The following is a 144,179-nucleotide window of genomic DNA, read 5'->3' on the forward strand; positions in this document are numbered from 1 at the left end:
CAAACCCAAAGTGCCCCCCCAAAACCCAGTTACCACCACCGGCGGGGAAAGCTGCCAACAAACAACACAAGTGTGAATATGATCTTGTACTCACGATTACTGCTGCAGATAGAATGGGAAAAATAGGAGGTACTGACGTGTGAGCACAGGTGTAGTCTGCTAATTTGGGTCATGTGGGTCTTACGAAGGGGAGTGCCAACTGCTCAGAAAAGGGAAAAAAATAAAATATGACCTGGAGTGAAAGGAGCTGTTGCACATCACACATATGGCTGACACTAATGCCACTCGGCTATATCTGCAGCAGTTATGGTGAGTACAAGATCTTATTCACATAGGTGTTGTTTGGCGGCAGCTTTCTCCGCCGGCGGTGCCAACTGGGTTTTGGGGGAGCATTTTAAACTCTTGATTGAGTACTTCATTGGAATTTTTTTTCACTGCTCTCCTTGAGTTCAGTGATAACTGTGTTTTGTTGGTCGATTTGCTATTGCCCCAACTAGCCAGAATCCTACTCCACACTGACGAGGGGCAAAAATTACCGAAACGGCTGTCTGTGGATGGAAGCCTACCTTGGCAAGCCCTTGTCATGATCGCAATACTCGCACCTTGAGTTAGACATTGACAAAAAGGGGCCACCCTGGTGTTTCCCTATTTATGTTCCAATACTCGCAACTGAGTGAGACTTAAGGGGCTATTTATCAGGTTGGTGTGGTGCTCTCTCTATCATGGAGGCACCCCGTGGCAACAGGCTAGAAATATCTGGCTATCCCGTGTTTTGAGACTCGCAACCGAGGCTCCACGGACTCCTGTTTTGCATATTTAAATTTTTGGGGACATCAGTGGAGACTCTCGATTGAGTACTTCATTGGAATTTTTTTTTCACTGTTCTCTTTGAGTTCAGTGATAACTGTGTTTTGTTGGTAAATATTCACTATACACAAAGAAAACTGCTAACATAGGCCCAGATTTATAAGCTCTCTGTTAGCGTGGAACTGAACCATCACGGCCCCACAGAAACTACCCGCTCAGCCAGACAGTGACTGCAGCAGTGTCCCGCCTTACATAAGAAGCACATTCAATCTTCTAGAGAGAAAACACCACAATAAGGACAGAGTTTACTGCTACAATACTTATGGCTTCTCCTGCTTCTCTATATTACACAGGATATCTTCATATTACCCTGCTGCTCATATACATTCACACCAGCATCCAGGAAGAGAAAAGCACAGATCTCCCCTCACACAATGGACTCTTCAGCTCAAAAACAAGCTGCTTAATAGTGACCATAAACTTTTCCCCGACCATCCTTATCTAATAGGGCCATAGCTTTATTTCCGAAATATGGAGGAAATGCTTCATCCTGTATAACTAAAATGTATGTGAGAAAGTGTTTTCCTTTTTTTTTTATAAATAAGGTCCTTAGATTGACAGAACATAAAATAGATTGATGAGGGACATTTACAAAATTCATATAAAAATAAATTATACGATTTTGAAAGATTTTTTCTTAAGCCATAGTCGGAGTCACTACATTTTTTTAAGACTCCGATACCACAGCCCTGATAGTAATACATATTTATTTTGAATACAATATCCTAAAACCTACTGTAGATGTAATTTGTAGGTGTTTAAATACTTGTGTCCATTTAGTGTTTTTCTCTCCAGGAAATGTGGAGTTTCAGACAAGTAAAACAATTCACCAAATACTATAAAGAAAAAAAAAAGTAAAAAAAAAATTATAAAATAAAATAAAGTATTGAAGTAAGATGATTTTGAAGTATGGGTATTCCCTTTAAAGACTCTATAAAGAAAATTTAATATTTGTTCAAAATTGGCATTTTAACCATTTTTATCCAGTTGTGTTTAATCCTGGATTAACATTTACAGAAGAGAACCCTTTCAGGTTGTTTTGGATAACAAGGTGCAATGATGCCTGTATCTCTGACTAACAATATAAAAAAAGCAACAATAGTGGACAATAATTGTTTTTAGCTGTCGAGAGGTACTTGTGTGAAATCAACCATGATCCATCACAAGTGCAACCATTAGCTGTCACTTGTATTACCAAGCAAACAGCAATAGTGAGAATCCTACATCTAAACTGGTTATGCGGTAAGAGAAGCTGATACTGTTGTTGTTAACAGCAAAAAAAAATGGCCCCTAATAAGCAACGGTATTCTCCTTTATTTTACACAAATCAAATTGTAGGACAAATCCTTCTGAAAGGATAGAAGATTGTTCTGACTAATCCATTCTATCAACAATAAACAATAGTATCCTTGAACACTGTTAATTCTTTGCTATCCTGACGGGGAAAAAAAACAACCTTTCTAGCAGAGTTTGGCTTTAAGGGCTGTTACAGCACCTCGGTGCACCTCAGATGCAAGACCCAGTCCAGATAACTCACATGGGGTGGCCATCCACAATCCTCTTAAATCACATTCTGCTCACTATGCAGGCTCAGACTGGCCCACTGGAAAATCCTCCGGTGGGCCAGGCCCATGCTAAAGTGGGGCCTGGGAATCTAGAAAATGGGTTCAAGATAATTACTTCAAAAAGTGAGCAACATTAGTAAAAAAAAAGTGGAATTCCTCAAGGGAACTCTAGCTCGAGCTGTCTATTGGAGGGCTTGTGCGCCTCCCCTTTCCGCGTCTCTCCGCCATGTCAATTTTTTGAGTCGAGAGGCGTGGAGAGCGGAGGCACGTGAGCCCTCCCATAGACACCCTGAATGACACTAAGGCTGGCCGGATTCTGTGGCGGAGAGTTCCGTCATGGAATTCCACCTCTTTTACCGTGTGAACTGGCCCTTAAGAAGTACACACAGTTAGATGCACTCACCCAACTTTACAGGTTACATTGCCTGTTCTGCCGGTCATACATTTCCTATTAATAACAGTTCTTAACTTATTTGGACAATGGCACAAACTATCTGTCATCACTGCCATAGCTACAGGGTTATTAACATAAGCCCCTGCACTACACCAGCAACTTGGCAATTGGGACGATCATTGCCTTTCGCTATGTTTTGTGAGCACAACCAGCCAAGGTTTTTACAAATGGTACATAGCAAACAAATATATAATCTACAGTAATATAAAGCTCAGGGCGTCCCAGGATACAAAATAATATACACAACAGTATACTGTACAATAAATATAACATCTGTCCACTGCAAGGGAAATTACAGACTATGTCATGTCCATTTACTTTATAGTGTCCAGTAAGAATCACCCAGACCCCCACCGATCAAAAGTTAAGACTAGGAAGTCTGTTAAAGCAGTATTCCAGCGGGGAAATTCTCAATTTTATTAGATGCACATTCCTGAACTGACCTCGTTTGCAATATACATTGATTTTCCATATTACACCTTTTCATCGATTTTGGCACCAACTCACTCCCTCTAGACAGCGCTGCCCCCCTCCTCGCCTCTGAGATACCTCCGCTATGCAAAGCAATCTGGTCCACAAAGACAGACATCACATGATGTCTCTAATGTCATAAGTGGGCGGGGTCAGTGATTGCTTTATATAGCTACACAAAGCTAACCCAGCCCACAGATGATATAAGGCAGTGACTAGTAGACAGGGGCAGGTACCTAGGAATAACAAAGGAGGAGCACTGCATGCCATCTTGAAAATGGAACATTTACAGAATTTTACAATGGAGGATCAGAGCTGTGTAAAAATGCAGCAGAGGTGTCAAAACGATCATGGGGGATCTGTGAGTAATCCAGAGTACCCATTTAAATAAAGTTACAAGGAAGCAGTACTCCATATGTGCAATGACCCACTGCACCAGGCTAACTACAGATCTTTTTACTCCTAGGTCAGTATTTAACATGACAATAGATTTCATACATTTTACTCTGTAACACGGCACCAAAATATTTTTTGATGCCCTTTTGTGGTGTCAAATACAAGCTTGCATTGGGGTGAATTCACACACAGCAGATTTGTTGCAGGCATTTCTGCAAACTGAAAGTGGTAACTGCCGATTTAGATTCATGAGGTTATTCTCAGAAATTTTTACACCAAATCTGCCCTCTCTAAATCCGCCCTAACAGGACCAACAATTAGGCTGCATTTCAACCATTTCATTTTAAGCAAAGTAGGGCACAGTAGTTTTTTTTTTTTTCTAGATTGTATCAAAAAGCTGAGATCATGATACTCAAAAAGAATATTTCAAAGGAATAAATACATCCCTATACACACACATACTTTAAGAATTTGACACATTTCATTGATTGCAAGTTAAAACACAGACAATCTTGGCAAGGAGGTGGCATTCGCACCCAGCATTCTCTGAGTGGCAATTACTGTAATTAAGTGCTTCAGAGCAGTATATTTTTCTTGTAAGTTATAATGGATGCACAATGTGTATTGATCTACATTGCAGCCCATCATTTAGAAGAAAATCACATCATTTAGACACCATAAGTGAATGTAATTAAAGGAAATATCTTCTACCTTTATTGTCATTATCTACAACTACTGTACGTGTACTGTATTAAGTTTGTCCTTTCATACTGCGGAGAGCAGCTCTTTAACATTCATTCTTGAAGTTATAGCGCTGTATGAGTCATAGAATAACAGAGCTCATAAGACATTTACTGTGGATGAAAGGTATGAATTGTGTAATACAATGTATTGCTAGAGAATAACAATTTCCTTACATAGCGCTATTATTGGAATATCTTCCTTTAGCCAGGAGTGCATTCTAGTAATAACATGCAGGCCCGGAAGGCATTTTATAATGCCCTGCGGTTGCCTTGCAGGGACTGCCATGGGAATACAAAGTGCTGATAGATACATCAATCGATAATATACTTCTAATTAACTATAATGTTACTATCTGGGAGTCTCCACTGTTAAGCACCACTTCACAACTATATATGCAAATACCGCCTTAATAGAAAGTTAAAGGGGTTATCCAGGCTTAAACATGCCCGCTTTCTTACAGAAACATCATAAGTCTCGTGCTCAATTTGGGTGTGGGGTCTTGCAACTCATTTCCAATTATCTTAATTGGGATGAATTATAATACCCCACACAACCTGGGGCCAAGAGTGGTGCTGTTTTTGCAAGAAAGTAGCTGTTTTTTCTAATTCTGGAAAACCCTTTTAAGTGACTTTGTTAAAATCAATGGGAATCATTTAACCAGGTGCCCCTCTACTTGGTAGAGTAAAAGGTGCCTGGTTAACCTACTGTGTTCCTTTGTCCTAATTTTTGTATATTTCGTCCCTTGAAGGGATGTTTAAATGAAATATACAAAAATTAGAACGAAAAAAAAAAAATAGAATAGGTTTCTGCAAGACACATTAGAACAATCAATCATACGTCAGGGTTGTGTTGCATCCAATGGCATGAGGAACATTTTGCAGATAGAGGGAAGAAAAGATACCATTAAATTCTATTAAATTTCGGAAGCAAACATATCCCCAACTGTAAAAAAAAATATTGAAATTGTAAAAGGGATGGCGTCTACAAATAATGTTCCTAAACATACTTTGAAATCCACAGCAGACTACTTCAAAAGGCATGAGCTGATGGTTTTACTATGGTCCTCATAGTCCCCTAATCTGAACGTTGAAAATCTATGGATAGACCTAACAAAAGCAGTACATGCAAGATAGCCCAGGAATCTTACACGACTGCTAGACTTTTGAAAAGAATAGATGAAAATCCCTCAAACAAGACTCTCAGTTTGTGCTTTTTGTACAATGCAACTGTATGACAACAGGAAGGGCAATCCGCCATATACCTGTCATGTTTGTCATCTATAAAACCTACAATTTACTATAAATTTACTATATGTATGAAAAAGGCAAAATAAAAAAACGTAAACTGGATCCAAACTAGTGGAAAACAATGCTTGAATCTGTCAAAGCAAACAGAAAGGTGATCTTATAAAAGCTTCCTGTATTTAAAAAAAAAAAAAAAAAAAAACGCTTTTTTTAAAAGATGCTAAAAACAGGATGTTTGAACAGGGTGCAAAAATCTGTAATGTAAACCCAGCCTCACGTTACCTAATTTGCATCAGCCTAAGTTTTATCCTGATCTATTTTTGTGTCGTTATTTGAAACTGGCAACAAGCACTTCCACGATATTCCACTCCTGTACGTTATGAACATCTAGATTCACTATTGAAAATGTCGATGTCAAATAATTACAACACTCTCATTTATATTCAGAAAAAAGCAAACCAGTAAAGATACAGGAGTAGTAAGGAGTTACTGCAGGCACAGAAGATGGAAACCAGGAAGCAACTAAGAGAGCAAAGAGCAAAAGCCATTAGAATAGCAGTGGCAGGGGATTGGGGAAAGAGAATATGGATTCTCAACAACCTGAGTAAAGATTATGCCACTGAAATACCCTGTTAAGTGTAGCATTACATGACAGCCATTCGGATGATTTCTGGCTCAGAGGTGCAGAGAAAATCAGACAACGGGGAGTCGAGGCAGTGGGGTGTAACAGTGATTTTACTTGCATATGAAGTATATATCTTGAACAGTATTTTTTTCCTCGGTCTCTCAATATGGCCAACTGGGTCACTGTTGTTACAATGGAGATTGTTTGTGTGTATGGAGCCGCCATTTTGTATGCTGGCAGTGAACCACTATTGAAAGTCCTTTTAGGGTTATCTGGGCCGGTCCATAAGCCACAAGTTTCGGATCCCAGAAGAACTAAGGGCACTTCAAGAAATTATCTCTCAGTATAAAACAGTACCTGGTAGAGTAAAGTGGATCAGGCTCCCTCTCTGGTCAATAATAAGAACAAGTTAGCTTCATAGCTTCCTAACTCCCATCGGTCACACTGACTTCTCACAGGCTGTAGTCACCTCTAAGGATGTTACTACTGCTACATCTGTGCTTGACCAATCCAGGAATTAATTCATGTGCCAACTGTAAGGAAAGCTCATTAGAATAGCTCCGCCCTGTTTCTGGACCTTTCTTCTAGCTAGTGTAGTACACTAAGGAAGCAGTTGGCATTGCTATTGTAATTCCCTGAGAGTGGTGTGTGTGAATAATTAAGATGACCCATCTCCAGCATGGCTCCTCTCTTTAATACAATAAAGAATAATAAATTTATGTCAAAATAATAAAGGGTCCATTTTCTGCCCAACCTTAGGGAAACCGCAAACTTCTGTGCACTACATAAGCATTCTAGTTCAGAGTAATGGCTTTTAGAGGGAAATCACAAGTTGCATATTAACAGACATAATCATTTTAAGGGGGTTATCCAGCATTAGAAAAACACAACCACTTTTTTTTTTTTAAACTAGAGACAAGAGTGGTGCTGTCTCTGTAAGAAAGTGGCCATGCTTTTCAATGCTGGATTACCCCTTTAAAGGTTTTTTTGATACTGTAGCCTAAGATGAAAAAGGAAGCTGCATTCCGCTGTCAACCTACTTTTTCCCTTCATTGCCTTCTGCACAGAGCCAGGTTCAGACTAAAATGCTGAAACATATCTAAAAGACTATGGCCCATATCCATCTGTCTGAAAAAAAAAAGAAAAAGAAAATGTGGGCACAACCAACTAAGACAAAATGACAAAAATGGGTCTGACTTTTGTCTCAGACAAATAGAAACCTATAGAATTTTCATAAGCAATTGCGTAAGATTGTTTATATTGATGTAATGCTATGGTACTGCATAGGTCACTTATAACAGTGCTCTGCTGGTAGACACATGAGACACCTGTCATTTAGCTATTAAATGCCACAGCGGCTATCGTTTTAAATGGTTAAACCACTGACATCAATGGGTTTGCTCATGTCAGTCATAAGCAGCTTCTTAGCCCACTCCATACACCATTTCACAATGACCCTATAGTATATAGTTCCTAAAAAAATAAATAAATAAAAAAAATGTAAAAAACATATAAAATAAACTAATAAAATGGTAAACATTTTCTTTTTGCTTTATAATGGCTGAAATAAAGCCTTTAATTGGTAATAAATGAGTGCAGGAAATTAACAGGAGAAAGTGGGGAGGATGTGCTGAATCACAGGAATCTAAGGGATCCTGACAATTAATTACTGTGGAGACATACTTCCTTAACAAAAATCAGTGGGGACCTTGAAGATGGACCCCGCCAATGTGTTCTAGGAACCACTGTTTGATCAATGGGGTAACCCCCTATAAAATGGAAAGATGGGAATGTTAACTAAGCACCAATTGGATTAATTGTTGACTGCTACTACATTTCCATACTCTATAAAGTTTCATCCAGGAACATCCCTTTATCTGTATGGTCAATTAACTAGATACAATGAATACTATTTAGATGTGAAAATATAGACAGCAGCATAAAGAATGACTTTAATTACAACCATACCGAAACAAATCAACCTTTTTAACATCCTAAAGCCACCATTTTTTTTAATACAGCGACAACAGATTTGTATTAGGCAAATGAACCAGAAAAAGAAAAAACTGAAAAAAAAAAAAGAAAATGAAAAAAGGCAATTACTACGTATCCAATTCCTAAGACTAGAGGCAAATACAAAAATCCAGACAAAATAATTACAAAACTTGTGACGCAGTTTAAGAAAAAGTCCAACCAAAACAAAAAATCCAGGGCCGACGGTGCAGGGACATAATAAAGAATCTATACTTACCTGTCCCTGTGCCCCAGCAGCACTGCATTACTGTATATATTCTACCCTTACCACTTTTTTGTTTACAGCGGGTCAGTGGGCAATATAAATCTATCTATCTGTCTGTCTATCTATCTGATAGATAGATAGATAGATAGATAGATAGATATTGTATTAAACCTATGCTTTCCATGATCCCCCCTAGTGCTAGGTATGTATTTATTCATGATAATGATTTCTTAATTTACAAATATAGATTTATATTTTGTGGCCTACTGTATATGCAGCATGTTTGTGTATCTATATATTTTTGTCTTTGTCTATCTTTCTCATTAATGGCATGGATACCTAGCCACAATTCTTCTTCAGGAGATCTTTTCTGCCAGTGTCTATTCCTGATATATCTGGTAATGTTACACATACTGGACTATTATCCTGTAATGATATCTGCTTATAGCTTCCACAAGCATGTCGTGATTTTATCTGTATAACTTATATCTCAAAGGCATTTACGGATTCCAATTTGTGAGCTCGTAGTCTACCGGCTTTAATAGGCTTGCTACAACACTAGTATAAAGGGCATAATACACTGTATATTAGCTCTTGGACTTAAGTTTATTGTATTGCTACACCTTACTCTAGTAGGTAACAAAACAGAGATGCACATGGCCTAATAATCCCAATGATTACCAACTAACATACGAAAGATGCTTTCATCATATTTTTGTATGACCCATCTATATACTTATATAGGTTCATCAGGTATTAGAACCTATGCCAATGGAATGGAATGAAAATACAAGTTTAATTTGTTGAGGGATGGAAGCTGACTGGATGTAACCTGATAAAAGCAACAAAAGAGAAAATTAAACACTGCAAAATGTGTCGCTTTAGTTTTACAGGGTCGACAAAATTAAACTTCCCCAACTCGGTGGGCTCTGGAGGACATAATGCTGCTGCAAATTATATAAAAATGGGACAGGGGGCATTACAGATGATGCATTTACCATTTACTAAATAAAAAATCCTGGTACAAAAAGTCATTGATATAGGGTCCTGTAGCTATGCTTACTACAAATGTTCAATAAGCTCCCCTTGGTCTTCATTCACAAAACCATGTTTTCCACCACTGAACACAGTAGATGCAAGTTAGATTTAAAGGGGTATTCTGTTAAAAAGAATTACTTTTCATATGTTGCTGCCCATGGAAATAACATAACAAACAGTATATTCTTGCCTTTCTGCGCTCCTCAATGTCCTCCCAGTTTATCTTCGGGTCTCCATCTGAGCAATCCTGCTAAGGCAGACTCTTCTGAGGATGACAGATTGCTAATGACTGGCCAAGACGGGACAGCCCCTCAGTGATTGGCTGAGGGGGCTCTAATTCCCAGAGAAGTCTGTTCTGTTTCAGAATTGGAGTCTGGATCATTCAGCTGGGGACCCGAAGATGACGTAAGAGGACACCAGGGGAGTGTGAAAAGCTAGGAATACACTGTTTATTATGTTATTCTAATTGGCAGCAACATATAAAAAAGTATTTTTGAGTGGAATACCCCTTTAATCACTACAACATGCCAACAATCCTTCAGATCAGTCACTGTAAACCTGGTCCTTCAAGATACTCCATGACCAGACGTCACACAGGGTGAAATCAGGGGAGCTGTTTAGAAATAATGGCCGATCAGGTATGATCTGTGAAAACCTCAATTTATTTTACAGCGCCACTTATTAGCAATTATTAGAACAAAATATATGTTTTTAATAAATAGCATAATCTTAAGCGCCTGTTGTTGTTTTTGTCTCAGCAGAATACCATCTAGAGCTAACCCTGTACATACATTGGACATTTTCAACCATTAAAGAAGCAGTCCACATTTTTTTCTTTAACCACTCCCACCAACCAATCATGATCAGTGTCCCAAGGTGCGGCATCATTCCGGTCCTCCGACGTCGTTCAAATCTCATGGGCGGTGACGTCACAGCTCTTCTGAACCCTCTTCCTTCTCCAGGTCTATTGAAGGCTTCAAGTCGGGGTCTCCCAAGCATATTTATGTGAGCACTCTCATAAGGATGCATTGGGGACCCTGACTTCTGGCCTCCCTAGCTGCAGGCCAGTCGGCAAAGCGGTCACGTGGGCGGGCGTCCACAGGATTTGAATGGCGCAATAGGACTGGACTGAAGCCACGGATACCGATAATTATTGGTAAGTATATGCGCCAGCGTGCAGCAGGGGGAAAGGGAATTGAAAAAAAAAAAAAAAGAGTTCCCCCCTGACCAGGTGTGTTATAAATGACACATTGTTTCACACATATATCTATTCTTATTCCAGATCAGCTACCTACTAGTACTTCAAAAGACTTTATTACTTTGTTTCATCGTTATAGAAACGAGAAAAATGTGCACTTGCCCTCCTCAGGTTATTGTCATTGTTTCACAGACAAGCCAATCAGCTTCTTCCAAATGCTCAATAAATGTCCCTTATTACCAAGATATGGTATGTAACCAAGGAAACCTGGTCCCTATTCATTGTATCAAACTTATCTTTTACCTGCAGCCAATATGAGATCTCACGGCACATGAATGTCAATGCATTCCCTACAGTATTGGTGTTAAACATTCAGTATCTCAATATACTCTCAGCTGCTCTGAAGTTTTATTTCCCAGAAGCAATGATTCACAGGCAGAATTAGTAAAAACAGAAATGGATCGCCATCTGCACATGTCATGGCATAGGGTTGACAGGTTTTATTTGTCACCTCTAAAGAATACAAAGGCAATAATTTTTAGGGGGCAAAAGGGAAGGCAACTGCGAAAGGTGTCACAATTGTGCAGCGTAAATCAATGAAAGGATTCAACTTGAAAAAGGGTTGCAGAGGGATCCCGCCTCCTTCACTGAGTGGCTGAGTGGCCCTGAGACGTCACATCTCGGGCCCACGTCAGACACCCGGAAGGGGCCGGGAACCGGGCACCGGAGCGCCGCGATGCGGGAGCCGCCGCTGTAACCGGGGAGGTGAGTGGACGTCTTTTCTTTCAGCCACGTCCTCCCCAGCCAGAGCTAAAAATAGCCCCCATGCTGGAGTACCCCTTAAACCATTTGTCATTGCTTGGCAGAGAGGAGAGTACCTGGGGAACCTATTTGATTTTTTGGTTCAAATTTTTATATATTCCGTCGCTTGAAGGGATGCTTAAAGCGTAACTGTCATTTCAGGGTCATTTTACTGAAAACATTAAATATCAACAGTACAAGCGATTTTAAGAAACTCTGTAATAGGTTTTATGTACTAAAAGAGTTTCCTTCTGTACTGAAAAAGCAATCTCCCAGCCTCCCCCCTCACATCAAATGAAGCTGGATTTCTCTGTCCATTATGTGGCTATGGAGAGGGGAGGGGCTGTTAGGAGTGACTGAGCACGGAGCAGTCCTGCAAAGCACAACACCCTGCAATCTTCTCTCAGTAAGTTCATAGATAAGCACTGACCTTTCTGACACCTGAATTTAGCGTTTTAGGTGCCCAGAGAGTCTAGAAGCAGCTGACCTTCATGTCACCTCTTCCTGCTCCCTCATCTCCCTCGGCCCCTCCCCCCTTCATAGGCTTACAATGGAGAGAGCAGAACCCGTCTTCACTGGCTTCTCTGTAATGAAGACGTGTTTGCCTGATAATGCACAGATAGGAAGTCAGGGGGGAAGGCTGGGAAATTGCTTCTTGAGTACAGAAGGAGGCTTTTTTGGCTGATGAAACCTATTACAGAGTTTCTTAAAATCGCTTATACTACTGATTTCTGCAATATAATAAAACATGACAGTTACGCTTTAACCCCTTAGTGACCGCCGATACAGCTTTTTACGACGGTCACTAAGGGTCCTTATTCTGCTGCCATCAGCTTTTTACGCCGATGGCAGAGAATAAGGCTGCGGGTCGGGACGCCCCCCCCCCCCTTACCGACGATCGCCGCTATTAACGTTATAGCGGCGGCCGTCGGTAAAGGGGATTACCGGTGCCGCCGCCGCCTTTCATCTCCCCCCGCCGTGAATCCACGACGGGGGGAGATGAAATAAGTGTATATCAGACCCCAGATCAGCCCCCCCTAGTGCCCCGATAACTAACCCCCCTCCCCCGGTGGCCATCATTTCCAAGATGGCCGCCGCCATCCCTGCGAACAAACAATGTTTGTTCGCAGGGATGGAAAAGTTTAAATGAATGAAAGCCCCATGCTCTCCACCACCGGAGGTAGCGGAGAGCATGGGGCAGTCATCGGGGACCCCCCTGTGGGGTCCCGGTACAAGCGATCAGTGGTATATGCTATATACAGCTGATCGCTTGTACCATGTGCCGCCTGCACTTTTTATCCCCTGTCACCATAAATGATTGGTGACAGGGGATAAAAAGTGATGTCCCCCCACCCCCCAAGTCACCCCCGTCCCCCAGTCACCCCCCCTTCCCCTTATACGTTACCTGATCCTGGAGCTCCTTCCTCTTCGGCGTCCTGGCTGGTTGTGAAGTGCGCATGCGCTTCACAACCAGCCAACTCTGGAAAATTTAAAGTGACAGAGACCAATTCTGTCTCTGTCACTGAACTATGATTACTGTGATAGAAAATATCACAGTAATCATAGTAATATAGTGAAAATGAATGTATAAAGTACAAAAAGTGACAAACAAAAAAAATAAAACACACACTTTTTATTATAGTAATAATTGCAGTTTACTCCCAAATTACCCCTAACCCCCCCCAGATTACCCGTAACCACCACACGTTGCCCATAACCACCGCACGTTGCCCGTAACCACCGCACGTTGCCCGTAACCACTGCACGTTGCCCGTAACCACCCCAAATTGCCAGTGACCCCCTCCAGATTGCCCGTAACCACCCCAAATTACATGTACCCACTCCAGATTACCTATAAGCACTTCAGTTTATCAGTAACAATCCCAGATTGTCTGTAACCCTTCCAGGTTGCACATAACCCCCCCAGGTTTCCCGTAATCACGCCAGATTACATGTAACCCCCCAGATTGCACGTAACCACCGCACGTTGCCTCTGACCACGCCACAATGCCTCTGACCACCGCACCTTGCCTCTGACCACCGCACCTTGCCTCTGACCACCGCACGTTGCCTCTGACCACCGCACGTTGCCTCTGACCACCGCACGTTGCCTCTGACCACGCCACGATGCCTCTGACCACGCCACGATGCCTCTGGCCACGCCACGGCGCCTCTGACCACGCCACGTTGCCTCTGACCACCCCAAATTGCCAATGACCCCAGATTACAGGTATCCACCCCACATTGCCTATAAGAACTTCAGTTTATCCGTAACCACCCCACGTTGCCCGTAACCACCCCAGATTGTCTGTAAGCACTGCAAGTTGCCCGTAACCACCCCACGTTTCCTGTGACCACCCCAGATTGTCTGTAAGCACTGCAGGTTGCCCGTAACCACCCCACGTTTCCCGTAACCACCCCAGAATGTCTGTAAGCACTGCAGGTTTCCCGTAACCACCCCACGTTGCCCGTATCCACCCCAGATTGTCTGTAAGCACTGCAGGTTGTCTGTAACCACCCCACGTTGCCCGTATCCACCCCAGATTGTCTGTAAGCACTGAAGGTTGCCCGTAACTACCCCATGTTTCCTGTAACCACCCCAGATTGCTTGTAAGCACAGCAGGTTGCCCGTAACCACCCCACGTTACCTGTAACCACCCCAGGTTGCCGTAACCACAGCAGGTTGCCCGTGACCACCCCATGTTGTCCGTAACCACCCCAGATTACCTGTAACCACCTCAGGTTGCCCATAACCACCCCACATTACCTGTAATCTCATTTTTTTTATTTTATTTTAGTAACTGCGCTATTCTAATAACCATTACTAGCTGCGGTTTTGCTCCAGTAAATTGGCACTCCTTCCCTTCTGAGCCCTGCTGTGTGCCCATACAGTGGTTTATGCCCACAAGTGGGGTACCGTTGTACTCAGGAGAACCTGCGTTACAGATTTTGGGGTACGTTTTCTCCCCTGTTCCTCGTCAAATTGAGAAATTTCAAACTAAACCAACATATTATTGGAAAAATTCGAGTTTTTCATTTTTACTGTCTAATTTTGAATACTTTCCTCTAATACCTGTGGGGTCAAAATGCTCACCACACTCCAAAATGAATTCTCTGAGGGGTGTACTTTCCAAATGGAGTGACTTATTGGGAGATTTTACTCCGCTGGCACTACAGGGGCGCTGCAAACGAACCTGGCGCTCAGAAACTTCTTCAGCAAAATCTGCATTGAAAAAGCTAATTGGCGCTCCTTCCCTTCTAAGCCCTCCTGTGTGCCCATACAGTGGTTTATACCCACATATGGGGTACCATTGTACTCAGGAGAACCTGCTTTACAAATTTTGGGGTACCTTTTTTCTCTTGTTCCTCGTGAAATTGATAAATTTCAAACTAAACGAACATATTATTGGAAGAATTCGAGTTTTTCATTTTTACTGTCTTCTTTTGATACCTGTAATACCTGTGGGGTCAAAATGGTCACCACACACCAAGATGAATTCTTTGAGGGGTGCACTTTCCAAAATGGGGTGACTTATGGGGGTTTTTCTCTCTACTGACACTACAAGGGCACTGCAAACGCTCCTGGCGCTCAGAAACTTCTTCAGCAAAATCTGCATTGGAAAAGCTAATTGGCACTCCCTTCCTTCTGGGCCCTGCTGTGTGCCCATACAGTGGTTTACGCCCACATATGGGGTACCGTTGTAACCTGCGTTGGGGTACCATTGTAACCTGCGTTACAAATTTTGGGGTGCTTTTTCTCTCATGTTCCTTTTGAAAATGAGAAACTTTAATCTAAACGTATATATTATTGGAAAATTTTAATTTTCCATTTTTTTACTGCCTAATTGTGAATATTTTCCTCCAGCCGCTGTAGGGTTAAAATGCTCATTATACCCCTAGATTAATTCTTTAAGGTGTGTAGTTTCCAAAATGGGGTCACTTATGGGGGTTTTCAGGATACCAGACTTCTAAATCCATTTAAAAAAAGAACTGGTCCCTAAAAGAATCAGTTTTGGAAACTTTCACGAAAATGTGATAATCTGCTGATAAATTTCTAAGCCCCATAACACCCTAAAAAAGTAAAATATGTTTACCAAATTATGCCAGAATAAAGAAGACATATTGGTAATGTGTCTTAGTAACTAATTTATGTGCTATGACTTTCTTTTTTTAGAAGCAGAGAATTTCAAAGTTCATAAAATGCATATTTTTTAAATTTTTCATGATATTTTGATGTTTTTCACAAAAAACACACAAAGTAGTGACCAAATTTTGCCACTAACAAAATTTGCCATATGTGACAAAAAAACAATCTCAGAATCGCTAGCATACGTTAAAGCATCACTGAGCTATAAGAGCATAAAGTAAGACAGGTCAGATTTTGAAAAATTAGCCTGGTCATTAAGGCCCAAACTAGCTGCAGCACGAAGGGGTTAAACAAACTCTAAAAAAAAAAATAGAAAGAAAAATGTAATAGCTTTCTGCAAGACACATTAGAACTCTCGCAAAAGAGTTCTAAATTGTCTTGCAGAAACCTATTAAATTTTTTGGTTTGAATTTTCACTTATGCGGGATGCAAAAATGAAAATGACAAATTTAAGTGACAAAATATACAAAAATTAGTATAAGAAAATGTAATAGTTATAACTGATGGCTAATTGTTTGGTAATCAATTATTAAAGGTGTATGGCCATCTTTACCTGAGCCTCACAAGGTGCTTGAGTGAGCACTATGCTCAACCAAGAGTGCTTGCTCAAAACGAGTTATCATCAAACATTACTATATAATTCATATCTAAATGTGGGGTTACAAAATCCCCCACCATGTACTGCTTGCACTGGCGATGTGGACCAATAACTATTCTCAATGACATTATTGGAGGAGAACCTTGGGGATAAAAAAAAAAAGTTGCTTTATTTTATTCTGACATTTTTCTGTTAATTGTTCTACCCTACATACAAGTGCCCCCATTGGACTATGCACATCTATCTAAAAAGTCAGGAATGCAGCCTGTGAGTAGTTTAGAATCACTGACCCGTCCCCTGTGAGAGTCCACCACCCAGGTTTAAAGAGAATCTGTCATGGCAGGACACCTGTTACAATGAACTCCCACAGCTGCTGGGGTAAATAACCCTAGAGTCTAGAGAATCGGAGCTCCATAACTTTTCTCATGCAGCATCCATGAGACTAAAGTCAACAGCAACCATATGAGCAGATTGGTATGATATATACTAAGGTTAAAGGGGTTATCCAGTGCTACAAAAATATGGCCACTTTCTTCCAGAGACAGCCCCACTCTTGTCTCCAGCTTGGGCGGGGTTTTGCTGCTCAGTTCCGTTGAAGTGAATGGAGCTTAATTGCAAACCACACCTGAACTGGAGACAGGAGACATGTTGTCTCTGAAAGAAAGTGGTCATGTTTTTGTAGCACTGGATAACCCCTTTAAAGGCAAGATCCAGGGATACACATAACTTTTCTCTATTGGGCTACAGAAGAACAACTAGTGAACATCTTGGGGTAGTCATGGAGTACTGAGGCAAATTATTTTCATAAGTAATAAGTTCTAGGGCCAGTTGATGTTATAACTAGAGATTAGCCAACCACAAGCCCACTTGGGTAAGTACGCACCCAAACACTCTGCATTTGATTAGCTGTGGCTAAAGTTTAATGCTACGTTAAGAAGTCCAGGAAAATATGGATACAGCATGTGGCCTATGGCTGTATACATGTTTCCAGGCAGCCCTAAGGCTGCATCCAACTTCTTCAGCCACCGGTAATCAAATGCAGAGTGCTCAGGTTCAGGTTAACCCAAGCATCCTTAAGGTTTGCTCATCTCTACTTATTACATTACAATTTGGCTTGGTAAGCCAGAAGCACATCATTGGTATGGAAAGGTTTCATTCCCCTCACGTCTAAATTTTACATTGAACAAATTCAACAACAAATTATATACTAAATGTTAAGGAGCATATTAGTCAGTGACTGGAAAGGTACATACACAATAACAAACTGGTTAACCTGCCAGAAAACTAAAATGTATCTGTATGCCTAAAAAACAATGGGGATATATATATATGTGTGTGTGTGTGTGTGTGTGTGTGTGTGTGTGTGTGTGTGTGTGTGTGTGTAAATAGCACTGTAGAACTGTGCTTAGAATTGTTCACACTCTTTCCGCTGGTTTGATCTGCCATCAGTACGACTTCGCTGTTCAGATCATTATTATGGCTTCCAGAGCTTCAATGGTGTGACAGATCTGTCGCAGGGAGTACGCAAGTGGTGCACATCTGACCAAATAAACTCATAATGGGGTCTTTAGGGTTCCAAAACTTAAGAGCACAGTTATATAGTAAGAACTGAACTAATCCTGTAAATCTCATGTCTAGCATTATAGTGGAGATAATCTGCTGCTGTATCTATGGACAAAGCTGTAACAAGCTGTGTTACTACTATTGCTTCCTCCACCCCAATACTGATGCATCACTAGACTAAATGCAGAATAGGGGGGCAGGACACTGCCTTGGGTCTGTCCACTTCATATTTTACCCTTATGTAATATGTATACTTAAGAATTCTGTCAAATAGATATTATGTTCAACCGTATGCACACGCTGTGTTATGTGTCAGAATCCCTTTTTAATGACATCCGGTCATAGCTGAATTATAATGTGGGTCGCCCTTTACTGGAGGACTAAAGGGGGGAGTGTCGAAACTCTGTCACAGACCACCTTTTTAGGAAGGAGGCATCATTTGAAGGAAATCACACCAACCATGCTAAGAAGAGAAAAGCAGAGACTATGCTTAGAACTGAGGAGATAACTGTCTTTCTGGGAACTAGGAAGCACATGGAGTCATAAGGGTCACTCGCAAGCAAGATATTGAGTATATATGTTACCAAAGTTACAAGACAAGGTACAGCAAAGCAATAAAAAAGCGGTCAACGCTGCCTGAGGGCAAACCTATGCATGGGAATAATGCACTAAACCTGACCAGAAAAAAAGGAACATGTATATAACCAGGCTGCACATCAAAAAGGTATCTTTATTCCAACAATCCTTGTAACAAACAATACAATGGTAGACATGAAAATGCAATGAATATATGCATATCTACATTAAAAACAATTAAAAAGCAAAACGCTGCCTTGCCCTCCTACGAATAAAGCTACAGCAACATGTAAACTAACAATGTGTGGAAGGACACTGCAGAATAATGCTATATCTGTAAGACATTAGTCAGACACACAAAATAGCCACATGTCGCAAGAAAATATGGGGTGTATGGGAATAAAGCACCCCACACGTTCCTGAATGTGCACCCCTGAGGAAGCCAGACGATGAGCGGAATGCGTGATCCATCTTACACTGTAACCAGCATCCAAGATATATATATATATATATATATATATATATATATATATATATATTTTATTTTTTTTTATTATGCATAATGAACATCTTATTTCAATCAACAAATCCACCCACCCCCGACCACTTCAATGCCGTTGTTGGTGGTCATCACAATAAGTCTTTCCTTTACTTTTTCTTTCAGATAACTATCCCTATAAAAGACCATTTGTGCAATTTGGGGGTCACCTCCGAGGTTTCATTGTACTGCACAATGACCATATTTCCTTACCATTAAATGTTGCTAGGAGAGTAAACATGACTTCATGGCTTTTACAATCACATATAATAAAAGGGAAACATATCGCTTTCCCTGCCAAATTTTTAAACTAAATTTAAGGTATTACAGAATAGACAACTGGTGTATACTGTGCAACCTCTACAACAAAGAACTATCTTACAACAGCTTAGGGTGTGAGTGCACCCTAAGCTGTTGTGCAAGTGGCTCTATTACGCATGGCTGCATACAACCTACATTATTTTGTTGAATGGTAATGAGTCCTCCATACACTCATTGTTATAATCATAGCAGCCGTTACACTTCAATTTTCTTATTAAATGTATTATTCCCTTTTAAAGTGAACAGAATTACAAATATATACAAGACAAATGACTTGATTAAAAAAAAAAGGATGAAACAAACAGACATTGAAAATTTAATAACCTAATATCTGGGAACTAAAGCAGATATTAGTAACAACATTTCCTTCAGTGGTAATTTTCCTCTATCGCGTGCACTAAATACAAATTAAAGATATTCACTCGTCAGAATTTGATATAAATACAGTCCTTTAAATCCTGAATCTCCAAAATGTGAAAATGACAATGAGTCACGGGCTGCAGGATTGGGGCAGAAATTTCTGTAGGTATTGCAGAAATGTGTGTGGCTGCCTCCAAAACAACCCCATTCACATGGACAGAACTGAAGAAATCTCCATATGTTCCAGGTAAAAAAGACAAATAACAGACGTTAATTGCTGTGAAATTACGGACGTCCATAAAAGATAATCGTCATTTTGACAGTGTGTGAACATAGCCTGAGGCTATGTTCCCACTACGAGATCATAGCGGTAAAAGACGACCATCTGTTAATATTCGCAGTCACCATTATCAATAGATGACCGTCCTTTCCCACTAAAATCTCATAGTGGGAATATAACCTAAATCTGCTTTCCTAGGAGAACCCTAATGTGCCTGACCAGGCAATATAATAAAAATAATGATTGTCTAGTTTACTACTTTTCTCACTTACCAGTATTTGCCGGCATATAAGACGACTGGGCGTATAACACGACCCCCAACTTTTTCAGTTAAAATATAGAGTTTGAGATCTACTCGCCGTATAAGACTACCCCTCTTCCATGCACACCAAATAAAATGAATAAAAAACATCAGACAGCAGCGAGATCTGAGAGGCAGAGAAGGAGATACAGTAATACCGGTAGGATACAAGGGCGGCTAGACAGGGAAAAGAAGTGTGTCTTTCTGGGTAGAGTGCCACCCTTCGTGCAGTTACCGCATACGGCGGGGATGCAGCAATTTTTTGAGCTCCCTCCACCATATGCAGCAACTGCAAATTCTCTAGTCCGGTTCCAAAGTTCTCACCTTGTAAAACGACACCCAGCATATATGACGACCCCTGACTTTTGAGATTTTCCTGGGTTAAAAAGTAGTCTTATACGCAGGAAAATACTGTAAATATGTTCTCTTATGTAGAACATATTTCCCACAGAACAGTGTAAGGCTATGTTCACACACTGTCAAAATTAAGGCTGTTTTTATTAGATGGCCATCATTTAACTGCTAATAACGGCTGTTTTTTGCTATTAAATGACTGCTGTCCAATAAAAACGGCCATCATTTTGACGGTGTGTTAAAAAAAGTCTGTAAGGTGGCCAGAAAAAAAAAAAAACAGTTGTGTGGTTGTAGCCTGAAATTCTTCTGCGCAGTTTTAAAACAATGAACTGTAAGTCAGTTGACTAGAAGGCCACACTCTCCATCCCAGAATGCCCTTGAATACATATAATCTCATGTAGCATATACTGGTTCACCAGACATTTCAGCTTAAAGTTACAGTATGTTCCCACAGTGTTTTTTTAGGCAAAATAATGGCTGTTGTTGTCATAATAACAACCGTTATTTGATAATATTTGGATGGCCATTATTTAACAGCAAATAACGTCCATTATTTTATAACTACGGCTATTATTATACAAGTGCCGCCCGTTATTTGTCGTTATTTTGTCATTTCAAGGCCGTGTGAACATATAAGTTAGATATATAGATAATTGCCAATGATTTTTCTTTTTCTGAGTCACATGATGCGATGCAAAACTTCTAGATATAGCACAAAGTCCATAGATAGCACTGGCAGGGCAGAGGAATAGGCTATTCGGTATCTGAATGTCTCTGAGAGTAGATCAAGTATCCAGACCATACAGTGGACATCAGCAGACAGAACCACCACAGATGGGTTGCTGTACCTATCTCTGGTGGGTGAGGTATAACATTCTTTCAATGGAGGCATAATATACAATAAAAAAATGCTTGGGCTTAGCTTGAAAGGTAGCTGTTACTAGCAGAGCAGTCTGGAGGCATAGTTGATGCAGGAAAATTGAGTTGTGAGGCAACATCCTATGCCTGGTGAGTTCCAGTCACTCCACTGCACGATACTCACCCACCATGGACAGCACGACCTTCCGGCATCAGCTGCATCCACAGAGTAGGAATCTACCCCAAAGGGGTTTTATTATCTCAGAGAACCACTTTATCACTCAACTGATCAACAGAGGTCAAACTTGTAAGTGTCATAACCAAATTATGTGCAGGAAATACAACTAAATAGCACACATAGGCTGCTGCTATCCCAGTGTACAGCCAGCAGCACCCGGCTGTGATGTCAAGGATCCAATTTATTTTTAGAAAAAAAAACACTGTTAGAAATAAGCAGTGCTCTCAAATATCATGAAGACGATAACTGTTTCATTCTAGAATAACAGATCTACGCGTTTTAAGGTCAGTTTACATGTCCAGCAGAGCTTTAGGGATATAGCGATATAGCGATATTCAGTATCCTTACTATACAGTACGTGGTAAAATGAATGTCAATAATAGAGTATGTGTGATATATTAATCGTAGTCATTGTAGTTGCAGTCACACGCCAAACTGGTTACTTGGTATTAGCTGCTATTATAATACAACTTCAAAGAAATATAGGTATTCTCCACAAAGAAAAGCTATTGTCACTTGCATAAAGTGATCAAGTTACAATACGAATTGGTTAAATGTAAATTAAAACTATTGTAACCTGAGATGAAAATCTATAGAAAACTAGTAACTGGTTCTAAAGCCCCAAATGTCAACTCAAAATAATAGGCAATGAAGAATAAAGAGAATTAAGCACATCATTAGATATACATGTCTGAAACAGCTGCTAGGAAGTATAAACCATCTTCAGTGTATGACATAAGCGCCTTCTAGGTCCTGTACCGTAAAGACGATGTACCATAGAATTAAAGCGGAGCCACCCTTATCTTTTGACGAAAGGTGCAGCTCATCTTTAGGCTACGTTCCCACTATGCACTTTTTCTTAAGACAATGGCCGTACTTCTCATTTAAAAAAATGGCAGCTCTGTGATCATTTCCATAGAAGTCAATGCAAACAATTGCCGATCGTAAACACAATGCTTGTTACGAGAACAATGGCCGTTCAACTGTTCTTTGCAATAAGGCAGTAGCGATATTTGATAGGGGGCAGGGTGGGCGGCCGCCCCCGGGCCCACTCTGGCAGGGGCCCACTGTGATCTCCAGAGATTATGCCATGTAATCACTCCTGTGGCCGGAGGCAGAGCAATTCCGCCTCCAGCCACAAGAGGCCGCTACCTTCCCCCTGCACTTGAGTCACACACACAGAGCAGAGACTCAGGGAGTGAGCTGACTCCTGAGGCTGACTGTGACAGTACTGCCTTGCAGGTAATTATGGCGTCCTTTCTTTTTCTGGGGGGAGAGGAGGTGTGGGGTGTGATGTGCTGGTCTGGCCAAATGACGGGGACCTAATTTGGAGTTACAGGCTACTGGGGGGATGCAGCTTGGGGTGTGTATACCTGCTGTATTAGTGGAAAAAATGGCGGGCGGGTGGTAAGAAGAGGGTCTGCCATGTGTCCACTTGGTAACTGCTGCTTCTGCCATGAGATAGAATGAGCTTTCTGCCTCAGGCAGCAGACTCTTTGCCTCACTAGGGGACGGCTGCACAGCACAATCCCTTACTTTCACTTTCACTTATGCAGAGAGCCGACACACATTAGAGCTGACTGGAAGGTGTGTGCCCTGTCCCCTCCACTACTAAACCCCCCATATCTACCTATACTACTACACCCCTTATCCACTATACCTCACTACTACACCCCTTATCCACTATACCTCACTACTACACCCCATATCCACTATACCTCCACTACTACACCCCTTATCCACTATACCTCACTACTAAACCCTTTATCCACTATACCTCACTACTACACCCCTTATCCACTATACCTCACTACTACACCCCTTATCCACTATACCTCCACTACTACACCCCTCATCCACTACTACACCCCTTATCCACTATACCTTCACTACTACACCCCTCATCCACTATACCTCACTACTACACCCCTCATCCACTATACCTCCACTACTACACCCCTCATCCACTACACCTCCACTACTACACCCCTCATCCACTACACCTCCACTACTACACCCCTCATCCACTAAACCTCCACTACTACACCCCTTATCCACTATACCTCCACTTCTACACCCCTCATCCACTATACCTCCACTACTACACCCCTCATCCACTACACCTCCACTACTACACCCCTCATCCACTATACCTCACTACTACACCCCTCATCCACTATACCTCACTACTACACCCCTCATCCACTATACCTCACTACTACACCCCTCATCCACTATACCTCACTACTACACCCCTTATCCACTATACCTCACTACTACACCCCTTATCCACTATACCTCACTACTACACCCTTATCCACTATACCTCACTACTACACCCCTTATCCACTATACCTCCACTACTACACCCCTCATCCACTACTACACCCCTTATCCACTATACCTTCACTACTACACCCCTCATCCACTATACCTCACTACTACACCCCTCATCCACTATACCTCCACTACTACACCCCATATCCACTATACCTCCACTACTACACCCCTCATCCACTACTACACCCCTTATCCACTATACCTTCACTACTACACCCCTCATCCACTATACCTCACTACTACACCCCTCATCCACTATACCTCCACTACTACACCCCTCATCCACTACACCTCCACTACTACACCCCATATCCACTATACCTCCACTACTACACCCCTCATCCACTACTACACCCCTCATCCACTACACCTCCACTACTACACCCCTTATCCACTATACCTCCACTACTACACCCCTTATCCACTATACCTCCACTTCTACACCCCTCATCCACTATACCTCACTACTACACCCCTCATCCACTATACCTCACTACTACACCCCTCATCCACTATACCTCACTACTACACCCCTTATCCACTATACCTCACTACTACACCCCTTATCCACTATACCTCCACTACTACACCCCTTATCCACTATACCTCCACTACTACACCCCTCATCCACTACACCTCCACTACTACACCCCTCATATCTACCTATACTACTACTACACCCCTTATCCACTATACCTCACTACTACACCCCTTATCCACTATACCTCACTACTACACCCCTTATCCACTATACCTCACTACTACACCCCTTATCCACTATACCTCACTACTACACCCCTTATGATGTTGGTCATTTCCAGCATCTTGTACTCAGTATAATGGGGTCACCCAGCTTTCCCAGCATCTAATACTCAGTATGATGGAGGTCACCCTGCTTTCCCAGCATCTAATACTCAGTATGATGGAGGTCACCCAACAAAGCAGCTATGGTTCTTTTATCTTGCATAACCCCTTTAAATTTTACATGGCCATATATGTGAAAAGTAGAAAGCCTTTTACACTGCTCTCAGTCCCTGTTCTCTATGAGTAATGTAGTTAAATATTTCCTTTATTATTTGGAAAGCAGTGTCTTCTGCTGAGGTTCCCTATGGGTAACTTAGTCGGTTGGGGGCCCACTCAGACTTGCTCGCCCCCCCTAGACTGAACCCCTAGCTACGCCCCTGCAATAAGGTCAATGGATATTTTATTTCGGAACACACCCAATGGTCAACTAAAATAATGCTCCTACTGCTGACATTGCAATTACAGCCGTAGGAATATGCTAAACAAAGCCGTTGTTAGTACGTCATGTAAACAAAGCCTTACACGGACAAAGAACTGCACAAGACCCATAGCACTGTAAAGGCCCTTTTTACGTGGAGCAACTACATTGGCCAGATAATTGTCCTGTGTAATAGACCCAGCGATCAGCCACTGAACGAGCAACGAAGGATGGCTGGATGGCAATGAAATCATTAATTACTGCAATGAAGTAATGCATTCACATTGCATTTTCATTCCGTTACTGCATGTGTGAACACAGCCTTAAAGGGGAACTATCAGCAGGTTAGACAAATCTAACCTGCTGCTAGCTCCCTATAGCACCGGAGACGCTGAGGAGGAAGGTATGCGTCTTACCTTTCTCCTCACGCCGATCCCGCACTGTTAGTCAGGGTATCTTCTAACCTGCTCATAGTTCCCCTTTAATGTAGAAATAACTATTAGACAGCCGATCATTGTGTTTACCTCAATAATATAGTTTTAACATTCCAATTAAAGCTTTCAACCAATAACACATGACAATTTGAACACTTTCAACTAGTTCATACAAGCTATTAATTTGCTTTAAAGGGGTTATCCAGTGCTACAAAAACATGGCCACTTTCTTTCAGAGACAACATGACTCTTGTCTCCAGTTCAGGTGTGGTTTGCAATTAAGCTTCATTCACTTCAATGGAACTGGGCAGAAAACCCCCGCCCAAGCTGGAGACCAGAGTCGTGTTGTCTCTGGAAGAAAGTTGCCATGTTTTTGTAGCACTGGATAACCCCTTTAAGTGCATCAGATTTTTTTGTGTCTTTTGGCCTCATCCCTTTTTACCTTAGGCCATGCCTCCTTTCCAACAAGTGTCTTTTTTTTTTAAATTTTTAATTATTTATAAAGTATTTCAGGGTATGCCAAATACACAAAAACAATTATACAAAGCACGATGCCTAAACATACGGCACATCAAATAACCCCTGCGCATAACCAACTTTTATCCCAAACCCACCCCCCCTGAACTCCTGAACTGAAGAGGAGAAAGAAGAGAAAAAAAAAAAAAAACCAACCATCACTCCTGATCCCATTTTCCCCAAAAACACTGGTGCTTATGAGCACCATTTCTTTTCTTTAAATACCAAATTCGTTCATACAAGTGTCTTTAAAGTGTCTAAAATAAATGTGGAGAAACTTTTAGTGTGCAACTTCCGTGTACAAATTTCTGGAAAAGAACCATTAGTACATCTGGAAAAAATGTCTATGGTATTGCATGTTAAAGCTCTATACAGCCGGATCACAATCTCCCTCTTCCTTCTGGGTAAACCTCTAGCTATACAGCCCAGCATACCATTTTCTCTCCATACCACCTAGTTGCACTGGAGACTCATTTAGTGGTTGTCAGAAGTCACTACCGCTAAAACCTTTATTCTTTGCTAGCACAGCACTGCCGATATGATACTCAGAGGAATCCTGCTCCCCAAGTGCATTATTTTACATTTGGAAACATGGAACTGCAGTTTTCATTGTTTGGTCCACTTATCTAGTACAGCTAAATCATTTTACATATTATTGACACCTCCAGGAATATCAATCCTATTGTACACTTTTTAGTCATCAGCAAACAGACAAACCTCAACTACCAAACCTTCTCCTATGTCACTAACCTTACCTACCAAACCTTCTCCTATGTCACTATCCTTACCTACCAAACCTTCTCCTATGTCACTATCCTTACCTACCAAACCTTCTCCTATATCACTATCCTTACCTACCAAACCTTCTCCTATGTCACTATCCTCACCTACCAAACCTTCTCCTATGTCACTATCCTTACCTACTAAATCTTCTCCTATGTCACTATCCTTACCTACCAAACCTTCTCCTACTGTATGTCACTAACCTTACCTACCAAACCTTCTCCTATGTCACTATCCTTACCTACCAAACCTTCTCCTATGTCACTATCCTTACCTACCAAACCTTCTCCTATGTCACTATCCTTACCTACCAAACCTTCTCCTATGTCACTATCCTCACCTACCAAACCTTCTCCTATGTCACTATCCTTACCTACCAAACCTTCTCCTATGTCACTATCCTTACCTACCAAACCTTCTCCTACTTTATGTCACTAACCTTACCTACCAAACCTTCTCCTATGTCACTAACCTTACCTACCAAATCTTCTGCTATGTCGCTATCCTTACCTACCAAACCTTCTCCTATATCACTATCCTTACCTACCAAATCTTCTCCTATGTCGCTATCCTTACCTACCAAATCTTCTCCTATGTCACTATGCTTACCTATAAAACCTTCTCCTATGTCACTATCCTTACCTACCAAACCTTCTCCTATGTCGCTATCCTTACCTACCAAACCTTCTCCTATGTCACTATGCTTACCTACCAAACCTTCTCCTATGTCACTATCCTTACCTACCAAACCTTCTCCTATGTCACTATCCTTACCTACCAAATCTTCTCCTATGTCACTATCCTTACCTACCAAATCTTCTCCTATGTCACTATGCTTACCTACCAAGCCTTCTCCTATGTCACTATCCTTACCTACCAAACCTTCTCCTATGTCACTATCCTTACCTACCAAATCTTCTCCTATGTCGCTATCCTTACCTACCAAATCTTCTCCTATGTCACTATGCTTACCTACCAAGCCTTCTCCTATGTCACTATCCTTACCTATCAAACCTTCTCCTATGCCCCTATCCTTATCTACCAAACCTTCTCCTATGTCACTATCCTTACCTACCAAACCTTCTCCTATGTCGCTATACTTACCTACCAAACCTTCTCCTATGTCACTAACCTTACCTACCAAGCCTTCTCCTATGTCACTATCCTTACCTACCAAACCTTCTCTTATGTCACTATCCTTACCTACCAAATCTTCTCCTATGTCGCTATCCTTACCTACCAAATCTTCTCCTATGTCACTATGCTTACCTACCAAACCTTCTCCTATGTCACTATCCTTACGTACCAAACCTTCTCCTATATGACTAACCTTACCTACCAAACCTTCTCCTATGTCATTAACCGGGCATCCATTAGCCAGGTTGTGACATAGCAGCAGGGGAATTATGCAGACTGTCAGTGCGGTCCAGGACCCCTGCCCACGCAGCCCAACGACCTCCTGCCCAAAAATGATTGCCCCCTCCCCCCGCCCCGTGACAGACTTTTCCTTTCAGGTTATGTTCACAAGCCCTCAAAATGACGGACGTATTTATAGGGCGTCGGTCATTTAATGGCAAATAACAGCCTTTATTTTATAACAACGACTAATATAACGGCTGTTATTTGCCTTTATATTTTGACGGTGTATGAACATAGCCCATGTGGTTTCAATTCATTTCCATATTGTATCACTTGATTTCAGTGTTGATTAAAAAAGGATTAACCATTTTTTCTGTCTTTAGAATTATCATATATATATATATATATATATATATATATATATATATATATTTATATATATTGTCACATCCGCGGCCCCGGCACATACCTCTCGCCGCGCCGCTGCTGCCCCATCTCCTGCTCTGTGCCGGGGCTCCTCCTCCTCCAGTTCCCTGTCAGCCCGAAGGGCGCGTCCCTGTCTCCTAGGGAGCACGCGCGCCAGCTCTGCTGTAACTTAAAGGGTCACTGTGCCTTTAATTGACTGCTGCTCTGCTCTGAGACTCTCCTATAAATTGCAGCCCTGCCCCACCACAGGTGTTGGAGCCTCTGCATGCTTCCTATTGTGTTTTGTCCCAGCCGCCTTTTGCTCCTGCCTGTTGTTCCTGTCCGTTGTTCCAGGCCGTTGTTCCTGCCAATTGCGATCCCTGCTCGTGACTGTGCCCGTGTGTGCCGCTGCCTGCCTGTTGCCCCACTGTTCCTGCTAGACCTCGTCCCCCGTCACTGGCAAGCCAATCCAGGGGTAGCGACCTGGGGGTCGCCTGCCGCAGCAAGTCCATCCTGCCTTGCGGTGGGCTCTGGTGAAGACCAGCGGCCCCTTAGACTCCTCTCCCTGGTGCGGTTTACGCCATCGCTGGTGACTGTCCAGTGGATCCACTACTCCAGTCATTACATATATATATATATATATATATATATATATATATATATATGTTAATTACATTTATTTTTATGTAATTATTATTTGTCTTCATGTGGATGGTAGGCTTGTATTAAACTACAGATAAAAATTTAAAACTATGCAAATTAAAAAAAAAAAAAATTGTGACCATAGCAATTTCCGCAGGATCTAAAGGCTATTTCTTTATAATACACAAATGCTGCTATCATTTTTCTTACGTACGAAAACAAACAATCCAGTAATCTAATATTTCTGTTTATTTAGTTGCCAAGTGTATCTAGAGTTCCAGTACCACTCCGCTCCCCACAACCACACACACACATCATTTCACTGACAATACATCTTCCATAGAGAAGGAAATCCAGGCCTTTCAATACAACTGACTCTATCTCAGAGGAAGTCGTCAAATGATAGCGGGCCTATTTCTTTCATTAGTATGTATGAACTATTTTCCATAACAAAGCTTTCACATACTCATTCCTGAAAACAGCTGAAAAACCTCAAACAATATCTGAAATTTCTGGCCTCATGTGCCTACCCTCTTCTCTTTGTGATGTTCCCCTGATTTTAGCAGGAAAGGGTCAGAGAGGGCAGAGACGTTGGCAGTAAAAAGGACAGCCTTTGTGTTATGTGGTTTAGCGAAGAAAGAATAGGCTTAGAGGGGAGTTTTGTAACATAGGGATTTTACTTAACCTCATTAGTTCCAGATGGGCCCCCAATACAACCACCGTTCTTTCCATAGTAAATACTGCCTAATATTACAAAATAGCTGGCTGTATATCAGGAGACCATTTCTATGGATTTATTTTATTTTCTAGCTATATTCATTGAGATCTTGACTGTCGGAGAAACCTGTAATACCGTTCCACCCAGTAATTCTAGACTTCTTGTCTTCCTCCGACTCACACATATGTTGTGACGTCTGGTCTATCATCCCATTGTTTGTCTCTCTGAAACTTGTCAAACAGTATTCTAAGGTAACCCATCAAAGTGATGCCGGTTTAGTTGCAGTGTTAATGGTTGTATGTAGCCTACAGGATTTACCTTTGCCATCTGTCAAGGTGAAAAGATCACAAGTTATCTGTAGGAAGTATAGCACGTCTATATTAACCATATGACTGGTCATTACTGGTTCCAGTTCAACCTGAAAGTTTATTATGGGTCAAATAAATAGGACAATGTGAGAAAATAAATATATATATATATATATATATATATATATATATATATATATATTTTTTTTTTTTTTTTTTTTACGGCTCAGGAAAGAAGGGAAAGGTGATAGTTAAATAAGTGGGGATGATTTAAAATAATTACTCATATCTTTTTTCAGAGATTTGTGGACATTGCACAAGTTCTTCTGTAAAAATTACGGATCTGCAAAAAATTACGGCCGCTCCCATAGAAGTGTGCAATTACGGTCTGTACTAAAGCTTGTCTGTAATTTTTGTGGCAGCAATTTTTGCTGATTACGGATCCATAGAACTACGGACAGTGTGAAGAGCCCAACTGGAAGCAATGGATCCGCAGTTACAGACTAAACTACGGAACGTGTGAATGTAGCAGCCTTATAAAAAGAGTTGTAGATGCTTGGAACAAACTTCCAGCAAATGTGGTTGGCCAATCTACAATAACTGAATGTAAACCTGCCTGGGATAAACATACTGTACATCTATCCTAACATAATAAGAAAGGAAATAATATAAGGGCAGGTGGTCTTTTTCTGCCAACAATCTTCTATGTTTCTATCTTTATGTCTATAGTCTATCCTATTATCTTGTAATTGGTCTATTTTTTTTTAATTATTGTTATGACATGCCTTTAGCTTTCTATAAGGTATTGTTGGTTAAATGATGATTTTAATGCTCATATATATATATATTTATACTCCATATTCAGTCATCTTTGATATATGGTTGGCAAGCACTATTGGCTAACAGTTATGATTTTATGGACAATATTAAGCTCACACAAGAACACAGTAGAACAACAATTCTATAATGAACAAACAAGCATTTCCTGATCCGTTTTAAGAGGCCACCTTCACAAGCCGAGGCTTTGTAGGTCACTTCTAGATTTCCAAAAGCATAAAGGATAATAATGGCTTTTTACCCAGTATACGAGTTCCTATTGTTATGTGGTCTGATACAGAGATAAACTTACTCCAGTCTTGCATTGTTACTTGTCAGTTGTCTTCCTGTTCTAAGAAAACACTTGAGAGCGGACATGAATGAACACACCAGCACCTGTACACAGCTCGGACATGAAGGAGCCTGTGTCCCAGGGCAAGGAAATTATTACTATCAATAGAAATGTGCTTTTCCCATCTATGGATTGTAAATCTTGTTTTTGTATTTTACAGCTAGGCGCAGTGTGCTGTATTTTATGCTATTACTGTACGTTTTTACATTCTGATGGGGATTGCAAATGCAAACAGTGTCTTTGTAGGCCTAAAGCCTACAATTAGGCTATAGATCAACATGATTACCAAGAAAGAAACCACAGTATAACCATGGCAAATACAATTATAATTACAATAGTGGGAAAATATATATACATATGTTTTATTATTATTATTATTATTATTATTATTTTATTGTTTTTTTTTTTTTAGCTCAAAAATTATCCCTTACTTATTCCCCAACACCAACCAAATTACCACACAACTCACTGACTCAAAGTCACATGCCACTAAGGCTGGTCCATATCACAGTTACACAAGCAAGGAAACTTTTCTATCAGGATTATTACTTGTTTCAGGATACAATGGAAGACAGTTATTTCAGTTGTCTAGGATGACAAATTGTCTCTCCATACCATAAGTCACACCACAGCGATCCTTATTTCCAAATCCTATAGCGTGGAGGACAAATTCACAGATTGGATAGAGATGTACAGGTAATCTATCTAAAACACACCTACAATAGTGTAACCTTCTATAGATTGGTAATCTGATCTTTTTAGCAATTTAGATTTTATTTCTGATATTTACACATTTTAAGTTTAAAAAAAAATATGTACAAAGTTCCAATAACTACTGATTTATCTATCTATCTATCTATCTATCTATCTACTGTCTATCTATCTATCTATCTATCTAATCTATCTATCTTCTATCTATCTGTTTATTTATCTATTTATCCCCTATCTATCTTTTCGGCTGTGTAGTATAGCGAAACAGTACTAACAATTGTAAACTATTATAAGTATATTAAAAGTATTTTAAGGTCATCTCTGCTGGTTTTCAAAAAACTACACTGTTCTCTATCAAAGGCTTTCTTCCTACTAAATAAATTCTTGATCAGGACAGGAATATTGTTATTGGTGTTAAAAAAATTTTTGGAAAAATGATACATATAATGAATGGTAATGGCTGGCATGGTTTGGCTTCTGTACACTGTTAGGCCCACATAAAGTGCATAAGTTCATTTATTTACATATTTATGTAACAGATTCTTTATTATGGAGAATTTAACACTCACATATAATGCATTTAGCATCTGGCTGAAAGGAACTACAAATAGAAATCTGACAATAAAAAACACAATATATGGTCCCTTATACACAATATATGGTCCTTTATACACAATACAGGACATAGTGTAGAAAATAGTGTAGAAAATGCCAGTGTAGAAAACACTACATAATATCCATAACCTGGAACGCCATCCATATTTAGGTCGTACTATAATAGTTGCTGTATCTTCATAGGCTCCCTTATTTCTTACATGCAAGTTCACCAGGAGTTTAACCGATCGGAAACTGTCTCAAAATTTCCTCATTTTACTTGACAATAAAGAAGTCTCCTATCCTAACTAGCTTTCATGCTAACCATTATGACTATCATTAATGGCAGTGATGATTTAGGCCTACAGATGTTGAATATTGAGAAGCCTGGTACAGTGAAGCACAGAATGCTAAGTGATATGGTACATGTATGACGTACATTGTAAAATGAATAAATATTTTACACTTCACTGGCCAATGACTTAAATGCATGTGCCATCCCATTCCTGATATAGCTAACATTGCTATTTACATGGCCAAAGTCAAATGTGTGTAGTAGCCGGTACCTTAGCAATAGCAATCTAATAAAGTCAGGGACCTCCTTAGCTCTTGCCTCATTTCCAAGGCTCAAGGAGCAACTTCCTAACAAGACATCAGCATAAACCCTGCAGCACTGCTGTGACCCAAGAGTCAACTCCATCCTCATCCCCTCCACAGTATTATCAGGACTGCACAGCTGCATATTGCTTTGGTGTTCTTGACTGTACCAGCAACTCTGTGTATGGGAGCCTGCTATCTGAATTAGGTATATATATATATATATATATATATATATATATATATATATATATATCTCAAGTTAATGACAGGTAATTTGTAACCCTTAAAACCCTTGTAAATTACTTCATACATATAGACCTTATACCATACATATAGACTTTATATATAATACAGTTGCAAAGATCATGAACAAGTTCATGGACTTAATCATATTCAGTATATAAATGCAATCCATGCCTTATGCATAACAACTATAACAAGTATATATAAAAAAAAAAAGTTTTACAATTGGGTGTCAGATTCTGCAATGGAGGAAACCCTAAATATTTGGAAACGCTGGATGCATCTAATCCTTAGACATACAGTAAGAAGCTGGATACACCAAGTGTCAGACATATCACTTCTCAGAAGGAGAGGCATGTATGAAGATGCTTCCAAGTTCCTACAATAAAATGGAAACATTGTGGCAATATATATATATATATATATATATATATATATATATATATATATATACACTGCTACATCTGATGTAGTGCTATAGTAACACTGCATGTCTTCTTCGTATATACAGAATATATAACCAAAGGAGAGCTGATAAACAACGCTCCTAGCATGCTGTGCCATATACATTCATGGATCAGTGCATTAGATTTTACAGCCATGCCTATGTTCTATCATGAGTGATGCCTATGTTCTATCATGATGCCTATGTTCTATCATGAGTGATGCCTATGTTCTGTCATGATGCCTATGTTCTGTCATGAGTGATGCCTATGTTCTATCATGAGTGATGCCTATGTTCTATCATGATGCCTATGTTCTGTCATGAGTGATGCCTATGTTCTATCATGATGCCTATGTTCTGTCATGAGAGATGCCTATGTTCTATCATGATGCCTATGTTCTGTCATGAGTGATGCCTATGTTCTATCATGATGCCTATGTTCTGTCATGAGTGATGCCTATGTTCTATCATGAGTGATGCCTATGTTCTATCATGATGCCTATGTTCTGTCATGAGTGATGCCTATGTTCTATCATGATGCCTATGTTCTATCATGAGTGATGCCTATGTTCTATCATGATGCCTATGTTCTGTCATGAGTGATGCCTATGTTCTATCATGATGCCTATGTTCTGTCATGAGTGATGCCTATGTTCTATCATGATGCCTATGTTCTGTCATGAGTGATGGGTGCGACTTATGTCAGAGATGTCGCACACTTGTCTCGCCTGCGCCGTTAACATGGTGACATACAGCTGTGATGTAGTAAGGGGAGGCTGTATTTACCTTCATTATTTGGGATAGCCAAGGTCTCCGAGAAGCAGTAGCAGCAGCAGGTAATAAGCCATATCCAAAGGGTTAAATATGAGCCAAATCCAGTAGCCAGAGCCCTAGAAGATCCAGTGTTCCAGCAGGGCAGCCGGGAGGCAGCAGCAGCAGCAGACCTGGCAGGCAGCATCTTCATCTAGAGCAGGCTGCTCCTCTTCCTCCCTAGATGTCCAGGCACACAATCCTTCAGAATCCAGGAGCTGGGGGAGAACTTGTCCCTTCTTCCCCTCAGTGCTTGTCTCTTCCTGGGATGTGATCAGGTGTAAGGCTCTCTCTCTCCTTCCTCCTCCTCTCCTACAAATAACCCTGATGTGCCTCCTTCTTCTCTCCTCCTCTTCTCCACTTTGATGTGGACGCGTGTGTGATGATGATGATGATGGTGGTGATGATGATGAAGGCTCACAGGAGCCGGATGATGGGGGATGTGACAACCCCCTCACACACTTTTCTTCCTCTTACTAAAAGTCAGATGTTATAGAGAAAAAAAGAAGAGGTGAATGGGGAGGAGGGGAGCAGCAATGATGTCCACATTTAGGCTGGAGGATAGGGGGCTAGTGAAGGGGGTAGGGGGCGACTATAGAAGTGCAGGGAGAGGAATGGAGGATAAGAAGTAACCATCCAGTGCCAGGACTCTCCACACTTCTCTCAGCTCAGCTGCCAGGGACACTGTGTAGACATCCTGCTCAGGAGGGGATGGAGTCAGTGGGAAGTTGAGAAGCATCAGAGGATGGAGGAGAATGCCATGCTGCCTGTGCTGCCTGCCTGTCTGCTGCCAGCCAGCTCCAGCACCACAGCTCTGCTCCCTGCTAGACACACACTTCTGCTACTGCCTGCAGGAAATACAATAAGCCCTGCATTGTACCCAGCCTGACAGTAACAATCCCACAAAGGGAGGAAGGGATCTGCATTAGAAATCTCTCTTGTCAGGTTTAATGAAATATAAGAGTCCTTTAGAGCTGCTGATACGTGATCCTCACCACTCACCAGTGTGACATCCCTGCAAATGCAATGGTGGAATGCTGTGCTGCTGGGATTAGCCCGCTGACGTTTAGGAATATTGCTATAGTGAGAAACTCTTCTCTCAGAATGATAGCCATGTTTTTATATTTTTATTTTTTTTTACTCCAGTGTTAAAATAGGGGAAATGCTATAGTAAAAAAGAAGAATGCTTCTCAAAAAATAAAAAGGGTGCCCTATCATTAAAATCAGGATACCGCTACATTAACAATGTCGATTTTTTTTTTTACTTATATAAAATCTCATATTACCGATTACTATTACCTCCTTTCAAACGCTGCACATCTCTATGTTTGAGACTTCACCTATATTGAAAAGGAAGTGACCCTATAAAAAAAAAAAAAAAACCTTATAAAGAAAAGTATTCTCTCACTTTCAAAACAGATATACCTTCAAATAAGACTACCCGTCCATAAAACTTCCCATGTATAACTTCTCTACACGTAAAATAAGAAGTAGACAAAGTCGGCATGCTCATTTAAGTAGAATAGAAATACTTTAGTGGTGTACAATACTTATCCTTAACCCCTTCATGACCAAAGGTCATTGATGCACGGATGTCCAGGTCACACTGAAGCAATGTTCTCCTCCTCGCTTTTATTTTTTTACCTACAGGGCTGGTTGGGGGCTCATTTTATGTACCATGATATAGTTTTAATTTTCTTTCTCTGACGCAGCCCAAAATGGCCTAAATGACCAGGCGCCATTTTACATTTTTTTATTTTAATTTTTTCCTCCTCGCCATCTACGAGCTCTAGCACTTTCATGTTTCTATCTACAGGGCCATGTAAGGGCTTGTTTACTACTTTGTAATGGCGCCTTTCAATTTACCATGAAATTTATGACGGAACCCCACAAATATTATTTAAGGGTGAAATTGAAAAAGAAATGCAATTTTGAAACTTTTGGGGGGTTGCCGTGTCAACTAATGCACTGTATGGTAAAACTGACATCATATCTTTATTTTGTAAACCATTCTGAATACAAGCCTAGACATGTTTCCATAGCTTTTCTATTATTTTATTTATTTATTATTTACAGTAAAAACTTTTTTTTTGCAAATAATTATTACTAAAATTGCCCTATTGTGACACTTATTTTTTTATTTTTTTTTTGGACCTACGCGGCTGTATGAGATGTAATTTTTTGCGCCACAATCTCTAGTTTTTATTAGTATCATATTTTTGTAGATTAAATGTTTTAATCGCTTTTTTTGATGATGATGGAGGTGTGAGCAGCATGCTAGGTCTCCCACACTATTAACTTTTTGTCTATTCTTATCTGAGGAAGTGGCCATGTGCCTTGAAAACGTGTTTATAACTATTGGATACAAAGCCTGGATACAAACTTTTGGATACAAAGCCTGCGCTTATGGTTAATGTGTTTTTGAAGTTTGGATTGTCCTGACATCTCCCCCATACATGGATGTACTACTGTGGAGGTGTGGCTGGTATCTATACTTCACTCTACTCACATATACTGTATGTGTGGCTATACACAACCTAATCAGGTGAGTCTTCAATTATCGTCACATTATTGCCTTACTGTGGTCCTGAGTGTACTACCCAATCAGGCGCTCTGCCTGTTTTTTTGTTTGTGGCGTTTAGGGGGTTAATGGCAGGCAGCTGTGTGACTGCGGCTGCCATCATTGTTCTCAGCTGCTGGCACATTATTGTGTGTGCAGGGCTTATCACACTAAAGAAGCTACACACACATTAAAACCCCTTCTTGCCAGGTACATATATATATATATATATATATATATATTCCTACTGCACACAGCATCGACAGTAGAAACTTATACAGCCGTATGGCTGACATTAAGGGGTTAAAGGGGTTATTTTATGATATAAAGTGATGACAAAAGGAGACATTTACTTTAAACCTTTACCTTTTTGCATTATGACTTCTCCACACAGGTGTAAAGGGTTAATTTAGCAGTTTAAAAACCTTATTTTATATCATCCATTATGGTACTTGTTCCAGTAAAAAGTGATCTTTTAGCAGCTGTGGATTGTGCTACATGGGCGGGGCTTCACGGATGCAGCACCACGTTGCCCCACCCACAGTGCCACTGTAGGCCCCGCCCCTCCATGATGTCTTCACCGCATAGGCCTGCCCCCTTGACACCGATTGGAATGGGCCAGCCTAAAGGTCTAGGCCCCACTCCCTCTAGGTCAGCCCATATCAATGGCCAATGAGGGGGTGGGCCAATGCATCGATGATGGAACAAAGGGATGGGGCCTACGTAGGCAATGTGGGTGGGGCTAAGTGGCGCTGAGGTGAAGCCCCGCCCCGTTAACACAATCCACAGATGATAAAAGATCACTTTTTGAACAAGCACCATGACGCATGATATAAAATAAGGTATGAAAACTGCTAAATTTAACCATTACACCTGTGTAGATAAGTCATACTGCAAAAAGGGGGTGACAGAGTCACTTTAAAATGTTTCCTGTTTATGGTGTGCCGGAAGCTGTCAGTGGTCTCGGTTTGTACTTTGAATAAAGGCTGGTAGCAGACTACTTGGAAAAGATATGAGCATGTCTTATTATCAATGACTGTTTTTATGTTCCATGTACTTGTGTTGTACTGTTTGGTAGAAAGAATGGATGCTAAGCAACTTTTGACTTGGAAATTACCTGTAATTTATGTAATAAATTGTACATGGAAAACATGGATAAACATAGACACAGTCATAGGCCATAGACTGTATCCACGTTTTCCAGGACTCCTTAGCCACAAGTAATCAAATACAGCACGCTTGAGGTCTGCTCATCTCTACTACACATGTATTTTTAAAATGCAGCATGTGATCCTTTCATCAGTTTTGTAAATGGAATGGGCCCATTGAAGTCTATGGAGAAGGATTAAAATATGGATGTATATGTATTTGTTCTGTAAATCATCCGTATTGTTTTTTTTTATCCTGTTACACTGTTTTTCAAAGTGTAATTTTATTTCCTGCCCAAAAGTCACCCAATCATTATTTACTGCACAGAAATATGAAGTACCTATAAAGCCCCTTTCACACATCTGTTAATTCTGTCTATGCAAATGTTGACAGATGAAGGCCCATTCATTTCTATGGCCCCATACACACATTCCGCCCATACTGCAATTGCATGACGGATCCTCTATTGTTAGTGCTGTCCATGGCTGCAGACAGTGGTACTGTGCGAAAGTGGCCTAAATGAGACTCCTTTAAAAGGTACCTACCATTTTGTTCAGGGAGCAGGATATCTTTTCAAAACTCCTGTAGCTCTGCACTAAAGTGACCGTGTGGACCTGAGGGAAGTGTATTTCAATGCAGTCTATGGAGCTTCTGGCAGGTCCATACTACGCTCGCTTTAGAACGGAGCTCCGGGAGTCTTAAAGGGTATCTTGCCACATTAACAAAACGGTAGATACCTTTAAAAGAGGAATTCTGGGCAACTTTGTTAAAAAAAAAAAATCCAAAAAATGCAAGGGTCTTACCTATATTCCCCCCTGACACCCTTCATGTGGTTGTACAGTATTCCCGCTCCTCTGATGCAGTTTTCCTCCTGCTACATTTCTTGCTGTTTCTTTCCCCTTGCACTGCTACCAGACTACCCAATAGTCTTTGACTATCCTGTGTCTCCCACCATGTTACCCCCCCAACACATGCCCCACCTCTTTCTGCCCACACCCCACCCCTCCCATCTCTGCTGTCTCTCACGTCTGCATCCTCAGTCTGTGCTCAGCAAAAAAAACGAATGTGAGATAGTGGTCACATGTCAGAGGTCACATGACAGAGGGCAATGCAATGTTCCAGAATAAGTGTGCCGTTGCTGTTCTGTTATATGTAGTTTGGCACAAAGGTATTTTCTATTTTAGTGTTCTGTGGATTGTAAAGGTGTATTCTGCAATCCCACCACTAGATGTCTCACTATAGGTTATGTTCTGTATGGCACAGCTGCAGAAAATTCTTTACAAAAGGGTTAACTGTTTCTTTGATTGACTGTATGTGTTATCCAATCAGATGTCATGGTTTGTAAGCTGACTGAGACCAATCCCTGTCCAGGATGCCTCATGCAGAGCCCTCCTCTAGTTCCCAGCCTATCAGAGGCCTTATTTTGTGTCACACAATATGTTTCCTCCAATCGCAGAGCTCCCTATGTGGTAAGGTAAAGCCAGTTTAGTGAAGTCTAGCCTAAGGAAAAGGAGGAGAGAGTAGGCTAGTCAGGTACCAGTCAGTGAGGTAGTTTTCTTTATGAAAAGAGTTCCAGATCTTGCCATGTCTGGCTAGAATACACTGCGGGGGAGATTTATCAAACATGGTGTAAAGTGAAACTGGCCCAGTTGCCCCTAGCAACCAATCAGATTCCTCCTTTCATTTTCCAAAGAGTCTGTGAGGGATGAAAGGTGGAATCTGATTGATTGATTGCTAGGGGCAACTGAGCCAGTTTTACTTTACACCATGTTTGATAAATCTCCCCCTTAGTGAGGCTACCAAGAGATAGGGGAACACTTATTTCACACTGAGGGGCTATCAGATTGTTCTCTATGAAACCCTGCCAGAAGTCTGCAGGAGATACTATAAGAATCAGCAGTCATATATGTGCAGGTATAGCCAGGAACTCTGCTGCCAGTGCTAGGATTCCTAAGCGGTCACCCTGACGGCTAGCTCACCCAGAAGTGGGGCCTGCATTCCTGTGCCTGTGTCACTTGGTGCCCACAGACAGCAAAAAGGCGGAAGGTTATACCCATGGATTGAAGTACTTTTATCATTGCCACACACACACAAAGTGGTCAGAGCCCCTCCAGTTAAGTACCCAAGGGTCTGAATAGGTGCCCCTTCTCTCAAGTAGCCCACTGCCACTGAAGCCAAGCCTATATCCTATATCCACCAGCAAGAAGCTGTGAAGTGTATCCAAGCCTATATCCAAAGTTTATCTAAAGTCACCCAGCTAAAAGTATCTCAGTTAGCAAAGTTGTATTATCTGTATTGCACATTGATTCAAGACAGACTGTTATATTTTGCACTGTACTTTTTAGAAGATTACTTCAGTAAAGTTTTGCACTTGTTTAAGAGATTTCTGGACTCCTCACACTACACCTAAAGACTGTTCTATCCCAGAAGTGTGTGTTGGTATACTGAGGGGTGGCTGCATACCACTCCTGCCCACCATGACAAGTGCCTCAGGGGTACATCACCATCTTGCCCTAGCTAAGTCCACCTGGATCACCACACCTTCATTTACTGGATGTCAGTCAACTACCAGTGCGGCAAAACTGTGCAGACACAGTAATACAATATATAGAGACATTGATATAACTTTCAGTGTATTTTTAATAGAAAATTCTTTCCCCTATCTGGAGTTCCCCTTTAAGTTGTATTAATGCCCTACTATGCTCCTCACTATTTAAGGATTGTATAGAATAGGTTGGGTATTTGCAATGCAATATTTAGGGAACTGCCTATTCTTATTACAATATATCCCCAAGCTGCAACAGCTGCAACCAACCATACCTATCAACTGAATGGCCACTGTCATACCTTCATAGGCTAGGTTCACCAAAGCAAGAGCCAGAGCTGTCATAAAGTGGTATACTTCTCTTCCCTGTTCATTCTCCAGGATACCAAGACTGACTGCTAATTTGGGACCTGACACTATCTCCACCCATAGAGGTCATGATCCATTTAAAAGAACATGTTCAGTTACGATTGCTATTTTTTGTGCATCCTCCATGCAGTCTTCGTATATAGTAGCGTTCCTCCAGTTTTGATAATAAAACATTTCATAAAGTGTTCTCTACTGCATAATTAAGGGGATAATATAGGTTATGTGTTCATAGGCAGTGAAATGTTAGCAGAACTAACCGAAGTAGCCAGTGCCATTTATGAAATAAATCATGTCCCTTATCACACCCTAGGGAGAGATGTCTTTCATTTGTAACAGATATCTTGGTAAAAAGCCTTCAGAAAATGATCCACTTGTACTCCAAAGAAAAAAAGCTCTTGTCCTTTTAGCTACTGGAAAAACATGTTTGATCCTTTTGCCTTTTTTTTCTTCCTTGTATAACACCGAGCTTCTGAAAACTGGTGGAGCCGTTACAGGATAAGTTGCCATCAACACCATTAGCCACAGAGATAAGTAATGCATTAATAATAATATAGTACTGGGAAGAAAGCAAAGCCTAATTAAATGTTCCCTTTTGGATGACATTTAGAGATTGTTCTGAAGGTAATGCATAAAATTTATTTTGTTGTCCATGTAACCTGAGGGTTTTTCTTTTTTAAGTGCACATCTCAAGAGACAAATGCGGGGGCATATACATGATGACTCTAAACTGTAAAAGGGGTATCCAGGACTTTACCCCTTAAAGGGAGTATCCGGAGAACAGGAAATGTTCTACCTCTTCTGCTCTCCGGCGCTCCACTTCCTCTAGCTGTCTGTATTGATAACATATGGGAGCATGTTTCACCCACACGCAATGCCTAATAGCTGCCCAATGTTACCACGACATAGATAACATCAAGCAGCTATTAATCACTGCCCTCAGCATGTCCTACCCCCCACCCCTCTTGTCTGTGGAAGCATCAGCACAGACGAGCAGACCAAAGAAGTGGTGCAATGAAGGGCAGAAGGGGTGGGACCTCTCTGGATTTCCCCTTTAAAGAGAAATTGACAGCATAAACAGTAACATACACGTACAGGATCATGGTACCTATGTTTTTGGTGGCTGTCTCTATATTAACTATTTGTGTTAACTTTTGTATTTGTATTAACTGTCAACTTAATACTGTATTAAATGTCTCTGTATTAACTTGTAATTACTATTTGTATTAACTTTTGCTGTTTGGTCACAGTGTTTTAGAGTAACGTTTGTGACACTGATTATGTCCACCCTGTTGCTTTGCCCCCCACTTCATCACAAGGCCCCTCTGCCTCCTCACAGTAACATTGGGCAAATGTGCTACCTTACAATATCCCCATGCCTCCCCATAGGGTAGTTAAAAGTCCTGCTTGTCAGGCATGCTGTGAGGAGGCAGAGCGGACATTAAGTGATAGTGGAAGGGGGTGAAGCAACGCGGCCATCATCAGTTTATAACAGATCATGGTAACTCATGCAAAGGTCCAGTCTATCAGCATTTGAATATCAGTGGCTGCAGAAGTTGGGTGCAGCCCTAGAGAGTCTGGGAAAACATTATTACAGCCTATAACCTATGGCTGTATCCCTGTCATCCAGGACTCTCCAGGGCTACATCCAATTTCTTCAGGCACCGGTATTCAAAAGCTTGCTCGAGTTGTGCTCATCTCTACTGCTTATCACTCTTATTGTGAAGTAGTGGCACAGCAGGGTGGGCATCATCACTGGCACAGACTGGCCTCTGCATGCTTCCCTTAGCGCGTGGTCCCCGCTTTGCTCGTGATTTCTGCTCATGGTTCCTGCTTGTGGATCCTGCTGCCCGTATCTGCTGTCACTGTTTCCTGCTCCGCATTTACCGCTCTTGGTACCAGCTCTGCTGCCAGCCGTGAGTCCTGCTGTGGTTCTGCCTGCCGCCTATGTGTCACCAGCTGCACCTCGTCTGCCTCCGCTAGCAAGCTAAGCCAGGGGTAGCGATCTGGGGGTCGCTTGCCGCAGCAAGTCCGTCCCACCTTGAGGTGGTTAGAATCCACTTCCTGGTGCTGCTTATGTGATCACTAGCAGTGGTTCGGCGGATCCACAACTCCTGCTGTTACAATATTTTGTATTTTGAGGTTCTATTAACCACATGAAGAATGTCGGGGGGAGGGGGGTACATAGGTAAGAAACTTGCATTCTTTCGAATTTTTCTTAAACAAGGCTGCCCATAGTTCCCCTTTGAGGACCATCTACCTGCCTCCTATGATATCCCACTCATTGTCACAAGATAATCAGTACAATTTGTCTCAATGCTATTAATGCTATTAAAAGTAATATTTAACTAAAAAAGAAAACTGCTAAAGTTTTACCAGAACCAAACAAGGTCTGCAATGCTGAAAATGAGGAAACAGAGGATAGCACAGATGGTACCAATTATGTAACAAGCATTAATGGCAAATATTAGTTGAGATGATTACCAAAGGAAATGGCTGAGGCTAAATCTGCTTATTATATATGCAGGTGTTTAGCTCCACAGAAGAGATCGCTAGGGTAGAGCTCTGATGATGAACTTGGTTATTCTCTTTTAAAATATTGAATTATTTTATGTTCATACACTTTTCTTTATTTTTCTATTTTAGCATTGCCATACAGAGCGGAGGTACTAATTGAAGGCTTAATACTAATTGTAGAGTCTAAATGGGAAAACTAATACTGTTTGTGGCACACACAAAAGCTGTACGACTACTGTGTACTACTACTGTGTTTACCATTTGGGGTACCATTGATACGCATTTTGTATAAAAGGAGAAGTGAAGAGGATAATGAAAAAGTAAGGAGTTTGAAGTAAATGTATTATCAGAAAATAATTTATTTAATTTTTTTTATAATACACATTTTTAAATAAATTTTGGTTATTTTACATGTTTTCATTTTACAATCTATAGTAATGAATACTCCTAAAATCTGGAGGTTTACTTTCTCACCACCTGCTGTAAAGTGATCTGGGCAGCATTGCAGCAATATGTGACACCAGTAGATTGAGGCGACTAGAGCAGCTCCCTGTAGAATTACCTCATTAAAGGTCACAATTATCTCATGCGGACAGCTCCTGTCTATTGTCATCTATGTCCATGGGGCTTGCTGTAAAGAATGTTACTAATGCTGTTAAAACAGTTCAAGCAAGGTGGCAATTCCCATAACAATGTACAAAAAATAAAATTAAAAAATTTACAGTATAATTAGGCTGGGTTCACACTATGTATATTTGAGGCTGTATTTGTGAGGCTGTATAGCAACCAAAACCAGGAGTGGATTGAAAACACAGAAAGGCTCTGTTCACATAATGTTGTAATTGAGTGGATGGCCGCCATTTAATGGCAAATATTTGCTGTTATTTTAAAACAACGGCTGTGGTATTGAAATAATGGCCGTTATTTACTGTTATATGGCGGCCATCCACTCAATTTCAACATTGTGTGAACAGATCCTTTCTGTGTTTTCAATCCACTCCTGGTTTTGGTTGCTATGAGGACCTGACATGAGGACCAAATACAGCCTCAAATATACATAGTGTGAACCCAGCCTATTAAAATAGAAACTTTCAAATTCATACAATACATTCCCTTTAAGTTGTTTATTCAGGCACAGGTCATTGCTGGAAGAAGTCTTCATCGCAGAGGTGAATGGAGAATAAAAGGGAAAAGAAGGACTCCAATTCTTAGAAGTAAAGCAGGTTAGTGAATTTGAGCTCAGTGGCAAGGCATGTAGTACTTTATGCATCACTGTTAAATCACCAGAAGAAAGCTGTAGTGTAAGGAGTCCAAGAATAAAGAGTCCCTGCTCCTGTATGTGCAATTCATTGCATGCCAAGCCAATAGTGTTTTACACCACCGAAATAATATACCTTGCCACCAATACAGATGGTGACCACTACAACAATATTTGCTTTTTGGATACTGGTCATTTTTGGTAAAGGTATAACTATTATTTAGAGGTATAGACCGTTGTCACACATAAAAACTTGTCTTTGTTGTTATAGTCTCTGTGCATATCTTTCTTTTCATGAAATGCAAAGCACATCTTTATATACAGTACCATAGGGATGCAGAGTACCATAGTAACATACCTTCTAGGGCTGAAAATTTAAATATGTTCATCCAGTTCTCTGGAGGAAGGCAAAAAAAATCTCAACACATTAAAAGTTGAGTGGTTGCAGTGTCCTTGCCACTCCCAATGCAGCTCTATTCTTTAACCCCACCCTTGGTTAAATAGAGAAGAAATCAGGCGATACCTTTTGGAGGCTAACTGAGTATATTTGATTATAAGCTTTCGATAGTCTAGCTCCCTTCGTCAGACGTCATGTTATACTAAAATTGAAAAAAATCACAGACTTATATACGCACTAGACAGAGCTCATAAAAGGATTTTAGGAAACTTTAGAAATAACAAAATGCAATATAGACTGCATTATACTATATCAATTCGTATGTGTTAACATTTATGTAGACAGCTTTATCTGTAATGTACTGTGCCAAGTATAAGGATAGCACAGAGCCAAGTCTAGTGGCAATTAATAACAGGACTGTGTGTAATACCAGAAGTGGAATAATTGTGTCGGTCTCATGAGGGTTGTTAGAGTAGATCTTAGTGTACAAACAAGCACTTTTATTCAGGATGAAATCCACTGTATCTCTGCGTATGCTACCGATATTAAATGATCATTTGTGTCTAATTCATTTGTGCAGACACAGAGGGAATATACTGTTAATTCATGATAATGACCATGCAAGCAGAAGAATAAATCAGACCCACATTTGATTCTGAGCCATGTATAAGTCCTGCAGTCCCCACTTCCACACTCTTATCCAACACTAAACCCCCCTTCAGGTGTATATAAGGTCTATATAATATTTAGAGGGATTCGTCTTTCCAGTCAGACACAGTGCTCTTTGCTTCCACCTCTGTCCATGTCAGTAACTGCCCAGAGCAGTAGAAAATCCTCACAGAAAACTTCTCATGCGCTAAACAGTTCCTGATACAGACAGAGGTGGCAGCAGAGAGCACTGTGTCAGACTGAAAAGAATATAATACTTCCTATAGGGATATACAGCAACCAAGGGCCCTATTCCACCGGACGATTATCGTTCAGATTATCGATAAATCGTTCGAATTTAAACGATAATCGTTCGTTTGAAATGCATTTAACGATTAACGACCGAACGAGAAATCGTTGATCGCTTTATAAGACCTGGACCTATTTTTATCGTTGCTCGTTCGCAAATTGTTCGCATTGAATAAGACATTGTTTGGTCATTCGCAGTAGGTACGAACGCAATAGCGAAGAAATAGCGAAGAAAAAGCGATCTCAAATATGATCATAAGTAACAATTATCGTTCCATGGAAATGAGTGAACGTTTTCAGGTCTTTCTCAAAAGCGGTCGTTTGAGATCGTTAATCTTTAATCATCCAGTGGAATAGGGCCCTAAGAGTACTTGAAGTACTTGACGGCTTGGGTGGCAAAAGTATAGGGACAGACAAACAGATTTGACTATATTTTTAATTTTTAATATTTCAATGTTGTATTTTTATTTGAAGTGATCAGGTTTGGTTTAACTGGGAACAGTAAAACCTGACTTTTTGATAGTACTGGACTGTTCGTATCAGCTGTACATAATGCCTAGACTTAAGATATTGTTTAACATTGCACGACAAGAGCCGCTTGATAGAACTTTAACCAAACTAAAGCCTAGAATTACAAATCCCCAACATAGAAAATAACATATTGCAGAGTAAGTGCAAGTATTGATCTTGTTCAATGCTTCAATGGTTTGGTGAGGTTGTTGGTCATGGTTGGATGAATAGATTTTTTTTTTTTAACGCTGCTCATAGTCGAGTTTACTTCTTCAGTTTCTTAAAACAGTGGAATACTTATCTTTGCCAAATACCATCAATGACTGGGAAATAGCTCATCACAGCCCATGATTGTACTGCTAAGGTATTTCTAACAAAGACTAGCTACTAGATTCTAAACATTCTACTACAGTCCTATGAAAAATAAAAGATTTATTTCAAGATTTTTGACATACCAATGTTTGATCTTCAAATATATTCAAATAGTAACCAAAAAACAAAAACCAGTTGACTTGGACCATTGACAGCAGTTTGAAATCTCTATTTGACCATCATCTTCCAGGGCATGGAAGGATTAATGCCCAATCGACATTTTTTTCTAGTTCTTCCTTCAGACCTAATGTAGAGGCAATACTGCTCACCACCTCAGTCCTGTCCACTCCTCTACCATGCTGCCAGGTCCCATCTCCTCCACTGATGTGCTTATGTCTGCTGCTTACTTCTGCTTGCCACTGCAATTCCACCTCTGTCCACTAGGGTGTGCTTGCCCACTTGCTATGGATTTAAAGGGCAAGCTTGTCTTCTTCTATTTCTGCCTTCTCCTAATCTAGTTCCACCTGCGCCTATTTAAAGCACTCCACCTGTTCTTCCTTGCCTGAGTGTTGTTGGATCTTTGCATTCCTTGAAGGTGTGTTCTGTGATTCTGCTGTCCCGTGTATGCTGACCTGTGCATATTTCTCAATTTATGCTTGCCTGTCTGAGCTCTGTCTTTACCATTTGCGTCTCCTGTTGCTGACTCGGATTGCCTTTCCAGCCTCTGAAGCCAACGGTCCTGATCATTTGCCTAATTGACTATTATTGCTGTCTTATCTCTGGTACCATGCTGACCCTCTTGATGCTGACCTGGTCTGCTAAATACCCTTACTCAGCCATTTCTCTGGTGCTTCACTCCAGCACTGTTTGGTATTTGAAACCAACTGCTACAAACACTAGGACCACACTTGTGAAGCGACCTGGTGTTCTCTGGCTGCAAAAGTCTAGATTCTGCATCCTGGAGTAGGTTAAAGGGTTAAAACCTAGAGAGCATTTGGACTTCTCTTCTCAAAGTGTCCCAAAGCCAAACCAGTTTGGGCCCACATCCATTGCATGTTACACTATCTTTCTGGAGACCACAGAGAGCTCTTTAGACATGGCAATGCCTAGCAAAACTTACGTATTCCAGATAACAGATTTTTTTTAAGGATTGCTGGGGAAGCATTGAAATAAAAATACACATACTTACCTACCTCACTTCCTTGGGGCTCTCCATGTGATGGCTTCCAGTCCTCTGCTGAATGTTCTGGTTGCTACTTACAAGATGCACTGGTCTCGGCAGTGATGGCCCTCTTAGATAATCACTGACTGAAGTGCCATCACTGCCAAGATGAGTCCAGTCCGGAAGTAGCAGCAAGATTGATTAGGTAATAATAAATGTGGACAGTAAACTCTGCTATACTTGAGGGACATTGGTCACCAGTCAGGATAGGGTATATATAAATGGACTTATAAATGACTATCTGTTAGGGCACCCTATAGTTGCCCTAACTGAATTAATTAGTTCAGGTTACAGAAGTTCTTTACGGACTCAGAAGTGTGAGGTCTTTATAAGTAGTATCCAAACTGTTGCATATTATATTATGTAATATTTATTAGGTTCCAGATGTTCATCAGATTATAGTGGCTTGTGGCATTAAATCCAATAACATTGAAGCCTTCCAGTGAAGGTGAATAGAAATCTAGGTTATTAAGCTGTGGCATGAAATACACTTTCATAGTAGGCTTATCTTTTAATGGCAGTAATTAAATTGCTGTATTCAGAACTAAAAAGCATTGATGTTTATCTGGGAAAGAGCACATAATAGGGAAAATTAAGAGAAAGGCACATTGCCGCGGCTTAGAAATATGGTAGTTTTCAGTAGTTACAATTAGCTGCAAATGTGTCTATTGAGTAGACTGTGATTTATATATATAAAGTCAAGTGACAACAGGCTTTGAAAACCATTTTATATACATTGACGGTTCGTTATAACGTTAATATGGTGATGTAGAACACTGTCCATAAAATCATGCAGGCAACAAAAGTTTAGAGGTTTTTAAAACTTTTCATCAGAAGTGCAGCTAATATTGAGTAATAGGAACACAGTCAATAAATAGCATTCTTATTATGTACACTGTGGCATCATTGCTATGGCATCCAGTGATTGTGGAAGAAAGGAGGCCTCACAGCAAAAATCCAAATATAACCTCTAGATGGAATTCATTAACTGTACATACTTGCCTGGCGCTTGTTTACCTTCTCTTTCCCATTCTTTAAAAATGGTGGATAAGTAATGAGGATGCCCCTCCTGTCAAACTCTTTTTCTTTTTCCAAGATTTCCCTGTCTTTTGAAGGGAACTATTCTGCATGGGAAGGGGAAATGGGGTGAACCACAATGACTGTGCATGCAGCTCCTAAAATATATCAGATTGGTTTCAATGGATAGCCAAGCTTAGAAACTTTGAAATTTAAAGAAAAAATTGTAACACAATCCAAGAATTTGGATCCTAACTCCTTTCTGATCCATGACATGCAGTAATGTCTCAAAAGGGGTTATCTATCTATTTTGACCAAAAAAAAAAACCCTTTAAAGCGAATGTACCAGTTGAATTCATGATTTCTTTTCCCCTACTACCTGGCTTGGTTTTTTCATGTGCATCGGCGGGCTCTATGCACTAGAAGCAGGCCTGGTGCCCCCAGTGTAATGATATCCCCTCCCCTCTGTGACCCACCCCCATGATAGAAATTTAAATAACCCTCTTAAAAAAAAAAAAAGGAAACCAATCAGCACAATTGTGTTAATATGTTTCCCAGCAGTAAAGCTAGTGTGCAGCCCATGGAGCATACCAGTCACGGCTGCAGCTGTATCTTTATGAAATGAAAAAAATGGGAGAATTGACAGGCAGCACTAGCTTTATGAAGGGGAAAAAGGGGAAAATTGACAGGCAGAGAGACCCATTAGTAATCATTACCTCACTGCATATTGACATGCAGAAAGCCATGACTAGTCAGATGGCTCCCAAATCAGATGACTAGTTTCCGCCCCTCTCCTGGCCTCATATGGTATAATAAAAAATCTTTTTACCCTTTGTAAAGCTACTGCTGCTGCCGCAAGCTGCACAATAAGTTTATACTTTGCTGCTGGGACCCATATCAGAACAATCATGCTGACTGGTTCCCTTTAAGTAACCTGTAGAGATGAGCGAACTGGGTTCGGGTTCGAGTCCATCTGAACCCGAATGATCTGCATTTGATTAGCGGGGGCTGCAGAACTTGGATAAAGCTCTAAGGTTGTCTGGAAAACATGGATACAGCCAATGACTATATCCATGTTTTCCACAAAGCCTTAGAGCTTTATCCAACTTCAGCAGCCACCGCTAATCAAATGCCGAACGTACGGGGTCGGATGGACTCGAGCATGCTCCAGGTTCGCTCATCTCTAGTAACCTAATAAACTGAACTTACATAATAAATACCACTGCATCACCAGGAAGTTGGCCTCAGTTACTCTAGTATAGATTCATCTGATCACCAAGTCAAGAATTAAAAAAACCTTTGCAGGTGTCTACTTATAACATTTACTGCTGTATACTCGGGAACAAGCCATGACATTGAATTCTGGAAAAGAGCATAAAATCAAACCAACACAAGGACCAGGCTGCAAAAAGAGACTCCTTGAGCTTGCTGGGAGCAGTGGTTCTCTAGTCCTCAATAAAGTGCCACAGTCCCCAATGCTAAAACACAGGAAAACTCCACAGGATTCCTCTAATACCTTTATTGAATCGTATGCAATGTGTTTCAAAGGCTTTTCAGCCTTTTTTTTTTTTTTTTAAATTAGACAACCTACCAAGTTGTAAAACAAAGTGAAAAGTATACAAATTTGGTAAAGTTGTAATTGTGCTGATTCCTACCATAGTTATCACAGATAGGGGTGTACAATTAAAACATAATCTTTAATGAATCAGTATTAAAATTACGTAAAGTCCCCACAACATAAACACAATCATGGTCACCAGAACCACTTAGGAGCAATCACCAGCCGGTAATTCTCCTTAACCACCACTAGACAACACCACACAGTTCAAAAGCCAGCAAAGAAGTAAAAATAAAATCGGCAATCTCACCGATCCACCGTTTTTGTACGGCTTTAAAGGTCCAGTGATGTATAGGACTCAACGGTACATGCTTCGGTATAACTTAAAGTCAGTGATCCTGTTACACCCTCGCTCAGGGTCTATGGAGCTGACGCTCTACCCGTGCTGCCACTATATCTACCAAGTCCTCGTTCTGTGTCCCCCTACTATTGATTCCTATCATAGACTAAAGCTAAAATGTAACACTTATGTTTGGTGCAGTCTGTTAAAAAAATAAATAAATAAATTTGGGTTTATGAACGTTGAAGGAAAGAAATATGAATGAAAATTTGCGAAACTAGGAAAGGTTTACAAAAAACACCATTTCTAATTAATATTAAGAAATTGTGTGATGCAAATCTATATGATCATATTTTGCTAAAAGTCTTTGGGTCAGTATTTGTAAGCCAAAATTAGTAGTGGAAAGCTTTACACGTCTCCCATTTTTTGCACCCACCCCTATTTATCCTAGTAATTCTGAGCTTGTCGTGACGCATTCCACTTTATTTTAGTTGGTTTGTGAAATTTACAGAATTCTAATTTCTCATACTACAGAAATTAGTAAAACAGTTCATGATAACTATTTGTCTACTATGTTGGCATAGTTTTTTTATTTTTTTTTTTACTTTGTTACATAGTTGATTCATTTGAAAAAGACAATTAAAGGGGTACTCCACTTAAGATTTACCCCTCTTTAATCCCCACCCATAATCTAAGCTTTCTATCACATGAATTGCATTATTTGTCTGCAGCACATCCTGACTCACATCCTGAAGCCTCTGAAAATCCTCAATTCGTGGTCTTCTCTGTCTCCACTCCTCTGTCCTCCTCTCCCTTCTGTGACCCAGTACACATGATCTCTGTCTCTTCTGTTGCCAGGCACACTATAACACCTCATCTGTAACTCTGGCCGCCACTGACATTACACCAATCTGTGAGCGCCTGGCCAAGGAGAGGGGAAACAACAGAATAGTGAAAGCCTCCTGAGCAGTATAGGGTAAAGGAGACACAGTTGTTTCATCTCTCTCTCTCTCTCACTCTAATCTATGTAAATAGATAGATAGAAAGATAGAATACATGCAGCACTCTAAATTAATAATGAATGCTGGGTGTCTGCGGTCAATAGATAGATAGAATACATGCAGCACTCTAAATTACTATTGAATGCTGGGAGTCTGCGGTCCTACCTTTATCCACAGGTGTCTATACAGATACTGTATATGCAAAGACTGCAGCTCCCCAAACTTAGTGGGGGAAAAAACCTCTTGTGATGGTTTATGCCATACAAAAACACACAGAAGAAATCAGCGACGTTTCAGTCCTCCAATTCTACACTTTTTCAAGCCAGTGGTCAGCTAAGGGCTCCCTTGTCAGCCCTGTTATTATGGATTTGGCAAGACTTCTCTTTTAACATGCCTTTTAATTAACTTTGTTTTACTTTTTTTTGGCTGAATGTAATCAATCTAACTGTGACTAGATTAGGTTCATTATTTGAACATACCCTTTATCAGTGCAAGACTAAAATGATCTAAAATGTTATTGAATCCCATATAGATACAGAATACATTTGGAAAATGGATCAAACTTAGTCTCAATTAGACTATATTTGGCCTATTAAAGTCAATAGAAAGGTGTGCCACAGATTGGTTTGCCGTTTTGACAGGTTGCCAAAACATAACTCAGTATAACCATTAAAACATGGTGTGAATGCGGGTTATGTAAAAAAAAATATGTTAATGATTACTTCAAGGAAATTTGGCTGCTAGCATGTAATATTTACAATATTTTCTTAAAAACGTAACATTTCTGTTGGAGCACTGTTTGTTCCAATACATGCACCATTATATGACTTCAGTGTTCATCCCTGATTTACAACTGTGCAATTCCAATTTCAATCTGCTTAGGTGAATATTAATTATTTTGTTTATTCTTCATCAACAAGATTACCACTGTACAAAATAATAACTCAAGAATCGTTTCGGGTTTTTCTAATTAAAGGTTTTAGATTTATATTTGTTTGACGTTGATCCTGGTAAAATTATACTGGAAAGATTCAATGAGTAACAATTTGAATTGTCATTTTGGATAAGTATTTGTCAATTATATTTTTCATTATTTTTAATCCTACATTTTTTATTGTAATTAGTGTGTTGTACATGCCGTGATATATAGGAAACACGTTTAATCCAGCATCGAATCATCTATAAATTTTGTTAAATCTGCTGGAAATATTTAACTGCATGGGTACTAGAGTCATTGTTTGCTTTCTTTAACCTTTTTCATCCTTTTTTCAAGGCCTGTAGAGAAGCCTATGGGAAAACACATGGAGCAAAATGTGTACTGAAAGGGAAAAAGGGATATATGACTTGCATATTTCCCCAGTCATCTTCTAAGACTCCTTGTAGGAGTGAAACACTGACTTAAAGGGAAAGCTACTTTGCATATACATTTTTTCAGTGGGGGCATGCACACCTACCAAGAAACAAGGGAATGAAAGCTGGCTCAGCACATCGGTGAGAACGGGAAAAGGAATACTGTTTTAAGCTATGCCAGATATTATTCTGGCAAAGCTGCAAAGTAAACGTTGTTTGATCTATTGTTTATGGGCTATTAAAGGGGAACTATCAGCCAGTTAGATGAATCTAACCCGCTGCACTGAAGATGGAGAGGAGGAAGGTATGTGTCTTACCTTCCTCCTCGGCGCCGCCCTAGTAACATAGTAACATAGTAACATAGTAACATAGTAACATAGTAAATAAGGTTGAAAGAAGACAAGAGTCCATCAGGTTCAACCTAGGAAAATCCTACTGTGTTGATCCAGGAAGGCGAAAAACCCCTATGGGGCAGAAGACAAACGCCCCACCACAGGGAGAAACTCCCCCCCCCCCTCCCCCGACTGCAATGGCAACCAGAACAATCCCCGGATCAACGTATCACCAGAAATCTAATGCCCATAACTTGTAATATTATATTTTTCAAGAAAAGCATCCAGGCCTCCCTTGAACTTATTTACTGAATCAGCCATGACAACATCATGTGGCAGAGAGTTCCACAGTCTTACCGCTCGTACAGTAAAGAACCCGCGTCGATGCTGATGATGAAATCTTCTTTCCTCTAGACGTAGAGGATGCCCCCTTGTCATTGTTACAGACCTAGGAGTAAAAAGACCACTACAAAAATCTCTGTACTGTCCATTCATATATTTGTACATTGTGATCAGATCGCCCCTAAGACGTCTTTTTTCTAGCGTAAATAACCCCAAGCGTGATAACCTGTCCTGGTACTGTAACCCACCCATTCCCTTAATGACCTTTGTTGCCCTCCTCTGCACCCGCTCTAGGTCAGCTGTGTCCTTCTTATATACCGGTGCCCAAAACTGTACACAGTATTCCAAGTGTGGTCGGACCAGTGATTTATAAAGAGGCAAAACTATGTTCTCATCTTTAGCATCTATACCTCTTTTGATGCATCCCATTATTTTATTAGCCTTGGCAGCTGCTGCCTGGCACTGATCACTAAAGTTGAGTTTACTGTCCACCAATACCCCCAGGTCCTTTTCGGAAGTAGTTTTACCCAGTGTTTTATTATTTAGCACATAACTGTACTTATTATTTCTATGGCCCAAATGCATAACCTTACATTTATCCACATTAAACTTCATTTGCCATTTCTCCGCCCAAGCCTCTAGCTTCTCCAAATCCCTCTGTAATATGATATTATCCTCCTCTGTACTGATTACTTTACCCAGTTTAGTATCATCTGCAAAAATGGAGATTCTGCTCTGTAGCCCCTCTACAAGATCATTAATAAAAATATTAAAAAGAAGTGGACCCAACACTGACCCCTGTGGTACCCCACTAGTAACTAAAACCCAATCTGAATATGTTCCATCAATGACCACCCTCTGTTTTCTATCACACAACCAGTTACTTACCCATTTGCATACGTTTTCCCCGAGTCCCAGCATCCTCATTTTGTAGACCAACCTTTCATGCGGCACAGTATCAAATGCCTTTGAAAAGTCCAGATACACAACATCCACAGCCTCACCCAGGTCCAGTCTATAACTTACCTCTTCATAGAAGCCGATCAGATTAGTCTGACAGGACCGATCCCTCATAAATCCATGCTGGTGCTGAGTCATAAGATTATTTTCATTAAGATACTCCAGTATAGCATCTCTTACAATCCCCTCAAATACTTTACCTACTATAGATGTTAGACTTACGGGCCTGTAGTTTCCAGGATCACTCCTTGACCCCTTCTTGAATATTGGTACCACATTAGCTATGCGCCAGTCCTGTGGAAGAATCCCTGTCGTAATAGAATCTTTAAATAATAGGAATAACGGTCTGTCTAACACAGTATTTAATTCTTGCAAGACTCTAGGATGGATACCTTCTGGGCCCGGTGACTTATGGATTTTAATATTTTTAAGGCGTTTCCCCACTTCTTGTTGTGTTAGGCAGGTGAGATTTATGGGAGGATTAACATTATCCCTAGTCATATCGTCTGTTATGGGATTCTCCTCTGTGAATACAGTAGAGAAGAATGTATTTAGTAGATTGGCCTTTTCCTCTTCCCCCTCCACCATTACACCCAGATTATTTTTGAGGGGACCAACATTTTCGGTTTTAAGTCTTTTGTTATTTATATAGGTGAAGAACATTTTGGGATTTGTTTTACTTTCTTTGGCTATCCTTCTTTCTGTTGCTATTTTTGCTTCTTTTATTTGCGTTTTACACATTCTATTCTTCTGTCTATAGTTGCTCAATGCTTCCCCACTACCTTCTTGTTTTAGTTGTCTGAATGCTTGTTTCTTATCATTTATTGCACCCCTTACAGCTGTAGTTAACCACATTGGATTTCTCTTATTTCTACTACGTTTATTCCCATATGGTATGTGTCGTTCACACGATTTACACAGGATGCTCTTAAATATGTCCCATTTCTCTTGTGTACTTTTATTTCTGAAGGCATTGTCCCAGTCTATGTTCCCAAGGTCCTCTCTTAGTTTTTGGAAATTAGCCTTCCTGAAATTTAATGTTTTTGTAGCCCCTCTGCTAATCATTTTATTGAAGAATAATTGAAAACTTACTATGTTATGGTCACTATTACCTAGGTGACCCCCCACCTCTATTTTTGATATTCTGTCGGGCCTATTGGTTAAGATCAGGTCCAGAAGGGCCCCCCCTCTTGTTGGTTCCTCTACTAGTTGGGAAAGGTAATTATCTTTTACTATTTCCAAAAACACGCTTCCCTTCCTGGAGCTGCAGGTTTCTGCTTTCCAGTTGATATTTGGGTAGTTAAAGTCCCCCATAATAATGACTTCCCCCTGCTTCGCTGCCGCATCTATTTGTCTTATAAGAAGATTTTCTGATTCTTCCACTATACTTGGCGGTTTATAAATCACTCCTATAAGAATTTTATTATTCTTCGTCCCTCCCCTTATTTCTACCCAAAGAGACTCCACATTATCATCACATATATCCTCCCGCAGAATAGGCTTATGGCATGATTTAACATATAGACAGACCCCTCCCCCTTTCTTATTTTTACGGTCATTTCTGAATAGACTATAACCCTGGATATTAACGGCCCAGTCATAGGTCTCATCCAGCCATGTCTCGCTTATCCCCACTATATCATATTTCTCTTCAACCATTATGAGTTCTAATTCCTCAGCTTTATTAGTGAGGCTTCGAGCATTAGTATACATACATTTAATATATTTGTCCATATTCCCTTTCCTTTTATCACTAGTGACTATTCTAACCCCTCCCGCCGCTCCACCCCCAGTTCCATAATCTAGGCCCAGCTCTCCATCTACTCTGTCTTTACTTACTATATTGTAGTTGCCCTCCCCCCCGGTCCCTAGTTTAAACACTCCTCCAACCTCTTAGCCATCTTCTCCCCCAGCACGGCTGCACCCTCCCCATTGAGATGCAGCCCGTCCCTACCGTAGAGCCTGTAACCGACCGAGAAGTCGGCCCAGTTCTCCATGAACCCAAACCCCTCTACCCTACACCAGCTCTTGAGCCACTTATTTACCTCCCTAATCTCCCGCTGTCTCTCAGGTGTGGCTCGTGGTACAGGTAATATTTCGGAAAATATCACCTTGGAGGTCCTAGTTTTAAGCTTCCTGCCTAAGTCCCTGAAATCATTTTTAAGGACCCGCCACCTACCTCTAACTTTATCATTGGTGCCAATGTGCACCATGACTGCTGGGTCATCGCCAGCCCCTCCCAGTAATCTGTCAGCCCGATCCGCGATGTGACGAACTCGAGCGCCAGGAAGGCAACACACTGTTCGACGATCCCGGTCTCTGTGACAGATTGCCCTGTCTGTCCCCCTAATAATTGAGTCCCCCACTACCAGTACCTGCCTGGCCTGCCCTGAACTCCTGTTTCCCACCTTACTGGAGCAGACACCCCCCTGGCTTTCAGAGGCAGTGTCCTGCTGCAGCAATGCCACCCCTGAATCAACATCCCCCTCATCCGCCAATTTGGCAAACTTGTTGGGGTGTGCCAGATCAGGACTGGCCTCCCTCACACTCTTCCCTCTACCCCTTTTTCTAACTGTGACCCAACTAGCTGCCTCTTCCTCCTGTACCTCCATGCTATCACTCTCTCCCCCATCTACCCCTTGGAGTGCTTGCTCAGTCAGAAGCAGACCCCTTTCCAGTTTGCCAATGCATCTCAATCGTTGCAGCTGCTCATTTAGATCCAGGATCTGGGCTTCCAAACCAGCAACATGCACACATCTCCCACAATGGTATGCACCCTCGATCGGTTGATCAAGGATTGCATACATCGCACAAGATGTACATTGGGCCGCATTGTCAAACATGGCGCTCATTTATATGGGGATATTATGTATAAAGAAAGAAAAAACAAACAAGCAACAAAAGCAAACAATGTGTTCAAAAGCAAATAAACAATTTGTTTTCCTCTAAAACTCCCCGAATCTAAAGTCCCAGAATATTAAAGTCCCACACTTGAGACAAAAACACACTTTAGATCAAAAACTCGCACGCTCCAAAACTCGCTCACAATACAATATAGAAGTACTTAGCTTGCAGAGTTTGTTGCTTCTGGCTCCTGTGTTGGAGAGCAGTTAGTGCAGTTAGTCTTTTGCTCCATGGTCCGGTGCTACCGTTAGTAGCTCTACGGCCCTGATAGAAGCACCGCCCGCCCCATAGCGCCAATTTGGCCCGCCGCCAGGCGGCTCATGCCATTCATTCTCATTAGAAAGGAGTGGGCCAGCCGGGGGGTTGCGGATACGGCAGTGCTTCTAATGAGTGCCCCAGTGCTCCTAATGGTCTCACCGGACCGTGTAACAAACTACTAACTGCACCAGAACAGCGTCAAGGAGGAAGGTAAGAGACCTACCTCCTCGCTGTCTCCTGTGCAGTAGGAACATATAAGTAGGTTAGATTCATCTTACCTGCTGATAGTTCCACTTTAAGATTATATTGATAATTATCAGATTTTTCAGTTATTTCTTGTGAACGGTACCCACCATGAATGTATTTGTGTCCTTGTGCACATATATATTTTAGGCTGCAGACATTGTTTAAAATGTTTTTGATTGTTTAGCTGAATTAATAAAGTTTGTATTTTTCCTACATTTGGTGTGCACAAATCTATCTACAGTATGTTCCACCTTTTTTCTTTTTTACAGACATTCAAGTCTGGCAGAGTAGAGTAAAATGACAAATTTATTTAAAATGTATTAAAAAGCTTTTATTTGGTGACTCTGACTGTTTTTTTAAAAAGTTTTTTTTTTATTAAAGGAATCAACAGGTTGTGATTGCAAGCAGTTTTCTTATATTCTTTTTTTTTTTCTATATTTAAATCAAAGTTATACATATGATCACTAGGTGTCTCCCTTCACTGTGCATGTGTAGAGCTGCTGCACGTCCACATTCAGCGAATCCTAGGGGTGCTTGCGTTGTTTGGTCAGCTCTCCTGTCACATGGTATGGAAACCTCTGTAACCATACAGTGACATTATACTAGCTGAATTGTGGCATATCAAAGAGCAATGTCTCCTGAACAGCATGCAGATCTGATAATATAATTAGTTATTGTTATACAACCTGCATGATGGACAGGTGTCTTTCCTTGTGTGAGCACCAGGGGCTGGCTTAGCCTGGGGGGCAAACACACAGCAGTGGCCCATGAGTAGCAGGCCAGCGGCCCATCCTTCATGGACCACTCTGGCCCTTACCTATTATTAAATCTATCTATCTATCATGTCTAATATCTATTAGGCAGTATGAGGATTGTGCTGTAGCTGATAGGCCTAGCATGGGGCACATATAACAGCCACAGGCTACAGCAAATTTTAGGATTTATAAAAAAAAAGAAAAAAAAACCACTTATATAAAATTAAAATACTGACCAATCTAGTATATAGAGACTGTTACTACCAATTATACCAGTATACAAGTAACAGATAATACCTCAACACCATGACCATTGCCATCATCACAATTAGAGGTAAGCGAATCTACAGTACAAATGAAGTGAAGCACCTCATTCCTATTTGCATTGTACTCATCAGGCTGTGGGCTGATCTACTCTGTGCAGCTCCTCCCCGAGTGCTGGGAAAAGATGGATCCAGTCCTGGGAAACTGTAAGATGTTTCGAGCACCCGGGAGGAGCGGCAGGGAGCGGAGCAGACTTCAAATTTTGCAGCCTGATGAGCTAAACTTCGCTTTGTTCCTACTGTAGATTCCCTAATCTCTAATCGCAACTAAATACCACTATATAAGTGGGGTCATAGCACTATACCAGGGGAAGCTGCTCTTCACCTGTTGCCAAACTACATTATGGTGGTAACAGCTGGAGGGCCGCAGCTGACACCTGTGTCCAGTACGGTCACTGATTAAAATCCACTACATGAACAAATATCACTAATAATACCAGCATATACTACTGCAGTTACATCCAGTGACTCACAGGGCGTCTTCTCTTTGTGAACTACAGGTGATGTGTTGCTAATCAAAGTTGTTTTGCTTTCCATTTCCATCTGGCCCAGCCATTACAAAGACTACTCCAGTCCATGAATCGTCTATGCGGAATTAACCAGACAAACATGTTAGACTCTTGGCTCCAGCAACATCCTCACCTGTATACACTCCCCATCTCTATTGCTCCACACTAAAATGCTGCGTTTACACGTAACAATTATCGTGCGAATTTGCGCGATAATGATAGAATTTGAACGATAATCGTACGTGTAAACGCAGCGAACGATCAAACGAAGAACAAGAAATCGTTCATTTTGATCTTACAACATGTTCTCAAATCGTCGTTCGCAAAAAATTCGCAGATCGTTCCGTGTAAACAGTCGTTTGCCGATTTAACCAATGTGTGAGATAGGCTTAAGCGATCGCAAAACGATTGCAAAATGATTTTCCGTACGATATATCGTACCGTCTAAATGCTGATCAAAATGCAAAAAAAAATTGTTACTCCGACATCGTTAATTGTACGATCGGCCAATTATCGTTTTTTTTTTACTTTAAATGTTTTTATTGAAAGGAGAAATGTTCATTTTTGTTAACAAGAAAGGTACATGGAAAACAGACCACGATGCATAACAGAACAAGCTTCTATAAAAGTCAGTGTGGGCTGATCCCACATACAGAGGTCAAAGAAGAATAACATTAAACCATAATTGAGGTCAGAAAGGATTATCGGCATATAACATGACTACAAGAGTGACAATCAATAAGTATGCGTCTCCGTTGTCAACTGCAAACACATTTCTATAGCCTTAATGACCAGTGAATGAACAGCCAATTACTAAGCAAACAAGGCCAGTACTGACCAGTAGTAATATTAGAGAGAAAAGAAAGAAGATAAGCGGATGGGGGGGAGGGGGAGGTATATGACGGGGGAGGGAAAGGCTTTGAGGGGACTTGCCCAAGGAACAGAGAATGAGGTCGAAACTCAGGGTGAAGCTAGCCAGGAGCCCATATCTGGGCTATCACGGAAGGTCAACCAGACCATCCAGGTTAGGTTGAACCGGTCATTGCGGTTGGCGTCCTCTGCCACCATCTCTTCCATTCGCATAATATAATTGACCTCTGAGACCCATTCCGCGAGGGAAGGAGCAGTGGAGGATCTCCAGTGTCTAGGAAGCACCACTCTAGCGGCAGTCAGAAAATGCCGAAGTAGGCCCTTTTTTATTGAGGAGATAGCTCCTGGGATCATGGAGAGGAGGCCAATTTGGGGTGATACCGGTATTGAGTTAGCCGTCAATGTGTTATATAGTTGGAATATTTTGGACCAATATCCGCCAAGATGTGTACAGCTCCACCAGATATGTAGCATTGTGCCGGGTTCAGAGGAGCATCTCCAGCAGGGCCAATTATCGTTTCATGTAAACGCAGCATTACAGTGCCCACTTTATGCCCCAAATAGTATTTACAGTCAGGCTGGCAGGCTCACTCTATGTCCTCATATAATAGAAAGACCCCCCCCCCCCATCTGTATCCTCATATAGCAGATAAGCTATTGGGGGAGATTTATCAAACTGGTGTAAAGTAGAATTGTCTCAGTTGCCCTTAGCAACCAATCATATTCCACCTTTCATTTTTAAAAGAATCTGTGAGGAATGAAAGGTGGAATCTGATTGGTTTCTAGGGGCAACTGAGACAATTCTTACTTAACACCAGTTTGATAAATCTCCCCCATTGTATATATATGGAGCCATTGTGCCTCCATATATAAAGGATAGACCCTCTCCTTGCCCCCTATATAGTAATTAACCCCCCCCCCCCTCCGTGTCTCCATATAACAGTTAAACCACCTCTGCCCCCCATTACACAGAGAAATGTGTAGCCAATGGTGGATACAGGTGGACAGGTTTAGGCTTTGTTCACACAACATAAATTATCAATTAATCACGGCCGTTGTTGCCATTTTCAACAACGGTCGTGATTAATTGATAATTTACATTGTGCTGCAAAGGAATCCTGGCCGGAGTGTACACACATAAGGGGAGATTTATCAAACATGGTATAAAGTGAAACTGGCTCAGTTGCCCCTAGCAACCAATCAGATTCCACCTTTCATTTCCAAAGAGTCTGTGAGGAATATAAAGGGGAGTCTGATTGGTTGCTAAGGGCAACTGAGCCAGTTTCACTTTATACCATGTTTGATAAATCTCCCCTTATGTGTACACTCCAACCAGGACTGCAAGCTGCCGCAACGAAAACTGACATGTCAGTTTTGTGTGGCCACTATTCATCCTGACCTCATAGCTGCAGCTACAACTATTATGCCCTCATAGCTGGAACTACAACTCCCACCCTAACCTCATATCATGGTACTACAACTCTCATTCTGACCTCACAGCTAGAACTAGAACTTCCATCCTGATCTCACAGCTGCAGCTACATCCCCAACCCTGTCTGAGAGCTGGAACTGAAACTCCTATCCTAACTTCATAGCTTGAACTACAAGTCCCATCCTGTCTGACAGCTAAAACTACAACTCCCATCCTGTCTGACAACTGGATGCTACCAGAGAATGATGGGGGTGCTAGTTTTGAAGCAGCTTTAGCTGAGCAGGGTGGTTAGGTGTTAGGGCCAGCCTGCCTGCATGCACAGCTGAGGTTAGTGTTTTAGAGCTACTGACCTGCCTAACCTCCTCTCCCAGCATCTGTAAATCCCCCTGTGATAACCCACCACACCATGGGGGCCTCAGCAGCAGAGCACAGGGTGGATGGTAGAGGGGGAGGGGCCACAGCTGACCTCTGCCCTGATCTGCAGGAAGGTCCTAGCAGGTTACATATAGGCAGTGTGTGCTGTGCAGACTCCCTGTCACTGTGTGCAGTGCTGGCGGCCACACATCTCTCTGTATAGTCTGCTGGCCCCATGACTGACAATTTGTCATGACTGACAATGCTATCAGAATGTACGGGCCCTTCTCCTCCTCCTCCTGTATGTCCTGTCACTAACAGCCTCTTGTAGCTTACAGAGACCTCTACAGTGGTAAAGGGGGCCACAGGGACTTCAGTCAGCCCCCTGCCTTTGTGGACCTGGGAGTGGTAGCACCCCCCGCCCCTCCCCCTCATGGGACAGATCATGTGACTGCGATTGAACTAAGTACAAGTGCCCCAACCTAATGGATGCCTGGCGGAGCCTTAACCAAAGGCAACAGGTTATCAAACAAAGCAGCACATGTGGGGATTAGTGATTGTAATGCTATGTTTACACAGAACGATAATTCGCCCGATCGTACGATTAACCTCTTAAGGACATAGGACGTACCGGTACGTCCTATGTCCTCACTTGCACTTCAAAGCGGGGCCGCGCGGCGGCCCCGCTTTGAAGTGCCGCGATCCCGGGTGCCGCGAGTAGCCCGGGACCGCTGGTATTAGCGGGCACGGTCGGATCGCCGTGCCCGCTAATTAGCTAATCGGAGGCAGCTGTCAAAGTTGACAGCTGCCTCCGATTACCGGAGGCAACGTTTCCCTGGTGTCTAGTGGGGGAGATCGCTCCTCCGGGACCTTGTCCCGGAGGAGCGATCTCCGTTACTGATGCCGGCCGGGGACGCGTCCAAGATGGCGCCGTCCTCGGCTCGGCACTCGTTCGTTTTCGGCTGCAGCAGCCGAAAGCAAACGAGTGCCGATCTCATGGATCTCTGCAGCATATCTATGCTGCAGAGATCTCTATGAGAGATCCAAGTGTATATACTAGAAGTCCCCCAGGGGGGCTTCTAGTATATGTGTAAAAAAAAAAAAAAAAGTGTTGTTAATAGTAAAAAGCCCCCTCCCCTAATAAAAGTCTGAATCACCCCCCTTTTCCCAGGTTTTAAATAAAAGTAAACAAATAAATAAATAAACATGTTTGCTATCGCCGCGTGCGTAATCGCCCGAACTATTAATTAATCACATTCCTGATCTCGTACGGTAAACGGCGTCAGCGCAAAAAAATCCCAAAGTGCAAAATTGCGCATTTTTGGTCGCATCAAATCCAGAAAAAATTTAATAAAAAGCGATCAAAAAGTCGTATATGCGCAATCAAGGTACCGATAGAAAGATCACATCATGGCGCAAAAAATGACACCTCGCACAGCCCCATAGACCAAAGGATAAAAGCGCTATAAGCCTGGGAATGGAGCGATTTTAAGGAACGTATATTGGTTAACAACGGTTTGAATTTTTTACAGGCCATCAGATACAATATAAGTTATACATGTTATATATCGTTTTAATCGTAACGACTTGAGGAACATGCATAACAAGTCAGTTTTACCCCAGGGTGAATGGCGTAAAAACACATTTCCCCCAAATAAAAGAAATGCGTTTTTTTTTTCAATTTCACCACACTTTGAATTTTTTTCTGGTTTCGCAGTGTACTTTATGCAAAAATTCAGCCTGTAATTGCAAAGTACAATTAGTGACGCAAAAAATAAGGGCTCATGTGGGTTTCTAGGTGGAAAAATGCAAGTGCTATGACCTTTTAAACACAAGGAGGAAAAACCGAAAACGTAAAAAACGAAAATGGGCCATGTCCTTAAAGGGTTAACGACTTCAAAGTAACGATTTTTTTTTTATAACGATCAGCGTTTAGACGGAACGTTTTGCGATCGCTTAAGCCTATCTCGCACACAGGTAAAATAGGTGAACGACTGTTTACACGGAACGATCTGCAAATTTTTTGTAAACAACGAATGACGATTTAAGAACATGTTTAACCCCTTTACGTCAGCCATCTGTATATATACGTTCCTTTTGCACATGCCCCGTGCAGTAGGAATGTACATATACGTTCCGGCTTTGACTGGGCTTTGTGATGAGAACGGGATCGCTGCAGGGACAGCGATCCCGCTCTCATCTGTGTACAGCACCGGAGATAATGAGGATCAGCTGCGATTCCACAGCTGACCCCCATTAACCCCTTAGTGACCGCCGAAACGGCGGTCACTAATGGGCCGGTGCCGCCGCTGTATTTCATCTCCCCCCACCGTGAATCCACGGTGGGGGGGAGATGAAATAAGTAAAAATCAGACCCTAGATCAGCCCCCTAGTGCCCCAGTCACTAACCCCCCCCTCCCGCGGCAGCCATCGGATCCAAGATGGCCGCCGCGATCACTGTGAACAGACTAATGTCTGTTCACAGTGATCAAAAAAGAAAAATGAATGAAAGCCCCGAGCTCTCCGCCACCGGAGGTAGCGGAGAGCATGGGGCAGTCATCGGGACCCCCCCTGTGGGGTCCCGGTACAAGCGATCAGCGGTATATACTATATACCGCTGATCGCTTGTGCCATGTGCCGCCGGCACTTTTTATCCCCTGTCACCATGAATGATTGGTGACAGGGGATAAAAAGTGATGTCCCCCCCACCCCCCCCCTGTCACCCCCCCCACCCCCCCCCTGTCACCCCCCGTCCCCCAGTCACCCCCCCTTCCCCATATACTCACCGGATCCACGGAGCTCCTTCCTCCTCGACGTCCTGGCTGGTTATGAAGTGCGCATGCGCTCCACAACCAGCCAAGATCTGAAAATTTAAAGTGACAGAGACCAATTTGGTCTCTGTCACTGAACTATGATTATTGTGATAGAAAATATCACAGTAATCATAGTAATACAGTGAAAATGAATGTATAAAGTACAAAAAGTGACAAACATACAAAAAAATAAAACACACACTTTTTATTATAGTAATAATTGCAGTTTACTCCCAAATTACCCCTAACCCCCCCCCAGATTACCCGTAACCACCGCAGGTTGCCCGTAACCACCGCACGTTGCCCGTAACCACCCCAGGTTGTCCGTAATCACGTCAGATTGCACGTAACCCCCCAGATTACCCCTAACCACCGCACGTTGCCCATAACCACCGCACGTTGCCCATAACCACCGCACGTTGCCCGTAACCACCACACGTTGCCAGTGACCCCCTCCAGATTGTCCGTAATCACCCCAGATTGCCTGTAACCACCCCAAATTACATGTAACTACCCCAGATTAGCTATAAGCACTTCACTCTATCCGTAACAATTCTAGATTGTCTGTAACCCCTCCAGGTTGCCCCTAACCACCGCAGGTTGGTCATAACCACCCCAGATTGCCCGTAATCATGCCAGATTACATGTAACCCCCCAGATTGCACGCAACCACCGCAGGTTGCCTCTGACCACCGCACGTCGCCTCTGACCACCGCACGTCGACTCTGACCACCGCACGTCGCCTCTGACCACCGCACGTCGCCTCTGACCACCGCACCTTGCCTCTGACCACCGCACGTCGCCTATGACCCCCGCACGTCGCCTATGACCACCGCACCTTGCCTCTGAACACTGCACCTTGCCTCTAACCACCCCAAATTGCCAGTGACCCCCTCCAGATTGCCCGTAACCACGCCAGATTACAGGTACCCACCTCAGATTACCTATTAGCACTTCAGTTTATCCGTAACCACAGCAGGTTGCCTGTAACCACCCCAGATTGTCCGCAACCACCCCAGATTGTCCGTAACCACAGCAGGTTGCCTGTAACCATACCAGATTGTCTGTAACCACAGCAGGTTGTCCGTATTCACCCCACGTTGCCCATAACCACCCCAGGTTGCCTCTAACCACCCCAGGTTGCCTCTAACCACACCAGGTTGCCTGTAACCACCCCAGGTTGCCTTAACCACAGCAGGTTGCCTGTGACCACCCCATGTTGACCGTATCCACCCCAGATTATCCGTAACCACCCCAGATTACCCGTAACCACCTCAGACTGTCCGTAACCACCCCAGACTGCCCGTAATCACCCCAGACTGCCCGTAATCACCCCAGACTGCCCGTAACCACCCCAGAGTGCCCATAACCACCCCCGACTGCCCGTAACCACCTCAGACTGCCCGTAACCACCTCTAGATTACCTGGAACCAACCCAGACTGTCCGTAACCACCCCACATTACCTGTAATCTAATTTTTTTTAGTGTATTTTAGTAACTGCGCTATTCTAATAACTGTTACTAGCTGTGGTTTTGCTCCAGCAAATTGGCGCTCCTTCCCTTCTGAGCCCTGCTGTGTGCCCATACAGTGGTTTATGCCCACATATGGGGTACCGTTTTGGGGTAGATTTTTTCTCCTGTTCCTTATGAAATTTAGAAATTTCAAACTAAACCAACATATTATTGGAAAAATTCAAGTTTTTCATTTTTACTGGCCAATTTGAATACTTTCCTCTAATACCTGTGGGGCCAAAATGCTCATCCTACCCCAAGATGAATTCTTTGAGGGGTGTACTTTCCGAAATGGGGTGACTTTTGGGGGGATTCTATTCTGTAGACACTACAGGGGCTCTGCAAACGCACCTGGTGCTCAGAAACTTCTTCAGAAAAATCTGCAGAGAAAATGCTAATTGACACTCCTTCCCTTCTGAGCCCGGCTGTGTGCCCATACAGTGGTTTATGGCCACATATGGGGTACCGTTCTACTCAGAAGAACCTGCGTTACAGATTTTGGGGTGAATTTTCTCTCCTGTTCCTCGTGAAATTGAGAAATTTCAAACTAAAGGAACATATTATTGGAAAAATTAGAGTTTTTCATTTTTACTGTCTACTTTTGAATACTTTCCTCTAATACCTGTGGGGTCAAAATGCTCACCACACACCAAGATTAATTCTTTGAGGGGTGCACTTTCCAAAATGGGGTGACTTATGGCGAGATTTTACTCCGCTGGCACTACAGGGGCTCTGCAAACACACCTGACGCTCAGAAACTTCTTCAGCAAAATCTGCATTGAAAAAGCTAATTGGCGCTCCTTCCCTTCTGAGCCCCGCTGTGTGCCCAAGTAGTGGTTTATGCTCACATATGAGGTACCGTTATACTCATGAGAACCTGCGTTACAAATTTTGGGGTACATTTTTTCTCTTGTTCCTCGTGAAATTGAAAAATTTCAAACTAAAGGAACATATTATTGGAAAAAATTTGAGTTTTTCATTTTTACTGTCTAATTTTGAATACTTTCCTCTAACACCTGTGGGGTCAAATTGCTCATCCTACCCCAAGATGAATTCTTTGAGGGGTGTACTTTCCAAAATGGGGTGACTTATGGTTTTTTTTCTCTCTGCTGACACTACAGGGGCACTGCAAATGCACCTGGTGCTCGGAAACTTCTTCAGCAAAATCTGCAATGGAAAAGCTAATTGGCGCTCCCTTCATTCTGAGCCCCGCTGTGTGCCCATACAGTGGTTTACGCCCACATATGGGGTACCGTAGTACTCAAGAGAACATGTGTTACAAATTTTGGGGTGCTTTTTCTCTCATGTTCCTTTTGAAAATGAGAAACTTTAATCTAAATGTATATATTATTGGAAAATTTAAATTTTTCATTTTTTTACGGCCTAATGGTGAATACTTTCCTCCAGCCCCTGTAGGGTTAAAATGCTCAATATACCCCTAGATTAATTCTTTAAGGTGTCTAGTTTGCAAAATGGGGTCACTTATGGGGGTTTCCAGTATACAAACCTCCTAAATCAACTTAAAATAAGAACTGGTCCCTAAAAAAATCAGTTTTGGAAACTTTCACGAAAATGTGGTAATTTGCTGATACATTTCTAACCCCCGTAACACCCTAAAAAAGTAAAATATGTTTATGAAATGAATCCAGAATAAAGAGGACATATTGATAATGTGACTTAGTAACTAATTTATGTAATACAACTTTCTTTTTTTAGAAGCAGAGAATTTCAAAGTTCATAAAATGCTAATTTTTTCAATTTTTCATGATATTTTGATGTTTTTCACAAAAAACACACAAAGTAGTGACCAAATTTTGCCACTAATATAAAGTGCCATATGTGACGAAAAAACAATCTCAGAATGGCTAGCATACGTTAAAGCATCACTGAGCTATAAGCGCATAAAGTGAGACAGGTCAGATTTTGAAAAATGAGCCTGGTCTTTTAGGTGCAAATTGGCTTGGTCTTGAAGGGGTTAAAGGTCAAAATGAACGATTTCTCGCTCGTGTTCGATCATTCGTTGCGTTTACACGTACGATTATCGTTCAAATTCGATAGAAATCGTGCAAATTCGCACAATCATTCCGTGTAAACGCAGCATATATCTTTCAAATAAAACATTTTGAGAAATGCTTGTACAATGGAAATATGTTACATTATATGTAATACGTTACATTATGCATCACTATAACATAGTTTTCTTTGTGACACCACCACTTTAAGGATATTAGAAGGCTGTCAATCCTGCTGACTCATATTCACATCTCTTGAGTCTTTGTTGCATAGTGTTTATGTATAGCTTCCCTTTTTATATAAGCTAAGTGCCAGAGGTTAGACATGCTGGAGTCTAGACCCAGGTAGTTATCACTGGAGAAGCTTCAGTTTAGGATGAAGAGTATTCAAGTTGGGGCAACCTCAACCTGGACAGATATTGGTTTTGCAGTCATATAAAAGAATATTGCCCCCCACAATAAAGTCATTTTTAGTAGAACAAAACATAGTTATTTGAAACAGCTTTAAAGGGGAACTCCAGGTAGAGGTAAAAAAAAAAGAAACTTCTGCAGAAGCATAACGCATTACTTACTTGTCTATCCCAGTTTTGAAACTACCAAAAATCCATTTGTTGGGGGGGAGGGGGGGTTGCTCTGTTTTGTGTTTCTGTTCTTCCTGGTTTGGCATTTCCCAGAATGCAAAGCTTTCCCTCATGTGATCATCACAGCCCCACCCAATACAATCAGTAAAATGAGTGCAGCAGCTGCTTCTAGGCGGTTAGAGATGGTGGATCAGTCAGGGGATTGGGTTATCCAGCCAAGCCTTCTGTGACATAACACCTGCATCATCAACAAACACACACAATGTGAGACAGAGGCATGGAAGATTTGTCTCCTAGGGGGGATAGCAGAAGATGAGGGGGGATAGCAGGAGACAATGTTAATTGGCACAGGGGCCATTTTTTAATCTAACTGCATAGACTATAATGCAAGCCCCTTTTTCTTATGAAAGAATTGCTATGTTACTCTTTGATGTACGGGTCACCTCAGGGAACACATCCAGATTGCTCACGACATTTATAACTGTTTATAGCTAAAATATGAAAGAGATAGTTTACATTCTGCAATATTTGTACTTCTGCTTGTCTTTGTAAACATTCTAATACATATGTAATACACCTATGTTCCCTTATGTATATAAAGTACGTCATTTGGGATTTACAAAAAACACAACTGTTTAAGCATGGACCTGATAAAAGTACATGATATTAAATATATGTATGTACACATGTATATTCACATTTAGAAATACCAAGAACAGTTCATGAATTTTAACTTTTTCTTTTACAATGACAGTTTGAATGTTAAATAAAAATATAATACTTGACCTAAACTAATGTTCATGTGGTGGCATAGCTAAACGCCTTGAGGTATGGAAGCAAGCTATCATTGAAGCGTCTTTACCCCTTACCTCTATTTCAAGCTTAAGGGCTTGTTTCCTGGCTGTCATTTTTTTTCCACTTTACAAGTACATTGAATGTTAGAGCATGGAACAGCTGTCATGATATTTACGATTACTACACTGTCAAAATAGATGTTAGATTTTTTTTTGCTCTAAGAATTCTAGCTGGGATTGTTAACAATTCCTTATACAATCAAAATGATAATGATGTTTTGCTGGCGACAATCAAAACTTCAGGATTCCACCATATCACCATATGTCATATCCTGACATATTTTATAATTAATAAAGGGGCGGGGGGTTTCCTCCTACTGGGGACGGCCTATTCTGCCTCCAATGCATCACCCCAGCCATGCCTGTGAATAGAACGGTGCAGCTCTATCCATGGGCAAAACTTAAAGCCAATGTACCTAATGGTACATTCACTTTAAACTGTGAATCAGGTTATTTGGGGATTTAGTCAAACTGGTTTATTGATCTCATGCTGCCTATGGCTATGGTAACAAAATGTTTTTTCCTTTCCGTTTTTGATTATGTCCTTCATGTTGAGTTTAAAATAACGCCCGTCATTTTGCTGTTTGGCCGCCTGTCAATGCAGTGACGGCTGTTGGTACATTATTCCAGTTTCGGTGGACTGATTGCCCTTTGGGTGTGTCTTTAATTGAAAAGTCTATTGAATTAAATAGTAAAAAGACGGTGAAAAAGAAAAACTCTGTGTAAACAACTAAAAAATAACGTCTGCTGTTTAGACATCCGAAAATAATTTTCATGATCATTATTTTGATTTCCACAAAAAGTCTGTCATTTTTTTATATACCGTGTGCATTGGACATGCGTCAATGCGCGTAGCGCGCTTCATAGCAGGGGGGGGGGGCGGCTGCAATCAGCAGCCAGCACCTCACCGTTAATGACACGCTGCAGCGGCCGCAGCGTTTAAGTGTAAGTGACAGGGGGAGTCCCCTGTCACTTACCGATCGGGACCCCAGCAGTGTGACTGCGGGGGTCCCGATGGTTAAAATGGACCGCCGGAGGTCTCTTACCTTCCTCCGTGCGGTCCGATCGACGATCTGCTGCACTAAGCCTGCACAGGCAGGCTCAATGAGCAGATCGCCGATAACACTGATCACTGCTTTGCCTATGGCATAGCAATGATCAGTGTACAAATCAAAGTATTGAATGTAAAAGTCCCCCAAAGGGACTTCAAATGTGTAAAAAAAAAGTAAAAAACACTATTACACTACCCCAAAGCCCCTCCCCCAATAAAAGTTAAAATCACCCCCCCACCCCATTATATAAATAAAACATATAAAAATAAATAAACAAATAAACTATAATATACCGTAGCGTGCGTAATTGTCCGATCTATTATAATATAACAAGTGTCATTGCGAACGGTGAACGGCGTAGACGAAAAGAGGGAAAAAAGTGCGCAGATTACCGATTTTATGTTACATTATATATATATAAAAAAATTAATAAAAAGTGATCAAAATGTCCGATCTTCACAAATATGGTATTAATAAAAACTGGAGATCATGGCGGAAAAAATGACACCACATACAGCGCCGTAGGTGAAAAAATAAAACTGTTATAAGCGTCACAATAGGCCAATTTTATTAATATCTGCCAAAAAAAAGGATTTCATAAAAAAAAAATATATAACATTAGAGAATCTGTGTAAACCTGCATTTGGTTGTGTTCGAACTGACCTATAGAATAATGGTATCATGTCGCCTTTACCATATTGTGCATTACATAGACACAGGAACCCCCCAAAACTTACCATATTGCATTCTTTTTTACAATTTCACTTATTTATATCTTCATAAATATTATATTTGGGATTCCATCATACATGTTATGGTAAAATGAAAGATGTCATTACAAAGTACAACTATTCCTGTAAAAAACAAGCACTTACATGGCCTGTAGATAGAAATCTGAGAGTGCTGGAGCTCTTAGAAGGGGAGGAGGGAAAAACGAAAACACTAAGATCAAAATTTGCGCGGTCCACTGGGTCATTTTGGGCCTGGTCCTCAAAGGGTTAAAGTGTCAGTCTTTGCTTTACACATGTCATGTCATATTCCTGTATTGAATGACTTAAAAGCTTGAATGTGTGAAGACACCTTAATGCTGCGTTTACACTGAGCAATAATTCGCCCAAACGATTAACGATTTCAAAGTGTGTTAATGATTTCAAACAATGTGTTATTTATAACGATCAGCATTTAGATGGAACGATATATCGTTTGGAAAAATCGCTATTGCGATCCTTTTAAGATCACTTAAAGCAACTCTGTACCCACAATCTGACCCCCCCCCCCCCCCCCCAAACCACTTGTACCTTCGGATAGCTGCTTTTAATCCAAGATCTGTCCTGGGGTCCGTTCAGCAGGGGATGCAATTATTGTCATAAAAACAACTTTCAGTCCGTCAACGCTGTGTCTAACGGCTGGGGCTTACATTTGTGTATGCATTAGGCTGGCACCACCTCTCCGTCCTTTCTCCCCGCCCTCCTTATCATTAGGAATGCTCCAGGCAGATTACTTCCTGTGTGCATAATGAACATGGGCTGGATCGCTAATAGACCTGTGCAAAGCTCAAACAGCAGTAAATGTTCCTGGATCATTCCTAATGCTGAGGAGGGTGGGAAGGAAGGACAGAGAGGGTGTGCCAGCCTAATGCATATACAAATGTAAGCCCCGGCCGTTAGACACAGCACTGCCAGATTAAAAGTTGTTTTTATGACAATAACTGCATCCCCTGCCAAATGGACCCCAGGACAGATCTTGGATTAAAAGCAACTATCCAAAGGTACAAGTGGTTTGGGGGGACAGATTGTGGGTACAGAGTTGCTTTAAGCCCATCTCACACATAGGGTGAATCGGTGAAAGACTGCTTTCACAAAGCGATCTGCGAATTTTTAATCAACGACAATTTGAGAACATGTTGAAAGATCACAATGAAGATTTCTCTCTCATTGCTTGATCGTTCGCTGTGTTTACACGAGCCGATTATCGCTCAAATGTGATCGTTATCGTGAAAATTCGAACAATAATCGTTCCGCGTAATCGCACCATAAGGGAGGGTAATTAGAAGTCACACAAAAGAGGCAACAAGTTGCATGTGGCCACCCCACTAAGTGTTGAACTGGGTCTAAACCTTCCTTCCTTGCTTCCTTCATTCCTCCCTGTTTATGTTCATCATAATTTAACTCACTTATGCACTATTTGCTATTTTTTTTTTTTATAAAAGGGTACTAAATTAGTCAGGTTGATAGAATTAGGCTTGAATAATGTCACACCAGTGCTCGGATACAAAGCTGAGGCTATTGTTCAGAGTCTATGTTAACACACTGTCAAAATGACTGCTGGTTTTATTGGACGACTATCATTTAACGGCAAATAAGGGCTGTTATTTTATAACAAGAGCCATTATTATATCAATAATAGTCATTATTTGCCATTAAATGGTGGCCGTCCAATTAAAATGGTCATTATATTCATGATGTGTGAATATAGCCTTTTTATACCACCTTGTTAAAATCAAACAAGTACACAAAAAACATCTTAAAACCTTACATGTTTCAAATCTAAAAGATTTTTAATAATAGGATATTTCATTCCCAGACATAACTTACACAAGTGTTTTTTTTTATTATCATAACTTTACCTATTGCAATCAGCTATCACTAAGTACCACAGCCTGTACTTGCTCTTATTATATGTGCATCAACTATTAAAATAAGATTGTGAGAAGAATTTCAGTTAAAACTTTGTGATAGGTCAAAGGTCACCATTATGGCTACAGTGTAGACAAAAAGCAACCCCTGGAGAAACCATTGGTTTAATAACTGGAATAGTGTATTAATTGAAACTTGGATGGAAATATTTGCCGTAATGACAAGTAATGGAGACGGGAAAAACACTTACTTTTAATGATGGCTCTCTCTTGTAAGTTTATGAGAATAGTGAGAATTTAGAAATTTGCTTTGATTCACTTGTAATTGGTTTGCTCTCAGCTAATAGCATTTCATTATTGTCTCTATTGAAACAGTAAAGTTATAGATCTCCAGTTTTTGCTGTTTTGTAATGAGAGAACAAGTATTACAGTACTAATGGTACACAAACACAACATTAAGGCCCAATTTAATCCAGAATGGAGAAACCCTGTATAACAGAAGTTCTTTCTCTGACTAGCCTAACCAGATTCATAAACGGTGGATACATTCAGAATAAAAGGGGTATTCCCCCATAAGAGCTAAAAAATGAAATGCCCCCAAACCTATAGAGCCATCTCTCGTCTTTCTAGCTGAGTTACAAGTTTTTCTAAAACATGGTCTATATCCAAGATAAGAAACTACAGCGGGTGAACTGCGGAGGAGGCAGTAAGGGGGGGCTGCGGGGGGCTGCGGGCGGCTGCGGTGGGGGGGGGGCAGTTAGAGGAGCACCTTGGAGGGGGTCACACAGTGACATGTCCTCAGTCACCTCAGTTGGCAGAGTTAGAAACCCTAACCCAGCCCATTGAAGAGACAGAGGACACATGATCCCGACAGGGAGGGTGGGGGCTAGGAGCAAGGAAGTGGTATCAGATTGGACTTAGATTTGATGATTCTATGTGATCAGATGTGGTGAGTGTGCATAGATAACAGCAAAGCTATGCAGAATCCATAATAGATTGATATTGGAAATTTCGAAAGCCATGGGTGTGAATAGGATAGGAGGTGTGGATGTTGGGAGGAGGTGTGGACATTTTGAAATTTAAGTTTTAATGTATGGAAAGAGGATAGCAGGAGGAGTCAGATCAGAGGGTAAGAATAATAACAGAGAAATAAAAAGGTTATTGCTTGATGTGGGAGCTGGTGGGTTAGAGTCGAGTTTGAGGACAAGGGAAGCAAAGGAGATAGCTAAAATGAATATCATGGGATAAGAGAGGGAGCAGAGCAGAGAGTATGGAATAAGTTACCTTCTGTTCACTTCTGGTTTCAATTCTGGTTGTAATTTTGATATACACTTCGAACGGGGAGCACAGATAACCAGGATCACAGATGACCCAAGCTCTACAATATATAGTGATTTGGCAAATCACTAGAACCAGGTGTGAAACGTGGGGTGGGTGGGGACTGGAAGAGTTGAAGGAAGACAGGGGGATCACATAAAGCAAAGTAATGAAAAGAAACAATCTGGGTTCACTGCTTGTGCTGGGTTTCCACAGAGCGATAATTCGCCCGATCGTACGATTAACGATTTCAAAATAACGATTTGTTTTTGATAACGATCAGATCAGCGTTTAGACGGAACGATATAGCGTATGGAAAAATCGTATCGTGATCGTTTTGCGATAGCTTAAGCCTATCTCACACATAGGTTAAATCGGTGAAAGACTGTTTACACTAAACGATCTGCAAATTTTTTGTGAATGACCAACGACGATTTGAGAACATGTTCAAAGATCAAAATGAACAATTTCTTGCTCGTCGCTTGATCGTTCGCTATATTTACACGGAACGATTATCGCTCAAATGCCATCGTTATCGCGCAAATTCAAACGATAATCGTTCCGTGTAAACACAGCATTAGGAGGAGTAATAAATGCTAATACAGATTAGAGTAAAGTCACACATACCAACAAATTAAAATTCAGGGATCAAAAAGTAGAAGTAGTAGTGTTGGTTCCAGTAATGAAACAAGACGTACCATTACATTTAAACAAACAATGCAATGGATATTGGGAACAGTAGTAGATGGAGCCAATTCACATCTGTGAATAAAAGAGAAACATTAGGTCAGCAGATGGTGATTATCCATAATCAATTAATTCTGGTATAATTCTGCTTTACACTTTGAACAGCTCACTTAGAAAGGTAACTACAGATGACCAGGGTAACTTTATTGATCAGATTGATGACTTTAAGAAATTACTCAAGATGTTACTGATACCTTGCAGATACCTTTTCAAACCTGCTGGACACATTTATCCATACTTATTCCCACTGGCAGGTCAAACTGTTCCCCTAATAAAAAATCACTACCTGTCACAACTGCAGGTCGAGTTTGGTCAGGGAACGGACTTAGTGGACAAAGACTGTGAGCCCTGAACTTGCCCCGCCAGCTGTTCCTTCCTACTTGCCTGGGACAGCCTAGACAACTGCGTGCAACTGGGAGACAGTCCCTTATCTGTGACAAAATAAAAAGCAAAACAGAGACAAGACAAACAAACACAAAGGATAGTTGTACAGGCCAAGGTCAAAACCTAACTAGCAACGTGGTACAAAAACAGGATCTAAGTTGCGAGGTCAAAAGTAAAATAGCCAAAGCCCAGTAACAAGGAATAGCAAGACAGAGAATATAGGGAGACAAGGATTTACTTAGCACGCTTCCAAAGCAAGACTAATAGCCAGTGGTGGAATAGGGCATGAGGGGACATTATATAGGAGGTCAGAGGGCTGGTCCAGAATGTCATTGGACCAGTGCCCTGATCCCAACCACATACACCTGAAACATGCTAAACTGACTAATATTAAAACCTCCAGGTTTCCTGATGTCACCTAGCTGGGAGGAAGGCATATAGGATCCAGAGCGTGATCCTGCAGTGTGCTCACTGTGGCGCTGTTGAAATGCTCCAGTATTGGACAACGCTGACAGTGTTTAAATCTTTGCAGGACTTCACTGATGCTGAGCCTTCCTAATGCCAGCCCACAGCTTTGCGCTCCGTAGCATCTGTGGTATACGGAGCGTGTGAATACCCCCTTAGTGTTTACATTCTCCTCTTGACTTGAAAATTGAAATGTCTCTATGCTACTGTTTACTACTATAAACTTTCCCTATTGACTTTCTTACTTTGGTTTTATTTAAGACCCTTCCACAGGATATTTTGTAATTGTAGATAAACAGAATGTTTTTCGTAATGAGTTTACCATTAAATCTAAGAACATTGGAAGTATACACATCAAATTAACATCAGGAATTACAAAAGAAATAACTATTAGTTATTTAAATTTGCTAATTTGCAGACAGCGTTCCCAAGTAGCAGCAGATATCGCGGCAGAAAAAAATTACTCTTTTAAAAGGAGGAAATTGTACAGTCAATTCCAGCCTGGCTAATTTACCATGTATTAACATTTCAAACAACATCAAATTATTCCCTGGCCCAAAACTTGTCTTCTGCTTGTTCAGTTGTTTTGAAAGTAAACTTAGTATGCATCTTTTGATTAAGTCTCTTGTTTTGCTCCAGGCTCTCGCCATCATTTCCAAGTATACACTCAGGACTTTCTTTGCACCTTCACTTATTTGTTTCATTAAAATTTGCAGATTGCTTTTTCCTTTATTTCCCTTAGTAGTTTGACTTATGTCCATAGCTATATATTTTCTGTAGGTAAATGATACCAGCTTTAGAGAGAGGTCCTGGCCTTTCTTTTGGCTCCAACTCTGCAATTTCTTTAATTGGACTGTAAAAAAAAGAAGATTTTGAGTCCTTGTAAAAACTTTTTTTTTTCTTTAATCTATGTCTATACCAATGTCTTCCTATAACATTATTTGTGTTTTTGCACATAGCATTTAATGTACAGTCAGATATGCAGCATCTAAGGTCACAGACAACAAGATGATCTTCAAGTGCAAGTAACTTTCATGGTTTTCATGGTTCCTCGGACATTAAAGGTTAACTTCATCCTCTTTAAAAAGTTTTGTAATGGTTGTTAAAATTGTGCTAGGTCACAATGCCAGACCCTGCAATGTGTCAAATAGGGTATTTGCAGATCTACGAGGTCTAGATTTGAAAACAAACCTTAGCTGTTTTCTGTAATACAAGTATTCAACTTACTAGTTTAGCCTCTAGGTTTACATAATTGTAAAATTTGTACTAGACTATTTATATTAGTTTAGTCTTCTTTGAGTTCTTATCTGTGGATTCCATGAGGCACAACAGAAACAGAAACCTAAAATGTGAAAAGTGTACTAGTCTGCTTCAGTGTGATGAGCCCTGCCCTATTGTTGGGCATAATGGCTACAGATGAGCGAACTTTACAAAAAATTGCTCCAACCGGTCTTCCGGATTTTTTTGAAAAGTTCGGTTCGACCGAATATCGGATTACTTCGGATTTCATAGTTTAAAGTCTCTATATGATAGCCAACATGGAGGCCAGGCAGGATCAGCAGTACCCAACATGGAGGCCAGGCAGGATCAGCAGTAGCCAACATGGAGGCCAGGCAGGATTAGCAGTAGCCAACATGGAGGTCAGACAGGATCAGCAGTAGCCAACATGGAGGGCAGGCAGGAGCAGCAGTAGCCAACATGGAGGTATATTTGTCTCTCAGGATAACACGTATGTGATAGACAGTATCTCAAGGGCCCAACTATAGGACAAGTCTATTTGTATAGCACTTTTTTTTTTTAGAGTTTTATGCTACAAACATGCACCAGGTATATTTGTCTCTCAGGATAACACGTATGTGATAGACAGTATCTCAAGGGCCCAACTATAGGACAAGTCTATTTGTATAGCACTTTTTTTTTTAGAGTTTTATGCTACAAACATGCACCAGGTATATTTGTCTCTCAGGATAACACGTATGTGATAGACAGTATCGCAAGGGTCCAACTATAGGACAAGTCTATTTGTATAGCACTTTTTTTTTAGAGTTTTATGCTACACACATGTACCAGGTATATTTGTCTCTCAGGATAACACGTATGTGATAGACAGTATCACAAGGGTCCAACTATAGGACAAGTCTATTTGTATAGCACTTTTTTTTTGAGTTTTATGCTACACACATGTACCAGGTATATTTGTCTCTCAGGATAACACGTATGTGATAGACAGTATCACAAGAGTCCAACTATAGGACAAGTCTATTTGTATAGCACTTTTTTTTTAGAGTTTTATGCTACACACATGCACCAGGTATATTTGTCTCTCAGGATAACACCTATGTCCTATACACTATCACAAGGGTCCAACTATAGGACAAGTCTATTTGTATAGCAATTTTTTTTTAGAGTTTTATGCTACACACATGCACCAGGTATATTTGTCTCTCAGGATAACACGTCGGCCTCTCTATATTTCTCTCTAAATCACTAGATCTTTTTTCTCTCTGCTTTCCTAATCTTTTGGTCTTTGCTTTTATACGATTGCTTCTCAGTAGTCAGTATAGCAGCACCAGCAGTGTTTTGTCAATGATGAGCTCTGTGCACTGCTAACAGTATGCTTCCTCTCTCTCTCCTCTCTCTCTTCTCTCTCTGTCATGTGACCGCTCCTCTTAAAGCAATACTGATGTCACACAGGGGGTGGGCTAGTGCAATATCCCTGCTGATTGGATGTGTACCAGGCATCATGGGAAAGCGCTTTTCCCGCCTGGAATACTTCCTGCTTTCTAAAATGGCAGCTGCCATTTTAGAATGCAAGAAAAAAAATCCGAATCCGATCGGACTCAGACTTTTGGAAAAATCCGAACCGGATCCCCTACCGGCCGAACCGGTTCGCTCATCTCTAATAATGACAGGAAGCAGTGATCACACTGATGCCTGCCATTAACCCCTTAAACATCAAAATCTATAGTGTTTGCCACATTAAAGGGAGATAGTACCTGTCACTGACTAATCTGGGCCCCCACAGCGTGACTGCAGAGTCCTGATCAGTTTCCTTGACAGACGCATGAAGAATACCTACCTCTGTCCTGTCAGATCAGCAATCTTCTCATAGAGTTTGCCTCAGACACTCTATAAGAAGAGCGTTAATAATACTGATCTAATCCTTGCAAATATAAGTCTCATAGGGGGACTTAAAAAGTATGTATATATATTATATATATATATATATATATATATTAATATATATATTACAGTGGGGGAAAAAAAGTATTTAGTCAGTCACCAATAGTGCAAGTTCCACCACTTAAAAAAATGAGAGAGGCCTGTAATTGACACCATATATAGACCTCAACTATGGGAGACAAAATGAGAAAACAAATCCAGAAGATCAACTTCTCCCAACCATCCAAGAGTAGTTTGGCGATCAACAATGCCTTTTCCAGCATGATGGAGCACCTTGCCATAAAGCAAAGGTGATAACTAAATGGCTCAGGGAACAAAACATAGAGATTTGGGTCCATGGCCTGGAAACTCCCCAGATCTTAATCCCATTGAGAACTTGTGGTAAATCAAGAGACGGGTGGACAAACAAAAAACAACAAATTATTACAAAATGCATTGATTGTGCAAGAATGGAGTGCTATCAGTCAGGATTTGGTCCAGAAGTTGATTGAGAGCATGCCAGGGAGAATTGCAGAGGTCCTGAAGAAGAAGGGTCAACACTGCAAATATTGATTTGCTGCTTTAACTCATTCTAACTGTCAATATAAGCTTTTGTTATGCTGCGTTTACACAGAACGATTATTGTTCAAATTTGCATGATTCAAACAATAATTGTACGTGTAAACGCAGCGAACGATCAAACGACGAGCGAGAAATCATTCATTTTGATCTTACAACTCTCATCTTAAATTCTCGTTCATTGGAAAACGATTGCAAAACGATTTTTCCGTACGATATATCGTTCTGTCTAAACGCTGATGGTTTTCGTACGATCGGGCAAATTATCTCTCTGTGTAAACGCAGCATTACTCATAATATGATTGCAATTATATTTCTGTATGTGATAAAAACATCTGACAAGCACACATAAAAACCAGAGGGCAGCAGATCATGTGAAAATGTAATATTTGTGTCATTCTCAAAACTTTTGGCCCTGACTGTACAAACAACAGTCAATGCACTAAGGGGAGGCAAGGCTGCTAAATACGCCCGTTATTTTAGACATAAGAACGATTTTTCTATGGTTGCCTGCAATTACACAGAACGATTTTTCGCACGATAATCATCCCGTGTAATAGGGCCATTAGAATGAGTTATGTTATAAACTAGAAAAAGACCCTGACGTTAAAATGAGGCTGTGAGGCATCTAGGTCAAATGCCCATTGATGAAGTAACAACATCCAAGCTGGTCAGAGTCCTCTTGCAGAATCAAAATAAGTATTTTAAAGCGATGCCCAAGAAAAAAAAAAATGGCAGTTTCCCCCCCCCCCCCTTCTAGAAACACCTGTTCATGAATTGTGCATGGTATTGTAGCTGAGTCCTTTTGACGTGAATGAAGCTAAAGAACAATACCTCTTAACCTTTGGAAAAGGTTCCAAAAATTATTTTATGGAACAAAGACATTATTTTTGCTCTTCAAGACACTCCCTTTAAGCCAAAACAAATCATGATGTCACCAAATATTCGAATTTTCCTAATCTTGCGTCTTACTCCTAGTGTGATCGCAGCATCTATAGAGCAGAACAGAGGGCGAATCGGAGTGATTGCAAAGCCCTGATAGTTGCTATGACAACCGAAGGCCTCCCTGAGGCCTCCTGTGTCATGGCTACAGTGGCTGATAGCCTAAGGTAGAGCCTATGCAGTGCAGATCATCACTGCAATGCAATATCTCTGCCATCAGACAATCAAATAGTGACGTTCCCATGGCGGGGCAGTAAAATAAAATATAACATTAAAAAACCACAAAAAATGTATAAATAAAGTGCAATACACACATAATCCCTATAGCCTCCAATGCAGCAATAAATGTAGAAAAAAAATACACATATTGTATTTAGTATCGGTACACAATAAAATTATCACATGATTAAACCCACACGGTGACCGCAGAGAATCCAAAATGCGAAAAAAAATGCTATGTTTTTTCATAAAAAATAGCTTTTTTTCACAAGATATTTGCTATTAACCTAAGGTACAATATGTAATGGAAAAACAATCTTGGAATTGTTAGAATATGTTATAGCATCACCTAGCTATAATCATAAAGTGAGGCCGGTCAGATTTAAAAAATGGTTTCTGGTCCTTAAAGCGACTCTGTAGCCACTCTGGAACCCCTTCAAACTACTTATACCTTGTTGTAGCTTAGGTGAAGTCCTTTCTGGTGGTATGTTTTGTAAAGCAGGTTAGGCTTTGATGAGGCAGAAAATCCAACTTTAGTAGCGGGGCTGCCGTGTCTAAGAGGCGGGCCGAAGCGTTCGTGCCCTAGTGTAGCGCCACCTTTGTGGTGTTGCTGGTCATCTCCCCCTGCCTCCCGTGCCACCCCCTGCCCGCCTTCAGCGGCCACCCCGCCCCATCAAATAACATGTTGGCGCACACTGCCTACGTCATCGTCATTGATAAAGCCGGTCGCGTCAGTACGCCTGCACACCCATCCCAAGAACTCTACAAGATGACATAGGCAGTGTGCGCCAACATGTTATGCGATGGGACGGGGTGGCCGCTGACAGGCATGCGAGCAGGGGCTGGGCCAAGAGCATCACTAAACAGGGCGTGGAAGATGGCCAAAGGAGGCGGTGCGGACCCGGCCATGTCACTACAGCGGCGCAGGAGCTAAAAAAACGCTGCATGCGCATTTACATGGAACCCTGTGAAGGCGGGCAGGGGGCGGCATGGTAGGCAGGGGGAGACTACCAGCAACACCACAAAGGCGGCGCTGCACTAGGGCACGAACGCTTCAGTACCACCTCTTAGACACGGCAGCCCCGCTACTAAAGTTGGATTTTTGGATTTTTTGGCCTTTGTGGTGTTGCTGGTAGTCTCCCCCTGCCTACCAGGCCGCCCCCTGTCCGCCTTCACAGGGTTCCATGTAAATGCGCATGCAGCGTTTTTTGAGCTCCGGTGCCGCTGTAGTGACATGGCTGGGTCCGCACCGCCTCCTTTGGCCATCTTCCACGCCCTGTTTAGTGATGGTCTTGGCCCAGCCCCTGCTCGCATGCCTGTCAGTGACCACCCCGTCCCATCGCATAAAATCTTGGCGCACACTGCCTATGTAATCTTGTAGAGTTCTTAGGATCGGATCGTGTGCAGGCATACTGACGCGACCGGCTTTATCAATGACGATGACGTAGGCAGTGTGCGTCAACATGTTATGTGATGGGGCGGGGTGGCCGCTGAAGGCGGGCAGGGGGCGGCACGGGAGGCAGGGGGAGATGACCAGCAACACCACAAAGGTGGCGCTGCACTAGGGCACGAATGCTTTGGCCCGCCTCTTAGACACGGCAGCCTCGCTACTAAAGTTGGATTTTCTGCCTCATCAAAGCCTAACCTGCTTTACAAAACACACCACCAGAAAGGACTTCGCCTAAGCTACAACAAGGTATAAGTAGTTTGGGGGGGTTCCAGAGTGGCTACAGAGTCGCTTTAAGGCCAGTCAGTCCAGTCCTGAATGGGTTAAGGCACTGCTACTAGTGCATGAAGTACCATACTGTTACTTTCTTTGAGGTGATAGATTTCTAATAAATTCTATAATTAGTAAGATATGCTAATAAACATGGAATTGTCCTGGACTCTATATTTTCTGTTGCATTCCATTAATTTCCGAACATGAACTCTTATTTAGATCTTTTTTTCTCTACACAGTTTTCTATTGTTAAGATAAAGTTTGATTTTAAAGTCTACCAATTAGCAACTTTTGGATTCATTGTGATTAACAAAGTGGTATTTGTGGTTGTGTTTATATTTAAGAGACGGTGTGAGAGAGAGAATATCTTTAGACTTCATGTGCTCGGTCCATATACTTAGAGTCATCACTTAATTTCCATATGTTCATGTGACACACTTCACAGTGACAGTAAGAATTAGTTCCCCTTCGTAAAAGCCAACTCACAATTAATTTTCACATCAAGGTAAACTGTGAAATCATACATGTGATAAAATTAGTACCTCTGATGAAGCGTATTAACAGGGAGCTTTTTATAGACGTGTTGTTATGATGAGACTGCCATTACTCCTAAGCTAATTGTTAATGGATGTGAAATAGTCCTTTTATGTGTATTGTGTCACTTAAAGAATATTAGCTCAATTTGCCTTTAAGAGGTTGGGGTTAGAGGGGGTTATCAATGTTTTTTTTGGGCAAATTCAGGCAAATTTCAAGCAATTGCTTACTTGCTCATCAATTTTTTACATCAATGCCAGTTGTTCACTTCATATATAGCAACTGAAATTTGTTTGTATATGGAGCACACTTGGCATCGAACCCAGCTTTAGACTTTTCCACCGAACCCATGATGTAACTGTACATTGTGGGTTGGGAAAGGGTTAAAGGAGTTCTCCAGATAATTATTTTTACAACGAAGGCGGCATGCACGCCACCATGATATACCACGGAGTGCACTCTTAACGTCTTTTGAAACTCTTATACCAAAAAGAAAAGGGTAGGGGCTTAGAAAAAATTGACTGCACCTCAACAAAATATATCAAAATTGTTCAAATTGTTTATTATACATAACCAGAAAATAACAGACGTTAAAAAAAAAAAAAAAAACATTTTAAAAACCTGCACAGAGCCTTATAAAGTCAAATGAATATAACGCTCAAGGTGAAGGATAGTGGTTACTGTATAAAGCTTAAAGTGACTCTCCGGGGAAAAAATATTGTTTTCAAATCAACTGATAAGAAAGTTATACAGATTTGCAAATTACTTCGGAAGTTTTCCAGTACTTATCAGCTGCTGTATGTCTTGCAGGAAATGGTGAATTCTTTCCAGTGTGACACAGTGCTCTCTGCTGCCACCCCTGTCCATGACAGGAACTGCCCATAGTAGGAAAGGTTTTTATGGAGATTTGCTACTGATCTGGACAGTTCTTGACATGGACAGAGGTGACAGCGGAGAGCATTGTGTCAGACAGTAAAGACTACTCTACTTTCTGTAGGACATGCAGCAGCTGATAAGTACTGGAAGACTTGACCAGTCGATTTGAAAATAATAATAATAATAATAATAATAATAATAATAATAATAATAATAATCATCATCATCATCATCATCATCATCATCATCATCATCATAATCACTGGAGTACCCCTTTAAGTAACAAAGTCCAAAGCCTTTATTATTTACAATAGATACCTATAATAAGCCAACGTTTTTGAACATTTTGCCTTTGTAACTGATGCTGGACTAATTATTAATAATGATTAAGCTCTATTAGGTTTGGTTTGTTCATATATGTTTGATTAAAACATTAAGTACAAATTCGTATCCATAAATGATTATTGATTTTAGGAGTGGATAAAACTTTGCTGCTTGCAATTCTGTACCCAGCTTTGCTGCCCTACATTTAGGAAAATCTGCCTAGATAACAAAATGTGCAGTACAGGAAGCAGACACGTGTGGCTATTAAACAGAAGCATGTTTCCTGCTGAGAGGCAGTATTGCTTCTCCTGTGGTGAAAAGTCCTCTAGTCCAGTATGAAGCGTTTGTCTAAACCATGGCCATGCTTCCAGGTTACCTCTGACTGTTCTTTCGCCCTTATCTTCAGGGAAAAAGAGCATATTTAGATCATCTTTCATGGTAATTGCATTTGTAATTACAATTTTTGCGTTCTTGATCATCTTCACAAGACAAGTGTGTGCCGAAGTTCACATTTCAGCATTTTATGTTAACTATTTAAGCCATTCATGAGATGTATTCAGACACGGCAAGGATACCTGATGCAGCTTTGAAATGTCAGTTGGTTTCAGGTGAATGAAATATGGTTAAGATATTGAGCCCTGTTATTTGGGAAAGGTAGTTAGTGTCTTTGTTATTGATGTCATTATTACTTCCATCGGCTTGTCCGCAAAAGGCAATGTGTCATCACAAAATAACTTATTGTTGAAATAATTTTTTAAACAAACATTTTTTCCAATTTTCCATTTTTCTTTTTATATTATAAAATAATTCAGAACATTTTCAAACATCACAGAGCATTCTCAATTATGCTTTACAATCATCTTAAGGGGACTATTGCCATCTATGTCCATGAGTCTATGTACAGAAAGTGAAATAAATAAATATTAAAGTCAGAATATAGGAGCATGTATATTATATTTAAGTAAAAAAAGGGCACATAGAGTATAGAGTACCCTTTTAGTGTGAGCCACATATTTACATAGTTGTAAGGTGGTGAGTAAGTATCATTTCATGCATTCTTGAATGCACAGTAAACACAATGACAAAGGGACAAATCTGTCACCCATAAAGTAAAGTCGTGCCAACCAATGTGAAAGCGAGAGAAGTGACTACTGTGTAAATCAGGGAGAATTTTCACACTGCACAGTGCAGAGAATCTGGTGCTGATTAGCAGGTTAGTAATAATACTATGGGTGGCGTACCCGTATACCGGTCTTAAATTAGACCCCACTGCCTTTTCCCTGGCGAATTACTAAGAGGCGCACGATAAGAGCCCCGACCCTGCACCCGGCACACAAATCTGCCCCTGCTTCAGCAGGTGTAGATTTGGATCATGATTTATACCTGTAAACAGGCAAAAATCATGATAAATGAGGCAAGGAAGGTGTGCGCCCATCTCTAATGACCAAATTTTTTATAAAGAGATGGCCAAAAAAGACATTTACCATTTAACTTGCTATGGCTGTGTTCACACAGTGTGGTTTTTCCACATATAAATTACTGTTAGGGCGGGTTCACACTACGGAATTCGGTCGGACAATGTCTGCGGAATTCCGTCAGCTGTCCGCCCGCACATCTGGGCGCCTTTCCGCCGGCCCCATAGACACCATTCTATGGGCCGGCGTAATCCGCTATACGCTGAAAGAAGTGTCATGTTACGTCTTTCAGCGGATCGCGGAATACGCCGGCCCATAGAGTGGTGTCTATGGAGCCAGCGGAAAAGCGCGTGCCCGTGCGGGCGGACAGCTGACGGAATTCCGCGGACATTGTCCGCGAGAATTCCGTAGTGTGAACCCGCCCTTAAAGGGGTTATCCAGTGCTAGAAAAACATGGCCACTTTCTTCCAGAGACAGCACCACTCTTGTCTCCAGCTTGGGCGGGGTTTTGCTGCTCAGTTTTCTTGAAGCGTATGGAGCTTAATTGCAAACCGCACCTGATCTGGAGACAAAAGCCGTGCTGTCTCTGAAAGAAAGAGGCCATGTTTTTCCAGCACTCAATAACCCCTTTAAGGGTACGTTCACACTTACCGGATCCACAGCTGATTTTCTGCTGCGAATCCGCAGCAGATTTCATTTAAATAACTGAACACAGCATCAAATCTGCACCATCAAATCTGCTGCGGATCTGCTGCAGATCTGCTGCGGATCCTGTAGGTGTGAACGCACCCTAAAGCAAAGCCTTTTTTATGTGATATTAGAAAAAATGTGTAAAAAATGCAGTGTGAACATGTGTGAATCTATAATTAAAGTATAGATCACCCCCTTTAATGATCATTTCCATCCCACAAATAGGTTATGACAACACACACTTTTTTTTATTTATTTATTTTTGGCCATTTGAAATAAAGCTTTGTTGCAGAATAAATATTTTAAAAAGTTAGAAAGGTTAAACTCTATAGAACTTTAAGGCGATGAATACACGTCTTTGGCCGTTATTTCACATCCAAATTTGTGAAATAACGGCCATAATAAGACGTGAGGTCGTGGTCTTAAAGTTCTACAGGGTAGAGTTTAAGTTTTTTAACTTATTAAATATATATACTGCAACAAAGCCCTATTTGAATACAATGCATATATTTAAGGCATATTTTCTTGTGTTCTTTAATTCATCCATAAATCATGAACTCTGTACAAACTCCAAAGAATTAAAAGCATCCTGTTTAAATCCTGCTCAAGAGCTATAGATCATTAGATTGAGATAATCCAATTTTAACTGTAGTTAATGTAAGTAGGGCACACAACCACATTAACTACTGAGATTATTTTTAACACAACAAGATATTCTTTGGAGAGAAAAGACTTACAAGATTCCCAGGAGATTGAAGCTATCCAGTGGCGTCTTCTCAATATGAAGAGATTATGACTTGCTCTATGGATGGTGGCATTAAACTGCTGAATTTGTGACAGATAAAAATCATTACACAAGTATGTTTAAATTAACACATTCTTCAATTCAAATACAATTTTAAGAGTGTATTTTAGGAAACACATTAAAGAGGTTATCCAGGATTTTAAAAAACACAGCTACCTACTTCTTGTAAAACAGCACCATCCATGTCCTCAGTATGTGTGTGGTACTGCAATTATTATTATTTTTTTAAATCTACAGTCTACCAGTACTTACCAACTGCTGTATGTCCTGTAGAAGTGGTGTATTCTTTACAGGCTGACACAGTGCTCTCTGCTACCACCTCTGTCCATGTGAGCAACTGTCCAGAGCATAAGCAAATCCCCATAGAAAACCTTTCCTGCTCTGGACAGTTCCTGACACAGACAGGGATTGCAGAGAGTACTGTGTCAGACTGGAAAAAAATATACCACTTCCTGCAGGACATACAGCAGTTGATAAGTACTGGAAGACCTGAGATTTTTAAATAGAAGTCGATTACAAATCTATATAGCTTTCGGATACCAGTCAATTTGAAAGAAACATTTTTTTCGTTGAAGTACTCCTTTAAGCTCCATTTACTTCTAACTCAAACTTCGAGCTGCAAAACCACACCCAAACTGAGAACAAAAGTGATGCTGTTTTAGGAAAAAAGTGTTTGTCTTTGCCACTATTTTCATAACGGTTCCAGACAACACCACATTGAAAATGAAAGATGACAGGACTGTGTGCTGGTGCTCCTCGGTTCAGGCTGTGTGGCCGGGAAGACGCTGAGTTGGCGTTTCTGTTCTGTGTTCCAGAACCCCCCTGTCTGAACACAGGTCTATTTTAGGTTTGTTCAGCGCCACCCATCTTGCTTGTTATGCCTTGGCAGCTTCAGGGTTAACCTGCTGCTGTGCAGTTGAGCTGTGTGGAGGATCAGGGGCTGGTCCAATCGACTGCTGGACTGAGTCCCTGATCCTCCATAAACAGTGTGTAAGCAAAGCAGACAGGAGCTGGCTATTAGTTTTCCTGCTAGGCTAAGCGTTTTCTTGCTGTTACTTGTAGTTCTCCTGATCTTTATGCTCATTCTCTGACTTCTCTGTTTTGCTTCCTGCCCTGACCATTTTTGCTTGACCTTGACTATCCGACTGCCTCAGTTTTTGTACCATAGCTGCCTGCTGTTATTGACCAGGACTGTTTTCCTTGCCTTATTGTGTTTGTTTGTCTGTCTCTGTTTTGTGCCACACCATACCAGTGTAGGGACCGTCCTCATGGTTGTCCGTGGCTTCCTAGGGATGTCTTGTGGCAAGTAGGCAGGGACAGTGGGCTGAGTCAACTTAGGGCTCACTGTCTGTGTCTTGTCAGACTGCCATACCTGACGCTAAAAAAAGGAATTACTCAACTTCCTGTCAGGGGTAATTCAAGCAAAACATGTTGAAACTAGTAAAATTTCTGATGGTACTATGTTAGAAAGCCATATATCCTGGGATGACAGATTTATTTAAGTACAATATTCTGACACAGGAACAACAATTTAATGTTATTGCACTCAATTTCCTAGATTTACTCATCTTTGCTTTTGCCAGAATTTTGGCTGAAAAAGGGGCCCAAGGGACTTTTCTCCACATTTATTATGCATTTTAGACACTTTTCCACCACTTTCAGACACTTTTCCGCCACTTTCAGACACTTTTCTACCTGGTTGTTGGGGCGGAGCTTATGCAAAGGGTTGGGGTTTAAAGATTGTCTAGTCAAAGTTTGCACAACAGATAGACAACAGTGGATATTTACCGTGATAGAAACTAATGTCATTCAATACTCATCACACATCATAACAATATATATAATAAAAGCAAGTTGAATCAGATTAGCCAAACAAGTCAAAGTCAGAACTAGGGATGAGAGAACAGGTCGAGGTTCGGGTTCGTATGAACCTGAACTATCCGCTTCTGATTCCCGCTGTCTTCCCGCTCCATGGAGAGGGTGGATACAGCCTAAGGACCAGCTAGAAAACTGGCATACAGCCTATACGAACCTCGGCCGGTTCGCTCATCCCTAGTCAAAAACACAAAGACATGGATAGTGTTGAGTGGACTTGCTGAACTGTTCGGGTTCGTCAACTTTCTCTGTACCCAAATGCTTGCCATTTGGCTTCCTTCATCTGGAGAAGTTGGATGCTGCCCTACTCTTGGAGAATGACGGAGCGCTGGACTCTCCTGTCATTCTCTATGGGTGTTGGACTCATCTCTCAGCGCGCGCGCCGGGCTGCAGCGGCTGAGATCTCTGTCACCCGACCACCTCCAGAAGCGGGACCCGGCGAGATTAGGTGAGTATAGGGGGCTCTAACGGGGGTCGGGAGCCTGTCACCCCGGCTCGGGGGGTGACAGGTTCCATTTAAGTACCGGCCGGGTGATCTTTCCGGCTGCTAAGCTCTGATGCAGGCGCATCAGCGTGTGCCCGCATCAGAGCTTCCCATAGCACATAGTGAAGCAAGCGGCCGGAGACGCTCGCTTCACTGTGTGAACTGACAGGTATTTCTGAGGCCGGAATTCACTGAATTCTGGCCGCAGAAAACTGACGGCAGTTTTTTCCGGCGCCGCACGAGATCCCGGCCGGAGCGTATACGATGTGTGTATGTTCCAGCCGGGATCCCATTAAAAATAAAGCTATGTCTCACCCCACAAAACTACGGCCGTAGTTCTGCGGCGAGAACTACGCCCGTAGTTTTACGTAGTGTGAACATAGCCTTAATCTTTATGATCAGTAAAGGTGTTGCTCATAGAATTCCCCTGAACGAACTGCAAAAGTTTTAGTTTAATAAATCATTATTACAGGATCACATTCTTGATCTCACCCGGTAAGTGGTGTACTGTATGCACAAATTTTTGGTTTAAATTTTGTTTTTGTTTTTTTGCCCCATTACCCCCCCCCCCCCCAAAAAAAAAAAAAAAAAAAAAACTTGTATAAAAAGCGACCAAAAAGTCACATATACACAATTGTTGTACCGGTAAAAACTACAGATTATGGTGCTTAAATTAGTTATCAAACATCCCTACGGACTGAAAGATAAAAAAGTCAGATGAGTCAGACTAGAACAATTTTAAGCACATTTGTAGAGACAAATGGAGTCTGTTATTTACCTAATATGTGATTCAGCCTGAAAGTTGATGAAGCTTTGGCATAGAATATATAGAATCTCCCACGTATATATGACACACTGTCACAGTGCCTTAGGTTTCTTCATTGTATTCCCATCTGTTTTTCTTAGTGTTGTGAATATACAAAAGTTGGTTGAGATCCTATTGCCTGGGCACCAATAAGCCTATGTAGAAAGGAGCATCCTTTCTCAAAACTGCAAGTGATGTTTTACTTGCCTTGTTGATAGTTTTCGTCTTCTACTTTACCTTGAACATATGTTTTATTTTATGGTTTCGCTGTTTTCCTTTTTGTAATTTACACTGCAAGTGAGGATTATCCAAAATTGTAGAAGAAATACCATTATCCGTAGGCATGTAATACATGATTTTTAAGACAACCAAAGGTATACGTACATTGTAGATTGTACATATTGTAAGACATCAGATGGTTGTGGGTTAGTGGGGGGATTGTGGTAAAGGTCAAAGCAATATTCTGCCCTGTCTATAGGGGAACAGTGGGCTCTGTACTAAACCCAGCAAACTGTCCCAGCCACTTGGATGATCTGCCTTAAGGCCCTATTACATGAAACGATTATCGTCTGTATTCGGCCGATATCGGCCGCTACGGCTGATAATCGTCTTGTGGCAACGATCATGAACGATGTCAGATGATCGTTGCCGTCAATTGTCTTTCAACATGTTGAAAGCCAAACGACTAATATAGCAGCGATCTACTGCCTTCTCTCTGCGGAATAGGAGCGACGGCAGCAGACTGCTGCTATTTGCTATGGGCTGCCCTGACAATCTAGTGATCACCTAGGAAGGCCCCCCGCAGCTCTGTGTGCACCCCCCCCTGCACTCACCCGCTCGCTGCCGCCACATATAATAGCTGTCAGTGCTTGTTTGCACCTCTCCTTTGCCCTGTATAATAGGGGCTTTAGGCAGCAGCCTCCAACTGGGTAATGTTACCTACTCTCACTAGATGCAGGGCCATCAGGGGCATCCCTGACAGCCAGGGCATCCCCATCAAGACAGCCTTGGAGAAGACTGCTAGTTACTGTATACAGCGACACTTTGATTGACTTCTAACCTGCGCTGGTACATTGGACTCTCTATTGGTTGCTACTACTACCACTATTATTGGACTACTACTACCCCTTTTATGCACCTTTTCAACCTTTTGGACAGGTAAATCATGTTTATTTTATGGTGGCAGTATGTAGTATTGTGTATCCATAAGAGAGAGGCATTATTTTACCTGTACTACAGCACATGTTGTACTCACACAAAGCATTTCATCTTATTTATGAAGTTGAATTTCACTGATCTTTATACTATAACCTGCCATACCACTTGCCCAAAGCAGGTGCAATGATAAGACTCTACTCCCTCCAGAGGTATCATGGGAAATGTAGGCAACATTCGGAAACCATATCAGAAGTAAAATAGGAATCAAGATGGCAGACATCAACTAAAACAGAAGAGTCTCCACATTATTTGAAAATAATAATAATAATAGTTTCTATGCTGCACTATACACACAATATTCCCAGGGCTAGAAGACTTGTCTAGTATTACCGGGATATTTTCTATTCTTCAATTGAACAATGAGCATTACAATTTCTACTTTATCTGGAGCGACTTTGAGTGCATAGACAAATAGCTTTTGTATTTACAAGGACGTTCATATCAGGTCATAACACATTTACATTTTTTCTTCATTTGTTGGTAAAATTATTAACCGCTGGAATTAAACATCTAATTTATACTGATGTAATTTCCATGAATACTGTGCGCTACCTTCCTTATGACACATGTTCCTACTTTCAATGAGGTGTGGAAGTCACACAACAAGCATTTAATTAAGTCCCAGATAAGGAAAAAATTTATAAATCTGAAAATAACTAATCAATTGACCTAAAGGTGGACATATTCCATCCAAGTGCCTCAAATAAAAGAAATAAATTATTCTAGCCAGTCAAAACGAATCCGCCCTAGCTTACATCCAACTGAAGCAACGGAATTCATTTTCAATTTCAATGAGTGAAGAATTGTTATATTATACAGAAGTAGCAGTCTTTTCATTTAGCTCTGTAACATAATTATTAGAAAAAGGTCCATACTGTATCATATATTACTGGCCAGGGAGGACATGATCTTATTTGTGATTTGTTGAAGGCTAGGTATGAATATGCACGAGTCCATTTGAAAGAAATGAATTGTACTTTGAAATAAAATAATAATAATAATAATAATAATAATAATAATAATAATTAGAGATGAGCAAAACAGTCGAAAATTCATTTCGCCATGTTTACAAATTACGAGTCGGATTTGTGCTAATTTGCAAATCATATGCAAACGACTCTTATTAAAACAGCCAAACTAGTAGGACTACAGTCATGGCCCAAAGTTTTGAGAATGATACAAATATTAAATTTTACAAAGTCTACTGCCTCAGTTTTTATGCGTATTTGCATATATTCCAGAATATTATAAAGAGTGATCAGCTAAACAGCAATTACTTGCAAAGTCAATATTTGCTTAGAAAATGAACTTTATCCCCCAAAACACATATCAACATCATTGCAGCCCTGTCTTAAAAGGACCAGCTAAGATCGTTTCAGTGATTGCTCCATTAACACAGGTGTGGGTGTTGATGAGGACAGGGCTGGAGATCAATCTGTCCTGATTAAGTAAGAATAACACCACTGGACACTTTAAAAGGAGGCTGGTGCTTGGCATCATTGTTTCTCTTCTGTTAACCATGGTTATCTCTAAAGAAACACGTGCAGTCATCATTGCACTGCACAAAAATGGCCTAACAGGAAAGAGTATTGCAGCTAGAAAGATTGCACCTCAGTCAACAATCTATTGCATCATCAAGAACTTCAAGGAGAGAGGTTCCATTATTGCCAAAAAGGCTCCAGGGCACCTAAGAAAGACCAGCAAGTGCCAGGACCGTCTCTTAAAAGTGTTTCAGCTGCGGGATCGGGCTACCAGCAGTGCAGAGCTTGCTCAGGAATGGCAGCAGGCAGGTGTGAGTGCATCTGCATGCACTGTGAGGCGGAGACTCTTGGAGCAAGGCCTGGTCTCAAGGAGGGCAGCAAAGAAGCCACTTCTCTCCAGAAAAACATCAGGGACAGACTGATATTCTGCAAAAGGTACAGGGAGTGAACTACTGAGGACTGGGGTAAAGTTATTTTCTCTGTTGAATCCCCTTTCCGATTGTTTGGAACATCTGGAAAACAGCTTATTCGGAGAAGACGAGGTGAGTGCTACCACCAGTCTTGTCTCATGCCAACTGTAAAGCATCCTGAAACCATTCATGTGTGGGTTTGCTTCTCAGCCAAGGGAAATGGCTCTCTCACAGTCTTTCCTAAAAACACAGCCATGAATAAAGTATGGTCCAGAATGTCCTCCAAGAGCAACTTCTCCCAACCGTCCAAGAGCAGTTTGGCTATCAACAATGCCTTTTGCAGCATGATGGAGCACCTTTCTCAAATGGACATGATTGGACGCTGGTGGATCAGTGATGTTAAATGACTCTTCCTCCCAGTACAGCAGTAGACATTCTAAAGTGGCAGCCCCACTCTCCACTCAAAGCCCTTCCATTGAGATGCCATTTGACACTGAGGCAGGTGGTGTCCGCCGTGGAATTCTGCTGAATTTGGTCAGTATGAACATACCCTTACCCCCAAAATTTATCAGATAATCCTGTAGCAAATACCTATTGTGGATTCGGATAAATTTTAAAAACCCGGGGGAAATTTATCAAACTGATGAAAAGTAGAATTAGCCCAGTGGCCCCTATCAAACAATTAGTTTTCCATCTTTCATGAATGCATCCAGCTTCTTCAACCTCTAGTAATCAAATGCTCAGAGTTCAGGTCCAGAAAAACCTGATCGTACTCAAGGTCTGCTGATCTCTAGTAGCCTTAATCTTTTCTATTTATTAAACCAGACATAAAAACTCTTTAAGGCTATGTGCACACTACTTTTTTTTTTTTTTAAGAAAAGAACAATGCTGATTGAAATGAAATCAGCTTCTGTTCTACTCTGCAGGGGTCGCCATTGCATTGAATTCAATGCTTATTAAAATAATAATGATAATGAACATGCCTAAATAATAGCTGTTCACACAATGTAAATTAAGGCCGTACTTTACATTGTTTTGAATAGTTAGTTGATTAGCGGGCACACCCAACGGTGGTAAAAAAAATAATAATAATGTTTCTGCAGCAGTGATGACTGCAGGAATATGCTGAACACCACCCTGCAGCCATCAGTATAACACTGTCTGTTGCTATGCACATAATCAGTAAATACATAGGGGAGGGGGGGATTTATGAAGAAGGTGTACTTGTACGCTGGTCTTAAATTATGCCACGCCCCCTTACCCTTGGCCGAATTCACTTAGAACCTGCGCCCAGCGTACCGAATCTACACCTGCTTTCAGCATAAATCATGATAAATGAGACATGGAAGGAGTTCATAAATGTCCCCCATAATGTTTTAATACCTCTACACATATTTTGTTTACACTGTGCTTGTCTCCTGGGAAAAATTACTAATTGTAGAAGATGCACATCTTTTTCACTCTGTGAAACAATATTTGTTGCACATCTATTTGTAAATCCCACATCCTTTTAGCACCTGTTTATGTGCATAAAATGTAATGTGAACCAGAAAATTTTTTGCTAATATGCTTTGCAAAATCAGAGTCAACAGAAGCAGTTGTTGACTTGATAATAGTTGGAAGTTATGCCTGGCTGAATAATTAATAGTGTGCTGTATTATTTAGGCAGCGATGTATATACTGTAGACATATGTATGATATGAAGTTTAACTATGGATGCTTATTATTTTGTTAATTTAGTGCTAGATGACTCTTATGGATTTATTTCTAATGCAAACATTTCTAATACAATGCTTTTTCCTGAAACGTTGCATAGAGGACACAGCGGTGTTACTCATGGCATACAGATGAATTTTTGCTTACATGTTTCTAACCTAATTTCAAATATGAAATTCAATTTGTTCTTTTTTGTACTTTTGTATACCTTTATGCCCAGAATTAAAACAAGGTTGATGTTTTTAATAATTATAGACGACTCCCAAACACCAACAGGGTAAGGCTGGGTTCACATGTACTATAATAGGCATGTTTTTAAAAAAAAAAAAAGACAGAAAAGATATCCGCTTTTTCTATTTAAAAAGACGTCAGTTTTTGCAGCAATTTAAGTTACTTTAATGCAGTGCATTGAAGTCAATAGAATGACGGATGTCCAATGTACACAATGGGGGACATTTATCAAACTTACTGCGGGAATGTATGGCAGGGAGAAGGCATAAATTCTTCCCCTTCTATGATGGGCGGGCAGGGGAGGTTTGGGAGGCGTGGCAAGGTAGGGATGAGGCGTGGCCTCCTCTGGCGCCTCACTTATCATATTATGATTTTAATCTACACCTGGAAGAAGGTATAGATTTCTTATGTCGTGCACATGGCCAGATGGATTTAGTAAGAATCATGCGCCTTTTAATAAATTCTGCCAGGGAAAAGAGGGTGGGGCCTAAGAAATGTCCCTCTGTGTATTAAATAACGGACATTGTCTGCGCAGATGTAAAATAATAATCATGACAATTATTTTTGGACGTCTTTTGCAAACACTGGACATTATTTTCCAGTTGTTCACACGCAGTTTTTACCGTCCTTTCATCGTTTTTACCATAAAATTCAATGGATAATAATCTAGACTAGTGATGGATTACCCTAAAGCTTCACAATGACAAGTTCCTTACTTGGTTGACTAAAAGATACATGGCTGGTTAATGCTCAGTGCATACGCCAAAACTGAAATAGTTACATTAAAACTTTATTAAATAAAAATGGTTCTAAAAAGTGGTAATAGTAAAATAGTAATTGTGAAGATAGTACATTTTAGGGGAGATTTATCAAACATGGTGTAAATGGAAACTGGCTCAGTTGCTTCTAGCAACCAATCAGATTCCACCTTTCATTTTCCAAAACGTCTGGGAGTAATGAGAAGTGGAATCTGATTGGTTGCTAGGGGCAACTGAGGCAGTTTCACTGTACACCATGTTTGTTAAATCTCCCCCTTTGTCTCTATACTGTGCTCCCTGGATGCAAACAGTACTACACAAGGATATTAAAACAGTGATATTCGTTTACCTGGTATATCCAGAGCTAACTTCCCTTTAATTGTGCTATTTTTATGTAATGAACCTGGATTTTTCTTTAATGATCAACTAGATTCTAGTACTATTATAATTAGCTTACTTTTAATATGGTACTGTTTGCAGTCAGATTGGCCCTTCTGTTGTACATACTGTATAATCCTTGTGCTGTAACAATGCCCCTCAATATAATAATGGTACACACTGTGCTCCTTCAATGTAACAGGACTACACACTATATGTCCTAAAAAGAATGCCACCACTTTTTATCTCTGCATATATCTGCCATATACTGTGTCCACTAAAAATAATAGTATCACAAAATGTACTACCTTAACGCTAATTTTTGCACTACCTTACTAGTGTGTGTTTAGACCTGGACTTATGGACCCTGACTCATTGTGTTTTGTCTGTATTGTTCAGTGTTCACTTATTTCAGTTTAGGGACTGCCGCCCAGTTGTCCACTGCCGCCTAGGACTGTTGAGACAAATAGGCAGGGACAGGGGGGTGGGTGCCAGCCTTAGGGCTGCACCGGTCTTGTGTTGTTCAGTCCCCTACTCTAACATCCACACATTATACTATACCTTGAAAATAAGTGTCATATATAGGCAAAATAACAGGCACTGGTTTTAAAATAATAATGTTCATTATTAACGGCCATCATTATCAGAAAATTTCATTTTTTTGCCTAGAAAAGACATTGTGTGAACATAGCCATACTGCTCTTCAAATATATTTGAGGTGATAAGGTCATTGCTATTATTGAGCTCCTAAGGTTTTTCTTTATGGTACACAGCTATTTCTTATCCTCTCCATTTCAGATTAGAGCTGGGCTGTTTGACAGCAGTACTCACCTGAACTCAATTTCCCTTCTCTGGCCAATCAGGATACAGCACCAACACCACTTTGCCATACCGTGACATAGGGATAGAGAAAGTGCATTAGACTGAATAGAATGGCCCTTTGCTGGGGACTGAGGTTATTAATGTTCTTGCAGTATGCCTGTACCTGTGTGCAAGCCTAGAGTTGTTATATGGCTGAGGAATAGCTTGCTAAGAGTCTAAAACTGTGTTTGGGCATTGTACAGTATATTTTACTTATCACACTGCTACACACTGCTAAACAGCATATACTGGGATATTTGACTGTGCAAAGGGTTAACATTTCTGTATGAAAGAAGTAAGCCTTGGTCACATGTTTCTCTCTACGATTGCGTGAGTCCCTAGCCCAGCCCCATCAACATGGAAAGGTTGAATCTAAATCAGTGTAGACCTAGGCTTTGGCTAGAGCACATGTATGTAAAATTAAAGTGAATCTATTACTAAAAGTGATGAAATAAGTGTCCAGCTCCCCCAATGCACTGACATCTCTGGCCCACGCCCATGTTTTGGCCCATCTGGCATAAACACAGTCCAGGGTCTCTTCTGCAAGTAGAATTATCTGATCCTTGCCTCCACTTTCTGTGTATTGGCCTCCCAGCCGCTAGCGACAGATGTCCTCAATTCCCTCTACAGTGTCCCTGCATAAAATCTTTTTTAAGTGCAAACCCAAATTGTCCCTTTAGGTTCACACTATGTATGTGTCGGCTGTATTTTTTATGCGACTGGCAATGAGCGGCTGAAACTACGACCGTGGGAAAAAATAGACATGCGGCTGAAAACATACGGTCATTTACTTGGAAATCTGGTTCAACAAAAAATAACAAATAAAATCTTTAGAAAGTGATGCAAACACCTCTGGATGCATCTGGGAAAGCAGGGAAAGAGTTTACATGAATCGCTATTACCGGGGTTTGCGATCCTCTGCAGTAATGCCAATGCCTCTCATGGTTAATATATTTAATTAATAAAACACATTTTCGTTGTAATACAGTCCCTTTCGTTGTTCAATAATTAAACGAATCCATCATTTTGCAATTAAATATACTGTTAAAATAAATATATAAATAAATAAATGTATATTTATATATATATTTATTTTTTGACAGTATATTTAATTGCACAAACCCCTTCCTTGCTGGGATGGGTGCAGTCTGACATCAGTCTGGCCCTCAAGGGGTTAAGGGGGATGCAAAACATCCTCCCTTAACCCCTTGGGGGCCAGACTGTAAGCAGCAATCTGTAAAGATGCTGCATACTGTAAGGTGCACAACACCGCTCACAATGATGGGTGTTGTGCTTCTGTTTGTTTGTTTTTTGTGTGTTTTTCCCTTTTTGTTTTTCAGATATCGGTATCCTGGGGATTACGTCGGATTCGGTGGACTACGTCGATGACCAGCGGTTGTTTGGTATTTTTTTTTTTTTATAAAATGGTCAATGAGGGGTGTGGGGGTGTTTTTATTTGAATAAAAAAATTTTTTCACTTGTGTGTTGTCTTTATTTCTTTACTTTATAGACTTAGTAGTGGAAGCCGTCTAATAGACGGAATCCATTACTAAGTCGGGGCCTAGTGTTAGCCGGTATAAAATGGCTAACAATAACCCCCGAATATTACCCCAGTACCCAATGCCACCAGGGGTACTGGGAAGAGCCGGGTGCCAGTGGTCCCGGAGCGTCAAAATTGGCGCTCCTGGACTGGGTGGCAGCAGGCTGGTAAGATTTAGGCTGGGGAGGGCCTAAAACAATGGCTCTTCCCACCCTGGTGTTACCAGGCTGCTGTCGTTTGGTTTTTAACCCGGCTGGTTATAAAAATAGGGGGGACCCTATGCGTTTTTTTAAATTATTTATTTATTTAAAAAAAAACAAAAAACGAATAGGGTCCCCCCTATTTTTATAACCAGCCGGGTTAAAAACTAAACGACAGCAGCTTGGTAACACCAGGGTGGGAAGAGCCATTGTTTTAGGCCCTCCCCAGCCTAAATCTTACCAGCCTGCTGCCGCCCAGTCCAGGGGCGCCAATTTTGACGCTCCGGGACCACTGCACCCGGCTCTTCCCAGTACCCCTGGTGGCATTGGGTACTGGGGTAATAATGGGGGTTAGTGTTAGCCATTTTATACCGGCTAACACTAGGCCCCGACTTAGTAATGGATTCCGTCTATAAAGTAAAGAAATAAAGACAACACACAAGTGAATTTTTTTTTAATTCAAATAAAAACACCCCCACACCCCTCATTGACCATTTTATTAAAAAAAACACCAAACAACCGCTGGTCATCGACGTAGTCCACCGAATCTGACGTAATCCACACGATACCGATATCTGAAAAACAAAAAGGGAGAAACAAACAAAAAACACACAAACAGGAGCACAACACCATCATTGTGAGCGGTGTTGTGCACCTTACAGTATGCAGCTCTTTACAGATCGCTGCTTACAGTCCTGGCCCCCACAGGGGTTAAGGGAGGATGTTTTGCATCCCCCTTAACCCCTTGGGGGCCAGACTGATGTCAGACTGCACCCATCCCAGCAAGGAAGGGGTTAAGTGACCCCCCTTCCTTGCTGGGAGGGGTGCAGTGCAGGGGAGGGGGTGGGGAGATCTGTATACTCACCCCGATGTTGTCTCTTCGCTGGTCCGCAGCACAATGAAGTCACTGTGCTGCGGACCCGCTAATTATATGTGCGCTCAGCCGATCAGCCAATCAGCTGAGCGCACATATAATTCAAAATGTTTCTTCTAATAATGCTATTGTGATAACATAATTAGAAGAAACATTTGATGTTTTCATTAAAGTAAAGTGATGATTAGTACAGATTGCTCTATTGACGGCAATATGAATAAACGGCTTAATGGAGCTTTCTGTACTAATTAATATTTAATGATTAAAACACATTTTCGTTGTAATAAAATCAGTTCTGTTGTTCAATAATTTAATTTAAACGAATCCATCATTGTGCAATTAAATATACTGTCAAAAAATAAATATATATAAATATACATTTATTTATATATATATTTATTTTTGAAGTACTAAGTACGGACCGCCTGTCAATCCACGGCCGTGAATTTGCACAGCTCCAGCCGCAAACAATGGTCTTGTTCATTTTTTACGGGTCTGTTTACGATAGGGCCGTAGGTTCATATATAGTGTGCACTGTGCAGCAGTATATCGTATACTTTCCAGCATAGGCATGAACCAGAAAAATCCGGCCGATGATTTACCGCCCGCAATACAGCCGCGCAATACAGCCGCACAGATACATAGTGTGAACCTAGCCTTAAGGTGCATAGTGACCCCCTGCATGATGCTCCCACATAAAGTCACTAGTAAAAAAAAAAAAAAGCAAAAAAAATACAAAAAAAAAAAAAACACTCACCTGTCCAAGGTCAAATGGTGTTTATATGTGTTTCATTGGTAGTGTTGAGCTCAAAGAGTCAACACATATTTAGTCCAATTGAGACAAATAGACAATTGGGACAGATGAATTCATTATGTGTAGATGTAGTCTACTTGGACATGACTTAAACTTTATTGAACAACACACAGCTATGAACTTTTCCTATAACTTAGTTTTCTATCATATATAAGGAAATAGAGGCTTACTTTATTTTTTTGCCCTCTTTTATTCAATTTACATGTGTTGTGCAAGCTGCTAGGTGACACTCTGACATCTGTAAATCTTTGCCCATGGAAGATTTGTGTGAAATGTAAAACAGCAAACAAGTTTATTTCTTATAAGGCAGACAAAGGTAAATGAAATAGTAAATCACTGACATCACTTGCCACTAGCAGTCAGTTTGATATGTATGTACAGCATTTTTATGGCCTTATATTCACAAATGTAAAGCGATGTACTTAAAGTAAAATGTAAGATCCAGCATCTAACTTCCAGCCATTCAGGCTATGTGATACAGGTCATTCATTAGATGTAATGGTTTTACAGTACAGTGTATATCAGTTTTCCATCTGGAGAGTAAAAATATTTCATAAAGTTACATCTATTTTACTGTAATTTACCTAGGGCACTGACCCGTTTAGGTGTAATTTCATAGCTCTCAGAGTTTCAGATGGCCGGCTATGCAGTCGTTTGCTATAATGAAGCTTATAGTCAGCTGGAATTACAGGTGTAAAATGTATCCGACTAGAGTATTATGAATGAGGAGGTTCAACTGGTCCTGCTGAGGCGCAAATCTAGAGATTCCCTAGGGAAGACGGAGATCAGACCCCCACAATCTTATACTTGTCCACTGTCCTGTGAATAGGGGACAAGTAAGTTTAAATCATGACAGCCTGTTAAATGCAGAGCCTGTCGTCCTATAGCAATACGCATTATATAATATGTGAAAAGTGGAAAAGTTCAAGGGTGGGGGGTGAAAATTTATTCAACACCGAAGGAGAAACTATTAACAATGGTGGCAATTACCATAGACAGGCAGAAGTCAGGGAAGGCAAAATTAAAGTGACTCACAATCTGTCACCAAAAAAAACGTTTCTACCTTTGGATAGCTGCTTTTAATCCAAGATCTGTCCTGGAATCCGTTTGGTAGGTGATGCAGTTATTGTCCTAAAAAACAACTTTTAAACTTGCAGTGTCAAATTGGCGTGGCCTAGATTGCGACACCCCTCCATCCCTCCTCCCTGCCCTCCTCATCACTAGGAACATTAGTGCATTCCTAATGGTGAAGAGGGCGGGGAGGAGGGACAGAGGGGTGTCGTAATCCTAGAACATGGGTATTCTAGGCCATGCCAATTTGACACAGGGCTGAAAGTTTAAAAGTAGTTTTTTAGGACAATAACGGCATCACCTGCCGAACGGACCCCACAACAGATCTTGGATTAAAAGCAGCTATCCGAAGGTACAAGCGGTTTGGGGAAGTCAGATTGTGGGTACAGAGTTACTTTAAGTCAACACAGTGGCCAGGCTTAAGTCAAGGCAGACAGTGTAAAGTAAAAATGGGAGGTCATGGAGCATGGTGGGTTAAGAAAAGAGAAACAGAAATGGAAAATACCTGTGAATTAAAAGAAATAATATCCGCAAAGCTTTCAAAAAACCCATCTCTAAACAGTTCTAGTTACCATTTTGTGTATGCGTAAATTTTCTTCCCCAACCAATTTTTTGTGAAAAAAAACTATAGAAATATTGGGGGGGGGGGAGTTTTGGCCACCCGTCAATGCAGTGATGGCTGTTGGCACATTATTTTAGTTTGGGTGGGCTCATTGGTCTTTGGGTGTGTCTTTAATTGAAAAGCCATTGAATATAATAGTAAAAACAGTGAAAGGACGGTGAAAAAATAAAAACTGTGTGTGAACAACTAAAAAATAACATTCGGTGTTTGCAATAGACGTCCAAAAATAATTGTCATGATCATTACTATCAAAATAGGGGCAGACAAAGTAGGGTCCGTCATATTATACACTGTGTGCATTGGATGTCCATCATTCCATTGACTTTAATACACTGCATTAAAGTTGATTACATTGCGGCAATAACGGACGCTTTTTCTCTTTTTTTGACGTGTGAACATGGCCTAACTGAAATGTGTGCTGATTTGGGAGCTGACATACTGTACATCTTCAGGCTATGTTCACACTACGGATGAGACCGGCCGTTCCGTGACTCCAGCCGGGTTACGGAACGGCCGGTCTCTGGCTGGATCATCTCGGCCGCTACTTAAGTACCAGCCGGATGATCTTTTGGCCGCGGAGTTCTGATGCGGGCGCATCAGCGCGCGCCCGCATCAGAGCTTCCCATAGCCCACAGTGAAGCGAGCGGCCGGAGCTGCTCACTTCACTGTGTGAACTGACAGGTCTTTCTGCGGCCGGTCTTTATGCGGCGCCACATAGATCCCGGCCGGAGCGTATACGATGTGTGTACGCTCCGGCCGGGATCCCATTGAAAGTAAGGTTATGTTCCACCCCGCAAAACTACGGCCGTAGTTCTGCGGCGAGAACTACCGCCGTAGTTTTACGTAGTGTGAACATAGTCTTAAAGCGCGGCATGTGGACCAGCCACTGTCATTAAGTGGTGGAAAACTCTCAATGAATTAGGCGAACACATAGGCAGCAAGATTTTACTAAGGAGCGGCATGATGAGAGATGCTGGTCTTAGTAAATTTCCCCCCATGATCTATATGTTTAAACAACAATGTAACAGCATTTCATTTCCAGTATGATCTGTTATGTGTATTATTTTCACATTTATTACTAAGGGTGAGATCAACTAGTTTCTTTGAATTTTCTGTGTGACTCCATAAAATGTTTTCTATCACTCGTCTTTCATGGAAAACAGATGGTCTGCAGTGAAGAGCCAAATTTAAGCTCACATAACACTCAGATCTTCTGACTGCTACAATGCGAAAGAGACAGATATGCCGCCAACTGCTCACTTTAGAACTAAACATTTGCACATTCTGTTTTGCACTTATGCTAATTAACCCCCTTTTCATTTTCCCAAAGCCCTACATGAGAGGCACATGCTATATATATATATATATATATATATATATATATATATATACACACATTTCATAGCTCAGCATTACACCCCGTGCCATTGATGTGTCTCAATACAAATTATAATGACTGTACTTTGTGCTCTACTGAGTCTGCAGCCTGTTAATAACTTATCTTTCATATCAGTTATAGCTTGCAATACAGAAAATATATTGGCAGTGATCGCTTGGAGCCTTATGCCATAATGTGTTTGGTAAGAAGCAGAATATAAACTTATGTGCCAAGATTTTGTTACAGTTCTCCAAAATACTTGCCTGCTGTGCAGGTGTGCCATTAAAATCTGTACAAATTATGTAGACAATGGACTTACTTAAAATAAAGTTGTTATTTTTACAAGATCCCAACAGTCAATAACAGGAGAGTACTAAAAGAGAGAAATTTTAACCCCTTAGTGCCCAGGCAATTGTCTTATTTTTTTCGTCTTAGCCCTCATAGAGCCTTATCTTAGAGCCTTAGAGCCATAGAGCCTAAAATATTTTGTCAATATATCCATACGTGTGCGGAAATTTGACTTTTTAGAGTATGTTCACACTGAGAAATCTTCACAGAGAAGTTCTGGCAGATTCCCTCGCTCTTCCCTGCTCATGGCCGTGCGCATCTCTGCGTGTCCCATAGACTCCATTTTATGGTCTGGCAAGTTCCGTCGTCTGCTGAAAGAATTGGCATGTCATTTCTTTTGTTGGATGGCGGAATCCTCCTGCGTACAGAATGGAGTCTATGGCACAGGCAAAGATGTGCGCGGCAGCAAGCAGGGATGAGCGATGGAATCCGCAGAAGCTTCTCCACGCGGATTCCTCAGTGTGAACATACCCTTATGGTGCAATATTGGGATTCATATAGTTTATCGACTAACTTTTACCATTTTGTGTAGGGGGGGGGGGGGGGGGGATATATATAAAAAATCTTTATTTTTCTCATTAAATTATACTAATCCGTGTGTGGTGAAAATAACAAAAAAAATTCTCTGGTTTACAGTGTATAATTTTTTAAGTATTACTACTTTGTTACAAAAACTGTAAAAAGAAAAAGCTGTAAATGTGGCCCTGGATTTGGATCTAGGGTGTGTTCACACAGTTAGATTTTCAAATTCTATAATTGAAGCTAATGCAAGAAACAGATTATAAATGGATGATAATATCAAGGTTTTGACATAAAATAGTCAATAATATTTGTGCTTAGCTCATTTGCACAACCATTTTTTTACTTTTTGATGGGTGTCCGTTTTATAAAAGTGGGCCAAGGCTTAGCATAAAAAAGAGACTGGGCCTTCATAGCCCAGCAGATTTAATATAGTGCCTGCCATGAAGTGCAAAAATAGCCATATGCTATAGCAAAAAAAGTGGTATATTATAGATTTAAATAATTGCTCTTTCTCAAGTTTTTCTGGTTCCAAAGAACTTTTGCTGCATATTTTCTTTACTGCACTGCAACTCCCCCCCCCCCCCCCCCGCAACAATTGTAACTGCAGTGCATAAACCTTTACTCAAAAAATACTAACCACTTAAATATCTTGTATTATTTTCTGAAATTCTATGTAAAGTGGTCTGCTTTTATGAAAATGAAGCCAATTAATCAATAATGTAATGTATTTTAGAATAATGTCAATTTCAGGAAATGTCAATTTTTTTTTAGATCTATGAAATAAAATTCTTAGAAGCTTTTAAAAGATTGACAAAACTGCATACATTTGCTATTACATCATACTAATCTATTTCTTCTTACACTTATCATATTTAAAAGACATTTGAGTGACAGGATAAATAAATATGTACTGATGTAGCCAACATTTTAACAAAATGCACCGATGCTATAGTTTGTTATGCTGTGTACTATAGATTCCTACAACAGACACCTGGGCTGGGTGCACTGGGCCCAATCCATGGAATCCCTGCCACACTATGTATACAGTAAACTAGGGATGCTTTATGTTATCTTACTGTCAATAGATAGATAAATTAAAAAAAAGTCCATAATTTTGAATACCCAACCAGATACAACCTAAATATTAACAGCCTAAATCTTACCACAGCAGAGGGACACACATAAAAAAAAAAAAAAAAGAAGAAAAATATAAATGCTTACTGTCATGGGGTTTCCTTTACTTTCCAATAAGCATGTGCCATGTACACATAGCCACTAGACAACGGAGACTAACCACCCCAAGGGATTCACTATCAAGTATATGTACATCAGAACTAAAATAGAGATGAAATCTAAAGTTTAATCCATTAAGGCAGTGTGATGCATTGTTAAAAATCCAAGGGATATATACTATGTATGGCCATTAAACACCCATATGGCCCATACGCATAGGTTACAAGTGCTGGTTAATTTCATAATAAGATCACAATGCAGTTATAATAAGGTGTGAATAATATACAATCACTGCACCCTTACTTTGGCTAATACTTGTGATATACCAATATTTTACATAATTTTCAGCTCTTAGTCTCCCCACTACAAATTCGTCTCTGGATATCCACATGGAGACTTTATTAGTTAAATAAGAATACTAGAACTTTTTTTGGCAGGTAACAAAAGTAAACCACTGAAGTTTGAAAGCCAAAGCCATAGGCACAACAGGAAACGTGCAGGGAAAAATATATTTAGTATTTTATGAACTTGTATTTATTCCTAAATATCCCCATGATGTGTATACCTCTTTGCCTAAATACTAAGGCTACAAAGAAGACATTAAAAATTGGAAATTAGGAAAGTTGTACCTTGATTTAAGAGTAACTTGGATTGCAAGAAGAGTTCACAGTTTTTCAAAATTGTAACTTGGTTTAAGAGCATTGCTTTGGTTTAAGCATACCTCCCAAGTGTCCCTCTTTTGGAGGGACAGTCTCTTCTTTTGACCCACATCACTCTGTCCATCTTTACCTCTAAATGTCCCTCTTTTTGACCTCTTTTTTAATTAGATTTGCATTGATAAACTTTATGTTGCTCTAAAAACTGCCTGGTTTCTTACTGTATAATAGAGCCAAACTTGCACATTATTATTATATTATTCCAAAAATTGTAATATTCAGATGAATCATGTGACAGTATGGCCCCTTTCACACATCATATCACACATGCAGTTCATATGGCCCCATACACACATCTGTAGATGTTACGGCCATGATCCATGCCACACAAAAATGATTAAGCCATTGTGCGTCCATGTCACCTACCTGACAGTGGGTCCCTGCAAAAGCGGCCAGTTATTGAAACGCATTCATAATCCTGTCCACAGTTGCAGGTCCATAATTACATACAGGGTTACTAATGTGTGAATGGGACCTAAAGATGTAGTCACACATACAGGATCTGCTGCAGATTTGCAGATATAACTAAATGAACCACAAGTATCCCTCTTTGGCTATTGTAATGTGCCTGCACTCACACGCCATTCACACTTCTGTATAGAAAAGTTTATGCCACTGTCCTCCTGCACAGCTCTGTGATTCTCACTTCCTAATTGGTTCATGCTGAACACACACCGCTTCCCCATTGCTGTCATGTGACCACACAGACCTCTGACAGCAGCCCTGCTTCTCTATTCTAGCCTGTTCTCACAGTGACCAGTATGGGGATCTGCAGTTCCATCCTGTATCTACAAACTGCTGCTGTTTTTTCAGGTTTATGAACTTACTATACATTATAATCCCCATGTTGATTTCTATACTGTACATTAACTTATAATATGACCTATTCAGATGTTTCTGAATGTCTGATTTATTTGTTTCACATGTTATTCAGAATTAAAAAAAATCATTATTTTTGGGGTGAGGAACTAATTCTCTGCATTTCAATGATTTCTTATGGAAAAATTTGCTTTAGTTTAAGAGTAGATTTGGATTACAAACACAGTGCAGGAACGAATTATGTTCGTAATCCAAGACACCACTGTACAGGATGCATGTTGGTAATTCTTATTTTTGCTATCTGCTTTTATCATTTGATTATGTTCCAGAGCTTGTAAATGATTTGATTGTGTATTAAGGTACATAGCCAGTTCTTTAAACTACAGAAAGGAGACATTCATTCCAGAATGACATACGCCATGACTTGTTCCTTAATCCCATGTGTCCTCAAACAAAACAAATACATAAAACTTTGGCAAGTCTTGAATTAAAGCTGTTGAACATATGTAACTTTTATTAATGGTTTCCCATTGTTTACATTCTGTCTCAATTACAATAATTTTATTCTCACAGCATAAATAAAGGAAGACGCTTAGTGAAATGTTACAAATCATCCCAGTCATCGGGCCTCAGCAACACACAAAGCCAGCGTATATAGGGCTGGATTGTCTACAGTGCATACACTTAGCTGGCTGTTAAGGTTAATTGCACGCCTGAAGCACATTACTATATCAGGCAATGGACACCTCCAGCTGCCATGAATGCTGTCAGTTATGTCACTTCATCAACTGGTTTGCACGGTACATATTTCAATCCTACTTCATAAAACACTATCCATTCCACACCAAACTTCACTCAGAGAGTGGAAAACTTTGTATGGTCGCAGTTAAAGCACTTCATTATCTAGAAATGTCAGTACTGTTTTTGGTAATTATTCATATGATGTAACAAATCCTTACCCATCTAATGTGAAATATTAGGGTTATTGATATTAAATAAAGGCCCTCTGTAATACTACTTAGGGTTCCCATTATACCAAGAGAAGCATAAATAATTTTAATACTTGAAATTTCATTTTCAACACCAATAAAAATTTATTTATTATTGGTGCTATATAAAGATGTAAAGGCATCCCGTTAGGACAAAGTCCTCCTTCTGTATATTTCAACCATAATACCCCATGTTGGCACTTTAGGCTTACACTTTGCTTTGTAGGTTTTTACTCCAATATGGTAGACACAAGTGTACCAGCTGCTGTAGCAGTCACAACTGAAGCTATAAGTAGTACTGAGCGGAGAGGCTGGGCTGTTTGGGTCGGCATTTGACTCCCTGCAGCTGCAAAGGTTGGATGCAGCCATCGGCTGTATCCATGTTTTCCATCCAATTTCTGCAGCCTTGGGGAGTCAAATGCCCAAACCCAAAGTTTAACCTCTCCGTTTAACACTAACTATAAGGCAACAGGTGCTGATAACCCTTACCACCCTCGCTGTATTTGCCTTTATCCAGTTGTGTTTTATACTTTGTATTTAGGATTGCCACTGAACATTTAAAGCATTTGGCCGTTTTCTACAGTACAATGCAGTTTGACTATGATTTTCTACTTTATTAGGTCATTAATTATCCTGTTGTTCTTTGTAAAGGAATTGTAACACATTATCCAGAGGCGTAGATAAGTTATCCTGCAACTGGGCAAACATTTAGATTTGGCCGCACACTGCAGCCTCCGAATATAAAACTGCAAGACACTACGCACTGTGAATATAATACTGCCACACACTGCATTCTCTGAATTTAATACTGCCACACACTGCAAAGTCTAACTATAATAATGCCACACACCGAGCCCTCTAAATATAATACTGCCACACACTGTACTTTTGGAATATAATACTTCCACACACCACACCCTGTAAATATAATACTGGAAATCACTGTGTGCACTGAAAATAACACACACACACACTGCACCCTTTAAATATAACACCCACTGTGTCTTCTGAATATAACTGTAACTTTATAGAATTTAATGCACTGTGCCCCCACACTATAAATGAATGAACTGTGCTCCCCCCCCTCCCCCCCCCCCCCCCCCCCCCCCCCCGAATTAGGATATAATATACTGTGCCCCTTTCATACAGTATAATGCAGAAAATTAAGATCACTGGAATCACTTTTGGGCAGTGGAATAGCTATCATGGAGGCAGCCCATGCAACTGCTACAGTGCCTCATCCTGCACACACCACATACTTACCCAACCTGGTGCATTCCCACAGCTACGCCCCTGCCTCTGGGAGTTTAACCCCCCCTCTAAACAAATATCTGGCCCCCTAGTATGATTGTAGGGAATAGGGAAAACTACTTGCCATATCTCTACAATAGACTGCATCTCTATAATGTCTCTCAACTGGTTCCCATAGTCTCTAGTTCCAGACATTTCCTTTGAAAACTGGACATCCAAAAGATTAACCAAAATTAATACATAATTAAATTATAACTGAAGCAGATTTTGTGATCTTCAACAAAGAATTTCTTAAACATTTTTTAAAAATGGACACCAGACTTTTTAGGTCACATCATGAACATGGAGGTATTTCAGGTTTCTATGACACCTTTAAAGGGTATTTCACTCAGAAATAACATTGTAGGTCTTGCTGTCCATGGGGATAACATAAAAAACAGCCTATTCTTACCTTGCCGCCCTCCCCCAGTTTCTTACAACGTCATTTTTGGGTCCCTGACTGAACGATCCTCCCTCCACTTAAGAGAAGGACTCGTCTAGCTGTAGCAGCCTGTTCACCCAATTATTGATCAAGATGGGATAGCTTCATGGCCAGTGATTGGCTGAGTAGGCTGTCACCCTCAGACAAGTTTTTCTTGGAAGTGGAGACAGGTTCGCTTAACCTGCAGACCCAAAGATGACGTAGGAGGACACCGGTGAGCACAGCAAAGTAAGAATTGAATGTTTGTTATGTTATTTCCATGGGCAGCATCGTATAAAAAGTTATTTTTGAGCAGAATATCCTTTTGATGGCACTTTTTTGTTCTGAAAAACTTTCCTTCTGTAACTGACAGGAACTTTCCTTCAGTATCTGACCTTTGCACTAATAGGAGCTTCAGGGTCAATTTCTCCTGCGCTGCCTGTGATTTACAAGGAGCTGCAGTGCAGTGTTGCATACAGGAGCCCATTATTCCCATGTGCACAGACCCCTAAAAGGATCATAGGTTTTGATCTGTTAGGCCCCGTTCCCACAGAGGAAAGGTAGCGGAATTCCGCGTCGGAATTGTCTGCCGCGGAATGCCGTTAGCCTCCCGCTCATAATGAGAGTCTATGGGAGGCGCGCGCTCCTGCTCTGTACGCGCTGAAGAATGAACATGTTCATTCTTCAGCGCGGACAGGGCAGGAGCGCGGGCTTCCCATAGACTCCCATTATAAGCGGGAGGCTAACGGCATTCCGCGTCGGACGCGGAATTCCGCTACCTTTCCTCAGTGGGAACGGGGCCTTATCGATACTTTCTAGTTAGATATCTACCATTGACAGCCCTCCTAGCTATTGCAAGATCAGGGAAACCCCCTCCCCCTCTGTATGGAGGAGATACTTACCGGGGATGACCAGACACACCAGCTACAATCTATATATGCACACAAGTCTAATAAAGGAAGCTCCTTTACATTAATCGGCAGCCATGGAAAAGCTTTCTAGATTCTAGAACATTTGATACTTGAACTCACAATGAATTTTCCATTGACTTTATGCAAGTAATCCTCTAAACATCAGACAAGATTACTGGATTTGACTACTAGATTCACAAGCACTGGGATCTGTTTTTCCCCCTCTCTGTGTATACTTTTTGTTCAGGATAGTCTTGATGTGGTTTCCATGGAAACTAGAGGAGCACAAGGCTTATATATTCTCCCATGATAATCCAAAAACCTTACCTGCAAATTGTTTTACTTGCCTGTGTATCTATATCACACACCCAGAAACCTCCCTCCTTTACCCCCTTCTCCGTGCTCCCTTTTTCCTTTTATCCTGTTCACATTTTCTCATCAATAACTGGCTTCTAATAGACACAAACTAACTCGGATTAATGATCCCCAACATTTGCCCAGTTTTATGGAGTTTCAGCCAGTGTCTTCAGCACTGAGTGGCTTATCGTGCCTTACTATACTTACCATTAAAGATAGGACTGACACATTTAAAAGAAGTATTGATATGTTTAAAAGCTTTCATAGCAAAATATGTGCTGGATTAATTAAGATTTTAAAGAGTTAAAGAGTCTTCCTCTTCCTTCTTTAGTGGCAGGAATAATTGAGATATTTTTTAGCATAATGCATTAGTAAATATTTTAAGTATCATTGTCATTTGGGGAGAAAAAAAAGGTTTGACATGTCTTTGTCTTGGCTTTGTTTTTACCATTTGCAACCATAAATCTCTACATGTGAACATTCCATTAATCTTCTAATTTCTCTGTCGAACTTGGACTGCTATTTGACCACGCTTGCTTCAGTCATCTCAGTCATCTGGATTGTCAGCCACTGGATTCCCACCCAGCCTTCCAGACCTTGATGATTCCACATACCATATACCTAATAGCATTAACACTTTTAGACTATTTCTATTATATCAATGTAATTTTTTATTTCCTTGTTTTAACATTATTATTAGGGCTGTCATATTGTCTCAGGTGTTATTAACAGCATGTAAAGATGGGCATTACAGAAAAAGCCACATAGATTTAGGGGCAATGGACAAGCACAGACCCTATTCACAATAGTGGGAGCATTGCATAACCTATGCAGAGGTCATTCCAGAGTGATGGGGAGGCTGAGCTGCAACCATCACCTATTGTGAATAGATGTCTTACCTATATACTGGTGTCACCATTCGCTGTACTCTTGTCTCTGATGATAAGGAGGACACCACTGGAAAGTGATCTGTACAGAACAGAAAGTTTTAGCCTAGTTTTAGACTTAAGGCCCAATTACACAAAGATTGTGTGAAAAATTGTTATATTATATTGTTATAATTTAAAAATAATCTTTCTACAGTATGTATATGCAGGCAACAATCAAATGACTAATGTAAATGCGTTTGTATGTCATTGATCGCATCTTTGGAGCTGACCATCAAATCTTTGGGGAGATCAAACATGGTGTAAAGTGAAACTGGCTCAGATGCCCCTAGCAACCAATCAGATTCCACTTTTATTTTCCAAAGAGTCTGTGAGGAATGAAAGGTGGAATCTGATTGGTTGCTAGGGGCAACTGAGACAGTTTAACTTTACACCATGTTCGACAAATCTCCCCCATTGTTCGTAAATCTTTCAGTGTATGTACACATCGTTTGTTCATTATTTCAATTGTTCATAATCTAGAGTATACAAAAGACTGTGTATTCTGTTGTTCACACAACGTTTAACAGCGTCCCTTGCATAGCAAGGGATACTGTTAAACTGCCAGCCAACAGGCTACATTCAGGATGTTCCTGCAGCCGATATCTCTTTATCGGCTGCAGGAATGTTCTTTTTTTTTTAAATTGACTTGCAGGCACCATCAGGTGTGCCCGCAAATCAATTAGCCTTTCACTTCAATGTTATTGCACATTAGATTGTGTGAACAGCCATTATTTCCGGACGCAGTTCACTGAACAGCATCCGGAAATAATAGGCAGGTACATTATTTTAACGTCCGTTCTAAAGAACTTAATGCTGTGTGAACACAGCAGCAGTATTGCATTGACTTCAGTGCAATGCTCCCCTGCAGTAAAGAACCAATGCTGATTCCATTGCAATCAGCATCCTTAGGGCTCGTTCCCACTGAGCAAAAGCAGCTGAATTTCTGCGCTGAATCAGCGCTGAAATTTCAGCCGTTAAAATAGGTGCAGAGCTAATTTCCATTGTGTTGAATGGAAATTCTGCTCTGCAGTTCACACAGTGGAATTTCCGCACTGAACTAATCCGCTTTCCGCCAGAAGAATGAACATGTTCATTCTTCCGCTAGCGGAAGCCTATACAAATCAATGAGCTCTGATTTTCTGTTTCAACGTGGATTCAGCGCGGATTCAGCGCGGAATACAAGCGTAATACAAGCGGAAATTACTCGCTGAATCAGCGCGGAAATGGGGAAAAGGGGGGGGAGGAGGATTCTAGTATATGTTCTGGTATAGTCTAGTTTACTCACCAAATACTCGCTGAATTTCAGCGCTGAATGCATGCGGATTCAGCGCGGATTCCTCGAGTATTCCGCGCTGAATTTGTCAAGAGCTGATTACGAGCTGAACACTTTCCTAGCAGAATACGCAGGGATTCTGCTTACATTCTGCTTATATTCTGCTCGGAATTCAGCGTCAGTTGATTTCAGGCGGAAATATTTCCTTGCGTAATCCGCTCCTTTTGCTCTGTGTGAACGTAGCCTTACTTTACTGAAATATTAAGTTGAGTGAACACAGCCTAACACAGAGTGAATGATTTCTGGTAGTTTGCAAAAGCGCTTTTTTACAAAAAAAAAAATTTGAGAATACGAAAAATAGCTTCACCTAATAGGACCCTTAGACATATTGGTCGGAATAACAACTGCAAGATTTCAGGATTAATTCATAATAAAGTCAAACACTTTCGTTTTTTTTTTTTTTTTTTTTTTTTTAATATTAAAGGGATACTTAAGAGAGGTTGTGCCAGTCTAATGCATACACATTCTAGGCCACGGCTGTTAGGCACAGGGCTGCTAGTTTAAAAGTAGTTTTTTAGGACAATAACTGCATCACCTGCCGAACGGACCCCAGGACAGATCTCAGATCTTAGAAGCAGCTATCCAAAGGTACAAGTGGTTTGGGGGGGGGGGTCAGATTGTGGGTCCAGAGTCGATTTAAACCAAGATGTATTGTGTATACCATAAGGAGTTAGGGTTTTCCTCACAGAGCGGAGCTTTATCTTTGTTTCTAATATCAGGAGCCGAGACATTTAGTGTACAGTGTAGCGTTATCGTGATGAGATACAACGACAAGGATAATGAAGATACAGTCACATATTCAGAGGTTGCTAAGCTGAGACCACTGCAATTTTACATACACTGTCAAAAGGTCAGCAGCAATTTTCAAATTCATTTGGATATTAACAGGTGAACAAAAGGTGAAAATTCTTTTGTCAGTTTTGCGAGGTTCCTAGAGATAATTTGCTAATCACATTTACATGCAGATTATTCCATACTTTTCAGACATGACTGTATGCTAGGCAGATATTGTGCTGCAGCTGTCTAGCAGGCCTGGAGTTCCACATCCCGGAGACTGATTAATGGCTTCTGACAATATGATTGCACTTCTTATTTAATTAGATTACACATCTGGTAGGAATGGTATGCATTTTGTATTTTCTGGCAGGTTTCACAATATGCATTGTGATAGTTATTTCTGCTCAGATTTGTGTCATACTGTGAATGCCATCCTTTCACAAATTCCCATTACATAGGAAAAAAGAACAGTTTGTGTGCATTTTGACCTATGTTCTTTTGCAGGTAACATTGACAGCTTCACTAATTAAAACAATACCAACATGTTAAGTGCAATGTTTGGCAATGTTGTATTAGACAGCTTCAGAGAAGATGTTTTTATAGGCCTGTGACGTGGAAAAATCAAAGGCTGCAGTATACAGCTAGGGCAGAGGGACTTTTGCAATGCTCTTGAACTGTTTAAATATAGGCATACTTTTAAAGTGTTCCTGTTGTAAAAAATGTTTATCAAGAAATAATAGTGGTTGTGATCCCAAGCAGCTTTTCGGTAACAGTAATAGTTATACATATAGGGAAAGAGTTATCAAACATTGTGTAAAGTGAAACTAGCTCAGTTGCCCCTAGCAACCAATCAGATTCTACCTTTCATTCCTCACAAACTCTTTGGAAAATTAAAGGTGGAATCTTATTGGTTGCTAGGGGCAACTGAGCCAGTCTCACTTTACACCATGTTTGATAAATCTCCCCCGTAGCCTTTAGGTGTCTCCCTTCACTGTGCATTTTGTACAGCTACTGTGTGTCCACATTCAGTAGCGGAGAATCCTGAGGATGCTTGCATTGTATGGTCAGCTCTCTTGTCACACAGTACCAAAACCTCACAATGACATTATACTGACTGAATTGTATATATTGTATAACAGAGTGCATTGTCTCCTGGTAAGCTGCAGAGCCGATAATATAATTAGAAAAGATAATAATATAATTAATATAATAAGTTAATTGCACTTTAACTTTAGGTGATATACAACCTGCATGATGAAGAGGCGTCTTTCTTTGTGAATGCACAAAGGACTGGGACTTCTTGTGTTTGGTCTCTTTTTTTGAACAGAGAAAAGACCAAGTATCAGCACAGAGGGAGCATAGGCCACAATTTGGCCGTATGTATAACATTGATTTCAATATTGCATACAAAAAATACAGTAAGTATATTGCAAAACTGCTTGCATTCACAACCCCTTTTCATTTCTTTAAAAAAAAAAAAAGTGACAGGTACGCTTTACAACTTCTTCTTAGATCTACCTTCATTAACCTGAACATGTTGGTGTATATCTCAAGCTTTCAGTTCAGTACAAACACCTAACAGTTTTCCTTATAACTTTAGACCAAGGATGAGCGAACCGAACCGTAACGAACCAAATTCGTTACGAATTTGCAAAAAGTTCGTAACGAATCTGGTTAAAATAACAATAACAAATAAAATCACAGAATAGACCAGGATACAAGGGATTATTGCTCCTATAATCCCTTGTATCCTGGTTTTCTGTGAATATCAAGATGTGTGACATCACCCCTGTTAGGGTGAGACCTTAAGTCTCCTCAGATAAACCTGGGTGCTGCCTAATCAAAAATGTAATGTGACAGCTGTCTGTGAGTATTAACCACCACACATAAAAGCAACTTCAGTGTTCAAGCTGATCTACTTTATTTAGGCTATGTTCCCACTACGTATTAGACTGGCTGTTCCGTGACCACGGCCAGCCTCTGCCCGGATCATCACCGGCCGGGTAATCTTTCTGGCTGAAGAGTTCTGATGCAGGCGCATCAGCGCGCATCGCATCAGAACCTCCTGCAGCTCACAATGAAGCAAGCGTCCGGAGCCGCTCGCTTCATTGTGTGAACTGACATTGCGGCTGCAGAAAACTGACATGTCAGTTCTTTGCGGCGCCGCACGGGATCCTGGCCGGAGTGTATACGATGTGTGTTCCACAACGTGAAAAGTACAGCCGTTATTGCTGATGGCAACTTTTACGTAGTGTGAACATAGCCTAAAGCTTAAAAAATGAAATAGGAGAACTCCGTTTAGCCGCAACAAAAAAAGTAAAAAAATCTGTAAAAAAAAAGTCCCATCAGCTGTCCCATCACTGCAAAGTTGTGTAGAAAAAATGTTGGCGACTCAGTGGGATTCTTGGTGTCCAAGACCGTGCACCCCAGTGCTGATGTCTGGTCCTTTAATTATGGGAAAGGGCAGTACATGTCTGTTACTGCCCATTGGGTCAAAATCCTTCCAGAAGACCATCAGGAAGTTGGCCCATTCTTGCCACTATCACCTCCCCGCTGCTTTAGGAGGCACAAGTTCTGCCTCCACCAGCTTGCAACCATCTGCCGCTTTGACTGCAGCCAACCTGCCTCGGTGTCTTACCATGGACGTCAGGCCCGGCGCTCTCAGGCTGTCCTCCATTTGGTGAGCCTGGGTGAACGGAGCCACAGTGGCAGGGGCTCCTCCGGACCATCAGGGAGGAGATATATGAATGGCTGACCCCACGTCAACTAACAGTGGGAAGTGTTGTAGCCGACAATGGGAGGAACATTGTCTCTGCAGTGCAGCAGGGAGGGCTTAGTAATACACCTTGTATGGCACATGTGATAAACCTCATAGTGCACACGTTTCTTCGAACATTTCCTGCCAATTGTTGATCCCTTTTGAGGACGCGACTCTGTGAGCAGGCATGACTATGGGATCAACGACATCATCCCACTCGTCCGTGTTCTGGAAAGTGCACTGAACAACATCATCAGAGAGGATTCCCAGGCCACCACTCCAAGGCTGAACATCCTCCTCCTACATCAATTGTCTGTTCTCAACCATACGGTGCAATCAGGTACTGCCTCCTCTTCCTCCTCAAATAGTCTGTTCTCAACCATACTGGCCTGGGTGCAATCAAGTGGTGCCGCCTCCTCCAATAGTCTGTTCTCAATCATACTGGCCTGGGTGCAATCAAGTGCTGCTGCTTCCTCCTCCTCCGTCAATTGTCTGTTCTCAACCATACTGAGTCCAATACAGTACTATTGCTGCTGCTGGTTCCACTGTCAAATGTCTGTTTTCCACCCTACTGGGTCCAAGGAACTTTGTGTCCTATGTCCCGAGTAATCACTTACACCTTGGCTAATTTTTTTCCACTATTTTTGCACTTTGATTTTTTCCACTTTTTTCATTGTAATAGCAACTGCAACTAACCGAAACTATACCCTATATCCCACTATTGTAGCTGCAATTTATCAGCCGTTATAGCAAGGTTCGTTTTAAGTTCAGTTTGTATGAATCCGAACTTTACGAAAGTTCGGCAGATCGAAAGTTCGCTCAATCTACTTTAGACATCCCCTGTTTCCCCGAAAATAAGACATGCCTTCAAAATAAGACCTAGTAGAGGTTTTGGTGAATTGCTAAATATAAGGCTGCCCCTGAAAGTAAGACCTACCAAAATTTTTGTTTGGAAATATGCCCTCCGAACACCAGGGTGTGCAGCTGTGATTCTTCTTAGCCCGCTGCCGTTGTCCCCTACCTTCACCAAGCATTGCAGAGCAGCTGCATGCACGACATGAAGCCTGCCACCAACTGCTATGTAAATGTGCAGTCAAGGCATCAAAAGGCCCATTGCCTGCCACCATCCCTGTTGTCCCTTACCGCCAGATGTAGAGCTGCACAAAGTCTGCCATTATCCCATTGCATGCTGTATGCTGTCTGTGCTGTGCTGTACGTGTGTGCTGTGGTAAGCTCTGGTGGTCAGAAGCTGTCATACCATACGCTTTTTCCCTGCTGTGCATGTGAAGGGAATTCTTCTTCATGGAAAAATAAGACATCCCCTGAAAATAAAATATATTTAATTAAAAGGGTTATCCAGCGCTACAAAAACATGGCTTCTTTTCCCCCTATTGTTGTCTCCAGTTCAGGTGTGGATTGCAATTAAGCTCAATTTACTTCAATGGAACTGAGTTTCAAAACCCCACCCAAACTGGAGACAACAGTAGGGGGAAAGTGGCCATGTTTTTGTAGCGCTGGATAACCCCTTTAATTAGTAAAAGACACTGTCTTATTTTCAGGGAAACGCGGTATTGGTATTGGTGCCTCGGTAAGATTATATGGGTCATGTTTAAGGCTATGTTCACACTACCTAAATCTACGGCCGAAGTTCTCGCCGCAGAACTACAGCCGTAGATTTGCGGGGTGGAACATAGCATTATTTGCTATGGGATCCCGGCCGGAGCGTACACACATCGTATATGCTTCGGCCGTTTGCCATACGGCGCCGCAAACAACTGACAGGTCCATTATTTGCGGAATGAATTCCGCCTGCAGAAGGACCAGTCAGTTCAAACAATAAAGCGAGCGGCCGCTTGCTTCACTCTGTGCTATGGGAAGCTCTGATGCGGGCTCGCTGATGCGCCCGCATCAGAGCTCCACGGAGGAAAGATCATCTGACCAGTACTTAAGTACCAGCCGTGATGATCCGGGCTGAGTCACGGAACGGCCAGTCTCATACGTAGTGTGAACATAGCCAAATACTGTACGTCTATGATCATCAGGCTGCAACATGGCTTGTGAAAGGATGCTTGTCATTAAAACTTCTTCCAAAAAGCTTTGAAGTCCTGTTTTGCACTCGCTGTTTAGAGGAGATAGGCATAGGATCATTGCATAAATAATGATCAATCTTCCAAACACAAAATGATGACCCTTTCAAACCACCTCAGTGACGGAGCATATAAAATAATGGTCCATTCACACCTTGAGACGAGTTGGAAACCTTAGCCAATTGGGTTAATTAACATTTTCTTCAAACAAAAGACAAAGAATCACTACCTATCACAAACGGAGGAAATGTCTAAGGTGGGTTTCTAGGTCCAGCCTACCTCAGATTGATCATTAGTAGAGATGAGTGAGTAGTACTCGAGTACCTATTCAATCGAATACTACTCTATTGGAAATACTCATTTTTATTTAAGAATGTGACTGAAAATGCAGTAAAAATTAGTTTCTCCTTCCACCTTGCCTGGCTCCTTTTTCTAGCCAATAACTATGCAGGGTGTGTGTGACAGGCTCTAGGAGCACACTGGCATAGCGAGAACAGTGTCTACATTTATTGGCTGGCTGACTCATGTGACCTCCAGAGTAAAAGAACTAGGTTTTTCCTGCTCATCATCAGATGCCATCTTATAAGGTAGTCAGGAAGAGAGACTGAAGCAGGGACAGTGAGAATTTAGCTGGTTGTAGGCAGGCAAGACCCTTTGTAGGGCAAAAGTCTTTGTTAGGGCAACAACAGCACATCATTTAGCTGCAGATAATCAGCAACTAAACTGGCTACCAGCACATCAGCTTATTCTTACAGTCAGGCAAGCAGCTGCTGCTCACTGTGAAGAACAGGCTGCAGTGTACTGTATCTACTTCCTCCTTCACTGTATGTGTTGCAGGTAGTTGAGTGGATAGATTTTGGAGTAGGGACAGTGAGGATTTTAGAAGATTGTAGGCAGCAGAGACCATACAAGACTTTATCAGGGCTACTACACAGCACAGACAGCATATAAAGGGGCTGATATGGTTCCCATGGGCGCTGTATAAAGCTCCTGCAGCAGCCGTGGCACATACCGGCCACGAATGCAGCAGGAGCTTTATACCAGAGAAAAATTAGTTTTATTTTCCGTGCGCGTGACAGACACGGGTGGTGAAGTAGTCATCTGGGCGGCTCCCCGCCCATATCTAGTCAACGCACTAAGGACGCTCAGGGGGGATGATTGAAAGGCAGAGAGGTCCATTACTGCCCTATAATTATCTTGCATAGACTTGTGTCAGACTATTTTGTCCTAGTTAGTAATTGTCGCAGTAGTTGATTGCCCTCTGCGCCTAATTGAAAGCAGTAAAACACCTAGCACCTGTTGGCACCTGTAAATGTTGAAATATAGTATATACACCTGTGTAGGCATAGTTGAACCAAAAAATAATAAAGTGTTGTCTTTTTTTTTTTTTTTTTTGCGCTCTGCACCTCATTAAAAGCAGTAAAACCTGTCGCCATATATTATGTTTGGAGTGTATGGTTGAGAACCCATGCTAGTGGTGTAATACTGCAACTTGGGCATGTTAGATGCACCCAGGCATGCTTCCCATGCTGTCCCAGTTGCATTCCAGAGGTGTGTGCATCAATTTCTGATTATTATTATTATTATTATTATTATTATTATTATTATTATTATTATTATTATTATTATTATGATATCTTATTATTGGTTGTAATTTGCCTGTGTTACCCTTTTCACTGCTATTGTGCAATTGATATTGGCTGGGGCAGATGTACTAATTTTGTCAAATACCTAGACAGTTTTAACTTACAGTGGTAATTAGAGATGAGCGAACAGTGAAATATTCGATAATTCTAAATTTGATTCGAATAGCTCCCGATATTTGTATATTCGAATGAATATCGAATCTTATTATAGTCTATGGGAGAAAAATACTTGGCGCCTGGAAATCAATATTTGACCACTAAGAGGTCACCAAGTGCACGATGACACCTCAGGAAATGATGCCAACACCTCTGGAATGCATATGAGACAGCAGGGGAAGCATGCCTGAGTGCATCTAACACTAGTGATGAGCGAACATTCCAATGTTCGGTTCGGATCCCGACCACGAACATTCACAAACAAATTAAGAACATAAAGTAGAAGCGTACGTTTCGGTCTAGCGGTACGCACTTGCAATAGTAGCAAGATAACAGGTATTATCCCGCAATCACAGTATACAGGCGTATACACTATCAGTAGATGTCTGAACACACTGCCTGTCTCACAACAGCTTCTAAATATAAGATTTTTTATACTTTTAGCCCTTACCTAACTTCACCTAAAAGTTTTCTCTCCCTGGTGAACAATCTGTCCCTCTCTAGCTCCAAACAGCAAGTGACACGAATCTAAAATCCCCTATTCGTATACTCAGGAGGTGACATAGTTTAGCCAATCAATCACAAAGTTTTTATTTTTTTTAAGTCCTGCCTATTCCTAGTGCCTGTCCCTCCCCCCTGCATGTTTATTGGCTGGAAAAAAGCTCCGGGGGGGGGGGAGGGCCAATCGAATTTTTACTGCGTTATCATTCGGAAATTTGAATGCAATCGAATAGCATGTATAGCGTACTATTCGCTCATCACTAGTGGTAATGTCATTTACAGTATTTACACATGTTGCTTAGACACCAAATGAGAAATAATTTGACAGCATCCGCCGGTAATGAAAAATTTCAGCGAGTTTTATTTACATAGCAAAGAAAGTACTGTGTATAAACATAGGCTCGAAGAGTTATGGCTCTTGGAAGGCAAGGAGGGAAAAACTAAAATGTGAGGCTATGTTCCAACATCTTTTTCTGGTGAAGAAAAAAGTTTTTTTTTAATGACATTGAACATGAACATTATTTGTGGCCGTCATTATATGATAACGGCTGTTCTTTAAAAACAACTGTTATTTTGCCTAAAAAGACATACTGTAGACTGTGAATGAAAATTGGCTGCATCCACAAAGATAAAATGGGCTGTGTCATTAAGTGGTCAATGTTCTGTGAATGATGAACCATAAATTATTAACAAAATAAAATGAATTGCCCAACAATTAGCTTTGCAATATCACTTGCGTTTTAGGCTATGTTCCCACAAAACAAAGTCTGTTTTTTTATAATGACAGATGTTAATACTGATTATGATCAATATTTAAGGCCGCCATATAAAATAATGGCTGTTTTTTCACCTATGGCTATTTGCACACAATGTAATAATGAGTGCAAATAACGGCTGCTGTTTCAAAATAACGGCCGCTATTAATGTTCAAGTTCATTAATAACGTCCGTTATTATTTAGTGTAAACATAGCCATAAAGATGTTGTGGGAACATAGCCATAAAAAGTCATGCTTTGCAGCGTATAAGACAAATTGTTACATCATTTGTTCTGCAAGTTTTCTTAGTCATTCGACAGTCATATTTTTGTCTATTACTAGGATTTTTCCAAAATTGATTATATTTGTAGAACAAACTATAACACTGAGGAACTTTATTGTAAGGAAAATATCAATAAGCCCCACTAGTTATTTAAAAAATGAGAGGCCAGCTATTTAGCTGATTTTCGTTCGGCTACTGCCAATTCATCATGTAATGCACAGAAATATCATGGTCTCTGGGAAAATGAATCAATAATCCCACAACCCTGCTGTATTGTTGACTTCAGAAATACACCCTGGTAAATGTATATAAGAAACTGGATGTTGGCTAGTTCTTATACACTGCCTTTTATTAATGGCGCTTCCCCCAGGATATACTGTACCATATAGTGATAAAATAAATCAAGATAAGGCTATGTTCCTACAACATCTTTTTTTGGCCGTTTATGTTAGTCTTTCTTAAGGGCCGAGATTTTGAGACAAAAACATGGCTGTAATTTGTACATGGCCATATTTCTGCTTTGAAATGACAGCCGTCCAGAAAGACAACCGCAAGACAGCCAAAAGAAGACGTTATGGGAACATAGCCTTATGGTGTAGAGATAACTTTGCTCTTACAGTTGCCAGAATAACAGTGCCCAATCAATAAATTGTGAACAAATGTGCATTTACCTTTCTATAGGTTTGGCAACATCTCAGGTTTTTAGTAGTCAAAGTAATGTCCCATCAAGTAATGTCAAGTAATGCGCCATTTGTAACTACACAACTTGGGCACTCCTCTGGGCGGCCCTGACACTATGGTATAGTTTAAACATTTCTCCTTTTTATTTAAATATTTTAATAACATTATTGTCATTTCTTTATTAATATTATTATTATTATGTATTATTTTGCCAAAAATGTACAATTATATATATATATATATATATATATATGGTACTCGGACGAGCATCTCGCGATACTTGAGCGAATCTCATCATCCGTTTTCTGTAAGTTTGGGCGCTATTTCTCAGCCAATAAACATGCAGGAGACTCTTTGGTACATCCTGAGATCATGTGGGACCCATCCATGTCGATAGCAGCGATTGGTTGGCCAGATCAGATGACCCTGCCATATAAAACGTGCAGCCCGCAGTGCTCGCTTCAGACGCATGCTGTGAGAGATTAGGGACAGAGCTGCTGCTGGTCAGGGAGAGCGTCAGTGTAGGATTTAGCATTCAAGTAGGCAGAATATATACTAGCAATAAAAACAAACAGCCCTTTTCAGGGCTTCAAATCGTTTTTTAATACTATTACTACAGACTGCTGGCTGGGACTTGCAGTGCTGCTACCACGATTTAACCAGCACACTGTGGTGATCGGCTGCTGGCAGAAAGGGGACATTAGGTGTTGCATACAGACCCCAGAAGTGCTCAGTGTACTCTTTTTTTATTTTGGGGCTGGTGGTCCTGCTGTACTACATTGGATTTCTGGGATTTGTAGTACACCTACATAGAACTTCACTGCTCATTGGACGGGGGTATCCCAGCGTGTGTCTAGGTCCAGCCACTACCAGATTGTACCATACAGCCCCCCCTAAACTAATGGGTACTACACTGTATTGCTGGGATTTGTAGTACACCTGCATAAACTTCACTGCTCATTGTAAGGGGGTATCACAGCGTGTGTCTAGGTCCAGCCACTACCAGACTGTACTGTACAGCCCCCCTAAACTAGTGGGTACTACACTGTATTGCTGGGATCTGTAGTACACCTTTATAAAACTTCACTGCTCATTTTAAGGGGGTATCACAGCGTGTATCTAGGTCCAGCAAGTACCAGATTGTACCGTACAGCCCCCCCCCCTAAACTAGTGGGTACTACACTGTATTGCTCGGATTTGTAGTACACCTTTATAAAACCTCACTGCTCATTGGATGGGGGTATCACAGCGTGTATCTAGGTCCAGCCAGAACCAGATAGTACTGTACAGCCCCCCCTAAACTAGTGGATACTACACTGTATTGCTAGGATTTGTAGTACACCTTTATAAAACTTCACTGCTCATTGTACGGGGGTGCTGGGCCTTAACTGGCATTCATGTTGACTACTGGTGTGCCTGCCCTTGCCTCCTTGTTGCTGGGCCTTAACTGGCATCCATGTTAACTACTGGTTTGCCTGCCCTTGCCTCCATGTTGGCTACTGCTGGGCCTTCACTGGCATCCATGTTGACTACTACTGTGCCTGCCCTTACCTTCCTTTTCTTGTCCATTTCAAACCATATTATCTGTGTTACCGGTGTTTAAATGGTTCCATGTGTTCTCACCGCCATGCTGTGTCAGGCAAAATTTTTAGTTGGTTTGAAATGGTAACTCTGCTTCAGGGTGCCTTCACACCTACCGACTCGCAGCGTTAATAATGCTGCGAGTTGGCTAGGTCCTGGCAGATCACTGTCTGAACGACCGCTGCGTGTATGTAAATCTGCCGGACGCTTAACCTCTTCTGATGCAGGCCGCCTCTCGCTCCGCTCTGTATACATACCTCCTTGCTCCACAGGGTCCCGGCGTCCTGCTTTCGCGCCCGACCAATCAGTGTGTTGCCCTGCCGCAGCCACTGATTGGCTGGGCGGGAGAGCAGGACGCCGGGACCCTGAGGAGCGAGGAGGTATGTATACAGAGCGGAGCGGGAGGCGGTGGGCATCAGAAGGGGTTAAGCGGCCGGCAGATTTACATACACGCAGCGGTCGCTCAGACCGCTGCGTGTATGTACTGACAGTGATATGCCAGGACCTAGCCAACTCGCAGCGTTATTAGCGCTGCTAGTCGGTAGGTGTGAAGGCACCCTTAATGAAACTCTGCGTTCTCACCGCCATGCTGTGTCAGGCCTAATTTTTGGGATGCTCACTTGCTACCTCACTTTTATTGGTTCTCTGTGTCCTCACTGCCTTGCTTTAACGTCACACTAAGTCTGCGGAGGAGCGGGACTGTTTGCCGGGGGCCTGCCGATCACGCCCCCCGCCAACCAACCAGCTGTTTTATTTAGTTTTTTTTTTTCTACTCTTACTTTACTGTGTCAGGCCTAATTTTTGTGAGATTCCACACCTGCCTCATCTAAAGGCCGGTAATGGCCACTTTATGGGGTTTTTTTTCTAACCTTCAATTTAAATTTTAAAATCAAATCAACTTCAATTCAAGTGCTATTTGCAGGGCTGTCTGGTCACCTATTGTATCTCCAAGATACACACCACTGTTCAAAGGAACAGACAGTGATAATGGTGGATCCTAATTTAGCATCCTTGTGTTGTCCATTTCGTACCAGACAATCTTTGGATGTCAACTTGCGGGTGTTCTTTGCCGTCCTTTCATTTTTTAGCTCGGGGCCACTTAAGAAGACTGTATTGTTATTCTTCGTCCCTACCTCCAAAGAGATGCCTCTCAAGCACAAATGCATGAGGGTGTGAGGCTAAATCTAGCCATAATCCGGCTATTTTAGTTTTAGGCGCAGCAGCAATGCCATGGGTAAGCGCCAACAGGTGGTGCTCAAACTGCTGAACAGCACCTTCTACCTTCCTTGGATGTTTTAGCCGTTTTGAAGGCAGGATTGACCAGACCTTTCACCAGTACCGTCTACCTTCCTTGGATTTTGTAGCCTTTTTTAAAGGCAGGATTGACCAGGTCTTTTTAATACACAGGCTACCACACTTACCTTCTCTTAGAGACTCTTTAAAGGATTGAAAGTGTATTCGTTCTAATTCCGGGGCCTCTTAAGAAGACTGTATTGTTATTCTTCGTCCCTACCTCCAAAGAGATACCTATCACGCAAAACTGCATGAGGGTGTGAGGCAAAATCTAGCCATAATCCGGCTATTTTAGTTTTAGGCGCAGCAGCACTGCCGGAGGTAAGCGCCAACAGGCGGTGCTCAAACTGATGAACAGAACCTTCTACCTTCCTTGGATGTTTTAGCCATTTTGAAGGCAGGATTGACCAGGCCTTTCATCAGTAGTTTCTATCCTTCCTTGGATGTTGTCATAGCCTTTTTGAAGGCAGGATTGACCAGGTCATTTTAATACACAGGCTACCGCACTTGCCGTCTCTTAGAGACTCTTTAAAGGATTGAAAGTGTATTCGTTCAAATTCCGGGGCACTTAAGAAGACTGTATTGTTCTCTATGTCCTCACTGCCATGCTCTGACGTCACACTACGTCTGCGGAGGAGCGGGACTGGTTGCCGAGGGCCCGCCGATCATGCCCTCGCCAACCAGCCAGCTGTTTTATTTTATTTATTTTCTTGTCTAGCCGTGGCCGTGGCCTAGCCAGTTAACTGTCAGCACCTAGGTTCGTGTCCACTAAAAATCCCAGCCCCTGGACTCACTCCAATTATTGGGTGGGCTCACTTGCTTCCTCACTCACTTTGAATGGTTCTCTGTGTGCTTAATGCCATGCAGTGTCTGGCCTAATTTTTAGGAGGCTCATTTGCTTCCACACTCACTTTTAATGGTTCTCTGTGTGCTCAATGCCATGCAGTGTCTAGCCTAATTTTTGTGAGGCTCACTTGCTTCCTCACTCACTTTTATTGGTTCTCTGTGTGCTCAATGCCATGTAGTGTCTGGCCTAATTTTGGGGAGGCTCACTTGCTTCCTCACTCACTTCTAATGGTTGTCTGTGTCCTTACTGCCATGCTCTGATGTCACACTATGTCTGCGGAGGAGCGGGACTGGTTGGCGGGGGCCCACCGATCGCGCTCCTGCCAACCAGCCAGCGTTTTATTTATTTATTTTTTTGTCTAGCCTTAGCCGGGGCCTCACCACCCCCGGACGAGAGGCATCAGGTGTACACTTGATGGTGACTGACAGCTGGCCTAACCAGTTAGCTGTCAGCACCCGTGTTCCTGTCCACATTAAATCCCAGCCCCTGTACTCACTCCAATTTTTGGGTGGGCTCACTTGCTTCCTCACTCACTTTTAATGGTTCTCTGTGTGCTCAATGCCATGCTGTGTCTGGCCTAATTATTGGGAGGCTCACTTGCTTCCTCACTCACTTTAATGGTTCTCTGTGTGCTCAATGCCATGCTGTGTCTGGCCTAATTTTTGGGAGGCTCACTTGCTTCCTCCCTCACTTTTAATGGTTCTCTCTGTGCTCAATGCCATGCTGTGTCTAGTAAAATTTTTGGAAGGCTCACTTGCTTCCTCACTCACTTTTAATGTTTCTCTGTGTGCTCAATGCCATGCTGTGTCTGGTATAATTTTTGGAAGGCTCACTGGCTACTACTTCTACCTTGTTCACTCTGTCCTTACCACCATGCTGTGTCAGGCTAAATTTTGGGGTGTTTCATCATATGCTACCTCTGTTTTAATGGTTCCCTGTGTTCTCACTGCCATGCTGTGTCAGGCTGAGTATTTGGGTGGTCTACCTCTGTTTAAACCAGGCTGTTGCACAGAATTAGGCGTAATGATGCCATTAGGCAGCCTCAGAGGCATGCATACATGCTGCCCCTGCTGTTTCCTTTCCATTTACGTTGTGTTTCCATCAATTTCTGAGGTTGACAGGTTTTCACACGACCTTCCCTCTACCGAACTTGAGTCTCCTGCAAAAATGTTCGAGTCTCCCATTGACTTCAATGGGGTTAGTTACTCAAACGAGCACTCAAGTATTGGGAAATACTCGTCTCGAGTAACGAGCACCCGAGCATTTTAGTACTCGTTCATCACTACTCGTAGGACATTATTATTAATTATTTTGTACAGATATGTACAACTTGTCGGTCTAGAGTCTTCTAAATAGAATTATGAAGGTGCATCACTGGAGGAAATAGCCTGATGTTTATTTGATCTACCAGTTTCCATGCCATATAGGAACTGGGGGCTCCCCTTTCTCTTTATTGCTGATATACATACTGTATACACACTCACACTCTTGGCAGACAGGGTCTTTGATCTTCTTTCCATTGACTAGCAACCAGCGGTAACAATATCATTATAATCAATAGGGCAGATATATTAACTGTGCCCCTGGCGTACTCAACAGAAAAGGCACAGATTTTACACAAAAATCTGCTCCTTTTTGGTGGCATAGGCCACGCTCACCTGATGGGTGGGCAAGGGGGCATGGCAAGGTGAGGAAGAGGTGTAAATCATACAAGCAGGCATCAATCATGGCCTCTTATTCTTCTTATTCATATAAAAACAGTTGTGTCAAGGTGTGTTATTAAATTTAGGTTCAGCAGGGAGGTGAGATATCAGCTATGTTCCCACTATGTACTGAAAAGTGCTAATAACGGCCGTTGTTGTATGTTGTGTGATAATGAACGGTAATTCCGGTCATTGTTTTACAACAATGGCCATTGTTAGCGCTTATCAGTACCTAGTGGAAACATAGCCATAATCTGAAGTTTTATACTTTTACTTTCTTGTTGGATAGAGTGCTATTTCTGAATGGTGGTACTTTTAAAACATAGGCCATAGGCTGTATCCATGTTTTCCAGGACCTCCTAGCACTGCATCCAACTTCAGCCACCGTTAATCTAATGCCAAACAATGAGACTCCAACATGCTTGAGTGCCCTCCTCATATGTTATATATATATATATATATATATATATATATATATATATATATATATATATATACATATATAGTCTTCTTTTTATGTAATTGTACTTTTATTTCAAAATGTCTTCACTGTCCCAGGATAGACTTTTGGACAAAAAAAGAAAAATAAATAAAAACAATTGGCAGACATAATGTCTAACCTGAATCCCCGGGAGATAGTATGGTTCACATGCCCTGCAGATTGGCTTATGTTTCAATCTGATATAGTGAACTAAGAATTGCATCAATTAAAGTAATACAAGGAAATCAATGTGTAGTCTACAGATTGTAAGAAAGCTTTAATCCAAGAAATATCCTGAATGTTCGGAATATATGGGGAAAAAAACCCTTTTCCAATACAGAGATATTGTTTTGCTGTAGAGTGAAATGTGACCTTCAATAATAGCCAGAAGAAAGTCACAAACACATTGTTCTATATGAAATGTAGCTGCATCACAATTTATATCCAAAAATATATATAATTACAAAGTTTATTAAGTTTATTAAATAGATTTGTACTTTACTTCTATTTAAAAATCTCAAGTCTTCCAGTACTTATCAGCTGTTGTATGTCCTACAGGAAGTGGTGAATTCATTCCAGTCTCACACAGTACTTTCTGCTGCCACCTCTGTCCATGCCAGGAATTGTCCAGAGCAGTAGAGGTTTTCTATGGGGAATTGCTACTGCTCTGGACAATTCCTGTCATGGACAGAAGTGGCAGCACAGAGCACTGAGCACTGTACAGCAGCTGATACTGAGTACTTGAGATTTTTAAATAGAAGTAAAACACAAATTTATTCTGAAACCAGTTGATTTGCAAGAAGTTTTTTTTTCTCACTGAAGTACAACAGGAAGTTTTGCACAGGATGCCATCTACCCTAAGGCCGGTTCTGGTTGTTTGACACAGCTGTTGGTTTCAGTGTCAAACAACACTGTATAACGTGTTTATCCAGCCGATAATGCATTGTTGCTCGTAGGAACTTTATTTTCCTCCCATACAAGTCTGTTGGCTGTATGAGTGTGAATGAGAATTAATTAACCATTGACTTTCATTTACACTACAGTTTGTTTTCTACGTCCGTTGTTTGTGAACAATGGGGGAGATTTATCAAACATGGTGTAAAGTGAAACTGGCTCAGTTGCCCCTAGCAACCAATCAGATTCCACCTTTCATTTTCCAAAGAGTCTGTGAGGAATGAAAGCTGGAATCTGATTGGTTGCTAGGGGCAACTGAGCCAGTTTTACCTTACACCATGTTTGATAAATCTCCCCAAATGGCTGTAAAAAATAAACTCATTATTTTGTACAGCCACAGTAAACAACGGCTGTGGTTGATGCACTGTGTGCATAACAACGGCCGCGGTTCTATTTTAATCAATGAATCTGGAAAGCCATGGCCGTTGTGTTTAATGACCACAATGGTCGTAGGTTTCCGAATTCATTACAGTGCGTGAACATCAGCAATTCTTGCCACATTTGTTACTCCTCACTCTTATTTTCCCATGTTTTTCCCACGGGTTTTGGCTTTCATTTTAAGGATATGTTCACACTGAGTCTCAGTGTGCCATAGCTTCTCTATGGGAGTGCACGCTCCTCCGCTGCCGCCACTCTCCCCTCACAGAAGTGACATGTCACTCTCCCATAGACAGGCAGAGAGTAGGGATGAGCGAACCGTCGGACTTTTGGTCCGATGGCATCTTCGCTGAATTACTGTGCCTGCGACGCCTGCGATCCCGGGTGCATAGTTGCGTTCCTGGGAATCTGCGGGCAGGATCTTCCAGGGAATTCAAGATACATTCCCTGGATTTCCAGGGAATGTTTCTTGAATTCCCTGGAAGATCCCGGCCGCAAATTCCCGGGAGCGCAACTATGCACCCGGGATCGCAGGCATCGCACTGGAGTGAGCAGCTCCAGTCCGAAAGTTCAGCTCATCTTTAGCAGAGAGGCAGGCAGGATTCTGTGTCGCAAAGTTCCGCTGAGGAATTCCGCCTGATTTACTCAGTGTGAACATACCCTAAGGGCCAGTTCACACTGAGGAAACATGGCGCAATTCCGTGGCGCGCTCAGTGTCCTGCTTTGAGAGCTCATCCGCTTCCTCTCCGCTCAAATAATGAACATGTTCATTCTTTGAGCGAAGAGGAAGCGGACAAGCTACCCTATAAGAGAGATTTTTGTATTTACTATATTCACTGTGCTATAGAACAGATATGTTATCGTTGTTGTGCAGGTCAGTACGATTACACAGATACAAAAATCATATACAGTAAATTTATTATTATTTTTTTTTAAGGAAATCAGGCTTTGAATAGTCATATTATAACCCCTATCTGTACCAGTTATCTGTACCAGTTTGATAAATAGAATGAACTTTTTGTTCAGAGTTAGGCTATGTTCATATGACATTTTTTCTTTCAGTTTTTAATTTTTTAAAAAGACATCCATCATTTTGAGGTCCAAATTACATCAGTCATTTTGCATTTTGGGTGTCCGCCATTACGATGATGGCTGTTGGTACATTATTCTAGTTCAGGGCCTTTTGGTTGTGTGCATTAACAAATAATTGTCATGAACATTAATCTGATGTCCGTGCAAACAACATGCTTTATTTAATACACAATGGCCCAGATTTATTAAAGGGTGTAAAATATGCAGTGGTGTAAACTGCCCACAGCAACCAATCACAGCTCCTCTATCATTTTACCAGAGCTGAAAGCTGAACTGTGATTGGTTGTTGTGGCCAGCTTACACCAGTCTATATTTTACACTCTTTAATAAATCTTCTCATATGCGTATCGGGCGACCATAATTCCATTGACTTCAATGCATTCCATTGCCATTAATTAAAAAGTGGTAATAACGGACGTCATTTTAAAATTAAAAGGCAGGCGCCATTCCTCTCTTTTTTTTTTTTTTAGGAATAAACTCAGCTCCTAAGGCTACTCTATATGCAACAACCACCAAGCCATTACAAAAAGGCATATCCATTACATTAAACAAGCCATATTACTAGTAGGTGATTGACATAATTAGCAATGTGTTTGTAGATTATATCCAGTTTCAAGTAAAATACTAAATGGATACATTCATTTTTATGCCTAGAAGAATTGCCAGAGAAGTTACAGCTCAATACTTGATAATATATTATTAAATACAGGCACAAATCACTGTAGCATTCTGGCATGTCTCTAGCTATTCCCTCCATAGGATTCTGTTACTAATGATGATGAGCACAATTATGATTTGCTTCATTAATCAGTATGCCAGTAGATTCGCTTTGTTCACCCCAGAGCCACAAAGATCTCATTTTGTCTTAAATAATGCACAAAATATAGGATTTGTATATTATATTTAAAGCATTGTTTACAGACAATATACACCATTCAGCAAAGATTGCAAATTTATTAGAAGTGAATCACTCAAAACAAATATAAAACAACCGCGTCCCTTAGCAAGAATCAAAGACTAAAGGAAATCTATGCGCCTAATTAACTTTTTGGCATCAAATAAAAATTGACAAATCTAGCATTATACCAAGATAATGTATTTTATTGCAGAAAGATATACACGCTCCAATATCATTCTTTCCTCTTGAGATCTGTAAAAGCTGGCATACAGTTTACAAGTACCTATAGGCAGAGTAACAGCAAACCCAAGTCAATTGAAACCTTCAGAATCGTTGTAGGCTGCCTCTAATGTAGGAAAAGGGGGTTTATAGCACATCATTGGGATTGATTTTATTTCTTAGTTCTTGGAACTGGTATGGTAAGCTGTTATAAATGTGGAATAGAAATAAGAATGGTAATCATCATTGTTATGATTGAGTACATATCTTCCTACCATGGGGATGATGAGAAGGGAGGGTCCAGTAGGCTAGCTATACCAGAAAACGAAATTGCATGCACGGATTTCTTAAAATCTTCACATACTTTATTAAGACATCACTAAAACCAAAGAAAATAAAGCTTAAAAACACGCTGACGCGTTGCAGGGTGACAACTCCTTAATGATGCCAAATGTGTAATGGTAACAGCCAACTTTTAAATGTGTAGAGTGACGTCTTGCTTCCCAAGAGTAGGCACGCCCCACACCGGAGCGGGAGCACCTGGCTCCAGCAAGTCACATGACTACTTACAAACAGGTGATACACAAAAAATACAAGGGAATAAATACACACACACACATATATATATATATATATACCAATAACAAAAATAAATATAAATAGCATGAAATCATTAGTAAATATAATATAAATCAGATTTGTAATTTAATCCCTTCAGATATCAAGTATTTAGATTAAGAATCCATAGCGCTTTTCTTTTACGTAGCAAATTAGTCCAATTTTTTTACAATGTTGCGTATTTCATTGAACTGTGGGCTATAAGTGGTTGAGAAAGTAACCGGTTTAAATGTATTACCAACAGGATTGTGGTTAGACTGCGTAGCATTTGCAACGTTTAAGGTGTCAGATGTTCTGTCTAACAAATGATAAGATCTGTCTTTCTGTTCCGCTATACATCTTGCTCTGTGTATAGAATTTTATAACCCCCTGGCCAGGAGTCTTTGTTCCAAAACATCTGCACAAGATGCATAAGCCTCCTGATTTGAACAGTTGTGGGCAAGATGAATAAATTCACCAATTGGAAGCTTACGAGTAACATGGGGAGGATGACTACTCCTGGCGTGTAACACACCATTCCTCGCAGTGGGTTTGCGTTATAAAGTTGGAACCTTTTTTTCCTCAGTAAACCGCAACTGAACATCCAGGAAGGCTATAATCACCGGTTCGTACTGAAACATAAATTTTAAATTCATGGTGTTACCATTCAGATAACGCACCAGGTCAGAAGCCTCACTCTCAGACCCCCTCCAGACCAGGAGGAGGTCATCTATATAGCGCCCATAACAGGCCAGCCTAAAAATGTGTTATTGGCGCTATATAGAACAACCTCCTCCCAGAAGGCCATGTAAATATTTGCAAGAGAAGGTGAAAAACTCGCTCCCATAGGGAAACCAAGAGTTTGTAAATAAAATCGTCCAAAAAAAAAATAATTGTTAGTTAACACAAAACATCATAGTGCGCGGAATTGTCCGCTGTATTAAAATATAACAATATTATTCCTGCACGGTGAACAGGGCATGAGTGACGTAACTTTACATCCGAGAGCCAGGAGAAGGAAGCATCAGGGGACTACGCCAGCTGAGCTGAGACCTGAGTTTGTCTATGTGGTGATGCACTGCCAGGTCCAGACGGTGGGGGGTCTTCTTTGGGTGGTGATGCACTGCCAGGTCCGGGCCAGGGGTCTTCTTTTGGGATTGCTGATTTTTTTAAAATTATATATCAGAAAAAAAAATTATAAAAGTGATCCACATTTTACATCAACATCAAATTTTACAATACTTTGGTTACTATTTTTTTTTATTGAAGTTTTCTGTATCTGGACATGATGGCAGCAAAGCTACTAGCTTTATGTGAATTTTGTTATCGTTACATACCAGATTGTACATCTATTGTACAAACTATTTGACTCAAGCTAGGCTGGGGGTTGCATTGTAAGCTATGGCCTGATCTTAATACGTAACCCCAGAAAAAGGTGTGGACTTTGCTGAAGGGACATTTTGAGTCCACAGCCCCCAGAATAGTCAAAGATGGTTAATAATATTGTCAGATCTATGAAGGTACCTGCATCACTTCTAAAGACCAATTTAGGTCTATCCTCCTAAAAGTAATTTTATAAGGTTTGCTCAAGCAGTAGGTGAACAAGCATTCAGTTTCCTGGTAATCAGATATAACCACAATGAGGAGCGGCAAAAGCTTGCTAAGGAGTAGAGCTGGAATATATACTATCAGATAACAATTGTTACTTGGTAACATACACTACCGTTCAAAAGTTTGGGGTCACCCAAACAATTTTGTGTTTTCCATGAAAAGTCACACTTATTCACCACCACTATACGTTGTGAAATGAATAGAAAATAGAGTCAAGACATTGACAAGGTTAGAAATAATGATTTGTATTTGAAATAACATTGTTATTACATCAAACTTTGCTTTCGTCAAAGAATCCACCTTTTGCAGCAATTACAGCATTGCACACCTTTGGCATTCTAGCTATTAATCTGTTGAGGTAAGCTGGAGAAATTGCACCCCACGCTTCTAGAAGCAGCTCCCACAAGTTGGATTGGTTGGATGGGCACTTCTGGCGTACCATACGGTCAAGCTGCTCCCACAACAGCTCAAAAGGGTTCAGATCTGGTAACTGCGCTTGCCACTCCATTACCGATAGAATACCAGCTGCCTGCTTTTGCTGTAAATAGTTCTTGCACAATTTGGAGGTGTGTTTAGGGTCATTGTCCTGTTGTAGGATGAAATTGGCTCCAATCAAGCGCTGTCCACTGGGTATGGCATGGCGTTGCAAAATTGAGTAATAGCCTTCCTTATTCAGAATCCCTTTTACCCTGTACAAATCTTCCACCTTACCAGCACCAAAGCAACCCCAGACCATCACATTACCTCCACCATGCTTAACAGATGGCGTCAGGCATTCTTCCAGCATCTTTTCATTTGTTCTGCGTCTCACAAACGTTCTTCTTTGTGATCCAAACACCACTTGGATTCATCTGTCCACAACACTTTTTTCCAGTCTTCCTCTGTCCAATGTCTGTTCTTTTGCCCATCTTTATCTTTTTCTTTTATTGGCCAGTCTCAGATATGGCTTTTTCTTTGCCACTTTGTCCTGAAGCCCAAAATCCCGCAGCCGCCTCTTCACTGTAGATGTTGACACTGGTGTTTTGTGGGTACTATTTAATGAAGATGCCAGTTGGGGACCTGTGAGGCGTCTGTTTCTCAAACTAGAGACTCTAATGTGCTTATCTTCTTGCTTAGTTGTGTAACGCGGCCTCCCACTTCTTTTTCTACTCTGGTTAGAGCCTCTTTGTGCTGTCCTCTGAAGGGAGTAGTACACACGGTTGCAGGAAATCTTCAATTTCTTAGCAATTTCTTGCATGGAATAGCCTTCATTTCTAAGAACAAGACTAGACTGTCGAGTTTCAGATGAAAGTTCTCTTTTTCTGGCCATTTTGAGCGTTTAATTGACCCCAAAAATGTGATGCTCCAGAAACACAATCTGCTCAAAGGAAGGTCAGTTTTGTAGCTTCTGTAACAAGCTAGACTGTTTTCAGATGTGTTAACATGATTGCACAAAGGTTTTCTAATCATCAATTAGCCTTCTGAGCCAATGAGCAAACACATTAGAACACTGGAGTGATAGTTGCTGGAAATGGGCCTCTATACACCTATGTAGATATTGCCCCAAAAAACAGACATTTGCAGCTAGAATAGTCATTTACCACATTAGCAATGTATAGAGTGTATTTGTTTAAAGTTAGGACTAGTTAAAAGTTATCTTCATTGAAAAGTACAGTGCTTTTCCTTCAAAAATAAGGACATTTCAATGTGACCCCAAACTTTTGAATGGTAGTGTATATTTAGAGGAAAAAGTAGAGATGAGTGAACCCACCGTTACAAACTAAAATTCATTTTGGCTGTGGTTGTGCATGGAAGTCTCTCCTGGCAGTGGAGAGGGAACTCGGGGGCGGCGCGTCATGACGTAGGACGCACGCCGCTGGAAGCTCTGCTCTCCCCTCTCCTCCTCCCCCCCTCTCCTCCTCCGTTCAAGCGGCACCAACTAAGGCCCCCTGAGATGAAGCGGTGACGACCCAGGGAAGTCCCTGGTATGCCGGTCGGGCAGGTGGCCAAGGACAGGCCTGGCGGGGATACTGTCCGGTGGATGGACTGGGAGGCTAACTGTAGCCTAGCCACTCGGCACGAGGCGAGGATGCTCCGGAGGTGGACGCAGGGTGCATTGTGTGGCGTGGAGCAAGGGACGGGGTATTTCCCCGAAGAATCGCCGCAGGCGGTGGGTTGGAAGGCCCCGGTACGTCACGTGAGGCCGAGGACCAATAAGAATGCGCCCTGTTGGGGGCCTGATTTGTGACGTACCGTTCAGTCCTGGTCCGAGGCGCAGATGAAGCTCTGCCCGGACGTGAGTAACCATGCTTGTTGGAGGGATGGCGGGGGGTTGGTGGTGGCGGGGCCAGGCCGGTGGGGTGGGGGGTGGGCGGGCGGTTCCCCTGGGTCCCCTTTTCGGGGGCTCTGGGGGGGCCGCGGCGTCTCTCCCCCCCTCCCCCCCCCCGGTCGGGCGCCGGTGCTGTCCGGCTCTCAGCCCCCGCTCTTTGCTAAGGTCACTCAGGAGCTAAAACTGTGTCAGTACACAAGGGGAGCTGAGAAACTGATTACCTTTGCTCTGCTCTCCCCTAACTTTCAGATCATCGTGGAAGTGACTGCTGGTTCAGAGCATTGTAGGAGATTAAAGCTGCTCTGTGGAAAATGCTGATTGTTTTTTCGGGACTGCAATTGGGGTCAAGGTACAGTGTAAATTATATGGATTTTGTTAGACGCTCTCCTGGATCTGACCCTGCACTACTAACTCCGTTTTATTATGACCTATATGTGCAAAGCTAATACTGGTGTTTCTTCTGTAGTTATTTCTGCCGTCTCTGAAAGGGAGGAGTGGTCACAATGACCTCAAGAAACTCTAATAAGAAAGCTGGAACAGCGAAAGATAAGTCTGTCAAGCTTGATGAATATATGAAATCCCCTGTGAATTATGCTAAAGTAGTTGCTTCTCGCTCCCCTTCACCTATGGTGATTTCTGCTGGGTCTCGCTATGCTGCGCTCCAGGAGGAGGGGGGGGGAGACGGCTGCAGAAGAGGGTAATCTGGCGGCAGATGGTAAATTGGATGCAATATTATCTGAAGTGAAAGTTTGCAGTAAATCTTTGGTGGACTTATCATTACAAGTTGGCTCACTTTCCACAGATGTCAACCTAATAAGGGACGATTTAAATAAAATTAGAGAAAGAGTCTCATCACTAGAGAAATCTGTACCAGGTTTGGAGGAGGAAATTGTTTGCCTAAAAAAGACTGTGACTGAACATGGAAAACAGATTAAATCGTGTAATGATAAGATCACTGACCTAGAGGACCGTTCTCGTCGGTCTAATGTGAGGATTCTTGGACTTCCTGAAGGGTCGGAATCAGAGGATGCTGTCAAATTCTGCCATGGGTGGTTAATAGATCTTTTTGGAAGGGACTCTTTTTCGGAATTGTTTGGCATTGAAAGGGCTCATAGGGTCCCAAGTAAACCCCTTCCGCCGGGCTCCTCTCCTAGAGCATTACTAATTAAAATGGTCTGTTCCAGCGATCGTGATGCTATACTGAAGCTGGCAAGGAAAAAGGATGAGGTGTTATTTAATGGGGGGAGAGTGGCATTTTTTCCGGACTTCTCCAAGGCTACTCAGGTCAAAAGAGTGTCGTTTAGAGATATAAAGAGGAGGCTGCATCAAGCTGGCGTTTCCTTCTCATTACTTTTCCCGGCCAGACTTCGAGTGACTTATAAGGATTCTGTCTGCTTTTTTTCTTCACCTGCAGATGCTTTGAAGTGGATGGAGGGGGTGGGAATAGAGTGAAATGGGTTGAGGAGGTTGGGGGGGAGATCTGGAGGGGTGGGGGAGCAGTGGCCAGCAGTGGTTGCCGGTTTTTGAAGAGGTGCCCTAGCATGAGTTGTTTGGGGTGCCATTTGGAGGGGGGTGGGTGGGGGGGGGGGGAGGTATGGGGAGGGTTCGGGGGAGGGGGGAGGGGGGGGGGGAGGGGGGAGGGGGGGGAGGTACGGGGAGGGTATGGGGAGGAGGGGGGACACCTGCAGGGGATGGGGGATGTAGTAGCTGTAATTGTTTTTTCTATAATAGTTTTTCTCTATCCTTCTTCTTTTTTTTTCTTTCTTTCTATTCTTCCCCTTCCCAAATTTTATTAGATTATGAGTGGGAGTAATTGTAAGATTCTTTTTTGGAATGTAAGAGGTTTGGGAGATCGGGTTAAGAGATGTGCAATTTTTGATCGAATATCTAAGTTTCTTCCCGCTATAGTTTGCTTGGCGGAGACACATTGCTCTTTAGACAACATCGGGAAAATTAAGAGAAGGTGGGCCTCGCATCAATTCCATACAGTATATTCCAGTTTTTCGGCCGGGGTTTCCATATATGTACATAAGGGGGTCCCCTTTCAGGAGCTAGATTCGAAAATTGACGCTTCAGGTAGATATATTTTCTTACATTGTATGATTTATGATGTTACGGTTGTGTTGGCCGCAATCTATGTTCCCCCGCCCTATTCCCATAAAGTGCTACTGAAACTGATTGAATTTTTGCATGATAAAGGGGATATCCCGTTGTTTGTGCTTGGCGATTTTAATTGCCCAATGGATAACCATAATGACAGAAGAGGTAGGATGAGGGAAGAGTTCTCACGTCCTACCCCTTTAGCTAAGGTAGTAGAAGAATTAAATTGGTATGATGTATGGAGGAGTCTTTATGGTCTCACTCCGGTATTTTCGTGTTTTAGTGCTTCTCACGGTGCGGCCTCCCGTATAGACCTCGTATTTTGTAACGGTAATTCCATAAAGTGGGTGGGGTCACTTAGATATGAGCCCAAATCACTCTCGGATCACTCTTTGCTGGTGCTGGGGATTGGGCTTCCTGGTTCTGCCGCAAGCCTTAGAAGGGAGTTTAGGTTTAACCCTTATTGGTTATCCCTATTGGATCAAAAACAGGTGATTAGGGAAGAAATTGAATTTTTTTGGAACGCGAATAGAGATTCTACGCAGTTGCAGTTTGTCTGGGATGCACTTAAGGCCTATTTGAGGGGGGTACTATACAGGGAAGTGAATCGTAAAAAAAGACAATATCATAGTGAAGAGAGTTTGATTAGAACTAAGCTTAATACCGCAGAGGCGGAATTTGTAGACAACCCATCTCGTGAAAATGGGCGGGAGTTAAAACGGTTGCAAAATAACCTGGAAGAGTTTTTATTATTAAAGGCGCAACAAAAGATCTTTTTTCAGGGTCAGACCCGCTTCTTAGAGGGGGGAAAGGCGGGGAAGTTCCTTGCCAGACTGGTTCAGAATCAAGATCCTAAGAAATGTATTACTTTGTTAGCAGATGAACAAGGGAGGCAAACACGTGATCCTGAGGAGATTCAGAATATTGTCTTGCAGCATTTCCAGGAAGTCTATAGTTCCTCTAGCTCAGTGGATGAGGGTGGGATGAATTCACTGTTGGGGGGTCTAGAGTTACCTGTTATGAATCCTGAACAAAAGATTATGTTGAATAGACCCATAACGGTGAAGGATCTTACACAATCACTGAATAGCTTTAGAGGTCAGTCCACACCGGGAACGGATGGGCTGCCCTTTGAAATTTATAGAGAGTTTCAAGATATCCTTCTCCCTAAGTTATTAGAGGTATTTAAGGAAAGCTGCAGGTTGGGACATCTGCCCCGGTCTATGCGGGAGGCTAGCATTGTGCTTATTGGAAAGAAAAATAAGGATCCGGTTAAAATAGACTCTTATCGTCCTATTTCGTTATTGAATACAGACTGTAAGATTCTTGCTAAAGTGCTTGCACAGAGATTAGCGGAAGTAGCTCCTGAGATGATAGGGGCAGAACAAACGGGGTTTGTACCTGGGAGATTTTTACAGGATAATATATCCAGAGTTTTTGCGAACTTACAGATAGATTCCGGTGTTCCCCGCTCCATCCTGTCGATAGATGCTACCAAAGCCTTCGACAGGGTGGAGTGGGGATTTCTCTGGAAAGTTTTGGAGAGATTTGGAGTTGGAGGGAATTTTATTTTCTGGGTGCAGTTGCTTTATTCTCTCCCTATGGTTAGAGTTATGATTAATAGTAATCCCTCTAAATGGTTTTCTCCTTCACGTGGTACTAGACAGGGGTGTCCCCTCTCGCCTCTTCTCTTTGTTTTCTATATCGAACCCTTGGCTGCTCTAATAAGGTCTTCACAGCAGATATCGGGTTTTGGGTTAAGAGGTATAGATGAGAGGATTTTGTTATACGCCGACGATATTATATTATTTGTTAAGGGGGGAAGAGGAGATATTCTGACTGCTATGGATTTGGTAGATAGGTTTGGAGCTGTATCGGGCCTGGAAGTTAATTGGACAAAATCGGCGTTGCTCCCTCTCGAACCAGATGACTCATTGAGAGAATTGAGGGTGTCTGTGGTTCCGATTGGGGGGTCTATTGAATATCTTGGCGTCAAGATTTCAAGTAATGCTGGGGATTTTCTTGATCTGAACCTTTCCCCTTTGCGGAGGAAGATTCAGAATAAGCTGAATCTGTGGGCTCACTTAGTAGTTGCTATGGCAGATAGACTAGCTTTAGTCAAAATGGTTATTTTGCCCCAGGTATTGTTTTTCTTATATTCTGCCCCTATCTGGATCCCAAAATCATGGTTTGAAAAATTGTCTACAATGTTAAACTCCTTTATTTGGAAGGGTAGGCCCAGACTTAAGTATAAAAATTGGACTGGAAGATTGGATGAGGGGGGTCTTGGATTGCCGGATTTTTTTATTTATTATTTAGCAATTGGGGTGCAGGATTTACACAGGGGGGATTCTTTCTCAGTTTTGAGTTATATTATGGACAATTCTAAGTGGGAATTTGCAGATGCACTGGTTGGGGCTGATGCTGCCTTTGGCGGTGGCAGTAGTTTAACACAGGTTAAAAAATATTGTAACATTTGGAAACACTTGAAGAAAATTTGTAAGTGCACTTTTTATTTCGATTTTTCGTCACTTTGGGGGAATGGGGAACTTGATGAATTCCTTAAATTCCCAAATGCACGTTTTTGGGAAAATAGAGGGTTGAAACGTATGAATCAGTTGATAGTGGATGGGAACTTTATTTCTTTCGAGGATTGTAAAAAACTTTTTATGTTGTCAGATTCGCACTATTTTTGGTATTTACAATTGTTGAACGTTTATAAAAGTTCTGTTAAAGAGGCTAGTTGGCACATAGAGTCACATCCGTTTTTTGAATATCTAAGGTCACTCCCGAAGGGGAAGAAAGTATTGTCGGGTGTTTATAGGTATCTGG

Source organism: Dendropsophus ebraccatus, chromosome 7 (assembly GCF_027789765.1).
Source record: "Dendropsophus ebraccatus isolate aDenEbr1 chromosome 7, aDenEbr1.pat, whole genome shotgun sequence".
In the NCBI taxonomy this organism is placed as follows: domain Eukaryota; kingdom Metazoa; phylum Chordata; class Amphibia; order Anura; family Hylidae; genus Dendropsophus; species Dendropsophus ebraccatus.